This window comes from Hydra viridissima, unplaced genomic scaffold (assembly GCF_058129835.1).
Source record: "Hydra viridissima isolate aposymbiotic clone 2 unplaced genomic scaffold, HvirCarnegie_v1 scaffold_1, whole genome shotgun sequence".
Taxonomy (NCBI): domain Eukaryota; kingdom Metazoa; phylum Cnidaria; class Hydrozoa; order Anthoathecata; family Hydridae; genus Hydra; species Hydra viridissima.
In genome coordinates this window covers 41,180,490-41,303,380 of record NW_028324300.1, presented here as the reverse complement: position 1 = coordinate 41,303,380, position 122,891 = coordinate 41,180,490, and the positions used below count along the sequence as shown (strand labels likewise).

The 122,891-nt window shown below is 30.0% G+C and overlaps 6 protein-coding genes, 2 long non-coding RNA genes and 7 pseudogenes across 21 annotated transcripts; 6 read left to right on the top strand and 9 right to left on the bottom strand.

Annotated features, from left to right (window-relative positions):
• Positions 1-20,371: 20,371 nt before the first annotated feature.
• On the bottom strand, positions 20,372-21,212 carry LOC149895064 (uncharacterized; annotated as a pseudogene).
• A 1,658-nt stretch (positions 21,213-22,870) lies between these two features.
• Positions 22,871-29,730, top strand: LOC149895063 (uncharacterized). 3 transcript variants are annotated; one of them, XM_090074522.1, is made up of 3 exons: positions 22,871-23,011; positions 23,786-23,893; positions 23,997-29,730. In XM_090074522.1, the coding sequence occupies exon 3, from the start codon at positions 24,435-24,437 to the stop codon at positions 29,253-29,255; it is 4,821 nt and encodes a 1,606-aa protein (XP_089930648.1). In that variant the 5' UTR covers positions 22,871-23,011; positions 23,786-23,893; positions 23,997-24,434; the 3' UTR covers positions 29,256-29,730. The 3 variants fall into 3 exon arrangements, with proteins under 3 accessions (XP_089930648.1, XP_089930652.1, XP_089930641.1); XM_090074526.1 differs by lacking the exon at positions 22,871-23,011 and adding an exon at positions 23,459-23,690; XM_090074515.1 differs by lacking the exon at positions 22,871-23,011 and having other exon boundaries at positions 23,459-23,893.
• Positions 29,731-30,154: 424 nt separating this feature from the next.
• Positions 30,155-35,148, top strand: LOC149895062 (uncharacterized). Of its 11 annotated transcripts, none has more exons than XR_016448336.1 (12): positions 30,155-30,196; positions 32,013-32,035; positions 32,119-32,136; positions 32,343-32,366; positions 32,695-32,718; positions 32,948-32,971; positions 33,061-33,084; positions 33,613-33,642; positions 33,716-33,736; positions 33,938-33,961; positions 34,044-34,818; positions 34,913-35,148. XR_016448336.1 is itself a non-coding variant. In XM_090074535.1 (10 exons), the coding sequence occupies exons 1-10, from the start codon at positions 32,014-32,016 to the stop codon at positions 34,241-34,243; spliced, it is 411 nt and encodes a 136-aa protein (XP_089930661.1). In that variant the 5' UTR covers positions 31,461-32,013; the 3' UTR covers positions 34,244-34,906. The 11 variants fall into 11 exon arrangements, 2 of the variants coding, with proteins under 2 accessions (XP_089930661.1, XP_089930688.1); XR_016448335.1 differs by lacking the exon at positions 30,155-30,196 and adding an exon at positions 31,461-31,647; XR_016448339.1 differs by lacking the exons at positions 30,155-30,196; positions 32,119-32,136 and adding an exon at positions 31,461-31,647.
• A 5,129-nt stretch (positions 35,149-40,277) lies between these two features.
• LOC149895061 (E3 SUMO-protein ligase ZBED1-like) lies at positions 40,278-41,087 on the top strand. The gene is made up of 2 exons (XM_090080585.1): positions 40,278-40,377; positions 40,441-41,087. The coding sequence occupies exons 1-2, from the start codon at positions 40,278-40,280 to the stop codon at positions 41,085-41,087; spliced, it is 747 nt and encodes a 248-aa protein (XP_089936711.1).
• A 5,404-nt stretch (positions 41,088-46,491) lies between these two features.
• Positions 46,492-48,992, top strand: LOC149895060 (uncharacterized). Its single transcript, XM_090100317.1, has 2 exons — positions 46,492-46,626; positions 46,702-48,992. Exon 2 carries the CDS (start codon positions 46,713-46,715, stop codon positions 48,321-48,323), a length of 1,611 nt encoding a protein of 536 aa, XP_089956443.1. The 5' UTR covers positions 46,492-46,626; positions 46,702-46,712; the 3' UTR covers positions 48,324-48,992.
• On the top strand, positions 48,334-49,232 carry LOC149895059 (uncharacterized; annotated as a pseudogene).
• A 300-nt stretch (positions 49,233-49,532) lies between these two features.
• On the top strand, positions 49,533-53,044 carry LOC149895058 (uncharacterized). The gene is made up of 2 exons (XR_016445590.1): positions 49,533-50,319; positions 51,984-53,044. It is a non-coding gene; the product is annotated as an uncharacterized LOC149895058 (long non-coding RNA).
• On the bottom strand, positions 53,013-54,068 carry LOC149895057 (uncharacterized; annotated as a pseudogene).
• An 11,762-nt stretch (positions 54,069-65,830) lies between these two features.
• Positions 65,831-66,178, bottom strand: LOC149895056 (uncharacterized). Its single transcript, XM_090080574.1, has one exon. The coding sequence runs from the start codon at positions 66,176-66,178 to the stop codon at positions 65,831-65,833; it is 348 nt and encodes a 115-aa protein (XP_089936700.1).
• A 9,787-nt stretch (positions 66,179-75,965) lies between these two features.
• Positions 75,966-77,235, bottom strand: LOC149895055 (uncharacterized; annotated as a pseudogene).
• A 19,846-nt stretch (positions 77,236-97,081) lies between these two features.
• LOC149895054 (uncharacterized) lies at positions 97,082-99,350 on the bottom strand (annotated as a pseudogene).
• Positions 99,351-99,834: 484 nt separating this feature from the next.
• LOC149895053 (uncharacterized) lies at positions 99,835-101,701 on the bottom strand (annotated as a pseudogene).
• Positions 101,702-103,465: 1,764 nt separating this feature from the next.
• On the bottom strand, positions 103,466-104,317 carry LOC149895052 (uncharacterized). Of its 2 annotated transcripts, none has more exons than XR_016445072.1 (3): positions 104,016-104,317; positions 103,790-103,858; positions 103,466-103,701 (listed from the first exon to the last, which is right to left on the bottom strand). It is a non-coding gene; the product is annotated as an uncharacterized LOC149895052 (long non-coding RNA). The 2 variants fall into 2 exon arrangements; XR_016445073.1 differs by having other exon boundaries at positions 103,466-103,698.
• A 3,812-nt stretch (positions 104,318-108,129) lies between these two features.
• LOC149895051 (uncharacterized) lies at positions 108,130-110,724 on the bottom strand (annotated as a pseudogene).
• A 502-nt stretch (positions 110,725-111,226) lies between these two features.
• On the bottom strand, positions 111,227-111,610 carry LOC149895050 (uncharacterized). Its single transcript, XM_090080544.1, has one exon. It carries the CDS (start codon positions 111,608-111,610, stop codon positions 111,227-111,229), a length of 384 nt encoding a protein of 127 aa, XP_089936670.1.
• Positions 111,611-122,891: the final 11,281 nt, after the last annotated feature.

The following is a 122,891-nucleotide window of genomic DNA, read 5'->3' as shown; positions in this document are numbered from 1 at the left end:
ACCCTCCTTGTTTCTCAACGAGTATTTCATTGTGTCATCAGGTTAAAGCTGTAAACATTTTTTTTTTACAACAAAATAGTTGTAATTTAGCTTTTAGAAAGGTTAAAAGTTAGGCACTAAGTATGAGCAACGAAACTTAATTTCTAGCCACATTTAGAGATACCTGCATACGGCCTAACTCAAAAAGTACCTAAATCGATAGAGATCGCTCACGATTTTAAAAAGTTGCATCTAGACATTTTCTACTTCAGCAAAGTATCGAGGCTATTTATGCAATTTTACCCTCTAATTTACCTATATTAGCGCAAAGGAATTCATTTACTTCAATTCGAGCATTTAAAGAAGAATATTATGTTATGTTTTTTTTTTTTTTTCTTTTATGCAGCCTAACATTTATTTCGTCTATATTTTATAATACGATTAACTTACATTTTAAGTTGCCTTTTAAAGTTTAGTGTTGTCAAGCTAAATAATCTAATCTTAAAAGAGGAAAACTGCGTTAACTTTTCTCAGAAAAAGAATTCAAAAACTACCTTAAACATAAGCTAGATTAAAAAGAGGAAAACTATGCTAACTCTTGTTTGAAAAAATATTCAAAAAGTATCTTAAACAAAAGCTAGACTTAAGAGAGGAAAGGTGCACTAACTCTTATTTGAAAATATATTCAAAAAGTACCTTAAATTTAAGCAAGATTTGAAAGAGGAAAACTATCCTAACTGTTTTTTAAAAAAATATGCAAAAAGCACCTTAAGAATAAACTAGACTTAAAAGAGAAATGCTGCGCTAACTCTTCTATAAAAATATATTCAAAAAGTACCTCAATCGATAGAGCTAGCACATGAGTTTCAAAATTTGCACCTAGTCATCCATTTCTTTTTCATCAAAGTAGCGAGACTTTTCATACACATTTATTGTCTAATTTAACTCTATTTGCGCAAATGGTTTTCGTTTATTTCAATGTAAACATTTACAAAAGAATATTTTGTTAAAGATTATGCTGCAGTAGCTGTGTAAAAAAATTTCTGGTGCCCTTTTCTTAAGAAAAAGCAACTAAGAGACATGTGCGCCGAAAAAAATCCAAATCACGAATCACTAACTCAATATGCAAAAAGAACGAGCTTTAAAATCTCTTTATAGAAAACAGTTAGTATGTTAGGCAATGCAGTTTTTGTTTTTATGCAGCCCAACTTCTGTTTCATCTATATAATCTTTTAAGTTTCTCTTATATTTTATCTTGCCTTTTTGAGTTTTGTGATGTCAAGCTACATAAGCTGAGCTTAAAAGAGGAAAACTACGCTAACTTTTCTTTGAAAAAAGTATTCAAAAAGTACCTTAAACCCAGCGACGATGCACTTAAACAAAAGAAACAGAAGTGAACTTAAAATGCTCTTTTTAGACAATAGCTTTTGGCATGGAATTATTTTTTTAATGCGACCTTCTTATTCGTTTTTCCTATATTTTATTTTATGTTTATCTTCTAATTTCTTTTATCTTTATGAGGTTTGTGTTTTTTTTTTTTTATCTCAAGGCATATTTTTAAAAAGACATTTTGTGAAACTTTTTTTACAAGCGCTTTTTGTAAAGATTTAACGCTCTTACTACATTGTAACGTCACGAAAAGGATTTTATTCTGTTCAAATATTTATTACAATTTAGAGTGTTAAATAAAATTTCAGAGTTAGTTACAGAAACGACCTAAAGCGCCTGTTACGTAAAGTTAAACGAAATAAATAGATAAAAAACCATCATTTCAAAAAAAAGCAAAAAAAAAAAGAGAAGAAATAGAAATTGGGGAAAAGGAAAATTAGGGCTGTTCCTAATCCTCCAGTTTCAAACTAGGCAAATCTGAGAGGCTATTTGATTAAGTACCGTTGGTAGTAGTATCGCACGTAAGAGACTTCTAAAACTCTAATTATTAATTCCTTGAATGAAGAGATGACTCCATACTCACTAACGAGGTTGTCCTAAGCCATCCGTTCTCAAACTAAGCAAAACAGTGAAGTTATTTGATTAAGTATCGTAGTTTGCTGATTTGCACGTGCACCATTGCCGAAACTGTGATGCTTGGTTCCATGATTAGATTGAAGAAGCTTACTCATCGCCGTTGTTTTTCCTAGCTGTCCGTTGTTATGTATAGCAATTCAGTAGTTCTGTTTTGCAATTCATTTTCTGTTTAAGTATCATCGATGGTGGTGTCGTGCATGCAAACTATCCGAAACTCTGATGCTTGTTATTCTTGAATGGAGAGATGAGCTTATCCTTTAGGTGACTTTTAAAACTGCAGTAACTAGTGCTTTGAATGGAAAGACGAACTAATTCATTACAGAGAAGGTTGTTCCCGGCCATTCGTTAACATATTAAGCAGCAGTATAGCGAAGCTGTTTATTTTAGGTTTTATTTAGATGGTGTGTTTTCAAGGTAAATGCGTAGTCTTATGAAATTAAAAGAAATTATTGTTAAAACGGATTCTCTTCTTACGAATGTGCACTCTAAGCGTTTATAAGCTTTTGTTGTTTCCAGAAATAACTAAATTAAGCATTCGATGGTGATACAGGACTGATGGCCACGTTCGGATTTTCGAGTGAAAAGAAGTCGCATTCGGTAACCGGTCGGCTTTCGACGCAAAACAACTTGTACACTCGTCCAACGTCCAGTGACTAACTGTTGCAACGAGAAAGTTAGCTTTATTTGTCGTGCAGATTGTCCACTTTGACGTAAAATGCTACAAATTTGACGTATTTTCTCTAATATTTAAGTTTGTAGTTCTATATTATAAACTTATTAAAACGCATGTATTTCACACAAGAATATAGAACAATAACAAACTATTTAATGTCAAACTTCATAAAAAACTCTTAATATCTACTATGTCCTCCTTTTGCCTTAATCACAGCCGATATTCGCCGGGGAATAGATTCATACAAATTAGTTATAAATTCCTGGGTTATGTTGTGCCATTCTCTTTGAAGTACTTCAAAACATTCTTCAGCATTTCGGGGAGCATGTTCAACTTTCTTTCTGTCCAGGTAATCCCATATATGCTCAATTATATTCAAATCTGGACTCTGGGGAGGCCAGGTCATCAATTCTAGTACTCCTTCCTCTGCCATTTTATTTAAATAATTTTTTGCCACTCGGGAACAATGTTATGGGTCATTGTCCTGCTGCAGAATAAAATTATGACCTACTAGTCTCATTCCGGATGATACAGCATGGTGCCTTAGGATATCCACGTAACTTTCCCCGGTGAGTCGCCCCTCTATTTTGATCAAATCACGTACTCCAGATGAAGATAAACAGCCCCAAACTTGTAAAGAGCCTCCTCCGTGTTTAATGGTAGGGTTTAAACACTCGGGCTCATAGGCTTCTCCAATTCTTCTTCGAACATATTGGCGTCTTTTTGTTCCAAAAATTTCGAATTTGGACTCATCGGCGTACAGAACCCGATTAAACTTTTCTTGGGCCCAATCTTCGTGTTGTTTCGCATATTTAAGTCGTTTTTCTTTATTACCACGCCGTAATAATGGTTTTCGAATTGCAACACACCCTCTTAATCCCGATTTGAGTAGGTGTCGTCGAATACAGGAAGAGCTGACATTTTTCCCAGTTGCTGTATTAATGTCCTTTGCCAACTCGGTTGATGTTTTTTTTCTATTTATTAAAGAAAAATTTTTTTAAATATTTATTGTCGTCTTTTGCTAGCTTAGGAGATCTACCACTTTTCTTTCTATCTTCGAGGGAGCCAGTTTCTCTAAACTTTTTAATGATTTCTGTAACGGCAGTCTTTGAATATCCTGTTTTGGACGAAATTTGGCGCTGCAAATAACCTTCTTCGTAAAGCATAATAACTTTTTGTCTCTCTTTTAAAGATACTTTACCCTTTTAATTAATCTAAAAATGCAAACTTAACAATTAAAAATGAAAACTAATATATATTATTTATCTAAAAATGCATATTAATAACTTTGTTTAACTATTTTTAATGATTTGTCTAACTATGTTCATAAAAAATAAAAATTTTTTAAAAATGTACCAAAACCCATAACTAATGTACTAAATTCAATCTATCACTGCACTTTATAATGTCAAAAACAAAAAATGAAGGAGTATGAACCCGAATCACTATAAACCAGTTTATTTTTATTTCTTATTTAGATGAACGCTTGGTGGGTGATTATTATGACACATCGTTTTAATAAATAAACAAACAAATCCCTCATGTTCTCTCATCAATTTTGTTTATTTATTCAAAACAATATACTCTTTCAACTTTTCTTGTATATTATTAAACTCAAGTACGCTTTAAAATAATTACATAGGAAAAAAATTGTAAATACGTCTAATTATGGAAGTGGTCTAAAACATATTCACAGTACTGTACATATATATATACGTATATAAATATATATATATACATATATATATGTATATATATGTATATATATATGCATACATACATACATACATATATATATGTATATATATATACATATATATATGTATATATATGTATATATATATGCATACATACATATATATATGTATATATATACATATATATATGTATATATATATGCATACATATATATATATGTATATATGTATATATATATATTAGGGTGGTAGTCAAAAATTAAATGTTCAGATTTTGTCTGGGACAATCTCTAGTCCTGTTCCTATTGATCTCATGAACTCATGTGCAAAATTTCATAAAAATATTCTTTCATTAAAGGGTGCCACATGCCAACTGATAAAACCACATGTACGCGATAGAAAAGATAGCCGTGTAAATTAATGTGTTGTTGAATATTATTGAAATCTTTAAATAAATTTTTTTATCTGTAAATCCATTTTGAACACAACCAGATGTCTTTTCAATGAGGTGTACTCTTTTTTTGAGAATCTGACCAGTTGTTAAATTTATCAACTAATTAATGTTCTGTATATGAAAAATATTTATAAATTTCCAAATACAGATAAAAAAAACAGAAATTTTACTTCATAGCATTTTTAGAAATTTGTTACATTCAAATAGTTAAATTTTTATAGTGCTTAAATATTAATTACTTAGCTGCAGCCCACTTACTTATTTTTTCTATCCCAGAATTCCTTGTAACTTGCCACCCAATCGCCATTTTGTATGTTTATCACTATCAGACTACCAAATTAATTATTTTAACTAAAATTTTTCATTTTTAACATTTTTGCAGTGGAATATCTCAATTGTGAAAAGTCAGTCGTGACAGATATGAAGACGGTATATCAGATCCTGAAACAGCTTTAGTTTTTAACAGCAACAGAGAAATGATGAAAGAAGCTATTGATTTCATTCAAAACTGCTTGCTGACAGAGAACCAGCCTCGTGATGATTATAGGGAACTTTTAGAACTGTCTTTGATCTACCTGGGTCATATTCCTCCTCGCGGGGTTCATTTTATGGCTCCTGGGGCTATGCATCGGGCCAGATGGATAGCCATGGCTATTTATTCAATCAAAATTTTTCTCTTCAGATCCCAATTTCGCATGACAAAGCGTGAAATAAATTTATCACGTTTCTTGAATATTTTTGTCTGCTTTGTCTATCTCAACTCATGGTTTACTGCTTCGCTGTCCATTCAAGCTCCACTGAATGATCTCATGTGCCTTAAACGACTCACACAATTCAGGACAATAAATTTAAATGTTGCAAATGTAGCGATAAAGGCATTGTCTCGTCATATGTGGTACCTCAGTGAGGAACTGATTGCCTTTAGTTTTTTTGATGATCGTGTTGATGCAGCTACAAAATACGAGATGGTAAATGCAATGAAAACAAAAACTGGAAATGGAATTCCTGCAAAACGTGTTCAACTACGTGAAAACAACATTTCATCATCAGAGCTTGCTGATTTCATTAACTCGAACACCATGAGGTTTTTTGTTATACTGGGCATCTCAACTTCTTGGCTCGAATTGGATTCATCTTTGCGGAACGAGGACCAAGTTTTTATTGCAGCTAAGCATTTTGTAGCCGGTTTGAGCGTTGTGAATGACAGAGCAGAGAGAGGAGTTGCTCTTATCCAAGACTTTAACCAAATTCTAACAAAAGATGAAGGACAAAAGCAAGCACTTCTCCATGTTGTGTCTGAGCATCGAAAACAGTTTCCAGATGCCAAGAAATCCACTGTTGTTAAACAGGACTAAATAGTCATTTTTCCATTCAAAACAAAATGAAAAACTAAAATGGTATTGAAATTATAGTTATTTTTTCATGGTTTTCAATGTTCAATACTTTGTTATTTAAAAACTTTTGAATTAAAATAGTTTATGTAGAAAAAATTTTTTAAAGTGCTTACAGCCATTAGCGTCAACCTTTGTGAAACTTTCAACCCCGTGTGGCACCCCTTAATGATGAAATATCCTTCTCAAATTTTGCACATAAGTTTGTTATGCTAAAAGGAACAAAAATAGAGGTTGTCCCATCAATTTACTTTGAAAAAGTTTTTTGAGCACCACCCTAATATATATGTATATATATGTATATATATATATGCATACATACATATATATATATATACATACATACATATACATATATATATATATATATATATATATATATATATATATATATATATATATATATATATATATATATATATATATATTCTAATGATATTTTGTATGATAAAGTTCGGGATAATGTGTGTGCGTGTGTGTATGAATTTATAAAACAAGAAAGATATATTTTTAAAAATAATACTCTTTTTATTTAGAATAAAAAATATGGTTAATAATTGCTCAGTCTACAACTGTAAAAGCAGATTTGATAAAAGTTGTTGAATTTCTTTTCACAGATTCCCTTTAAATGATGAAATTCTTTGTAAAAAATGGGCAGCGACAGCTTAATGTTTACAAATTACACCAAGTAAATGTAGTAGAATCTGCAGTAAACATTTTAGGTTAGAAGATTTTGAGTGCCAAGAGAATGAAAAACGTGTTCTGAAAAAAAATGTTGTGCCTTCAGTATTTGACTTCCATTTATTATTGAACAAAAATAACAAGCGAAATCAGCTATATAATGATGATACATCACACATTAAAAAAACATATTGTTCTACCTCGAATATAGAGGTAACAGAGCCTGACCCTAACCCTGAAATTACAAATACTATTAAAAAAAAAATACTTGAACAAAATTCTCCAAAAAAACTATTACTTAAAAAAAAAGATTAAAATATTAAAACAACAGCTTAAACGAAAAGATAACAAAATTGCTTCACTTAGCAAAGTTATTCAAAAATTAGAGAAAAAAATTATTTCCATTGATGTTGCAGAATTACTTGAGAACAACTTCTCTGGGTTGACAAGAGAGCTTTTGAAATCTGAATTAAAAAATAGAGGCAAAAAAAAAAAAAGGAGTATAGATACTCTGAAGAAGTTAAAAAATTTGCCTTAACACTGCACTTTTATTCCCCAAGAGCATATGAATTTGTTAAATCTACATTCTCAATACCTGCCGTAAGCTCACTTTCAAACTGGACATCATCTGTAGATTGTTCGCCTGGGTTTTTTGGAGATGTTTTCAAATTTTTACAAAATAAGACCTTTGAGGACTCATCATACAAAGAATGCGCATTAATATTTGATTCTATGCATATCAGGGCTGCTCTGCGGTATGATGTTACTAGATCATATGAAGGTTTTGCTAGTTTTGGAAAAAATATTCTAGCATATGACCAAGATAAATTAGCAACAGAAGCACTAGCTTTTATGGTTGTCGGATTGAAAGGCCATTGGAAATGTCCTATAGGCTGCATATTGTGTGATAAAATTTCCTCAACAGATTTAAGTTGCTTAATTAAAAATGCTTTAGATTTATGCGCTACTCATAACCTGAATGTTTGGAGTATAACATGTGATGGACTTATTTCCAACTTTAATGCTATGAAGAATCTTGGGTGTTCATTTGGAAGTAAAATTATAGAGATACATATTAGTTTTCCCCATCCTGAATATGACCATCCTATATATTATATCCCTGATCCTTGTCATATGCTTAAATTAGCTCGAAACGCTTTGTGTAGTATCGGTATCATTGTTGATGAACAAAATCGATATATTAAGTGGGATCATATTAAAGCATTGCATAAACTGCAAGAATTAGAAGGATTTAAGTTTGCAAATAAACTTGGCAATTACCACATTGACTTTCACAGACATAAAATGAACGTTAAAATTGCAGCTCAAACGCTAAGTAGTTCAGTTGCTGATGCTATAGAGTTTTTGATGGTTTCAGGTCATACATCTTTTATTGATGCCCAAGGCACAATTAATTTTATTAGAACTTTAGACTAATTATTCGACTTGTTAAACTCTAAAAACCTTTTTGAAAAAGGATCAAAGAAACCTTTGTTTTTGAATGAAGCTCCAAAATGGGTTGAAACCATAGAAAAATCTGTAAATTACCTAGTTAACTTATCAGACCTATCTAAAATTCCTTTAATTAAACACAGAAGAAAGACATTTGTACTTGGTTTCATTGTAGCAGCCACAAGTGTTAGAGATTTATCCCTTAACCTTTTATCTAGACATGAGAATCCTTTTAAATTTATTTTAACATATAAAACGTCACAAGATCATGTTGAATTATTATTTGCTTGTATTCGCGGCAAAAATGGTTTCAATAACAATCCAGATGCACGCCAGTTAAAATCTGCTTTGAAAAGAATTTTATTAAGAAACTCTATTATAGGATCAAAATTTAGCAACTGCCTTACTTTTGACCAAAGATCTTCTGGCTCAATCTTTTTATTAAAGTGGAGTAAAAGGAGATCTCCTCTTGTTGAATATAATACAATATCTAGTGAGGATTCTAACTATTTTAAAGACCTTGCTGGTTGTCTTTCATCAGTCTCTTAAATTTATAAAGAAGCTATACTTGGATATATTGCAGGGTTTATTGTAAGAAAACTTTATAGTAAAATTACATGTCTGACTTATGCCAATAGTTTAATTTCTCAGAAGACTTTGTCCACTGATCACGATTATTCTTTATTTTGCAGTTCCTCATGGAAAAGCTTTATAACTTTTAAAAATCGAGGTGGTTTAATCTTTCCATCCTGTAGTGTTTTAAAGATTGTCGAAAAATGTGAGCATGTTTTTAAAGTTTTGGTGTGTGGGACAGACCCTCATAATTTGAAAATATCTTCTAGAAAAAATCTTAAAACCATTCTAGTTCACTTCATAAATCAAAAACTTGCAAATGACTCGCTGTTTACTGAACTAAATATGCATGATTTAGAACATGAGATTTTGACTGAAGACATGCATTCTTCACAGCTTTTAAAAAAAATTATAGAGAAATATTTAACATTGCGTCTTTACTCATATGGTCAGTTGTACACTAGAAATAAATTGCATAAAGGAAAGATTGGATTACGCCAACAGTCCAATAAGCTTGTTTTGTTCAAAGGTTTATGAAAATTAACAATAATAATATTTAACATTATTTGTATGCTATTTATGCCAAAAAAGAAAATTACTTCTTTAAAAAAATATATGATTACTGAAAATTCCTTAATTGAAACTGTAAACTGTAAGTTACAGTTTTTTTAACTAGTTAAAATTTTTTTTATTGAAAACCTACATTAAAAATATATACCTATTTATATCAGCAACACTTTTAATTTCTTTCATAATGGAATATGTGTACTTTTATAACAATAACTCAAAGATTTCCAACAGGGTACTTTTAAGTTACAGTTGTAAAAGTCAAAAACATATTTTTTGCCAACATATATCTGTATTTGCCAAGTAAAAATGTAATATCTTTGTATTATATAATAACTTCTAACTTTCTTTATCTATTAACGCTTTTAAGTAGCTGTGTTTAAATAACAGTTTGTAAATATGTTAAATATTAATAAGTCCAATGTTTAAAGTTAATCAACATCGCCAGAAATTTTTCTTCTTTGCTGCGGCTACCGGCTTTACAACAGTCAAAAATTTGCTTCACATTTTCTAACGGAATTTTTATGAAGTTAGATATCTAGTTAATATATATCATTGAGCGCGCCTAAGAAAAACAAGATCGCGATTCAATAAGTCAAAAGACGAAAGAAACGAACTTTAGAAGCTCTTTTTAGACCAAAAACTTTTTGTTTGGCAATGCAGTTTTTGTATTTATGCAGCCTAACTTTTGTTTCACTTATATTTTATTTTACGTTTATCTTGTATTTTGTCTTGCCTTTTTGAGCTTTGTGTTTTGTGAAGTCAAGCTACATAATCCTATTTTAAAAGAGGAAAACTGCACTAACTTTTCTTTGAAAAAATATTCGAAAAGAACCCAAATCGATAGAGATAGCACACGAATTTAAAAAGTTGTATCAAGTCATCCATTTCGTCTTCTTCAAAAAAGGGAGGCTTTTTATGCACTTTTACCCTCTGATTTACGTATATTTGCGCAAGGATTTTATTTTATTCAATGTAAACATACATAGAAGAATACTATACTACCTTATTGTTTTATGCAGCCTAACTTTAGTTACTTCTATATTTTATTTCGCGTTTATTTTATATTTCATGATAAGAAATTTTTTTTTGTATAAATATTTTCAAAGTTACATTTCATGATAAGAAATCTTTTTTTTGTATAAAAATTTTTAAAAACTACCTAAATCGATAGAGATAGCACACGAATTTAAAAAGCTGTATCTAGCCATCCGCTTCTTCTTCAGCAATGTGGCGAGGCGTTTCATGCAATTTTACTCTTTAATTTATCTCTATTTAAGAAAAGGGTTTTTGTTTATTTCTATGTATAGATATACGAAAGTGTATTTCGTTAAGGATTAAGCTGCAGGAGCTGCGTTAAAAACCAATTGTGACTTTTCCTTTAGAAAAAGAAACTTAGAGACATGCACGCCTTAGAAAATCCAAATCGCGATTTCTTAAATTAAAAGACAAAATGAACGAACTTTAAAAGTTCTTTCTTGACATCAGTCTCCATGTTTGACAACGTAGTTTTTGTTCTTAAGCAGCTTAAGTTTTCTTTCATCTATATTTTATTTTATTTTACGTTTATCTTATACTTTATCTTGCCTTTTTAACTTTTGTGATGTCAAACCACATAAGCTAAATTTTAAAGAGAAAAACTGCGCTAACTTTTCTTTGAAAAAATATTCAAAAACAACCTTAAACCTAAGCTAGATTTAAAAGAGTAAAGCTACGCTGACTTTTCTTTGAAAAGGTATTCAAAAACAACTTTTTAACATGATTTAGATCTAAAATAGGAAAACTGCGCTTACTTTTGTTTAAAAATATTCTAAAACTACCTTAAACATAAGCTCCATTTAAAAGAGGAACAACAGGAACAACTTAGACAACAGTTTTTATGTTTGGCATGGCATGTTTTTTTTAAGCGCCCTTCCTTATTCGTTTCTTTGTTTTATGTTTCTTTACATATTTACGGTTTGTGTTTTTTTCATTTCGATGTATATTTAAAAAAAGATATTTTGTGAAACTATTTTAATAGACGCATTTTATAACGATGAAATGTTCTTAATACATTTCAACGTTACGAAAAGGATTATCTTCTGTTCAAACATTTATTACAATTTAAAGTGTTAAATAATATTTCAGAGTTAGTTACAGAAACGACCTAAAGCGCCAGTTATATTAAGTTAAGCAAAATAAATAGATAAAAGAAAAACATTCATTTAAAAGGAGAAAAAAAAAAAAAAAAAAAATAGAAACTGAGGAAAAATAAAAATAAGAACTTCTAACAAAGAGCTCTTCTTTTTATTTTTCAGATTTTAGATGCTTAATTCCTTGGAATAAAAAGTTGAACTGACCCACTACTAAGATTGTTTCTAGCCTTCCGTTCTCAAACTAGGCAAATCTGAGAGGCTGTTTAATTACCGCATATAGGACACTTCTAAAACTCTAATTATTAATTCCTTGAATGAAGAGATGAATTCATACTCACTAACGAGGCTGTTCTTAGCCATCCGTTCTCAAACTAAGCAAAACAGTGAAGTTGTTTGATTAAGTATTGTAGTGTGCTGATTTGCACGTGCACCATTGCCGAAACTGTGATGCTTGGTTCCATGATTAGATTGAAGAAGCTTACTCATCGCCGTTATTTTTCCTAGCTGTCCGTTGTTATGTTTAGCAACTCAGTGGTTCTGTTTTGCAATTCATTTTCTGTTTAAGTATCATCGATGGTGGTGTCGTGCATGCACACTATCCGAAACTCTGATGCTTGTTATTCTTGAATGGAGAGATGAGCTCATCCTTTAGGTGACTTTTAAAACTGCAGTAACTAGTGCTTTGAATGGAAAGACGAACTAATTCATTACAGATTAAGGTTTTTCCTGGCCATCCGTTAACATATTAGGACAGCAGCACAGCGAAGCTGTTTGTTTAGGATTTATTTAGCTGGTGTGTATTCAAGGTTTATATTTTAACTGCGTAGTCTTATCAAATTAAAAGAAATTATTGTTAAAACGGATTCTCTTCTTTCGAATGTGCACTCTAAGCGTTTATAAGCTTTTGTTGTTTCCAGAAATAACTAAATTAAGCATTCGATGGTGATACACGACTGATGGCCACGTTCGGATATTCGAGTGAAAAGAAGAGTCGCATCCGGCCACCGAACGGCTTTTGACGCAAATTAACTGTACACTCGTCCAACGTCCAGTGACTAACTGTTGCAACGAGAAAGCTAGCTTTATTTGTCGTGCAGATTATCCACTTTGACGTAAAATGTTACAAATTTGCTGAACGCTCGGTTCGCGCCCCGCCGAGTCATTCTGTTTCTGCGTTATCAGCTTCTGTCGGCTAAAATCGACTGCAGACTCCGCGCAACCTTTTTCACCACAAAAGATGCACAGAGCCATATTGAAGGCTAAAAACGACCCTTTGAAAGCGACGTCACGAAATTTCCAAGATATCATCGAAGAAAATTACGGCGGCCAGATGTGACTCTTTGTACTTACTCCACAAATATTAGCAGGTTAAGCGTTCGAGTCAAGAGATCAGACGTTTTTTCGTAACCTTAGATACCGGCCGATCCGTTTGTGACGAAGCGGAAAGCACAGTTAGCCTTAACCAAATTTAAGTTTTCTAAATTGTGTCCAAATTAAATTCAACGTTTCCTGAAAGAGTATAGTTTACTGATCACTATGTATATGGTGTATCAAATCAGAAAACTCCTATTAAGTAATTATAACATTTTAAAGATTTTTTCGCGCATTTTATTATGCGCCTTTTTTTGGTCCGCCATTTTTTATTCAAAATGTTATTGTAAAAGTTAAACACAATTTATTGGAAATGAATAATGCAGATGGCATTGTGTTATTAGATAGTTTAAGAGTGGATAATCACCTTGTACCGGTTCCATGAGGCAGTTTTGAAGAGGTAGTGAACACTTCCTCCTGATTGCGTCGAAAAAACTCCAAGGCCCACATTTTTTGTTTTACAGAATTCAGACACATGATTGAACAGGATATGAAAAATTTTGGTGTTAAAGTAATACCATGTTCCAACATCAAACTTTTAAATTTTCGAAATTAGTTTGAAAGTTTTCATCAAGTCCGGATCCTAAGCAAGACAAAACAACTAAATTTTACAACCTTAAGCGTTTTCCAAAACATCATAGTTTAATTGGCAGCTTATCGTTAAAGACTTCCCACTTTTTAGGAATTTTTCGAGAAGAATTTCCATTTAATTTTCCACTATGCTAACCAGTCTTAATAATTTGCAACTGTTCGTAAATCTTCTCCTTATTCATTTCCGACCAAATCCGCTCCATGTTATCCATTACATGGTTGACAGTTCCCTCCATTATTTGAAACTCCGGTAAAACAAGTTTATCTACAAGAAATTCAGAGGGGTTTCCATGTACTAATACAGGGTTAATATAATTCTTAAAATGTTGTGCACACTTAGGTTTTGAACCAGATTCTTTGAACTTTTTATAGTTGTCTTGATAGCTCTCGAAAGTTCTGAATGGAGCATTTGTCCAATATTCTCTTCTATTCTACTTATATACATAAAAGGAATGAATTGAACTGCAACTTGGAGATATACCTGTCAGAATTTAACTAAACTTTATGTCGCATACCAAAATGTACGTAGCTTTTTCAAGATTTAATTTTTCAAATAATATTTTAACGTTTAAATATCTTTCTGGGATTTCTGGTAAGGGTCCAACAATCGTTTCGTTTTTGATCGTTTTTTTCGTTTTAGCGATCAAAAACGACTATTTCGTTTTTTTCGTTTGAACGACATTGTCGAGAATTTAGTCGCTACTATTATCGCAAAAACGACTAATTATCAACAATATAAAAACTATAAAGGAAAAAAGTATTTTGTTTCAAATTCTTTACGCGACAGTTGTTTTAAAATTCATGAGATGTTATCTTTTGTCAAAAATATAGTTCTATCAAATAATAATAACATTCTTGTTGTTTAAAATTCTGTTACGGAATGCAGTTCCATTTTTAATTACCCACTTGAGCCTTTTCTATTGGAAGTAGTTGTTGAAAAAAAAAATTTCAGGTGTTTTAAGGTATATTTATATATTAGATCTTGAAAAATGTCATCATGCCTTTAAATAATAGCAGCTATTTAGCGCTGCCATTATTGCTTCTGAAATAAGTAATGTAAAAATTTTATTGGAACTTAGACTCCTAAATGCAATCAATAAATTTTTTGAATATATTGTTAATAGATTTGTATTATACAATTTAATTTTTTTTGTACATAAATGTAATTTTGAAAAAAAGTTATTATCTTTCCTTTTGTGTATTTAAAATCGAATTAACATAAATGATAAAAATAATACTGAAGTTTTTAAATTCAGTTTTATAGCCTTTGTGTCAAATTTTGGTATAAAAACATAAAGGACGAATATTTATTTAACCATATCAATTTGAGTAAATCATATGAACATTTAAACGAGTTGGTTCAATCGGCGGGGCGGGGCGGGGCGGATCATTCAAGTGACACGGCACTTTTAATAGTTAAATTTCTGCAAACGAATTTAACCTGAACAAATATATTGCTACATTTTTTTGACAGGTTGCATAAAGCACCTTAAAATAGAGATTATTGCAAATCTTATCGCCAAGAGCAATAATGAAGAATGAATAACTACACTCAAAATTCCTAAGGCAGGCGAAGTTTATGTCATACAAGTGAATCATGGAAAAAGTTAGGGAGCAATATTTCAGTGCACTTGTATAGTATTTGTATTTTTTAAATATATCTGTATACTAAAATAGTATAATGTAGTAAATAGCATAGTTTTTGGATTATACTAGTAAAAATCAATTACGATCCCTAAAGTAAAGACAGACTTTAAACACATTTAAAGAAGTTATACCTGTAATCTACAATGTAGACTGTAGCCTACATGTAGTCTACAAGACTGTATATAGCTTTGTTTCTTTTAATATGTTTAAAGTAAAATCTGAAATAGAGCTTAACATAGGCAATGTAACCCGTCAGAAAGTTCTTTTGTGTGGCTTTTATGCAATAGCAAATTGTGTTACTCTGTGTTTAGGAAAAGATCCTTGTAACATTAGATTCAAGGAGGACTTGATGCGCCAACATTTGCTGACATGTCTTGAAAATTACAGAATAACACAGTTCCCTGTTGATAGCAATAGAACTGTTAGAAAAAATGTAGTTAATACCTCAAAATACTCTTTGTATTGTGTGTGTCGTAGCATTTTTAAATCGACAGACTCAATGATTCAGTGTATAAATTGTAATGAATATTTTCATTCTTCTTGTATAGGTCTATCCGAATCAATGTTTGCAGAGTACAAGGCAAATCTGCCCAAGGTTTACAAATGCATTATATGTTTGTAGAAAACTTTTTCAGATTCTTTCAACTATTCTGTATTTGTTAATGTAAATTTTAATATATTAAAATAACTAGATGAAACTTTTACTAGAATGACTAGACGCGTTAGAATAGTTTTTAGAGTTATAATGGTGTTCAGAGTTATAACTATGTTCAGAGTTATAACTGTGTTTAGAGTAAGAACAGTGTTTAGAGTTATATATGATAATCAATGTTAAAGGATGCGACAATGCTTAAAAGGCAAGATCATTAGCAAATATAGCCACTTTAGATTTTTATTTAATTGTCCAGAAGATTATCGATATAGAAGAAAAAAGAAATAATGCTGGACCAAGCATAAAAGGTTGTGGAACCCCACAGGTTACTGGAAAAGAGAAAAAAATGGATACAAATGTATATAAATATTAAGGGTCCAACAATCGTTTCGTTTTTGATCGTTTTTTTCGTTTTAGCGATCAAAAAGGACTATTTCGTTTTTTTCGTTTGAACGACATTGTCGAGAATTTAGTCGCTACTATTATCGCAAAAACGACTAAGCATCATTTCGTTTTTGATTGTTTTGATCGTTTTCGCGATCAAAAACGACTATTTTCATTTCATTGTTTAAACAAGTTAAGTTTCAACAACAACACAAAAAAGTTTGACTTTTTTTGGTATTTTTTGGGAATTTAATATCATCGGAAATGGATAAAAATGCTAAAACTATCCAAACTCTTACTACCGAATGATTATGGCAGATTTGACATTTGTGCAAATTTAACCAAGGAATTTCATTAGAAATTATAGGCCTGGGTCGGGCCTACAATTTGCAGGCTCGGGTCGGGCTTGGGCTGAAGAATGCGGGCTCGGGCTTTTGCTTTATTTAGTAAAAGCCCGAGCCCGACATGCGAGCTTGGGTGTAAGCCTGACCCAGTCCTATTAGAAAACCTTGAACAACCAAAGTTCCAGTCAAACCAAAGTATTGTGAAATTATAATTTTTGAAAAACAGTTAATAATCTAAAAATGGAAACAAGGCCACTGTGGAAGGAATTGGTTTGACTACAGATATTTGGACAAGTAAAAACAACGATCCTTTCCAAGCAGTTACACTTCACTACATCAATGGAAATTGGAATCTACAAAAATTTGTTGTTTCTTGCAAAAGTATCTTGGGCAAGCATACCAGCGATGCAATTGCATTTCTTCTTGACAAGTAAATTTTTTCATCATGATTACTTTTTAACTATTCTTTTGTAATGATATTAAATCAAAATTCATCAGACATTTTAAATAATGAAGTTGTCATATTTTTATGGTATTTTAATTCATAAAAAAATTTTAAACTTTTATATTTGTAAGCATTAGATCAATACCACATACTTCACATTAGCTTTTACAAAAAATTATTTTAGTTTAAAAAGATATTCATCAAAAAGTTGAATTGCAAATTTGTCCATTTTTTTACATAGAAACTATTTTGGCATAAAATTTTGTATGCATCTATGTATAAGGAATGTTCAAACTCATCAGACTTTTATTTTATAAAAAAAATACTACTGTAAAGAAATAGAAAATCGATGCTTTTTATTTAATATGGTTTTATAGAGCAAATATCACAATATAAAGAGTGATTATTATAAAACTATATTGTTTCCATTGCACTTCAGGCAGATATGTGATATTGCTGCCTTGGAACCCAAATCACAAAGGATCCTGGTACATGATTCTGCAGCAAACATCAAGGCAGCCATTCCAAAAGCTAATGAAGTCAATGATTCACTACTTTGTGCTGATCATCTACTAAATTTGGCAGTCCAAAATAGCTGTGAAAAAATTCCAGAAATTACAGTGGCACTCAAAGCTTGTACAGATCTTGCAACCAACACTCACAAATCTCCAGCTGCACAACAACGAATTCAAGAAGAAATTGAGGAGATTAATCAAGATACGAACAGCGTACTTAGTTTCAGAAAGATAATTACTCCAGTTTCAACCAGATGGAATTCCATTGCTATGATGATTGAAAGTGTCTTGTCAATTAGACCAGCTCTGGAATCCATTAGGAATAATCCAGGTATTATATAAATTAAAATTTATCAGTAAAACTTAAACAAAAATAATGAAATTTGAAAATTATATCAATTTTTTAAAAATCATTCAGTAACAAACATTTGTTCAAATACTAACAGTTTTCATTAATTCTTGAAAATAAATAGAGTAAAAATGAAAAGAATTATTTTCATAATTTCAAGGAAATTTCTGCCAGATTAAAAACGTTTGGTTTGGTGTAGATTTTCGGTATTAGACGGCTTTTTGCTCTAACCGGCATTTTTTTTCTCTTGTGAACTGAACTTAAAAAAGTTTCATTTATACTATTTTGATATAAAAAACTAATAATTTTGAATTAGTTTAATTTAATAAATAACTTTATTTTCATGTAATTAAAACTTTTTGTTTCAATTTAATTAAAACTTTTTTTCTTCAATTTAATCAAAACTTTTTTACTTCAATTAAATTAAAACTTTTTTACTTCAGTTAAATTAAAACTTTTTTACTTCAGTTAAATTAAAACTTTTTTACTTCAGTTTAATTAAAACTTTTTACTTTATTTTAATTAAAGCTTAAGGATTTTATTTACCTTAAGTGAATTGATTAATTTGACTAATGTAAAATATTAAATGGGCTGATAACAGTTAATTGATTTTGATGTCAATTTGATAAAGTATATTTTTTACAATGCATTTTACGAAATTACTTTACTGCATTTTTTACCAGGACTGGATCGCCAAAAACATGCTGAAAAAATTCCCGCAGCAAAAAATATCCGAGTTTACGATGAACTACTGCCAATATTGAACTTAGCAAAGCAAACATCAGAAGAGTTGTCAGCTGATAAAGAAATAACAATTCACAGAGTAATTCCACAAATTTACAACCTTCTGGAGAGAACAAAGAAAATTAAACCTGAAATTGAATGTGTCAAGTCCTTTCAGATGGAGTTTATTCAAGGTAACAATTTTTTATTACTTTTTAATCTTTAATTTCTTAAAGAATATTTTAGGTTGGCAATAATAAAATATTTAATTTAAATGTTTGAACAAACATTATTTTATATTAAGTAAATTATTATACAAACAACTTGTTTATACTTATATTACAGTGCATAAATATATTTTAGAACAATTTTTATGAAATATTCTACTTGCTTTTATTAGTTTTGTTCTTGTTTTTTTTGGGGATTTCCATAAGCAAAATCATCAAATTTTTAAAGAGATTTGTACGTACATTATTTTTTTTCAGCTATTGAAGAGATTTTCCAATTCCGGGACTGACAACAAATTCTGGGCCATTGCATCACTGTTTCATCCTTACTACAGAGGCAGTGTTCTGAAAGCATTCAACCAATTTGACAATACATGCAAAATGATTAGCAAAGATCACCCAATTTATTTGGATCATCAAGATCCACAACCTGTACTGAATAATATTTCAGAAACTGGTACTGATGAGGATCCAATGGAGCAGCTTTTCCAATCCCAAAACTTAAAAGTACACAAGAAATTGCAAGATATTTCGCCCACTGAAAAAGAATTTAATTATTATTTCAATCTTCCATCACCTCCAAAGCAGGTTAATATTCTGCAATGGTGGAAATGTAATGAAAAAATGTTGCCTATTCTGTCCACCAAAGCAAAAAAAATTCTATGCATTCCTGCAACCTCTTGTTCATGTGAAGGACTATTGAGCTCCGCAGGAAATCTTGTATCATACAAAAGAACGAAAATTCAACCTGAACAAGTAGACAAACTTCTCTACATTCAACAAAATTATGCCAGAGTAAAGATCAAAAAATGGATTACAGCTAGTGACTCACATTCTGGTGATGAAAATTAAACAGAGTTTTTTAAAAAAAACTTGAATATTATTGGTGCGTGAAAAAAATTTCATTTCTTGTCAGATTTGTTAGGGTAAATGTTTACTAAGAAATGTATAGTGTCTAAAGTTGGTAAAACTTACTTTTTGCCAGCAATGCAATATTCTTAAAGGTATAAAAATACCATTTTTTATGTTGTATTTTTCTTATATAAATTTGTGTTAAAATTGTTAATAAAAGTGAATCTTTTTAATTTTGTCATTTTTTTAGTCGTTTTTTGTTATGTTTTCAACTTTTACAATGATAACAACTATCTGAATGTTGAAAATTTCATTAAAATTTTGTCAAAATGATGTTGAACAAAAATTTTTTGTTGTTTGATCATTTTTGTCGTTTTTTATCGTTTTTTTCGTTAAAAATGTTGAAAAATTTCGTTATCGTTTTCGTTAAAACAATCTTGAATGAAAAAATTTTGTTATCGTTTTGAATGAAAATATCGTTTCGTTTCGTATCGTTTCGTTATCGTTTTCAAAGTTGGACCCTTTATTTCTGGAGCTACTAGAAGAAGAAATGAAGCATTTACTGACGAATCTTTAAATATTTTTTTTTAGACCATCTTTGTATAAAGACCTGCAAGCTGTTAGCGGTTTTGTTTTAACGTAATCTATTTCAATTTTGCAGTAATTTTAAAAATGTTTTTGGAGATTAACTGTATTTATACAAAATTTGATAAAACCACTTCCCCCGTCAACTGCAATTTTTAGAAACTGATTCTTAGAATCAAAAAATTTAAGATCCAGGAGTAGTTAAACAAAAAGAGTAGCATCATTGCAGTACGCTACTGTAATATTTATATATTCCAAAGTTTTTTCTTTGTTTTTAAATTCAAATAAAATATTTTCTTCGTTAACTAATGGGAGAAGATAACTGTCCAAATCAAAGACACAGTCTTTCAGTCCAGTTTCTACAGCGTTTTTTTGCTTTTTTCATATAAGTTTTACTCCAAATGTTGCATCATTTTTTCGATTTTACCTTACCATATTAGCAAGTTTTATCATTTGATGGTTACTTAAGGAAAGAGAATTCTGAATATAATGAAGATTTTTGTGAGTAAGGTTGGTTGTTTTTGGAGTATTCGTAGATCCAATAGATAGTTTCAGTTTACTACCTCCTGTCTTCAATGAAATGGTGTTACCACTTTCATTACATAGCTTTTCTTTAATAACGTGAGAAGCCATTTGTTCTTGACTAGTGCTGAGCACAAAATCCGGATCAAAACAAAAGTAACAATCCGTTTAATCTGGATTAAAATACCAAATCGTTATTATATATATCCGGTTTATTCAAAAAAAAAAAATACTTGGAAAAATTAAATATAAAATTTAAAAAACTCAACACTAATATAAACATTTGCTGAAAATTTAAAGTATTTAGATTGAGTTACAACCATATAAAAAAATCAAAATCAATTTTGTCGAAAACTGTTTTTGCGTAAAAATTCCCATTTACCCTAATTTTTTTGAAAACTACTGCTATAAATAAATATTGTGTGCGTTCTACAACGAGTTATCAGATATCAATTATTATTGTACTTTTATTAATATTTAATAACAGTCGTCAGTCATGAGGCAATGTTATTTATTTTCAGTACTCACTGTTCTGTAGTTTTTTGTAGCCAACTAGTTACTAATTTACAGCTCAGTAATTTGTTATTACATTGGTACTTATTACGTATCGTATCGTAATTTGTATTATATCATTTATATTTTGTTATTAAACTGTTTATATTTTAAACTTTACCTATAAAAATGTCTCAAATTTGGACAAGTTTTACCAAAGGTATTGAAGAACACAACAAGCACTTAATATTTTGCAATGCCTGTGGAAAATCATTCAAAACATCAGGCAGTACAGGTAAATTATAATAAAAATAAAAAGATTTTATTCTAGAAATCTAAAACAATAATTTAAATATCTATAATATAAGTATGTGACTTTTATTTATTTTATTTAGTAATTATTAATTACCATTTGCACGTATATTAAGTAAAAGCAACTACTTACTGATTAAGTTAAATCATTGATTGTGTGTGTGTCATACTGTCATGTGCGCACTGTGAGCAGATGACTTTTAAATTGCTACTTTTAATTGTGATTAATTTGTATTTGTATTTGTATACCAGGCACATTATGGAATCACATGCGAACCAAACACAATATAAGTGATGGACTTTCTCGTTATAAACAAAAAAAAGGTAACTATTTTATTTGGATGTATTGACATTACTAATATGGCCCATAAATTATTTTAATGTATTCAACATGTTATATAAGTTAAAATATTAGTTATACTTTGTAATATGATTTGTAATTTGTATGTATTCAAATTTAATAATAAACTTAAATAATTATTAAATATATTTTAAGCTACTATTACATTAAAGTATATTAACATATATTACATTCATCCAAATAGATATTAAAACATTACATTGGAGTTTCTAAAGTAGAAAATACAAAATATTTTATTATATATTTAAATTTAAAACTGAATTATGTTTTTAGATTATTAGAAAAAGATGACGATGACAATGATGATGATCTGCAAAATAGCTCTAAATAATCAAATGAGACAGCTGATATTTATGATAATCTTAATATAATTAGCACAGAAACGTTTAACGTTTAACGTTTAATGTTTAACGTCGTTTCGTCATTAGTTACTAGGCTTTGAAAAAGCGCGATCTCTAAATGCACGCGGCCATTGGAGAAAGATCTCTTCAGCGAGTTGAAACTTTTTTCCTTTTGAAATCTAATCATTAGTTTAGATATATTACATAAAGAATCATATTAAGATAAATGGTAATCGTTAAGATTATAATTGAAGTAAGTATATAAAATAGTTATATATACATTTTTATTAGATAAAGTAGAAAGGATTTAAATTTTTATCAGAAAAAGTAGAAAGGATTTTAATCTTTTAAATCGTTTGTATTTTGTTTGTTTTAGCTTTTCTTTTAGCAGTTTTATTTTTGATATTTTATTTTTTAGAAGGAAAATAAGGGTATGGATGTTATTTAAAGTTATACTAATGCTATTTCCATAAAATGTTTATTACTACTTTGAAATCATTACTACTTTGAAATTTCTGTGATGCTATTAACTATTATTGTTCTTTTTTAGAAAATTTAGAAAAGTAAATTAAAATTTTGTGCCAACACTGACATGGCATGTCACATGTTACTGTATGTAAAGGTTAAATTTTGTTGTGAGGATTACAGTTCTTATGAAAAAAAAAAAGAAGGTAAAGAGTATTGTTTGTAAATATATATTTTGTATCTTTTTTTAATTTTCTGGCATCATTTTTAAAATTTTTATTTGCACACTTATAGCGTTTTATCAATGTGTTTTTAAAATAATGTAAAGTGTTTTTTTATTGTTTGTGTATGTGTTGATATGTGTTATATAATTGTTTTAAAAATTTGTTTAAATATGTATATGAGGTATATATATTTAACTTTATATACATATTTAAACACATTTATTGTGTTTATAGTTGGTACATATGTTTATATTATGTTGTTTCCGTGTTTTCAAAGTGCTGTGACTTGGTAAACGTGTAGAGCAAGATTTGTCAACTTTGCCAGCCAAGTGATGTACTTTTAACAGAGGGTTACACGATAGTTATTAGTGTCAAACTGTTACTGCTTTAGGTCTTGCTGTTTTCAAGCCTTTATTAATAAAGATTAAGATTATTCTAAAAATACATAATAATGTATTTTAATAACATTTTGCATAATGTTGTTACTTATGTTTTGTTATATATGAATGTTATCTTACTTAAGTTATTATCTACATATATTATATTAACTTATGGTGTGTGCTATTGTTGTGTGCTGTTGCTGTGATGTTTTTTGTTATCTTTTGAGTTAGTAGACATTTGGCTTATCTTCATGTTGGTGTCTATTGTTAAAAATGGATAGGTAGTTTTATTAAAAATCAATAATCTAAAAGTCAATACAAATTATTTTGCCATATATACAATTTGATTTATCTCAATTTGATTTTTTGTCTTTAGCGCTGTTTACTACATGATTTTGCTATAAATATTCTGGAATCATGATGTTTCAGCATGAATTATTTTGTAAAAGCTAACATAAAATGTTAATATTTTACAACTCCTCTGGTAAATCATTACAGCTCTTCTCTATAAGGTTCATGGATTTTCATTTTTTGTATGTAATGTTTTTCTTATTTATTTACTTATTCATTACATTTTTTTATTTTAGATTTATCAGATGATGTATTTATGTGGTATAGAAGAACAAAATATTGTAGAGTTTTGTGAATTTTTAAAAAATGTTTGCTTATAATTTTTTTTGAAGAAATAATGTTTAAATTTGCAAAAAAGGGTTTACAATGTTTTGTTTGTTTTTTTTTAATTTTTCTTTGTTAGCAGTATGTTTATTATTAGAATTGCATGTTTTTAATAATTTTTTTAATTATTTGCTAAGCTAATGTTTTTCAAACATCTCCCAGCTGATATATATATTTTTTTATAGTCATAAGATTATTGTATAATTTAATTTAAATGACAGTCTGTTATATTTAAAAATTATTTGTGTATGCTATTTAGAGTAGAAAGGAAATTATATAGGAAAGATCGCGATCTTCAGGATTCGTTTCTTTTCTGATTCGTATAACTTTCAATTGAAAGTGAAGTTTAAATGGATGATATTAGGCTAGAAGCAGATATTAGTTTAGAAAATGGAAATGTTAATAGGCAAGTTAATTGTCGCAGAAATGAAAGAGATAGGCTCAGGCGAGATGAAATTAATAATCGACAAAATGCTAGAAACGCTGCTTGGCAAGCAGCAAATAATTCAAACCCAAATGAGGAGAGCTTAATTAGGCGAATTGAAAATAATCGTCGCAGAAATGAAAGAAATAGGCTTAGGCGAGATGAAATTAATAATCGACAAAATGCTAGAAACGCTGCTCGGCAAGCAGCAAATAATTCAAACCCAAATGAGGAGAGCTTAATTAGGCGAATTGAAAATAATCGTCGCAGAAATGAAAGAGATAGGCTCAGGCAAGATGAAATTAATAATCGACAAAATGCTAGAAACGCTGCTCGGCAAGCAGCAAATAATTCAAACCCAAATGAGGAGAGCTTAATTAGGCGAATTGAAAATAATCGTCGCAGAAATGAAAGAGATAGACTTAGGCGAGATGAAATTAATAATCGACAAAATGCTAGAAATGCTGCTCGGCAAGCAGCAAATAATTCAAACCCAAATGAGGAGAGCTTAATTAGGCGAATTGAAAATAATCGTCGCAGAAATGAAAGAGATAGGCTCAGGCAAGATGAAATTAATAATCGACAAAATGCTAGAAATGCTGCTAGATACGAAAGAATGTATTGTATAGCAAGAAGCAATACTATTCCAGATTATAATTATTTAGGAGAAATGAATTATGTTTGTCAGCATTGTGGTGCTAAGAAATTTCCCGATGAAACACATTTTTTATGTTGCCATAATGGAAAGGTAGTTTTGTCGCAACCTTCATCATTTCCACAAGATTTAGAAGATTTATTTAAAGGAAACTATGCAGATAGAAATGCAAATCTGAATTTTTTAAAATATATTAAAAATTATAATGCCTGTCTATCTTTTGCTTCATTTGAAGCTAATGTAGTTCAACCCATGAACCATGGGCCGCCATGTTTTAGAATATGTGGTCAAGTTTTTCATCGTATAGGTAATCTAAGATCAAATCAAGGTGTTCTGCCAACATATTGTCAACTATACATCTATGATCCACTTGCAGCAGTAAATTTTAGAATGCAACAACGTGGTAATGATCTTTGCTTAAATGATTTCATGTTTCGATTGCAAACTATTATTAGTGAAGAGAACCCATTTGCTCTTGCATTTAAAAACATGGCTGAAGTGGAAGATGAAGAAGTTCGTCGAGCAGCTCTAGAAGGACGCTCAGTGTCAGTTGTAAAAATGTCTTTACTTGAAGGGCAAGATAGACGTCGCTATAACCTCCCTTCACATAACGAAGTTGCAGTTGTATTTGTTGGTGAAGATGGTGCACCACCTGCTTCCAGGGAAGTTGTTATTTACCCAAGAGGTCATCCTCTTAAAACTATATCAAGTTTGTCTGCCAACTTAGATCCTATGGTTTATCCTCTATTTTTTCCAAGGGGTGATGCTGGTTGGCATAATCAATTGGTTCACAACCCTGAGCGTGCTACATTGGTTAGAAATCATGTTACATTATCTCAGTATTACAATTATAAACTTTCAGTTAGACACTTTTTTTCTTCACTCTTTTATGGCAAAAAACTGTTTCAGCAATATGCTGTTGATGCGTATGTTAAAATTGAAGGCCAGCGCCTTGCTTTCATCAGAAATAACCAAAACAAACTGAGAAGTGAGCAGTATGATGTCTTACACGACCATGTAAACAACCTCGGAAATGATCATAATGTTAGACCAGGGCGTGTTGTAGTTTTACCATCAACTTATGTAGGAAGTCCTAGAGCTTTAAAAGAAAACTTTGAAGATGCTATGGCTATAATTAAAAAGTATGGTAAACCAGATCTTTTTATTACTTTCACTTGCAACCCAAAATGGCGCGAGATAACTGAAAATTTATATCCAGGTCAGACAGCAAATGATAGACCTGACTTGGTTATTCGAGTATTTAAACTCAAATTAAATAACCTTCTTAATGACATTTTTAAGCATGGTGTATTAGGGAAAGTTGTAACACATGTTCAGGTTATTGAGTTTCAAAAGCGTGGTTTGCCACATGTTCATATTTTATTTCACTTTGCAAATGATGATAAGCTTGAAACAGCACATGATATCAATAATTTAATATCTGCAGAAATTCCAGATCCGATTGTTAATCGAGACCTTTATGACGTTGTTAAAACTTGCATGATTCACGGTCCATGTGGCATACTGAATCCAAATTCTCCCTGCATGAAAGATGGGGTGTGCAGCAAAAACTATCCTAAAGAATTTAATGCTAACACAGTAGCAGTTCATAATGGTTATCCGCGATATAGACGACGTGATAATGGTTTGGTTATAAATATTAAAGGTAACAATGTAGATAACCGCTGGGTGGTACCTTACAATCCATGGTTATCAAAGAAATATCAAGCTCACATTAATGTTGAAGCTTGCATGTCTGTTAAGGCTGTTAAATATTTGTACAAATACATATACAAGGGTCACGACTGTGCCAATATTTTAATAAGTGAACAAATTAATCATGATGAAGTAAACACTTTTTTAGATTGTCGTTATGTTAGTGCACCTGAAGCATTGTGGCGAATTTTTGAGTATCCAATAAGTCATATGTCACACACTATTATACGCCTTAAAGTTCATCTACCTGAAAATCAGTTAGTGTATTTTAGAGAAGGAGCAGAACAAATGGCTTTAGATCGTGCAGCTCAACGTGATACGCACCTAACAGCATGGTTTAAGTTAAATACTGAAAATGAAAGAGCACATTGCTATTCGTATGTAGACATTCCTTATCACTTTGTATTTGATGATAAACATTGTAAATGGAAGATTAGACAAAGGGGTGGTGATAAGGTGATAGTAAGAATGTATAAAGTTAATCCAACTGGAGAATTGTTTTTTCTTAGACTGTTACTTTTGCAAGTAAAAGGAGCAACATCTTGGGAGGATGTGCGTACTGTTAATGGTATTGTCCTTGAAACGTTTCGTGAAGCATGTGTTTTGAAAGGTTTGTTGCAAGATGACACTGAATGGCAGAATACTCTTTCTGAGGCGGTTTTAACACATATGCCAAAGCAAATTAGACAGTTGTTTTCAATTATTTTGACCTTTTGTGAACCTGACAATCCTTTACATCTCTGGAATACATACAAAGCTTTTATGATGGAAGATTTCATTCACCGCTCAGTCCCACTTCTAATAGCTGAACAAGCTACTCTTCATCAAATTGAGAAGATTATTAATCAAAGTGGTAAAACGCTGGCTGATTACAATCTGCCTGTTATTGATGAGTTTATAGGCTTAAATCTAGAAAATTTTAATGAAAATGTTCAACAATCTATTGACGAAGCCAATCGAATGAGACTGTTGCTTAATGTCAATCAATTAAATGTATGTAATGCTTTTCTTGCTGCACTGAATGAGCAACCAAGTGTAGAAAATCAACATTCTAGATTGTTTTTCATGGATGGACCAGCTGGTAGTGGAAAAACCTTTACTTATAATTATTTGATTGCTGAAACCATAAGTAGGGGCTTTAAATCTGCTACAGCTGCATGGACTGGCATAGCAGCAACTCTTCTTTCAAATGGATCTACATTGCATGGCTTATTCAAACTTCCTGTTCCAATATTAGATAATAGCACATGTAATGTAACTCCTAACTCTATGCACGGGGATTTTTTAAGACAAGTTAGTTTGTTTTTGCTTGATGAAACATCCATGATACCTAAACATGCCTTAAATGCAATTGATAGGTTGTTAAAAGATATTTGCAACAACAACTATCCGTTCGGAGGAAAAATCATTCTTTTTGGTGGTGACTTTAGGCAAATTCTGCCTGTTGTGAAAAGAGGACAACCAGCTGAAATAGTGGAATCGTGTATAAAATGTTCTTTGCATTGGCAATGGGTGCAGAAGTTTGCATTAACTGAAAATATGAGAGTACAAGATGGGGAAGGTGAATTTTCCCAATGGCTATTAAAACTTGGGAATGGAACAATACCTGTCAAAGAAGAGGATCCTTTTAAAGGATGCATTGAAATACCAAATCAGTGCATTATTAGAGAAAATGAATCGATTGTTGAAAAGATTTTTGGAGATGCTGATCAAAATGATTATTCTAAACGTGTGATTTTAACACCAACCAATTTTGATTCATTATCAATCAATGAAGAAGTGCTTGAATGTCTGCCGGGTGAGGTCAAAATTTATTTAAGTGCTGATCAAATTGATACTGATGACCCTAATGAAAGAAATAACTTTCCTGTTGAGTTTCTGAACAGCTTAACTCCTTCAGGTATGCCACCTCATTGTTTAAAATTGAAAATTGGTTGTGTAATTATGCTACTTAGAAATTTAGATCTCAAAGCTGGGTTATGCAATGGTACTCGAATGAAGGTTTGTGCTCTTCAAAATAATTATATTGATGCAGAGGTTTTGACAGGTGTTTCTGGTGGTAAACGGGTTTTTGTTCCTCGAATTCAATTGGCTCCATCAGATTCTAATTTACCTTTTGTTCTAAAACGTCGTCAGTTTCCTGTCAGATTGGCTTATTCAATGACAATTAACAAAAGTCAAGGTCAAACATTTGATAGAGTTGGGGTATATCTCAAAAAACCGTGTTTCTCTCATGGTCAACTATATGTTGCATGTTCAAGAACTAGAGCATTTAATAGTTTGTTTTTCAAAATTGATAAACATCTCATTCAAGGTATGGTAGGTGAAAAGTGTTACACAAATAATGTTATATTTTCTAATGTTCTTAATTTATAGTCTTTAGATTTTCATTTCGAAAATTTACTGTTTGTAGGTTGTGAGCATATTTTGTATGTATAACTTTATTTATTATTTTAATATTTTTTTTCATAGTTTTTGATAAATATATCTGTCATTTAATATTGTTATAAAATGTGTTTATATGTGTTATATACCACCATATTTGTTTATAGTCGTATATATGTTTAAATTATGTTGTTTCCATGTTTTCAAAGTGGTGTGACTTGGCATTATGTTGAGCAAGATTGATAATCTTGCCAGCCAAGCGGTGTACTTATAGCAGAGGTGTGACTTGGCAGCATTTAGTGCCAGGCGGTGTTACTGCTTTAGAGCTAGGTGTTGTCTAGCCTTTTTTAATTATTCTGGAAACACATAATAATGTCTGTTAATGTTTAGCGTAATGTGTATGAGAGAGTATGCAACCTTGATCTTTAAATCTAGGGTGTTTTAATGTCCTAAATTTGAAGTAATTGAATAACTAATACTGAACGTAAAAACAAATATACTTTTATGTAGTTATATGTTGAGTAAAAAGATAAATATATAGTTAACTTTAAATTGGTTTTCTAATTTTGCCTTTCATATTTTAATTTGGTTTGTTATTTTCGCTGGATTTTAGGATCAAGGGTGTAAATATTCTATTGTTATGTGTTATTGTTGTGCTGTTTTGTGTTGATAGACTACTTGGCTTACCTTCACGTTGGTGTCTATTGTTAAAAATGAATAGTAGGTAGTTTCATTATTGGAACTTACTGCTTTTGTTCATTTACTAAAAGCCAAGGCATCATTATGCCAAAAATGCAACTTATATCTTAATTTGATTTTTTTTTTTTTTTTTTTTTAGAATTGTTAATCCTTTTGTCCTTCGAAACAGATTTTATAGTTACATTTTCATGTTTAAAATGAACTGTTATTTCAAAATAGGTTACTATAAATAGGTAAATTGATTTTCAGTTTTTATGTGGTGGTTTTTTTTTTTGTGTGTAATTATGGTATCATAATTCCTTTTTTTTTTTTTTTTCTTTAAGATTTACGATTGACGCTGATTTCTTTTTATTGTAAACTTTTGTCAGTTAAAATGATATAAATATATGCAATTAGTTCAATTATTTTAAAATTTTCTCTATTTTATCTCTAATAATTTGTTGTACCTAATTTAGGGGATCCTTTTAAACGGGGGGTCGCAACTAAAAACCTTTAAAAACATGAATATGGTAGTTTTGCGCATTTGTCAAATATCGAGTTACTTAAATTTTATAAGGTGTTTAACTAATTAATGAGCTTAGTTTGTATTTGCAACACTTTTGAGGAAAGAAAAAATTCTTATATATGTTAAATTCTTATTTATACTAAATTTTTATATATATTAAAGAAAAAAACTCTTTTACATGGAAATCATTGTTTTACATTTCATTATTTTGGTAAAAGGTCTTCATCAAAAACTTCGTTTCTCTTAATAAAAATAACTATTCTCCTGGCCACCATTAAAGCAAAAACGGGGAAGGGAGGTCCTTTATTAGTGTCAAAATATTTAAGAGAATTAAATTTCGAGTAACAAAAGGAATTTTTAGTAAATGGTAGCAAATTACCGTTTACCAAAAACTATTGAAACAAAGAGGCCACAACACTGATCTCTATAACAACTGGATAGCGCAACTCCGAGCAAAACTTCTTATTTTTTGACGCCAAAATCGCCATATTGGAAAGCCCCAAAAATTTTAATCCCGTAAGCTTTAAGTTCTGTTTTTCGGCTTATCGCTTTATCGCACATATCAGATTTCATTGTTCTGGGGCTTTCCAACATGGCGATTTTGGCGTCAATTTTGATATTAGAGATGCGCTATCCAGTTATTATAGAGATCAGTGGTAAAAATACTATTTTAAGATTTTTTGGCTCATAAAAGGGATTTAAGACTTAATCGATTGTGGTTTCCTATTAAACCGCAATAAACAACGATTAGAAAGCAATATGGCCCAGACGGAATATGCGACATAAATATCAAATTTGTTTTTTACTCATTCACAAAAAATGGAGTTAACACAAATTGGCTCTCATGTCCAGATATGTTTACTGCACATATTAGTAAATAAACTAATTATTTGCGTAATGAGTTAGACGCATTGATGAGTTATTAAAATTGCTAAACACAATGCAATTAATTGAATATGCTAATGGTAATGTAATTTGTAATAATTTAATGCTAAAGTTAAATGCGCTTTTACTTTTTAGTTACTCTTGGTTGTTTTGTTACGCTTAGTGAAGGACAGGTTTTGTTTGTGCGCTGTTAGTTTTTCTTCTGTTCTGGAATTTTGAGATTGGAATTTCCAGTTATTTAAAAAAGCACGTTTCTATTATATCTGTTCTATTACATCTTATCATATCTTTCAAGTAGGTTATATTCTGTGTTGTAATTAGCGTAAAAATTGCATTATTGTATCGCGCATCAGAAGGAGCGTTGTGCGTGCGTCATATATTTATTGTAAAGAAATTCATTGTACACAATGAATTTTCATTGTACACAATGAATATTCATTGTACACAATGAATTTGGAAAACATATAAATTGTAAAAGCTGAGAAGAAAGGAGAGAATTTTATAAATTGTTATTGTAATGACAACACGGTCATCTTGATTTTACATACTCTTTTATCACTTAAATCGTTTACATTTTTTTTTTTTTATATCTTAATATGTCTATTTTTATATTAAATTTGTTTCTTATATTTCTTTTTATTTTTATATCGAATTGATAGAATGTCCCAAATCGTCGATGAAGGTTTGTATTTATTTTGATGTGTGTCATGTTACTGATTCGTATCATGTTAGGTAGTTAGTTCTTAAAGATATGTTTATTTTTAGTCGCTGAATTACTAAGAAGTAAGTTTTGTTCCCTTTTGTTATAATGAAATGTTACAAATTGCAGTTCGTTTATGTTTGTTGATTTAAATTAACTTTACAATAACAAATTGGTTTAGACGAAAATCTATGTAATCCAGAAAGATTAAATAATTATTTTAATATTGAAGTAATTAAAGAGGTTTAAGAAAGAATCGAATTCAATATTTGTTTGCTTTTCTGTTTAGATGACAACAGTATAATTGAAGAAAGTAAGTTTTAAAAAGGAAAAAAAAAAACTTTTTAATGTGTTTTTTTTTTTGAAGTAGGTTTAAAATTTCAGGTTTTTAAAATCTTATATTGTTAAATATTTTATAATTAAAAAATATCTATGTTAAATTTTTAAAATCTTATAATCTTAAATATTTTATAATTAAAAAATATCTATGTTAAATTACACCAGGTTGTAGAAAATAGTTATAGTTTAATGATAAGGTTGTAAACAGTTAGAGCCGATTGAATAGATCAAAGATCGATTTAATCTACTTAACCTACTACCATAGTGAAAATTCACTATCAACTGTTTGTTTTTCTGTTTAGTTGGCAACAATGTAGAGAGAGATAGTAAGTTTTAAAGGATTTATTTTTTTAAAAAGTAACTAAAATGTTTTTTAAAAAAACGTTGTTGACTTTAAAGTAAAATAGTAGGTTTTTATAATTTTTACAATAAGCCCAAGAACATAGGTCCTACTTAAAATTGTCAGTAATAAAGAGAAGAAATTTAAAATTCTCAATAAGAAAGCTTTTTATTATATTATATCAAGTAAGTTTAATTAAGATTTATTTTCTTTAGTTGATAAAGAAAGAGCTAATAATGGTATTAATTACATTAGTTAAATGAGTTTATTTTTAAAAAGTTAAGTAGATATTTTACCGTCTATACATTTAAGTGCTTTGATTATTTAGATACCGAAGTCAAGGAAGAATTAAGTCAGTGTTTTTTGCTATTAGATATTTGTTAACAGGAATTTGTTTATTTGTACTGTAACTGGAATTTTAAAACTTCAAGTACTTAAGCTTTATTTTTTCTTTTAGGAGAGTTGGAAAAAAAACTAAGTATAAATTACATGATTATGATTAGTATAGTTAAGTAAATGAAGTATTTATATCTGTACCTCAAAAGTCCAAGGTCAGTTTTCACACTGTAGAAATTGTCCAGGAGAGAAAAAATAGTAAAATAATTAGTCTTTATTGTCTTATTCTTGATGGTTAAATTTGTTATTTTTTCGTGTTTTATTTAATTTTTCTTGAGGCACATTAAATATATTTTTGAAAAAAATTAAAAATAAAAAATTCAAAAAGGTGAAAAACCATTTCTGAACAATCAACCTTTGTCTTCTGAGGTACAGATACTAAGATTTAAAGTTCATTTTAGTTTATACTTTTGGTTTAGTTTATAGTCAATTTTGGTTTAGTTTTTGTTTGTTTTAGCTTCAGTTGTCTTTTTTCTTACTTTAGACAACTTTATGGAGGAAATGAAAGGGTTAGGTAAAAAAAATTATAATATATCAATGTAAATATTATTTTATCAATTATTTTGAGGTATATTTTTTATCTTTAGTGTCTGGTAGAAGTACAACTGGTAGGACTGTGTTTTAAATTTTAAGTATTTTTTCTGGAGAAATATGTGTTATAGCTGAAAGAATTATTTAATTTATTAAGATTATTAAGATAAATTCAAATATGACATCTTTAAACTTCGCATTTTACTCATTTTTATTAAGATTAAATTTTTTACCAGTTTAACTCTTTTTTATTTTTTTTATTTTTTAAACATTTTTAGCATCCTCTTCATCCTGTGAAAATGGTGAGGATATGCTTTATATTTTGATTATATAAAATTGCAAATATTTTTAATTTTTATTATATCCTTCTATTTGTAATTTTAGATCTGTTAACTTTTGAGCAGTACAAAAGATATCGCTCCCAACACCCAGGGCCTCTCTCGGAGAGGTCCTTTAATAAGTGGCGTTCCAATGGCGGTATAGATGAGCCATCCTTTAAATGGAGGGCCCATCCATACCGGGGTGTTGGGAGACACCAAAGAAAAAACAGCAACCAAAAGGTTGTAAATGTCTTCTATCAGTGAAGATATTTATAACCTTTTTGTTGCCGCTTTTCACTTTTTTTTTAATTATTGTAATTTTTTATTAATTTTCTTTAATAAAATATTTTGTTTATATGGTTTGTTTGTGTCTTTTTTAATTAAAATCTTATTTTTACCAATTAAACTTATTAATTAAACTTAGATATAGTTAACTTGAACCATTACTCAATCAGCATAACATGATATCATAAAATCACATTCTTTATAATGTAACATTCTTCATAATATAACAATATTTTGTTAAAAATAATTCATTGGTAGTTTAATTTATTGAACTCTCTGCTTTTAAAATTTTCTATAAGCCAAGACAATATGTTTTGCTATATAAATGCAATTTATCTATATCTCAATTTGATTTTATCTTTTTTTATCGATTTATTGTTAGGCTATTTGAAGCATTAGTTATTTTGTTTTTTAGTTAGTATTTTAAATCTATTGTAATGTCTTTTAAATTAAACTAAATACTACTAAAAGCCAACATGAAATAACGTCATAAAACAACACCGACAAGCTGCATGACAGTAGCTTAAGTACAACAACAGGTTACCGAAACTCAGGTATATTGTCTTTCAGTTTGTTTGGTTTTTTTTTTTCTTTCTCTCCCTCTCTCTTCATTCTATGTCTACTTATATTTTACAATTTTTTATTTAGGCTTATCGTATGACGCATTAATGCAATATAAAAGATGAAAGTTTACATATTTTTAAATTTTTTATACACATGTTTGATTGTAAATTAACTTTTTTTTTGTTTAAAACGTATTTGTACTCAATGGCTTAGTTATTTTTTATTAATTTATTAAGTAATGTGTATTTAACGTTTTAAAGTCGATTTCCTTTGTTAAAGAAACATGTAACAAGTAGCTACTAAATAATTAATAAATCAAGTATAAATTACGTTCGTTTTACGTTAATGTGATTAAATAAACTTCATGATATAAAAATATAACAATATTTCCGATTTATTTTTTCGTCAATTTAAAGCATGTTGATGCGTTATTATTTTGTGTTAGTAACTAAAAACGCAATATGTTGAATTAAGTAATGTAGAGGAAAATGGTTTTGCCCTACTCTGATATGACTCATCTCATGTAAATTACGAAAATAATGTTAAATAATTGGTAAATTATTTTACCTCCGCAAATTTTTTATTTTCTTTTTACAGATGGTTTAATCTTTACAATTTAAAGGGCAAAACCTTAACTAATACCCTAAAAGGGTATTAGTTAAGGTGTTGCAACTTAAAAATTGTGGAAAACAGCCACTATAAATTAAGTAACAGACCGACCATAACCCGTATTACGGGTTGCTTTTTGCTAGTAATAGTATTAATACTGAAGTTAGCTGTTCATCATCAACATCTACAACAGGAGTATCAGAATCTGGAAACATAGGACTATTAACGCAGCCAAAGATAACAGAGATGTTCTTTTCACCATCTGTATCAGGCAAAAGACAAGAGCAAATAGCAGACAGTCTTGTAAAATTTGTAGCCAAAGATATGCTACCACTCTCAACAGTGGATGGTGTTGGATTTGTTGAGTTTATGAATAAAATATCACCAAATTATGAAATACCAAGTCGGTTTACAATCAAAAGAAGAATTCAAGGACTGTATGAGACAGAAAAACATAAAGTAGCCACTGAAATACAGAAAAGAGACTCAATAGCACTAACTACTGACTGTTAGACAAGTAAAGCTATGGAATCTTACATATCAGTTACTGCACATGGCATAACTATAAACTGGAAAATAGTCAATTATATTATTACAACTGAACTAATGGATGAGCGGCATACCAGCATAAATTTAAAAGACAAATTAGTTGATATTATGAAGGAATGGGAAATTGATACAAAAACTATATGTATTGTGCATGACAATGCGGTAAATAATAAGAATGCCGTTACTGCAATGGCTCCAAACATTAAAAGTACTTAGGTGATTTAAGGCCAGTCCAAATTTTTATGGTAGTTCGTCCAACCTTCTACAACTCCTTTTTAAAAAAAACTGTTTTTGAAGATTTGTTAGTTAAGCTGAATAATACTTAGCAAAAGTTGGGCTAAGTTGAAAAAAATATTTTTCACAAAAATATGGTGGATGATGCATATTGTCCTTAAACTTAGAGATGAGTGTTTCAAAAAACAAGGGTTTAAATTGTTAAGCACAACTTTTCTAGTTATCTACAAGCTAAAAGAAATCGATATTGAATTATATTGTTTTTCCGTACTTTGATTCAGAAGGTAGGGTAGAAAATCCAACGTTTAATTATTTCTTTCAACAGCGCACACTGGAGTGTCGAGAACTCGGTAATACTTTGCTATTTTGTTTTGAAAGGCTTTATGATGACCGCATAAAGAGAAATGGTTTCTGTAGGTGAAAGTTATTCGTAATAAACAAAATAGAGCGTGTGGTCACTATATACATATAAATTGTTTTTTATTGGTATTTAGAATTAAATAAATTTGGTTAATAAGTTTGGTCATTTGTGTTTAAAATTTTTTAAAATGTACTTATTTTCATATCTGCATTTAGGAATAAACTCAGTTTTTTTCATTTAGTAAGTTTTCTTGATCTTTTCAAACTTTTTTTGTTAACAAAGTATACATTTTTTAGATATGTTATTATAGGTAGACGCAGTTTTTTGAATAGACCAGTTTAATTTGAAGTTAATATTTTTTTCTTTTAGTTTCCAAATATATTTTGACAGCATAGTCTCTTTTGAGTACTTTTCATGGCTTTTTTTTTATTTTTTAATGTAGTTGATGGAACTTCCTGGTCAAAGAAATCAATTACTATTTTACAATGCTTATTATATAACTAAAGAAAATTATTTACAAGTATATTTTATAATTATATAGAAATGTGATTTATTTTACTATAGGAGGATGGTTCCTGCTTAAATACAATACATTGAAATTTGACTGATAGCATGTTTAATTTGCATAGTAAAGATAAATAAAACTGGAGAAGATTAAGAAAAAGAAAATGTTTATATTTAACAAAAATGAAAATATTGCAAGAAAGAAAAAGATTTAGACTGAAAATAAATAAATTTAAAAAAATCAGCAGTAGTCTTTTGTAGACTGTTGACAAAACGAATTGAACCGATTTGTTTGGAAGAAATAGAAATCGATTTATTAAATTCTTTTGTAGTAAAATTATTATTATTCGAAATACATTATAAATCAATGACAGCAAATGCATGGACATTAGTTGGATTAACAAGTAATTTACATAAATTTATTAAAAGCAGCTAAATAAGTTTAAAGATTATGGTAATTGTCGAATGTTTATATACATCAAAATGAATTGGAAAAACCTTTGCGGTTGGTTTTGAAATCATCCTTTATGATATTATTGGAATAATAGTTTGAATTCTAGTAATAAATTTTTGTTAAATAGGATTTGATTTGTATTGATTATCATTATTTAATTTATCAAAATTTTTTATTCATTTTGTTTTAACAATAATCATCCAGTCAATTGATTTATTAATTTTTTGTTTGTTTAGATATTATCTTGATTATCTAGGTATTGCTTAGATATATATATATATATATATATATATATATATATATATATATATATATATATATATATATGTATATATATATATATATATATATACACTGGCGAGCAAAAAAAAGTGAACAGCGACTGCTTACGCATAAAATGAAAGAGCTCTGGTCAGAAACTCATACAAGCTTGTTTATTTTTGTTCGTACTATCAAAGAATTTACGTTTATCTTTCAAAGAAAACAGGAATAAACTTCTAAACATTAGATATGAATACAGTGAACGTTGTCAGCAAAATCTGTAGTTGATATTAGAGCGTGGGTGAAATAGGTCGTATTATCGCTATATTATTATTATAAAAAATAAAAGGAAAAAAATGTCTCCAAATAAAAGGTAATTTTTTTTTATTTTTATTTTGGTTTTTATTTATGCCTCTAACTTATTTAAAATGAAAAATCCCCTTTAATTTTGATGTTATTGGATTTTTATGAAAAAAAAAAATATTCATTTAGAATACATAGTTTATCATTAAATAAATATTTTCTTCATATATTACTCTAAAAATATTATCATTTTTCTTTCACAGAGGACCTCATTTAACAATGGAACAAAAAGGAATCATTGTTGGAATGAGTGCATCCGGTAAATCGATACGCCAAATTATTCAAATTATGAAAGCTCAAGGTGTAAACATTAGTGTTGGTGGAGTTCACAAGATACTTTCATGTCAGAAAAACAATAAAACAACAGCTAGAAAAAAAGGTTCTGGCAGACCAAGAAAAACGACGGAAAGAGATTGTCACAAGTTAAAATTCAATGTTTTAAAAAATCGAAAAACCACTATGACGCATATCGCAGAAACTTTTACGTGTTCTGATGATAAAAAGGTTAGCCGATGGACAATTTCGAGGCGTCTTAAAGATCAGGGGTTCAAAATACATCCATGTAAAAAAGTACCTCTTCTTACAGCACGCCATAAAAAGGCAAGGTTAGCTTGGGTAAAAAATAATAAAAACACAGACTGGACAAAAATATTATGGTCAGATGAATCACGATTTTGTTTGCATTCAGATCGTCCACAGATGTGCATTAGACGTAAGAACGAACAATTAAATCCAGATTGTATTCACCAAACGGTAAAGGGTAATCTTGGAATTATGGTTTGGGGTTGTTTTTCTGCCAAAGGTGTGGGCAGATTGCATAGAGTCGAAGATGGATTACGAATAAATTCCAAAGAATACATTAGTATTCTACAAAAATCTTTGCTGCCCACACTGGAAGAATTAGAAGAGGATGAAATTAAATTTCAACATGACAATGCTACTTGCCATACGTCTAAACAAGTTAAAAAATGGCTCAAGGATAACAATATCTTCCTTTTTGAAAATTGGCCTGCCCAAAGTCCAGACCTTAATCCCATTGAAAATTTGTGGGACTATATGGATAAAGAGGTCCATAAAAATAATATTTCATCTTTGGATGATCTTTGGGCAGCCATAAAACAAGTTTGGGTTACGATACCTGACCGTTTGATAGCAAATTTAATTGAGTCGATGCCGCGTCGATTAAATGAAGTGATGAAAAATGGTGGTGGCCACACAAAATATTAATTTTTTTTTTCAAAATGAGTCGTATATATGTGTATGTATATGTATTTAATATAAGCGATATGTTATATTTTATGTATTATATTTTTAATTGATTAATAATACATAATTTACTGAAAAATTGTACTGTTCACTTTTTTTTGCTCGCCAGTGTATATATATATATATATATATATATATATATATATATATATATATATATATATATATATATATATATATATATATAATACACACACACACACACATATATACGCTGCCAGTTTCTCTTTTCAGAATCTTCAAGAAGTCTTTCTATTTTCTTGTTCTTTAAGAACATTGAGCACTTTCTATTTTCTATGTTCTATTCTGAACATTGAGCACTAATTTTGTAAAATACACTAACACAATTTACATCCAATATTAGAAATCTATTGCAAGTAACAAGTATTTAAGATTTGAATAAATAATGTGGTTTGTTATAAATCATTTTATTATATACTAATTCATAACATGTTTTGAATTCATTATATATAATCAAAAATTAGAAAATTTTCTTGTCGGACTTTTTTAGTCATCGCTTTATTATAAACGTTTAGAACAATCCCGCGGGATCTGAACGGCAAAATTTTACGTCACCCTCAGATAAACGAAACAAACCCGAAATTTACGGAGACTGGCCTTAAACTACCTGAGTAGGACATGTTTCGCTAATTCGTTACAGTTATGTCAACAAAGGCTTGGAAGAAAATGAAATAAAACAAATACTAATTACTGCATCTACAATCGTTTCACACTTCAAACACTCAACAGTAGCAATCAAAGCACTCCAAGTAGTATAGAAAAAATTAAAAATGCCAGAAAAAAAATTAATTCAGTCTGTTAAAACTAGATAGAAATCGATTTATGCAATGGTTGAACGACTTATTGAGTCTCGGCAATGTATAAGCATAGTTTTAAATGATCGTAATACCACTACTAGAACAGCAGTATCACTGGAACTCAGCGAAAGTAAATGGGAGCTATTGGAGCAGTTAGTATAAGTGCTCAAGCCTTTCGATCTTGTTACTAAAGTCTTGTCATCTGCAACAACTCTAACAATATCAACTGTACATCCTATTTTAAAAAGCATTGCCCAACACTATTTGACTCCCAACGAATCTGACCTACATAAAATTAAAATATTAAAAGAAACATTGTCACAAGAGTTCAAAGCAAGATTTTTTAGTCAAATGCACAGTGATTCTATATTTCTTTTAAATATTGCTTCACTTTTAGACCGACGTTATAAAAATGTTTTTGATGATGAAAGTGATACTTTAATTACCTTAAAAGATTTTATAATGCATCAATTAAATTATGAAGATTCTTCAGATAATGATTCTATTAATCAGCCAAGCTCCATGGTATCTGCTTTAGATATTTTATTTCCCCAAAATGACTGTGGTGAAGATGTTAATCAACAAATTGAGCTTGAAAAATATTTAAGAGAAAATTGCGTCAACAAAAATGCTTGTCCATTAACATGGTGGGCTGAAAATAGCAAAAGATACCCAATCATTTCAAAACTTGCCAAAAAATATTTATGTATACCATCAACATCTACTCCGTCTGAAAGAGCTTTTCTCACTGCAGGAAACATTATAACTTCAAAAAGAAATTGTCTGGCTGGTGAAACAGCCAAATGGTTAATATTTCTTTTGCATGATGCTAAATTATAATTTATATATTATTATTATTTTTTTTACTGTTGTAATAAATATTAAATGTATTATGTATAATGTATAACTATAACAATATTATATGCTCATTAGCCTGAATTTCTACAGTTCTGTAAATATACTAAGATTTAATAAACAACCTTCTATCAAATGTTACAACAGACAAGTTTTCCACTTCATACTTTAATACATTTTTGATGTTTATAGTTTAAAATTTTAAACCTAAATTTGGTATCACAATTTAGTCTTGATATATAGTATATACATACTACATAATATTTTTACTTTATATTTTTGGTTATTGTTTTATTTCACTATTATTTTTTTTAAATTTTGTTACTAGTTGTAGGATACAACTTGGGAGTTGGGTTTGGGACCTCCTAATAATTTTGATTAAAAACCCATGTTATATATTATCTATATTACAAGATGGGACATACATATACTTTTTAAAAATAACTTGAGAAAATGAAAAAAATATATTAATTGATTAGAAAAATCAATAAAATAAACTTTAAAACCTTTGACTTTTTATTTTAAAACCACATGAGGTTAGATTTGGCTATGAATTGCATACAAATACGCACATAACATCTCCTTTTTTTATTAATAAAAATAGTAAATACCTACTTGCTACTTTCTAATTCCTAGTTCCTACCTCATAGGTGGGTATCTAATAATAAATTGTGAAAAACTCGAAAACCCTGGTGTATTTGCTATTAGGGGTCTTATATTGAGTCGAGTGTCAATAGATCTCAGATCGTAATTCGAATTATTTAGGTTGATACTTAATAATAATGAAAAAATAGCTGATTATCTCAAAAACAATGAAGCCGGATTGGATTCGAAATCCGAATCAACGGATTGAATCCGAAATCCGAATCGACGGATTGGATCCGTGAATCCGGATAAAACGGATTGGTCCGAAATTCGGATTAAATAATTGTAATCCGTAATCCGGATTGGTCAAAATAATGCTCAGCACTATTCTTAACATCTAAATAAGTTACAAAACTATGGAGACTGAATGAAAAAGATTTCCACAACTTTGCATTGTTAAAAAGGTTATAGGTTCAAAAGCTTACAAAGATTTTTTTTAAATTAAAATTTTCATTTTTGATTTATTATTCTTAACATTTCTTTAGTAACGGAAATTAATACGGTTTTTCTAATTCTTTGATATCCGAACGCAGCTGATTTGTTATTTCTGAAAAAAAAAAAAAAAAAAAATAATACATTTACGAACTTGTTTACTATAGAACATGGTATGCAACCTTTACAAGTCAAATAATCAAAGTTATTCGTGTCATCTTTGACCAGTCAATATCAAATCGATCGCACTATATTTCAAAACCTTTGAAGAAACTTTTCTTTTCAAATCTGTAAAAGACAGATTGCACATCTGTATTTTCTTTTCGTCAACTATTTCTTACATTTTTTTAGATTTTTGCTAAATTTTCTTTAAATTCTTTTGTTTTTTTTTAAAAGCAAATCCTTCGAATGTGGCTTCTTTTTGTTTTTCTAATAATCGGTTTCTCGATATAAAATACCTTTTCTTCCTATTTTAGGCGCGATCTTTGAGAGAAGAGAAATAGTAGTTCCTGGGTTATCTTTTAGAAAAACGAAAAGTTAAAAAAAGTTACCGCCGCTGAACTTCGATTTTTTACCATGCAGCACCTAGTAGGGTAGACCAGGGAAGACGACAGTAGCTTATTATAGCATTGCACTTCGCCTATGGTTCCTTTTCAGGAATACGTCACCACTTTCCCAAATAGTGCTTATCTAGAACGAGCAAGGTAACGAATGTTGCTTTAACAGCAAAACCGCAAATGTTTAATGTAATATTTATTAAATCGGTAAAAATAGTGTCATCATATGAGACAAAGATTGTTTTGCGTTTTTAGTTAAAACATGGCTGAAGAGTTTAAATCCAGAGTATGTTTCAGCACTGCTCTAGGTAACGTTTTCCAACTGCGCGGCAGATGTCTTAACTGTCATAATGAAAGTCTTTTTGCATACTTAATCTGACTTAACCGCTCAAAAATTGAGGAAGGGTGTCAAGATCCTACTTTGTTAAAGCACTATTTAGCGTCATAAATCATTGCCCTCAAAAAGTCCAAAGGAATTACAGTTGACAAAAACAACTTAATGTCTTCCAGTGAAGGAGAAAGTGCGGAGGATGAGAAAGACGAGGACTTTATTCCAGATACGCCGTCTGCTAAAGAGGTTTCGTCTGTTACCGTTAAAAAGTTTCCTGTAAATTTGAGGTCTAAAAAATCTGTTTAAAGTTCTTCTACTCATGCAGTTTAAGGCCAGTCTCCGTTACTTTCGGGTTTGTTTCGTTTATCTAAGGGTGACGTAAAATTGTGCCGTTCAGATCCCACGGGATTTTTCTAAACGTTTTTGTTAAAGCGGTGACTAAAAAAGTCCAACAAGAAAGTTTTCTAATTCTTTGAGTATATATCATGTGTTCATAACATGATAAGAATTAGTATATAATATGATTTATAACAAACCACATTACTTATTATTTAAATCTTGAATACTTATTATTTACAATAGATTTTTTAAATTGGATGTAAACTGTGTTAGTCTATTTTACAAAATTAGTGCTAAATGTTTAGAACAGAATATCGAAAATAGAAAGTGCTCAATGTTCTTAAAAAACAAGAAAATAGAAAGACTTCTTAAAGATTCTGAAAAAAAATAACTGGCAGCGTATATATATATATATATATATATATATATATATATATATATATATAATATATATATATATATATATACATACATATACATATATATATGTATATATAGTGCTCGAAGTGAGGCGGGATGGGGCGGGATGCCATCCCGTTACCTTTTTAAATTTTGAAAACCATCCCACTCCTTTTTTAATGCATATTTTAGGGTGGGATACCATCCCGGTACATAATAAATTAATGGAAATTTTATTTTATTTTCCTCCTATAAATAAACTTGTAAAAACAATTTTATAGTTTGCAGCAATATGAATATGAGTTTAAATGAACTAAAGTCTTAGCTATTATTTAAAAATTTGCAGTAGAAAGTTCAAAAACTAAATCGATAATTATAAAACATTGCGTCTTTTCTTTTGTATTTTAAATAAAAAGTTACCAAGCATCAAAAAGCGACATTGGCTTTTTTTTCGTTAAAGTATCATTAGAGTTTTTTTTGGTGAAATAAAATATAGTGCACAGTAGATTTACTCAACATTAAATGTTATGATTTTAAAAAAATTTATTTAGGGGAGAACCTTAATGAATGGGACAATTATTGAATGGGACAAAACCAAATTTGCATAGAAGCATCTACGGTTGGCTATCCAGACTTCTGTGGTGAGAAGTGTTTGACACAACCATTCAACAGACCAAATCTTTATTTCTATTATGGTCTAAACATAATGGCATTGGATGTTATTGTGTTTTGAAGAACAATAAGTAATTTTTAAAAACAATTTTCTGTGTCTGATTTTGCAGCGATTACTAAAGTTATGGAAAATGAAACTCCATTTTTAAACACCCAAATGTCTCTACTTTTTAAATTTGTAAAACATTTGCGGTTAGGTATTACTGTTTTTAGCCTGTCCAGTCATTTGTGCATATAGTGGGAAGCCTATTGAATGGGACAAAGTATTGATTATTGAATGGGACTTTTCCAAACGGCCTGATGTGAAAAAAGCAGAAAAATATATTTCGGCAACTTAGTTATGGTCACACATAATTTTATTTTTAAATACGTTTTGATTTGATGTTAGAATATGGTTCTAAACAAGTGTGACCAATGCTTTAGCTAAAATTCAATATTATGTTCAGAGTTGAGAGAACTAAATCTCTATTAAAATCTTTTCTTTAGTATTCTTTAAAGTTGAGTCGATCAATAGTTTATTAAATGAAATTAATTTTAAATATTTAATTAGATATGTTGATGTATGATATTTATAATATGTATAAATATGTATAAATGTTTAATTAGATATGTTGTTGATAACAGAGTATTAAAAAGATAGCGAATATTAGATATATATATTATATATATACATATATATATGTGTATATATATATATATATATATATATATATATATATATATACACACTTACTTATAATTCCTGTTTTGTAGTTATTTATTGTATTTATATACATTTATGTATATCTACTCACACACACACACACACACACACACACACACACACACACACACACACACACACACACACACACACACACACACACACACACACACACACACACACACATGTATGTATATCATATACTATATGTATGTATATGTATTATACATATACATACATATATATATGTGTGTGTATATCTGTGTGTATTTTAATTATATATTTAATGTTTGTATTTAAATATTTGCATATTGCATATATTTGGTTTTTGGGTCTGCTTGGATTCAGTGTTTTACTTGTCAATGGTGGATATGTGGTAATTGTAATAATAACAGCAAGAAGCGTTATTATGAATGCGAACTATGTGAATTTGACTGTTAATATCTTCTACACTTTCTTTGATTTATTGGTTTTTATTTCATGTACTTTGCAACAAACAATAATTGTTGATTTTTGTATTTCGGTTAAACATAAATAAAATGAATTTTTTAAATATCTAATAAGATACTTTGTTATTGAGTTTTTTGAAAGTAAACTAGATACTTTATATGGTATAAAGTTGTTTATTTATTTATAATTTATAATTTAACATAGGGATGCTGTAGGCAATGGCTCATTTCCCTATTGGAAATGTGTCATTACTGGGTATTATATCCAAGCATTTAAACAACGCTTTTTGTTTTACTAAAAACAGTTATTCGTGTTTTTAATTTATTTTTAATATACATATTTTTTAATAAAATTATTTTAGATTTGTCAATATTTGCAGACATTCTGCTATATTTATAGCTTTTTCGGGTTCCCTAATTGTAGAAACTACTCTTACTGCTTGACTGCCTTGAAACTTACTTAGGACCTCTCTTCTTTTATTAATTTTTTAGATTTGTCCCATTCAATAATTTTTTTTGTCCCATTCAATGAGTAGTTCTTAATGAATGGGACAAATGCCATGGTCCAATAAAACTCTCTTTTTACCAATACCCATATGCGGAATCAATTTTTTGTTTTTGTTTATCATAGTACGAGATTTAATAGTTATCAAACTATTTTCAAAGTAATTTTTAATCAAATTTATCAACCTCAAAAATGCATTTTACGAAAACTGTCCCATTCATTAAGGTTCTCCCCTATTATAATTATAAATATGGATAAATGGCTAGCAAGCAGAAGGAAAAGGAAGTTAAGGAGTGATAGTTCTAAAAGTAATTCGGAAAATGACACTATAACATAGCGTTTTCTACTACAGGCCTATTCATCGCGCAACCGGATTTTTTTGTGGAGGCCTACTTTTTTACGGCAAAAAAAAAAAAAATTTCTCCATGTTCAGACCAGATAAAATGTCATGTCGTTTATGATATATATTTAAATAATGGAATATAATACAATGTTAGTAAACTTATATAATTTAAACATGGAGTTTCAGATTTAATTCAAAGCTAATAATATATTTATAAAATTTAGATTAAATCATCATGCCAAATAAATGTTGTGTGTATGCTTGTCGCACCAACTATCAAAGTGAAAAAAACAAAATATCTGGTGAAGTTAATAAAATATCAGTGTATCGGTTTCCAATTCATAACGTTGAGCGTGTAAAATGGATAAAAGCTATTCCAAACTCTAATTTGGTTGTTAACAAGTATACTGTTATCTGTGAGTTACACTGGCCTCCAAATTTTGATACAGTTATAGTGCGTGGAGGAAAACGTCGACCAAAAAATCCTCCTTCTGTTTGGCTGGGAATACCTTTATCTCAAATTTCAACTGCTAATCCAACTGAAAGGACAACCAAAAGATCTTTAGGTGGCAGTAAAAGTACATTAGATGATGAGCTAGACACATTTTTTAAAAGAGATAAAGCTACTTTTTGTGACATCAAAAACAAGTTTATCAATAGCAGTGATCACCAATATCCAGTTATATCGTTTATGGTTGATGGCTATGTTGTTATACAATCTTTGCAATTTTTTAATGGAATACCTTTTTTTGTACTTAAAATTTATGAAAATCTTACCTTTGAAACATTTCATTATGGGATTAAGTGTCACATTTCTAGCTTAACAGTAAACCGAATCATAACTGTTGACACCTGGTCTAAGTTTGATGAGATACTTCGTTTTTTAAGCTCCTTGACAATGGACAATAAAAAAGAGATAATAATGCAACATATTTCAGTTATGGGACCAAAAACAGTCGGAGATAAACTTTATACACCTGAAATACTTATACGCTCTTTTGTATATTTTTCAACATCAAGGGCATTATATAATCGCTTAAGTAATGACTATCAACTTCCATCTATTTCAACACTGACTCGAATTACTTCAAAAATTTCTAATATTACTGAAAACAAATTTGGTAACTCAATTTTTAACTCTCTTCCGGATAAACAGAAATTATGTATCATACTACATGATGAAATATATGTTAAAAAAAAATTGCTTTACCATGGTGGAACTATTTTTGGTAGATCGGAGGATAACCCAGTAGAATTGTCCAAAACATTGTTAGGGATTATGGCTGTTTGTTTAAATGGAGGTCCAAAGGTGTTAATTAAAATGATACAAATATCAAAATTGCGATCTGATTTTTTGTTTAAACAGATTAATTTAACCAATCAAATAATTGATTCAGTCAATGCAAATGTAAAAGCTATTATATGTGATGGGAATCGTGTCAATCAGTCTTTTTTTAAAATGTACACATTTGTTCCGGGAAAACCATGGTTAACAGTAGATGGAAAGTATTTACTTTATGATTTTGTACACCTCATAAAAAATATTCGTAATCTTTGGTTAACTGAAAAAACTCAGGAATTAATATTTGACGATAACGGAGTAACCAGGATTGCAAAATGGACTCATTTGAAGCAGCTTTACAATGCAGAATCCAGAAGCTTTCTAAAGTTATCTGACCTGAATGAAATTTCTATTTCTCCTAAACCTGTTGAACGACAGTGTGTATTGACGGTTTTAAGAGTATTTTCTGAAAAAACTTACGCTGCTCTTTTGCAACATCCTCACATGATTCATAGTGATGTTAACGACACTGCTATATTTATCAATAAAGTTATTAGTTGGTGAAAAATTTTAAATGTCAAAGCCATTGGTGCTGATACAAGGCATAATGATCCTTTGCAGGCTGTTATCAATAATCCTGAAGACAACCGTTTCAATTTAATACTACAATTTGGTGATATGGCACTTAAAATGGCAGGTCCCAAAGGTAAACGCATTAAACAGCTTTCTAAAGATACTGCAACTTGTATACATCAAACTTGTTATGGACTAGTAGATTTATGTAGATATTTACTTGACACTACGCAAAACTATGTACTTCTTGGTCAATTTACAACAGATCACCTGGAAAAAGAATATAGTATACTTCGTCAAGGTTCTGGTAGTACATATTTTCTTAGTGTTCAACAAGTTATTGAGAAATTACGTATCAAACATGTATCTTTACTTTTGAAATTAAATGCAGATGTTGACAATTTTAATGTGAAGTCTGGTCATCAATGTGCGTTATGCCATTACAAATTGTCTGAAGACTGCTGCGAAATTCTTGATAACTTGCAAGATTTAGAATCTTCTATTGCTGATAATGTCAAAATGTCACTTATTCACATAGCTGGTTATGTTACACGAAATGATAAAGAACGAACTGATTATGAACTTTTAGATCAAACAACGTTCTATTATCAGAAATATGGTCAGTTTTCTAAATTTTTAGATCGTGGTGGATTAAAATTTCCAACTGATAATTCGTGCTAATGGACATTTTTTTGTTTTGTAATTTTTCAAATAATCAAAGATAATGTTTGCAGAAAAACTTTAAGTAGTATTTTTATGATTATATCAGACCATTATTTATTGGATATGGAAGAACATCATTGTGTAATATTGAGCAACATTTTGTTAAAAAATTTATGTACCACTGTCACTCCAAGATCTGGCAAAGAACCTGCTCTAAAAGTATTAAAAATCTCTTAGAAGTCTACTTAGTTGTCTACTATTTATAATATATATAGTATACTATTTTATAAAAGATTTGTAAAAGTTTCATATAGTAGTTTTTTTGTTTTTTCAGATTTTGTTAGCAATTTTAATCAAAATTTATCTAATATTCTTTGTTTGGTTTAATAACATTTCTACTCAATTTAAGAAAATATCAATTTTGTATTTCGATGTTAAAGCCAAAATTAAAGGTGTAATAATAATGTAAATGTGTGAAATTTTGAATTAGAAAAAATTTCTTTGTCTTTTATTTACATTGTTTATTACTTAAAAATATTTTTTCTTTCTTTTTCTTTTTTCATGAAAGAAAATTATTAGGCTATACAGAGAATTAAAAATACTTTTTAGTTTTAAAATTACGCAATTATTATCTTTTTTGCCGTAAAAAAGTAGGCCTCCACAAAAAAATCCGGTTGCGCGATGAATAGGCCTGTGGTAGAGAACGCTATGCACTGTAACAAATAAAGAAGTGACAGATTTTTCGAGTATTGAAACTTGCCAATCCTTTCCTCAATGTGTTGGTATTTTTCCAGATTACTGGTCTGATTTACAGTGGAAGGAGAAATTAAAAACATTTGACTGGTTGACAGTTTCATTAACAGGTCTTGGTTGTTCTGTTTGTAAGTCAGCAAATAATTTTGGTGCCGAAAAATCTCAAGGAATACACCAATCTGATCGTAAAAAACGCATAGAAATATTGAGGATCTGGATCCAAATTGTGTGGGTAAAATAAAAGTAAACTTTTACGTACAAAGGATTTTTAAGCATAAATTGAGCTTTTCTTTTGTTAAGATCATTTATCCTAAGATAAACTCATAATGGATTTCGATTTAATTAATAAAATGAAAGTTTATGAGTTAAAGCAGTATTTAAGACTTAGAAATTTGCGTGTTTCTGGAACGAAGAGGGAATTAGTTGCTCGTGTATTTTCTGCAATAGAAAACTTTATTGAGCCTGTACTTACTGCTACCGAGGCAGTCGAAGAACTTAAAGATGAATATCAAAAAAAACTTTTAATTAACAATGTTAAATGCAGTGATTCGTTTATCTTATTAGATGATTGGTTAACTGAAGAGGACAGTATTAAACAATGGCCAATGGTTTTGTATCCAGATATTTTTAACTATTTGATGTTTAACCCATCTGAATTAGGCACCAATGACTTAAATGATTATAAAAAATCAAAAGCTTTTAGTTTTTATAAAACAGGCTGGCTTCAAAAACTCTCTTATCACTGTATAAGTGAGGAAAGTCCATTTTGTGCAATAAAAGGTGAATGCAGACATTCACAACGTATTAATGTCACAAGCCATAAACTGTGACATAAAAAGAAAATGCAAAAATCCGATCTTGTCACTATACATGTATGGCAGGAATGAGCCAAACATGTAACGATGTTGCTGCAGCAATGTTTAGAATTGAAGCTGCTGTAAGAATGGGCTTAACAAATCCGGCTTGCACAATGGTTTCAAATCAATGGCTTCCAAATCGAAAAGATGTTTTACCTGTTAAAACTAAAAATCTAGATTTTAGCAGAGAAAATTTTTCTCAACATTTAAAAAAAACCATTTGTAGACAGTTTGTATAAGAAATTTAATCCAATTTCTAATTATTCTACTAAATTTAATCTTCAGGATGTTGCAAAAGCATTAAAAGAAATAGCGCCTAATTCCATCATTTTTAATGCTGTCTCGAAACCAGATATTGACTTTAGTTTAGAAGTCGTAAACGACATTAGTACTTGCCAATCAAATCTAATGAGTGTTAATGATATACTGGTTATGTCAAAAGATATATTATCATTTAAAAAAAATATAATACTTCATATGAAGCTTAAAAATATTGAAGAAATTGAGCAGTTGACCAAAGGACAAAATAAAAACAAATACTGGTATGAATATAGAAAAGGTGTTATAACAGCTTCAAAAAGTTATCATGTTTGGACAAAATTGAACAAGTTAAATAAAATTGATGCTGATATGTGGGAGTTAAGTCAACGTATATCTGGCATGTCATTTGTTAATTCAAACATACCTGCAATAATGTAAGGCAGAGAAATGGAACAAAATGCTGTTAACTGTTTTTATGAAATTTTAAAAATCAATCATAAAGGTGTAGCAATGCATGATTGTGGGCTATTTTTAGATAAAGATGTTCCCTTCATTGGTGGTAGTCCTGATCGTATCGTTACTTGTTTGTGTTGTCCACCTGCATCTCTTGAAGTTAAATGCCCATTTTCTATAAATTACTTGTCCCCACTTGATCTAAGCATAAAACTTCCATAATTGATTAAAAATGATGTTGGTGTTTCTTTAAATAAAAATCATGCATATCATATGCAATGCCTTGTACGAATGGCTGTTACAAGGCACCATCACTCATATTTTATGTTGTGCACACCTCACGGAAATTTTATTGAACATATAAAACTTGACAATAACAAATGGGAAGAAATCAAGTGTAATTTTATAGACTATTACAATAAACATTATTTGAGCACAATTTTTATTCAACACTTAAGCTTTGTTGAATAATTGGAAACTGGATTAAACTTGTTATGCAAACTGCCTACAATTGGTATTCAACTTATAATCCAACAACACTTTATGGCTTGTGTCATTAATATGTTGTGAATGTGTAAAAGCGAGAATGGTTGGGAAAAACATTGGCCATTGTTTAATACTGTCCTTTTCAGGTAACCAACCATCTAATAAAAAAACTGATTAGTGCATTTAACATGTTAGTTAAAATATTTTTTGATATTTATCATTAAATTCCTCGACTTCCTCGATAGCATTTAGTACAGGCTTAATAACATTTCCACTGTGACAATATATGGCAGTTTATATAGCTTGTTTTTTATTTGATAAGGAAAAATAAATATGGCTGCATTTCTAGAAATTTCTGCTTTTTCTATTCAAATTCTGATTCTGAATGCCTAAACTCCCCTAATTTTTGTTTCAGCCTCCCCCCAACTATAAAAGTGACAACTATGTCAAAATTATATGGATGTTCCTTTTTTTTATATTATCGAAATCCCGGGAATATCAGTACCGGCATTTCGAGAACGAACGTACGGGGCAATTAACGCCCCCTTTTGAAGCAATCGCCCTCTCCTTCTACCATTTGTCCTCTGTATCGTCTAAATTTTGTGATAAAGATCAAGCAGTATATTTATTTGCTACTATAAAGTGCCTCTATTTTGAAAAATGATCCTCCTCCCCCTCCCTTCACTAAAATATTTCACGATACGGGGTTCTATGGTTCGTGAGTTATAACTGTTTAAAGTGGGAATTAAGAGATAATAAAAAATATTTCTCCTTTGGACTCGCAAGCATGATATTTCGTTAGGAAAATAATTCAATGTGAAGTAACTTTTTCTTAGTTCGTTACGTGCCTAATTATTAGTGCTGATATAATTAAATGTGCTGGATTAGAAAAGGCAAGGGAAGCGAAACTTGTGGCTCTTAAGTTTAGGCCAGGGAGGCCAACTTTTTAGGTCTTTTTAGTTCCCAGGCTTCAAACATCGCAGTTTTTTGAAAAGTAACTTTATTTGACATATGGTTTTAATGTTAAAACTTGAAAGATTAGTAAGTTTTATTTCAAGAAATAAGTTAACATTAATTTATTTAGAATTCATTTTGTGCTGTTTTTCCGTTCACGCTCGCAAACGTGATCACTTTTTTTGTGCTGTTCAACTTTTATAGCCTTAGCAGGCCATGAACATGGGCGGCAATCACCTTTTACTAATTGGCAAGTGAACACCTCAATTTTTTGAGTTTGCGTACATACACTTGTTGAACACCACCCATCTACCCCCCACGTAGGCAAATTACTTAATTAATTAATTAACAAATTAACTTAATTATTTAACGACTTTAATGTTTTATATTTCTATCTCTTGAATTATCGACTAATACAGGTTTCAAGTTACAGAATACAGCACAAACCCTGACAATATCATCAACATGGCGCAACATTGTTAGAGGAATAACATTCTTTAAAATTCTATAAGTTTTCATTCTATTAATGACTCGTTCAACGTGTATTCTTAAGTTAGCTATTTTTTTTAGTTTTTTTACATTCAGGTGCAATCATTTGACTTTTGAGACGAGCACCTGGAGGAATTATCAAAGTACAAAATGTTAACAAAAGTTCTTCCTGAATTTGAAATCCACGATCTGCCATGACTTCATCGTCACGCTCTAACAAGTCATAAAAGCCACTGTCTTTTGTAATAAAACTGTCTGAACATCTTCCACCATAACAATCAGATAAAAAAGTAATAAAACCACTAGGCGAAATTCCAACAAGAAACTTACACGTATTGTGTTGTTTATAATCAGACCAAGTTGAGGCTTGTGCTAAAAGAGACTTAGTTCGTTCAGTAAAAACTTCAGCACAATAAATAATCACACGACACTTGTAATATCCTGCATTCTTAAACACTCTAGGCAAATTTTCCCTGATGGTTTCACGTGGAAGCCATACAATAAGAGCATTACCTAACACACTGCTTATAAGCTTAATCCATGTGGTAAATATGTTAGAAAAAGTTGTAGGAGAAATTCCAAATCGTTCTGCAATATCTTCATTAAGAATACCAAGACGAAGTCGCGCAATTGTTAAAAAAAATTCGTCACGATGAGAAAGTTTTCTATATTTAGTTGACAGAAATCTGCGCTTAAATTTGCTAGTATTCTGAACATGTTTTGGTCCTCGCCAGTAACTAAGCTTTTGAAGAAATGGTGTAATAAGTAAGAAGATGGCATTAAATAAAGCTATTGTAGATATCCCTGTATAAAAGTTCATTTTTTTTTGTCTGTTTTAACTTTGTTGCATTAAAAAATCATTAATTTCTTAGTTTGATTAACTTGTATTTGGTTTAGTTGCTTCAAGGATATATTCAAGAAATTAACTTTTTTTATTAGTGAATTAATCAAAGAGGTTTTAGAATAACATCCTTCACACACATTTAGCAATGACTGACTAGCATATAAATGTTCACAGCTTGGAAGTGGTAAAAAAAATTGTATTATATTATCATTATTATTACTTAACTCATTGGTATTATCTTCAGTTCTATTATTATTCATTTCATTACATTCTGTGCTAATACTTTTCAAAATTAAAAAGTTCGATTTTGGGCAACGTTTATATAAACTCTTTCCTGACTTAATGTTAGTAGAATTATATCCCATATTTAAAGTAGGATCTGGATTAGCAATCGTAGGTGTTCCATCTACAAAATGCATCGAACAAACACGATCACTGTCGCATGGATTCCATTCTTTCTTATTTTTACCTTCTCTTTTTAATAAAATTTTCCTTTTTTTTTTTTTTTTTTAAATTTCTTAAAGAACTTGGAAAACAGTAAAGATTGAAAGGACGATTACAACCACATTGTCCTTTCTTCAAACCTTCATGAACATTACATTCTTGTTTTTTCCACTTAAAAAGTTTATAATGGCTATTCGAACACCCTATTACTGCACAGTTACCCCTGTTACCCATCGTGATGAGTTCAAAAGGTAAATACAAACAAATACTAATTCAAATACAGATATTTTCGACTTTTTACCCACACAATTACAGTTCAGTCCCCGCCGCGCAAAATGGTAGAATTTAAGTTGGATAGGTGTATGAAATTGGCTAGCGAGTGGACGCTTGGCAACGTTAAGGAGTATGGCGACACAAAAGAAAAAAAAAACAACAATCGATGAGGAAAAAGCTTTCAAGCCATAAACTATCAGTTGCACACGAAAAGGCTTGTAAAATTGTTTCTCAGTCCAAAAGAAAACACCACAGATGTTTAATTCAAAAAAGCAGATCAATCAGCACAAAACTACCGACCGCATACTTCGGAATGTTTATCACATTGCAAATAGGAATCGTCCATTTTCTGATCTGAAAGAACTAATATTACTACAGATAGAAAACGATTTAGACATGGGACGTATTGTACAATCTGATCACGCATGCGCTGATATTGTTTATTAAATTGCAAATGAAATGCGCACTAAGCTTGTAAAATATATTCTTCATAACGATAGTAAAGTACTGATGAAGTTTAAGGCCAGTCTCCGTAAATTTCGGGTTTGTTTCGTTTATCTGAGGGTGACGTAAAATTGTGCCGTTCAGATCCCGCGGGATTGTTCTAAACGTTTATAATAAAGCGGTGACTAAAAAAGTCCGACAAGAAAATTTTCTAATTTTTGATTATATATAATGAATTCAAAACATGTTATGAATTAGTATATAATAAAATGATTTATAACAAACCACATTATTTATTATTCAAATCTTAAATACTTGTTACTTGCAATAGATTTCTAATATTGGATGTAAATTGTGTTAGTGTATTTTACAAAATTAGTGCTCAATGTTCAGAATAGAACATAGAAAATAGAAAGTGCTCAATGTTCTTAAAGAACAAGAAAATAGAAAGACTTCTTGACGATTCTGAAAAGAGAAACTGGCAGCGTATATATGTGTGTGTGTGTGTGTGTGTGTGTGTATATATATATATATACATATACATATATATATATATATATATATATATATATATATATATATATATATATATATATATATATATATATATATATATATATATATATATATATATATATCTAAGCAATACCTAGATAATCAAGATAATATCTAAACAAACAAAAAATTAATAAATCAATTGACTGGATGATTATTGTTAAAACAAAATGAATAAAAAATTTTGATAAATTAAATAATGATAATCAATACAAATCAAATCCTATTTAACAAAAATTTATTACTAGAATTCAAACTATTATTCCAATAATATCATAAAGGATGATTTCAAAACCAACCGCAAAGGTTTTTCCAATTCATTTTGATGTATATAAACATTCGACAATTACCATAATCTTTAAACTTATTTAGCTGCTTTTAATAAATTTATGTAAATTACTTGTTAATCCAACTAATGTCCATGCATTTGCTGTCATTGATTTATAATGTATTTCGAATAATAATAATTTTACTACAAAAGAATTTAATAAATCGATTTCTATTTCTTCCAAACAAATCGGTTCAATTCGTTTTGTCAACAGTCTACAAAAGACTACTGCTGATTTTTTTAAATTTATTTATTTTCAGTCTAAATCTTTTTCTTTCTTGCAATATTTTCATTTTTGTTAAATATAAACATTTTCTTTTTCTTAATCTTCTCCAGTTTTATTTATCTTTACTATGCAAATTAAACATGCTATCAGTCAAATTTCAATGTATTGTATTTAAGCAGGAACCATCCTCCTATAGTAAAATAAATCACATTTCTATATAATTATAAAATATACTTGTAAATAATTTTCTTTAGTTATATAATAAGCATTGTAAAATAGTAATTGATTTCTTTGACCAGGAAGTTCCATCAACTACATTAAAAAATAAAAAAAAAGCCATGAAAAGTACTCAAAAGAGACTATGCTGTCAAAATATATTTGGAAACTAAAAGAAAAAAATATTAACTTCAAATTAAACTGGTCTATTCAAAAAACTGCGTCTACCTATAATAACATATCTAAAAAATGTATACTTTGTTAACAAAAAAAGTTTGAAATTATTACTTATTAAGATCAAGAAAACTTACTAAATGAAAAAAACTGAGTTTATTCCTAAATGCAGATATGAAAATAAGTACATTTTAAAAAATTTTAAACACAAATGACCAAACTTATTAACCAAATTTATTTAATTCTAAATACCAATAAAAAACAATTTATATGTATATAGTGACCACACGCTCTATTTTGTTTATTACGAATAACTTTCACCTACAGAAACCATTTCTCTTTATGCGGTCATCATAAAGCCTTTCAAAACAAAATAGCAAAGTATTACCGAGTTCTCGACACTCCAGTGTGCGCTGTTGAAAGAAATAATTAAACGTTGGATTTTCTACCCTACCTTCTGAATCAAAGTACGGAAAAACAATATAATTCAATATCGATTTCTTTTAGCTTGTAGATAACTAGAAAAGTTGTGCTTAACAATTTAAACCCTTGTTTTTTGAAACACTCATCTCTAAGTTTAAGGACAATATGCATCATCCACCATATTTTTGTGAAAAATATTTTTTTCAACTTAGCCCAACTTTTGCTAAGTATTATTCAGCTTAACTAACAAATCTTCAAAAACAGTTTTTTTTAAAAAGAAGTTATATAAGGTAGGACGTACTACCATAAAAATTTGGACTGGCCTTAAATCACATGAGTACCTCAGCACCTTCTGCTAAAGACTCGACTGCCTTGTCTCCTGAACACACTCAGTCCTTTACGGTAGGCCACATCCTTCACAATCATCTTCTTATTCTCATGGTTAAGATTCCTCGAATTCTACTGCTTCTCCTCCCCATAGTACGCAAACTCAACAAATTACCTCAGAACTATTTACACCCACTCCTTCAGCAACAAAATCTATAAGAAAGCAGAAAACTTTCTCTTCTCCAACCCGAACGTACCATCGCGTTAAAGTTTCCAGGGTCTCAAGAAAACGTTCCCGATCTCCTAGTTTGTCGTTGTCTCAATCATCACGTTTGTCTTCTCCTGTAATAAAAACGGATGAGCAACAAAGAAACAGGACGCTGTTCAATCAAAACTGGATTGAGGATGTGCAGTTCTTTCCAACTGAAGCATTCTCTATTAAGCTTAAAGATGGACTCAATGAAAATGAAAAAAAAAATATGTCTAAATGAACTCAAGATCCGTCAGGATGAAATAATAAGAAACTTGAAAAAAGTGTTTTCCAACAAAGATCGGGTATGGTTTGTATGTTGCTTGCTTCCAATAAAAGATAACCTTTTTTTATTTTCAAAAGAATAGCGTTATACGTATTTTTTTAGATTGTGTATCACCTAAAGCCTGATGGAAAACCAAGCTATAGAAACAATTGCTTCAAAGCCGGTTGCATATCGTGCTATATCGTGCCGATTGGATCGACATCTTCAGGAAAAACGTAAAATCTCACGAGAAAACAGTTCTTTGACTGTTTCATATTTTGTGAGAATGTTCAAGTTTTGAACTCGAGTTGTTAGAGACATCCATCATCCTTACATGTGCTAAATATGTAAACTCTTTTATGACCGAAACAGGTAAGTTGGTAAAACTAAATGTGATCACTACAATTGCCAGTTGAAAACTCAAATTTTATTGATTTTTAGTGAAAGTTTTAAAAACTTATATCGCGATATGAAAGAGAAAACGATGCAAGTCATTGAAGATAACTCAAAAGAAGTTGCTGACGAAAGTGGCGATAGCGAAGGTAACTTTTAATTTTTTCTTTTTTAAAACTTTGTTTATACAAATCTTTTTACAGTTTTAAACATGACTTTGTTCATGCATAGGGCTGAGGTAAAACTACATTTCTTTTGATACAGATAACTTGATTCGGAAGCAGAGGAGTCTTGCAAACAGGCCGGGTCTTTTGAAAAAGAAACAAACACCGTGATTTGTTAAACAACGTGATGTGATTGGTAAGTTAATAATGCGTCTTGTATTGTTGAGAGTAAAACCAAAGCTGTTGAACTTATCTGGTCGTGTAACATTTTGTTTCAGAGTCACATCCTTTGAAAGATAGTCCACAGCCTAGGTTCTCCGGTACCGGGTCTGAAAATTTAAAGAGCAGTGTGATTCGGAAAAGATTTACAAGAGTAAGTTTTTGCCATTTTTTGTTAATTACCAATGTAACCTGAAGTAATGTAAACTCCCATAGCTTTTTCGTAAATATGTTGCTAAACAAACAATTTTAGATTTTTCGCCTTTGAATGAAAATCCTCTACCTGGATTCTCCGGTGATATGACTCAGAATGTTCATAAGTTACTACAGCAATTAAAAAAGTCTACTTCGGAGAACAAATCTACAGGTAACCTTCATAATGATCAACGTTACTGCCATGTTCTTTCTTCTTCATCGTTAAAAACCGAAGTTTTTACCTTTAACAGGAAAGTTCTGCGTTTGGGACAAAGAAAGCTCCCCAGTTAAGTCACAATCAATAAAAGAGATGTTAAATAAAGATTATAAGAAAGGTTTTTCTGTCAGAGGTATCCTAATGTCTTTCTTTATTAATCTCTAGTTTCACAAGAGCCTTTGTTACAGCATCTTAATCTTTCGCTTATGTATTTGCAGCAAAAGAATCGACTGCAGCAATGGTTGCGAGGGAAAGCATTCTTCTTCATGCTAAACAGTAGTCCTTTACTGAGAAAAGACAGTACAACATTTCAAACGTCTCTTTTTTGTTTTATTATTCTAATGTATCGAACGTTTTAGAAGACTTTAGAAGATGGTTAACCAAAGTAGAAATGCAGAGTAAAGAAAAAGCAGCTGCACACGTCAACAATGTGAACTTCATTTGGATAAAAATTGATCCATCGCAAAAGGTTTTACAAAAGTGCCTGTTTGTTGATCCAAACTGTTCTGTGATTACTACGCTGCTCCTCAAATTAGAATAATGAAAGAACAACAGCGTCTACCTTACGAGGAGCAATTAAGCCATATTCAGCCAAAGACGCTTGCCACCAAGTTAGGTTCTCTAAAACTTTACTTTGTCTTTCTGATAACCAGGCGAATTTTTGCTGGTATGAACTTCACAGATTTGGAAACGGCTAAAGCTAAGATCAAAGAACTTTTGGACACCTAAAGTCATTTGTCAGGAAATGCGAAGAAGACCTGAAAATTTACAAAAAAAAGTAATGTTATGACGCCATCTCTTATTGTGAGATACTTTAACAGCAAGCAAGCATCAAACTTAATTAGCATGACTATCGGTGACGTGGAGAAGGCATACCAAGACGAAAACTATTCGGATGCCTTTTGTATTCTTTCAAAGCGCTACAAAACATCAATGCTTTACGGTGCCAAAATTATTGTTGTCGACCAGCCTTTGAAAAACGAACTAGAGGTCTTCATTAAAAACTATCTTCCTGTCATAGTTAAGTCAAGGGAAAGCAAAGAAAAGTCTTCCAACAATATATTTCCAACCAACAAAAAATCTTCAATATCCCATTCTGCAATATTTAACGGAATGACGAACTCTTTTAAAAAGGCTGAAGTTTTCGAGAGTTGGAAGGATTCAATGTCTAGTGCAAGAGTTTGCCCAACACGAATAAGAATGTCAGTGGCGACCGAGATGTGTGGAATCGGTGATGAAAAACTGGAGGAGTTTGCCGGAGTAAGCTTTTTAAAACTTTTCACTTAATCAAATCATGTTTTTACATGCAATAAATGCTTTTATTAAATCTTTTCTCATTAGGCATTTCATGAAAAACAAGAACACCACCACGCAGAAGTTTTAAATGGCGCATTTTGCAAATCGTCTGGCAACCTCCATTAGCTTTCGAGTCGGAAAGCAGTTCTCCGTTCTGTCTTACGAGTCAACCATCCTCGAAAGATGTGAGGACTGGCAAGAGGAAAATTAAAAAAAGATCAGAGAGGAGTTTCGGAAGGAGCATAATGACGAGGAGTTGATAAATTATATCAAAGCCAGTCACTATGCTCCGCAGTCTGCTGAGTTTTCTTCAGAAGAAGGTAAAGACACGTTTTCAAATGTTGTGAATATAAAAATCATTTACAAATAGTTCAGTATTTAATATTTGTTAACTATACCTTTAAACCAGATGTGGACTTTGGTATTGAAGCCACCGCTCCAGGAAAAGAGGTCGAAGTCGAAATCACTGATTTTGTTTTAATAAACAAAGCCGAGCCTAAGAATAATGAAGAAACGCAAGTTCAAAGGGAAGCGAGTGTTTTAAAAGAAGAGAGCTATTGTAAAACAGGAGTGATTGAAAGTACACGAAGACCATCACCGGCACCTGCAGAAGAGTTAGTGTTAAAAGGTTGGTTATTAAAAATCAAACAGTTTTGGGTTAGTTACACAAAACTTTTTAAAAGCTTAGTCTAGTTTCCTTTTATTGCAGAAGTAGAACAACCAACGTTCGAAGATCTTGACAGTGAAAGGAGCAACCAAGCTCATGAAACAAGAGACGATATATTAAGAGGTCTAATCAAAAGGTTTCATAAAACTTGAAAATTCATGCTTAAATAAAAAATCAAACTTTAAAACCTTTTCAAACTTTTATTTCCCAGAATTTGAAGTTAGCTCAAGTAAAGATTGGTATTCATCAAGAGCGTCTAAGTATTCTCGCTCCATGTTGCTCGCTGTGGCATTGACCGTCCAGAATAATTTCTGGGGATATAACCAAAGCTGAATGGGATCATGCCTGCCTTGAGCGAGACCAATCGTTGCTTTCCCTTTTTAATAAAATGGAGTGGCAGGACATTCGCTGCATTCTAAGAAACACGGCCAAAAAGTACAAAAGGAATGTGATCACGCAGGTTTTCACACTTTTATTGCAGAAGCCATGTCTTTATTGCGAATTTTATCAAAACAGCACTGATTGTTAATTGTTTAATTTTGCGTCTTAATATCTTATAAAACTTTTGTCTCGCAGTTTTGAATTTGTTTTTGTTTGAGAATATCTAATAATGTTCATTGTAACCATAAGATGTTCCAAAGGGATCAGCTTAACTTACACCTTTAGTTTTTCAAAAGCATTTTAAACTCAGCAACTCCATGAAAATTACTTAATCATTAAACATAACAAATTGCTTAACTAATTCAAAGGCTGAGCTTTTAAACTCAGCCTTTGAATTAGTTAAGCAATTTGTTATGTTTAATGATTAAGTAATTTTCATGGAGTATTTTTTAAACTATTTGTCTAATGGCCATGTTTAAGTTGTTCTTGTTGTTGCTTCTTTGTGAAACTTACACCATATACACAATAGAGCAAAAGAGTTATTGAATATGTTTTGTTTAGAAAAGTAAATGTTTAACGCTTTCTCATAGGTCATTTAAAAACATGTCCAAAGAAAATTGTTGCAAATTATGCAAAAGCATTGCATTTGGAAACTCCTTTCAGTTTCGCGGAAGATGCCTAAAGTGCATTAACGAAAGACAAGTTTCGAGACCAGTTCATCGAAAAGCCGATGTCCTTCAAAGATGACTGGATAAAAAGACAGTTTCTATTGGAGCAAACGAAGCATCTTCAACAGTTTTCCCCATCACCTGAAAGCAGCGAGGATAGAAGTGCTTCAGAATCAAGCCTTGAATCATCAAGCTCTGATTCATTTGAAGAGCCATTGCCAAAGAGGAAAAAGCTAAGCTTGGGTAAAACAAAATTTCTTTTGCACAATAACACTTTTGATTTTTGATTTAAAACTTTTTTTACAAAAATGAAGTATACATAACACTTTTAGATAAAAGAGTCAGGGCTGCATTGAACGCCGCAAAATCAAAATCAGCAATCCTTTCTGAAACTCAAGGAACATTTTAGAAATAAAGGATTAACATATTTCTGCATTTGTTTCAATTATATTTGGGTATATTTTTTGGGTTCAAATATATGAAACTCTTATTCTTATCTTTACTTCTTCTTCTTGCTACTAGAGTTTTTATTTAATCATTACGTTACTTTTAGAGAAAAGCAGTCACCAAAAACCTGCCAGCAAATCAAAGCCAGAGGAGGAAGTCAAAGAAGTATTTTATATCCCAAAGTTAATAGTTATAAACGAAGTTGTCTTATGCTCTCTAATGTTAAAGTTAATCACTTATCTGCAAAATTTTCAGAGTAAAACAAAATGTATTTTATTTAACTTAATTTATAGAAAACAGCAAAAGAGCGGAAGGTTCCGGGGTGGCATTGGTCGATAACGCAGCTCTAGGAGGTACCTCATTTAACACTGCTAGTTTGCTTTTCAGCTTAAAACTAGAACTATAAAACTTCATTAAAATAAATCTTTATTTCAGATTTCGACAAGCAGCAACCAACAGATTGGTTTGTGTCGCGTTCAGGAAAGTTCCCTCGCACTCTCTGTCTTGCAATTTCTCAAGTTGCGAGAAAAGCTAATGTAACTGGAACAATAAAACGTAAAGACTGGTTAAATAACCTAAATCTCTTCAAAAATAATGTTAAAAAGCTGTTCAGAGTAATTTCTTGGGAAAAATATAAAACCATAATAAAAAACATGCATATCAAATATAAAAAAGAAACTGACCACAAATGCTATGAAAACTTTATAAGCCTTGGTGAAAAATTTATCTTATCTTGTAAATAACATAAAAATTATTGAGCATCTTATTTACGAAAGAAAGAGAATCCTTATTTGCAACAAAATTGTTTTTCATGAGTTTTTGTTATCTTATCATAGTCAAGAAGTATTTCAAAAAACAAGTTACTGAAATTTGTTAATACGACTTAAAAATCAAATTCATTTGTAAAATAGAACAAAGAAAAACAAAATAAGAAAATGCTGACCAAAACCAAATGTTTATCACACCTTTAAAAACCAAATCAATATACTAAAAATAAAAAAAGGGACGAAATAGAAACAATCTTAACCAATAACCACTAACTAATAATTAATCAACAAATCATTAAAAAACAGTTAGTATACCGAACACACAACAAATGCGAAATATTGTGTAAATAACCATAAACAACTACGAGTTATGACATATTTAATAATAAATCACAAAGTATAACTCATTAAAAAACAATAAAAAACTGAATAACTATAACAAAAACTACGAAGATGCGATTCAATTGCAATTTTAACCATGATATGGCGGCAATAACAAAAAAACAAAAACAAGCTAAGAATCTCAACACATAATAAGAACTGAAAGTTCAAAAAATTCCTAATGTATCGTAGACTTAATATTTAAAATCACAGGGTGACAAAACTGGTTCATAGGGTTACTAAATTGTTACCATGGATACAAGTTTTAACAAAACGTACCATCGATACCAATGTTGTAACCCCCGTTACCAGTCCGAATCACCCCGTATCCCAGATACCAGACCTGGTACCCCCGAAACCAGTTTTTTTTTTACGCAAATATAGCCCTAACCGTAACCCTAACCACAACCCTAACCCTAACCCTACCCTTACCCCCTAATCTTTATTCTTATGAAAGAAAAAGAAAAAGAAAAACATCCATCTTGACTGAAAATAAGAGACAATGGACAAAGATGCTTTTCAGTTTTATTACCAGTCAGCAGATCAAATCAAGATTAAGAAAAGTAGCTTCTGGTAGCCAACAACAACAATTTGTCACAAGTAAAGATCTACAAAAATGCAGTTGTGGAAATATTGACTTGTTGTGACAGCACGTTGACGCTACAAAAGAGCATACAAGTATGGAGCCAAAAACATTTCAGTGCCGAACGACTTAAAAGTGTTGATTGATATTTATTTGCTGAGATACAGAGACCTTCTTATCAATGACTCTCACTACATGACTGCAGATACCAAGACTGATTTGGAGTTGAACGGCTGCTACAGGCCTCTTTTTTCTTCAATAAAAGCCAACACTGACGAGTGTGTGACACTTGGTGGAACTAGAGTGCCTATTTTCAAGATGGGTTTTCTCTGCTATCACGTCTTCCCTGACGTCCTGATTCAGAGAAAGCAAAGTAAACATTCCCATGAAGCGTCTTACTCACACTTGCATTCGCTGTTCGATAGCCACTTACTTCGCCAACAACAGCAAATGAGAACACGAGCGGTTTATTGCACTCTACAATACTGCTCAAAAATTTAGCACACATTAGATTTAAATTGCGTTTTTTTCTTCAAAAATGAACTAAAAAAAAAAAATAAGAAATTCAAGGTTTTTTAAAAAACCAAAACATATTTATTTGGCTTTTTTAATTACATTAAGAGAAAAAAAACTAAAAAAAACAAGTGTCTATGATTAAAAATCTTTATTCAAAGTTAGTATACAAAAAAAAAGTTCGAAAAAAGCTGCTCATAAGTTTAGCACAGCTGGATTTAAGTTTGCTTTAATAGCAAGATCAATTAGGGATATGTCCACCTTTGTTCTTCATGCATAGTTCACATCTTCTTTTAATCGAGTTAAAAAGTTTTCGGTAATAATCAGTTGATAAGCTGTAGAACGACTCTTTCAAACTTTCCTTAAGATGTTCAGCTGATGTCACGGGAGCTTTAGTGAGTTTGCGGTCCAGTACAGTCCATACATTTTCGATTGGATTAAGGTCAGGTGATCTAGCTGGCCACTGAAGTACCTTAATGTTGTTTTCTCGAAACCAAAGAGTCGTCTTTTTCACCTTGTGACAAGGAACGTTGTCTTGTTGAAACTGTCACTCTGACTCATTGCTAAAAAAGATGTCTCTAGTCGGGATTAAATGATTTTCAAGCGTTTCGATATATTTATGTTGATCCATACGACCATCGTATAAGTAGCAGAGACCTGGGCCGTCATAAGTGATGCAACCCCATATGCCTACTGAACCTCCACCACCTTGCAGTCGCGGCACAATGAAGCGACTATGAAACATCTCATTACAGTGCCTTCGGATAATCACTCTGTTCTTTCGGTTAATAACTGTAAAGTTGGATTTGTCACTAAATATTCTTCTCCTTAGTTCATAATTAGTCATTTTCAAAATAGCTCTACAAAATTTGATACGTTTTAACTGATCAGCTGGTTTAAGCAGCGGTTTTCTGGCAGCAACTTAGCAACAAAGTTTTCGATCAATCAATCTTCTATTTACAGTTTGTCTTGAGATATGATTTTTTAGAGCCAAGTTCACTTCTTGCGCAATCTCTTTGGCTGAGTATTTAGGGTTTTTTCTTGCGATTCTAAGGATACTATTATCATCGGTGATACTTTTTATTCTTGGTCGTCCAAATCGGTTTTTGTGTGCAGTAGTACCGGTTTTTTCAAATTTCTGAATTGTTCTAAGTACACATGAACGAGATACAGAGTTAAGAGTTCGAGCTATTTTAGAACTGTTGAAACCACTAAGATGTAGTCCTACAATACTCTGTTTTATTTCAGAGCTAATTGATTTTTTTCCCATTTCATTGGTCAAATTATGGACAAAATTTAAGCGAAAACTACCAAGTTTATTTCAAAATGAGGTAATACATACTATGGATATCTTAGAAACTTTTGTTCAGTTGTAAAGTAAAAAAGGATAGTGAAATTTACTTTTTAGGAAAAATTTGAAGTCAAAAAGTAAAAGACGGCAGTTAAAAGAAAATAGGAGTGCAAGTGTGCTAAACTTATGAGCGGCTTTTTTACACCGCTTTAAGTAGCGGTCTCTGTTTAAGTTAAAAATAGATAGTTAAAATAAAGTAATTTTTTTTCTATTTTTTTTTTTTCTATATAAGGTTTGTTTTAATTAACTGTAAATAAAAAAAATAGAAAAGGCATCCGAAGTTTACCGCCTAAAAATTAAATCAAAAGAAGAAAAATGAAACTTAAATCAAATGTGTGCTAAATTTTTGAGCAGCATTGTACATGAAGTACAGCAGGAACAATGGATAGCTTTTATGTTTCCCAATGGAACGCTGCAGAGAAGTTGCGCTCAGCCCTCGGCATCGGACAGTCCTTTGAATGTATAGACCCTTTTGACTGTTGAAAAGTTTGAGAGACCACCAAATTAGGAGAAGGATGAGATGGACTGGCTCTAAACTAATGCAGAGAAGTTCGGTTTTCATAAGGTTGAGGACTTTTTTGAAGAAAATTCAGACTCGGGTTCTGCCTCTGAAGAATGTGCTGCTACTTTCAGCTGTACGACAGTGCTTCCATTTTCTCCGACTGTAGAAAACAATGTTCCTATAGAGGACAGCAATGAACATGCCCTCACACTAGGCATTACATTTAATCTCAGTAGAATAGGTTTCCCACTGCAAGCCTGTGCATACACCTTTATTAGAGTTTCGTCCCCAATCACGATCAAGAACATACCTCCTCCCATGACAATACAATCGTTCTCTGCAGTGATACCAGCAAATGGTGACCTGCCTGACTCAACTATCAGAGAGATAACGTATGCTCATGCTTACTGCATATTGCACCTCTCTAGAGCCATTAACAAAACCTTCAAGGCGAATGAACTAAAAGGATCAAATTGAGGAAACCAATCGATACATTGAAGCAGGTTTGAATAGCATTATTGTTCCATATGAGAAAAGAGTAGAATGCATGCTATCTTGGGGAATCATTGGTTCCAACAATAAAGTGGCAGAATGGGTTTTTTATTATGCTCAGAAGTACTCAAATCTGGAAGCGGATGAAAAGAAGAATGAATATACTAAAGATATAGCATCTTCATTCAGCGACAGCTTGATAAAAGTCATGGAGCTAATGCTGCAAAATGTAGCTTCTCGAGCTAGTGCACCAGAAATTCAGTATCCAAGTGGCCATCAGGCTAAGAAGGAGGGTGAGTACAGCACACACGCAGAAACTGCAAGCATTAAGGATGATAAACCTGTAAGTCAAGAAACAGTAAGAACTCCTCTCAAGCCCCTTATTCCATGGCCTTTAAGACCTGTTCCAGAAATTTCTTTTAGTGGAAAGCCTATTAACCCTTCTGGTGTAAATCCATTTTAAAAGAAAGAATGAGATTGAAAACAAAAAGCAGAAGGTAGTTAAAAATAAAAAAAAAAAGCAAAAAAAAACAAAAAAAAGCTAAAAAAACCAACTTTGCTAACAACAGCAAATCGCATTTTGCTGATTCGTTCAAATCGCATTTTGTTTAAACATAGTACTAAAAGCAAGATAAAAAATCTTCTGATAAGCATTCAAAAATGTCAAATTACCATTATTTCTATGAAAAGACGTAGTCATAGTAACAGTTGTGTAAGTAAAATCGGCACCAATCTTAGCTTGAACTTGATTGGCACGTTTATATGTAAGATTAGGAGGATATATTGTCATTTTATCAAATACCCATTGCCTCTTAAACACCTGAATAATATGCTTTAAACGTATACGACCACGAACAGTAGTAGGTGAAATTTCACCCTCTTAATAAGCAGATAACTATAAGATATCTTAATGTGTATAAGAGAGTATGCAACCTTGATCTTTAAATCTCGGGTATTTTAATTGCCTAAATTTGAAGTAATTGAAAAACTAACGTTGAATATAAAAACAAATATACTTTTACGTATTTATATGTTTAGTAAAAAGATAAATATAGTTAACTTTAAATTGGTTTTCTTTTTTTGCCTTTTATATATTTGATTTGGTTTGTTATTTTCGCTGGATTTTTAGGATCAAGGGTGTAAATATTCTATTGTTATGTTTTATTGTTGTAATATTTTGTGTTGATAGACTGCTTGGCTTACCTTCGAATACGTGTCTATTGTTAAAAATGAGTAATAGGTAGTTTCATTATTAGAACTTATTGCTTTTATTTATTTACTAAAAGCCAAGACAACATTATGCTAAAAATGCAATTGATATCCTAATTCGATTTGTTGTTGTTGTTGTTGTTGTTGTTGTTAGTATTGTTAATCCCTTTCTACTTCAAAACAGATTTTATGCAGCTATTCACGAAAGTTTAAACGATTGCAGAATTTTCAAATCTAATCTTCGGTTTTTCTTGAATAAAAATCTAAAGGAAATAGGTATCAAAATAATTATTTTTCCAATTTGGCAAATAGGTTAATTGTTAATAGAATAAAAAAAAGTAGGTTTTGACTAATTACCGTCTACTCAGAAACTTCATTAAAAGGTAGGTGATACAAATTAAAAGGTTTCACAAAAGTTTAAACGATCTTATTTAGGATCAATTATTTGATAATTAATTGATAAATCCGCTGCGAAATTTTTTTTCGCAGCGAATTTATCAATTAATTAGCAAATAATTGAATAGTTTTTCAATCAAAAGATTCATCACAACATCATCAGGCAGCTTTTAATTCATTAAAAATCAACTTAAAATATTGTGAATTTCAAATTAATTTCAATTGCGTGCAAAAGGGTCGAAAATCAGTTTCTAATGACATCAAATGGCAAATATTGGTATGGCGCGGACAAAAAATCACACAAACGTTCAAATAGGCAAAATACTTAACATTTCTGAAAAAAGAGCTTGTTTAAGGTGTGAGGGAATATCCAGATTAGATTCAGGGACAAAACTCACTTTTGGCAGTATTGATTATTGGTACAATAAGTATTAAGAAAATAAGTCAGTTTAATCATCCATGAAGACTTAATGAACTGCATCAATCCTCGATGTTTGCATATTAATCTAGTTCCAGATATTTTAATTGAGCAACAATTCCTCCACCTGTACTTTACTTATTAACTGGCTTTTTTTCACTCCTTGGAAATTTTTTGTCGGATGTCTGGCCAGGATTTGATGATGAGCGCGTTCTTAAAATGCACGCGGCCATTGGAGAAAGATCCATGAAGCGAGTTAAAACATACTTCCTTTTGGAATTTAATTATTAGTTTAGATGTATCACCTAAAGAATCATATGAAGATAAATAATAATCGTTAAGATCATCTTATAATTGAAGTAAGTATATAAAATAGTTATATATACATTTCCATTAGATAAAGTAGAAAGGATTTAAATTTTAATTAGATAAAGTAGAAAGGATTTAAATTTTAATTAGATAAAGTAGAAAGGATTTAAATTTTAATTAGATAAAGGATATGGGAGAGTATGCAACCTTGATCTTTAAATCGAGGGTGTTTTAATGTCCTAAATTTGAAGTAATTGAATAACTAATATTGAATATAAAAACAAAAATACTTTTATGTAGTTATATGTTTAGCAAAAAGATAAACATACAGTCAACATTAAATTGGTTTTCTACTTTTGCCTTTCATATTTTAATTTGGTTTGTTATTTTCGCTGGATTTTAGGATCAAGGGTGTAAATATTCTATTGTTATGTGTTACTGTTGTGATGTTTTGTGTTGATAGACTGCTTGGCTTACCTTCACGTCGGTGTCTATTGTTAAAAATGAGTAATAGGTAGTTTCATTAATGGAACTTACTGCTTTTATTTATTTACTAAAAGCCAACATTATGCTAAAAATGCAGTTTATATCTTAATTTAATTGATTTTTTTTTTTTAAATTTATTTTAGTATTGTTAATCCTTTGCACTTCGAAACAGATTTTATAGTTACATTTTTGAGAAATGTTTATATTAACTGCCATGTCAAAATAGGTTTCTATAAATAGGTAAATCGATTTTCTGTATTTATGTGGTTTTTTTTTTTCTTTAAGATTTAAGATTGACGCATTTATACGATTTATAAAAAGAAAACCTGATACCTTTTATAGTTAATTTTTGTCAGTTAAAATGATATAAATATGTTTGATATAAATGATGTTTTTGAAAACTACATTACGGAAGCTAGAACATTGTGGCGCTTCCTATGCTTAGAAAAGGATTAGCAAGTTTTATTTTGTAAATAACCTTTTGTTTTTATTTTCGTAGCTTTGTACTTAAACATTCCTTTTTCTTTCAAAACCTTACAACTTTGTAAATATCCCTTAATCTAATGTTCTGTAATAGGCACTTATACTTGAGTGTTGATGTAATCAAAATAAGTTCTTGTGCAACAATTGATTGATTAAATTTTTAAATGGTTAACATAGTTTTATAAACAGTGAAATTGTGTTAATGAATATAAAAAAACATAAACCTTGAACCCCTTATATTCGCCCTAACCCTAACCCTTAACCTAACAACAAAACCAGAACGTTAAATTCAGAAAAAATTATTGAAAACAATAAATAATACTGAAGAAGGTACCATATAGATGTCCTCTAAGCCTTAGGCTAAAATGGTTTCCTGACGAAATAAAAGTGGCATATAGAAGGAAAACCTAAATTTCCAGAAACCACTATTCCGTTGGGATGCCACTTATATGAAAATTCCGCCAGGAAACCACTTTTTGTCGGCTAGAAACCACTGAGGTATCACTATGTCGGCAATGCCACTACGCGTCTTCACGAAACCAATTTTAAAAGAAAAACTATACCCCTAACCCTAACCCTAACCCTTAGTTATGTCCCTCTAGATGCCAATTTTTTTGCGTAGTTTTAAAGCTATTAATTACTCAATTAATATACCAGCTTGATAAAGTACAGCTATCAAAAAACGTTTGTATTATTATTATAAAAAATTAAATTCTGCGTCAAACGATGTTAAACGCTTTTTGAGTTTTTGTGTCATTTAACCTTCAATCCTCATATTTCCTTTTAAAATGAAGAAAATTCAAAAGAATGACGTATATTTCAGCATCTGTCTGCTCTGGTATTCTTACTAAATCTTACCAAATCTTTAAAATTGCCGAAACCTTCACTTGTAAAGTTTGTCACAACGAAGCCATTGGTAACGTATTTCAATTGCGGGGTAAGTGTCTACAATGCTCAAACAGTGCACTGTTTGATTATTACGCAAAACTTACTCGCGCCCAAGTCTTGGCAGAAGTTGAAGATCCGAACGAATTAAAAAGATATTTATCAAAACAAATAATTTTAATGAAGTCAAGAAAACTCTCATTGAAGGTTACCAAAGAAGACATACTCACTTGCTCGGAAGAAAGTTCTTCTGACGGGAGTTCCGATGAGGATTTCGTACCGGGGACACCAGAGCTTTACAAAAAAGCTCCGAAGGTCGAAGTAACAGCTGCGAACAATCCTGCTGCTGATGTTTCACCGATGGAGGAATTGTGCGCTCCCGCAGAAGAACAACAAAAAAGATTAACACCCTCGCCTACTTCTAAGAAACGTAGTTTGTTTCCCTCAGCAAACGATGGTCCAGTCAGTAAACGCCCTCTCCAAGCAAGATTTTATGAAAAATGTCTTAGGGCCCTTGACTTCTTTGTTTATATCCTTTAGAGGAGGATATAAACAAAGAAGTCAAGGGCCCTAAGACATTTTTCAAAATGAATTATGTCGGCGATCAATTTTTTTACCCCACTGAACGCTTTACAGCGAAGTTCTCTGAAGGGCTGGATGATGAGTCGTTTATATCCTGCTCTAAATATCTTGAATCTTGCAAGAAAAAGATATTGAAGGACTTCGAGCGAGTTTTCGGAAATAAGGACAGGGAAAGCTGTAATTCTATTTTTCTTTTCCTTTAAATGGTGTATTTGTATATAAAGAATAAATCTTATTCCAACAATCTTCATAGGTCGCGATTTAAAAAAGCTCATCAGGAAAAATAAGTTACAAAATCTTTTGCCCAAACGAGGACTGTGTGGAAAGAACAACAAGACTTGGGCGCCATTTGCAGCAATCTCATAAATGGAGCCAAAATAGGGCTAATTTTTTAGTTTCTTTCTACGTTAGAATGTACAAGTTTCTAACAAAGGTGGTTAGAGACAGCCATCATCCATATGCATGCTCCATCTGCATGCTATGGTATGAGAGGTTGGACAACCAACTTGTAAAAGAGCACCACATAGCTCGAAACAGGTTGAGAACATTCTATTTTGTAACAACATCTTAATTTAAAGATATACTTTTGTCACTTTACACAAAATTTTCTCTTTTAGTGAAAAGTTTAAAGAGCAAATCGAGATGAAGGCCTCCTCTAAAAAATTTATAGAAGAAAATAGTTCTTCACAAGAGCCATCTTCTGATCGTGAAATAGGTACTTAACTTTGTCGCAGAAACATGAGCTATACCCGAACCATTTATTGTTTAAAAAAACATGTTGTGTTTAGATAATCTTTGCCAGAAGCTTTCTGCAACAGGTTCCAAAAAAAAGCTGGAAGAAATAAGTAAGTATATAGATTTTGCACTTGGTAAATAGCTTTGACACACCCCTGAATAATTTTTGGATATTGGACTTTAAATGACCCGAGAGCGTCACCTATCTAGGGTGAAAGTAGACATAGTCCCACACCCAGGAATGTCAATTTCGAAATCAAGTAATGACGTCCGCGGAAATAAATTGGATTTGAAGTCAAAAATCATACTAAAAAAGGACTACTCATGTAGTTTAAGGCCAGTCTCCGTAAATTTCGGGTTTGTTTCGTTTATCTGAGGGTGACGTAATATTGTGCCGTTCAGATCCCGCGGGATTTTTCTAAACGCTTATAATAAAGTGGTCTTTAAATCTAGGGTGTTTTAATGTCCTAAATTTGAAGTAATTGAATAACTAATATTGAATATAAAAACAAATATACTTTTACGTAGTTATATGTTTAGTAAAAAGATAAGTATATAGTCAACTTTAAATTGGTTTTCTACTTTTGCCTTTTATATTTTAATTTGGTTTGTTATTTTCGCTGGATTTTAGGATCAAGGGTGTAAATATTCTATTGTTATGTGTTATTGTTGTGATGCTTTGTGTTGATAGACTGCTTGGCTTACCTTCAAAAGTTTGTGTCTATTGTTAAAAAGGAATATTAGGTAGTTTCATTATTGGAACTTACTGCTTTTATTTATTTACTAAAAGCCAACATTATGCTAAAAATGCAGTTTATATCTTAATTTGATTTTTTTTTTTTTTTTTAAAATTTGTTTTAGTATTGTTAATATTTTGCACTTCGATATAGATTTTATAATTACATTTTCGATAAATGTTTATATTAACTGCCATGTCAAAATAAGTTACTATAAATAGGTAAATCGATTTTCAGTTTTTATGTGGTTTTTTTTTTTTTCCCTTTAAGATTTACGATTGAGGCATTTATACGATTTATAAAAAGAAAACCTGATTACCTTTTAATGTAAATTTTTGTCAGTTTAAATGATATAAATATATTCAATTAGTTCAATTTTTTAATTTATGTATTATGTCTAATAATATTTGTATTACGGGAACTTTTTAAACGGTGTGTGAATATTGTAGGGGATCTTTTTAAACGGGGGATGAATATTGTAGTTTTGCGCATTTGTCAAATATCGAGTTACTTAAATTTTATAAGGTGTTTAACTAATTAGCTTAATTTTGAGGAAAGAAAAAATGCTTATATATGTTAAATTCTTAAATCATTCTTTCACATTTTATTATTCTGGTAAAAGATCTTCATCAAAAACTTGATTACTCTTCATAAAAATAGATCTATTCTCCTGACCACCATTAAGGTAAAAACGGGGAAGGGAGGTCCTTTATTAGTGTCAATATATTTAAGAGTATTAAATTTCGAGTAGCAAAAGGTATATTTAGTAAATGGTAGCAAATTACTGTTTATTAAAAACTGTTGAAACAAAGAGGCCATATATAAAAATGGTCAGATTAGTGCCATAAATAGTAATGGTCAAATGTTCAGTTAACTTTAATTTATTTAGTTGTGTGCATTTAACGTTTTAAAGAATATTTCGTTTTTTAAAGAAACATGTATCAAGGGGATACCCAAAAATTAATAGTTAATGTAAAGTTAACGTTCGCTTAATATTACTCTTATTAATTAAAGTTACATGTTATAAGAAATATAACAAAAATTTTAAAGTTACATGTTATAAGAAATATAACAAAAATTTAGCTTTTTTCGTCAATTTAATGCATGATGAAGTGCTATTATTTTCTATCAGTAACTAAAAACGTATTGTTTTGAACTTAGTAATGTTGAGGAAAATGGTTCTGCCTTACACTGATATGACATAAGTCAGTTTTAAATTTCTCAAATAATGTTAAATAATTGGTAAATTATTTTACCTCCATACTTTTTATTTTAATTTTACAGATGGTTTAATTTTTTCAATTTGAAGGCGTTTTTCTAAAAGGGTGTTAGTAATGGTTTCGCAACTTTAAATTGTGGAAAACAGCCACCATAAATTAACAGACCGACCATAACCCGTATTACGGGTTGCTTTTTGCTAGTATTTATGAAACTGGTGGACTTGATAAGGCATCATACCTCTCCAAGTCCAAGATTTGTAAGAAGAGATACTATTTCTCCTGAAAAGCGTGTTGCAATGGTTTTGTACTATCTAAAAGATGAAGGCTCACTTAGAATGGTGGCAAATACATTTGGTGTTACAATAGCTACTATGCCTGTGTCACTACACCTTGTGTGTTGTGCTATAAACTTAGAACTAGGACCAAAGTTGATAAAATTCCCAAGTACAAATGAGGAAATTAATTTTATGACTTACAAATTTGAATTAAAATTTGGTATTCCACTAGTTTTAGGTTGCATTGATGGTACTCATATTCCAATTCAACAACCGCAAGAAAATTGCCATGATTATTTTTGTTACAAAATGAAATATTCATTAAATTGTCAAGCAATTTGTGACGAAAAGGGAAGATTCACAGATGTGGTAGTTTGATGGCCAGGAGGTGTCCATGATGCAAGAATGTATGCTAACGGTAATTTAAACAAAATGTTTGTTAATAAACATTTTCCATTAAAATATCAAGAGCTTGTTCCTTTGTATTCTCCTGTTTTGCCATTTTTGTTAGGGGACCCTGCATATCCTCTGTTACCAAACCTTCTTAAAGAGTATCCACATTCTGAAAGTGATAGGCATGCACTTTTCAACAACATATTGCGTTCAGCTCGTAACCAAATAGAATGTGCTTTCGGAAGATTAAAAGCTCGTTGGAGAATTTTTAATCGCTGCATAGATGTTGATTTAGAACTTACCACTTTCCTAGTTTATACATGCTTTGTATTGCATAATTTTTGTGAAGATAATGAGGTTGACATTCATAGTGAATTAATACAAGCAGAAGTAATTGCAGAAAAAAGGTCACAATGCTGTGACCATCACAACAAACTTGATAAACTTTATACCTACAATTCATCACGTGGGGTGCAAACAAGAGAAGCAGTTGCTCAATATTTAAGTGACAAATACTTGAAATAAACAATTAAATATTTCTGAAACTTGGTTTGATTATGATTGAGGTCTTCACTTATTTAATATTCCTCTTATGTATGTGTATAGTTATACATAATATAGTTCCTAAAAATCAATGTTTCGATTTTGTCTACTTTTAACATGTTGCTCTCGGAAATAGTGTAAAAATCTAATGAGGGCGTTATATTTTATTTTTGTGACACCCCCACAATATGCATTGTTTATTATTAGAATAGATTTCATAACATTAAAAACAGCAGATCACAACTTTTTGTTAATTTTATATTTTACTTTATTTACACTAAACAGAATCAAGATAAAGTTATTATCAATAAGATTATTGACGCTGAAAACAGTGTTACAGTGGTTTTGGAAACGACGGTGGTGAAAAACTTTTGGACATTGCTGGTAAATTTGCATAAACCATATTGCAGTTTGGCCATTGCATTCGTTGATTTTGCATAAAAGAATTAACTAAGATGGAAAGGCCCTCTTTTATACCGTCACCAATGAAGGTTACTGAACTAGCCATCGCTTCAATAGCATTTTGAGTTTGTTTTGAAGATTGTTCCATGGCTTGTATTAGATTGCACTTTAATGTTATTTCCTCTCTTGCTAGATCTAATTGCATCATGTCCCGTTGGTATGCAGACAGTTTTTTTTCATTTTATCTCGCTTTGTATCTTTGATAAACATATGGTCTGTTTTTGATTTACTCATAAGATTTAAACTGGAATGACCATGGGGTATAGCTCCTACAGAAGGCGAACCACTCCATATTTCTCTTAACTTTTCAAAATGTTCTTGAACCAAACGACCACTGCCAGATCGTGTTCCTTTATCGATGGCTGTTTTGTAACCAGATCTTAACTCTTTTATTTTTGATTTAATTCTATTGTTACCTTCCTTTTTTTGTTTTTCTTGATTATCAGTTTTCCGTTTTAAGACCAAAAGTTCTTCTGTTGAAAGATGATTGCTTTCTATTGGTTGTATTTTGCAAGGCCCAAAATCCTCAGGTGGATATATCTGTCCCATCACTTCTCTAACAGAATTATACATGGCAGGCAAATCTTTTTCAAAATTTAAACCTTTATAAACCATATCAGTTTTATAATTTACTAAGTTTTCCAATAAAACTTCTACCATTTCATCACTCCAAGTCCAATTTGGGGATTTCTCTTTATCTATCTTACAACTACTTTTTGTAATGGAAATGAGACTGGCAGATTTAATACTAATAGGATTGCTATTGGAGGTTTTAGCATTATTAAATATTTGAAAATCAATGTCTTTTAAATTTGTTGAAGAACATGGTTCCTCTTCCTCTGATTCACAACAATGATTTCATGTACTCGTCTCAGTACATAACCTTTTGCTTAGGTTGCTTAACTTACTAAAAGAAGAAAAGGAATGCAGTAAAACTTAAATAATTATACCAATAAAAAACTTAAATAATTATACCAATAAAAAACTTAAATTACACCTATAAAAAATTACACAAATTATGATTCATATGTTTTGCGTAGTTCCAGTTTTATAGAACTTAAATTAGGTACCTTCTAGTTAACTATGTATTACTAATATAATTATTTTCAATTCTCATATAATATTTTAATACGAAGTTTGTATATACATTGTTATTAAGTAATTAGAAATAAAATATAATTATATAACAAATGTAGCCAGACATAGAATTGTAATTATAAAGAGCTAATTTGCGTAAAAATTTTACTTTTCATATTTTAGTGCAGTATTTAAATTATACTTAATAATAATAATAATAATAATAATAATAATAATAATAATAGTAATAATAATAATAATAATAATAATAATAATAATAATATAATTCCTACAGAAATAAATGTTTAATGTTTAATGTTTAATGTCGTCGTTTCGTCATTAGTTACTAGGCTTTGAAAGGACGCGTTCTTAAAATGCACACGGCCATTGAAGAAAGATCCATGAAGCGAGTTTAAACTTTCTTCCTTTTGGAATTTAACTATTAGTTTAGATATATAACATAAAGAATCATATGAAGATAGATAATAATCGTTAAGATCATCTTATAATTGAAGTAAGTATATAAAATAGTTATATATACATTTTTATTAAATAAAGTATAAAGGAATTATATTTTAATTAGATAAAGTAGAAAGGATTTAAATTTTTATTAGATAAAGTAGAAAGGATTTTGATTTTTTATATCGTTTATATTTTGTTTGCTTTAGTTTTTCTTTTAGCAGTTTTGTTTTTTTATCTTATTTTTTAGAAGGAAAATAGGGGTATGTATGTTATTTAAAGTTATACTAATGCTATTTCCATAAAATGGTTATTACTACATTGGAATTTCTGTGATGCTATTAACTATTTTTGTTCTTTTTTAGAAAATTTAGAAAAGTAAATTAAACTTTTGTGCCAACACTGACATAACATGTCACATGTTATTGTATGTAAAGGTTAAAGTTTGTTATGAGGATAACAGTTCTTATGAAGAAAAAAAAGAAGGTAAAGAGTATTGTTTGTAAATATATATTTTGTATCTTTTTAAATTTTCTCGCATCATTTTTAAAATTTTTGTTTGCACACGTTTATTGTTTGCATATATGCTTTTTTGATATGTATGAGTATGTGGTAATAAGTGCTTTATAGTTGTTTTATCAATGTGTTTTTATAATAATGTTCTTAAAATAATGTAAAGTGTTTTTTTACTGTTTGTGTATGTGTTAATACGTGTTATATAATTGATTTAAAAATGTGTTTAAATATGTATATAAGGAATATATTTAACCTTATATACATATTTAAACACATTTATTGTGTTTAAAGTTGGTACATATGTTTATATTATGTTGTTTCTGTGTTTTCAAAGTGCTGTGACTTGGTAAACATCTACCTTAAAATCAATTATTGTATTTTAGAGAAGGAGCAGAACAAATGCATTTAGATTGTGCAGCTCAACGTGATACGCACGTAACGGCATGGTGTAAGTTAAATGCTGAAAATGAAAGAGCACATTGCTATTCTTAGGTAGACATTCCTTATCACTTTATATTTGATGATAAACATTGTAAATGGAAGGTTAGACAAAGGGGTGGTAATAAGGTGATAGTAAGAATGTATAAAGTTAATCGAACTGGAAAATTGTTTTTTCCTAAACTGTTACTTTTGCAAGCAAAAGGAGCAACATCTTGGGAGGATGTGCGTACTGTTAATGGTATTGTCCTTGAAACGTTATGTGAAGCATGCGTTTTGAAAGAATTGTTGTAAGATGACACTGAATGGCAGAATACTCTTTCTGAGGCGGTTTTAACAAGGACGCCAAAGCAAATTAGACAGTTGTTTTCAATTATTTTGACCTTTTGTGACTCTGACAATCCTTTACATCTCTGGAATACATGCAAAGCTTTTATGATGGAAGATTTCATTCACCACTCAATCCCACTTCTAATAGCTGAACAAGCTACTCTTCATCAAATTGAAAAGATTATTAATCAAAGTGGTAAAATGCTGACTGATTACAATCTGCCTGTTATTGATGAGTTTATTGGCTTAAATCTAGAATTTTTTGATAAAAATGTTCAACAACTGAAATAGTAGAAACTGTGTTTAAACACAATCAGCTGAAATCGTAGAATTGTGCGTAAAATGTTCTTTGCATTGGCAATGGGTGCAGAAGTTTGCATTAACTGAAAATATGAGAGTACAAGATGGGGAAGGTGAATTTTCTAAATGGCTACTAAAACTTGGGTATGGAACAATACCTGTCAAAGAGGAGGATCCCTTTAATGGATGCACTGAAATACCAAATCAGTGAATTAGTGGAAATGAATTGATTGTTGAAAAGATTTTATGGAGATGCTGATCAAAATGATTATTCTAAACGCGTGATTTTAACACCAACTAATGCTGATTCATTATCAATGAAGAAGTGCTTGAATGTCTGCCGGGTGAGGTCAAAATTTATTTAAGTGCTGATCAAATTGATACTGATGACCTGAATAAAAGAAAGAAAGAATTTTCCTGTTGAGTTTTTGAACAGCTTAACTCCTTCAGGTATTCTATCTCATTGTTAAAAATTGATATTTGGGTGTGTAATTATGCTACTTAGAAATCTCAAAGCTGGGTTATGCTATGGTACTCGAATGAAAGTTTGTGCTCTTCAAAATAATTATATTGATGCAGAGGTTTTGACAGGTATTTCTGGTGGTAAACGGGTTTTTGTTCCTCTAATTCAGTTTGCTCCATCAGATTCTAATTTACCTTTTGTTCTGAAATGTCGTCAGTTTCCTGTCAGATTGGCTTATTCAATTACAATAAATAAAAGTCAAGGTCAAACATTTGATAGGGTTGGGGTATATCTCAAAAAACTATGTTTCTCTCATGGTCAACTGTATGTTGCATTTTCAAGATTTAGTGCATTTAATAGTTTGTTTTTCAAAATTGATAAACATCTCATTCAAGATATGGTAGGTGAAAAGTGTTACACAAATAATGTTTTTTTTTTTTAAAACTTTTTTTTTTTTTCATAGTTTTTGATAAATATACCTGTCATTTAATGTTTATATGTGTTGTATGAAACTATATTTGTTTATAGCTGTATATATGTTTAACTTATGTTGTTTCCATGTTTTCAAAGTGGTGTGAGTTGGCATTATATTGAGCAAGATTGATAACCTTGCCAGCCAAGCGGTGTACTTATAGCAGAGGTGTGACTTGGCAGCATTTAGTGTCAGGCGGTTTTACTGCTTTAGAGCTAGGTTGTGTTGCCTAGCCTTTTTTAGTTATTCTGGAAACACAATAATGTCTGTTAATGATTAGCGTAATGTGTATGGGAGAGTATGCAACCTTGATCTTTAAATCTAGGGTGTGTTAATGTCCTAAATTTGAAGTAATTGAATAACTAATATTGAATATAAAAACTATATCCAATATTAGAATAAAATACTTTTACATAGTTATATGTTTAGCAAAATGATAAACATATAGTTAACATTAAATTGGTTTTCTACTTTTGCCTTTTATATTTTAATTTGGTTTGTTATTTTCGCTGGATTTTAGGATCAAGGGTGTAAATATTCTATTGTTATGTGTTATTGTTGTGAAGTTTTGTGTTGATAGACTGCTTGGCTTACCTTCACGTTTGTGTCTATTGTTAAAAAGGAATATTAGGTAGTTTCATTATTGGAACTTACTGCTTTTATTTATTTACTAAAAGCCAACATTATGCTAAAAATGCAGTTTATATCTTAATTTGATTGATTTTTTTTTTTTTTTATTTATTTTAGTATTGTTAATCCTTCGCACTTCGAAACAGATTTTATAGTTACATTTTTGATAAATGTTTATATTAACTGCCATGTCAAAATAGGTTTCTATAAATAGGTAAACCGATTTTCTGTATTTATGTGGTTTTTTTTTTCTTTAAGATTTAAGATTGATGCATTTATACGATTTATAAAAAGAAAACCTGATTACCTTTTATTGTAAATTTTTGTCAGTTAAAATGATATAAATATATGCAATTAGTTCAATTTTTTTTAAATTTTCTCTATTTTATGCCTAATAATATTTGTTGTACGTAACTTAGGGGATCTTTTTAAACGGGGGGTGAATATTGTAGTTTTGCGCATTTGTCAAATATCGAGTTACTTAAATTTTATAAGGTGTTTAACTAATTAATTAGCTTTATTTTGAGGAAAGAAAAATTCCTAAATATGTTAAATTCTGAAATTATTGTTTCTTATTTTATTATTCTGGTAATAGGTCTTCATCAAAAAGTTGATTACTCTTAATAAAAGTAGCTCTATTCTCCTGACCACCATTATGGCAAAAACGGGGAAGGGAGGTCCTTTATTAGTGTCAAAATATTTAAGAGAATTAAATTTCGAGTAACAAAAGGAATTTTTAGTAAATGGTAGCAAATTAACGTTTATTAAAAACTGTTGAAACAAAGAGGCCATATATAAAAATGGTCAGATTAGTGCCATAAATAGTAATGGTCAAATGTTCAGTTAATTTTAATTTATTTAGTTGTGTGCATTTAACGTTTTAAAGACAATTTCCTTTTTTAAAGAAACATGTATCAAGGGGATACCAAAAAATTAATAAGTCATGTATAATTAACGTTCGCTTTTTATTACTCTTATTAATTAAAGTTCATGTTATAAAAAATATAACAAAAATTTAGCTTTTTTCGTAAATTTAAAGCCTGATGAAGTGTTATTATTTTCTGTCAGTAACTAAAAACGTATTGTTTTGAACTTAGTAAAGTCGAGGAAAATGGTTCTGCCTTACACTGATATGACATGTCAGTTTAAAATTTCTCAGATAATGTTAAATAATTGGTAAATTATTTTACCTCCGCATACTTTTTATTTTAATTTTACAGATGGTTTAATTTTTTCAATTTGAAGGCGTTTTTCTAAAAGGGTATTAGTAATGGTTTCGCATATTTAAATTGTGGAAAACAGCCACCATAAATTAACAGACCGACCATAACCCGTATTACGGGTTGCTTTTTGCTAGTAATAATAATAATAACAATAATAATAATAATAATAATAAAAATAATAATAGTAGTATAGTAATAATAGTAATAATAATTCATATTACCTTTTTGTAAGTCTTTTTGAAAAATTGCAACTTAAATCGTCCATTATTTATTTCAAGCAGTTTCGCGCGTCAAATGTGATAATATTTCATCATAATAAATAAAATTTTTCGATTGTTTGATATAAACCAATACCGCGTTAAAAAAAAACTAATATGTCAATCGTGTAAATTTTAAGCATGCGCGTTTCGATTAAAAACTGTTTACATGATAAAACGCTAACCGAAATGAAATTTCATTTCGGTCATAATGACAGAAATGAAATTCTCATTAAAATTAATTTCATTTCGCCTAGTGAATGTAAACAGATATGTGTGTTTTATTACAGACCGAAATGAAAATATTTTATTTCTCCCCGACATGAAATTCCATGTAAACATACTCTTAGAAGAGTTTGCAACTGAAAGTATGTTTTGTTTGTTTCAACTTGTTTTGTTGTGGTATTTTTGTGCTATTGTTCTTTAACATTTCATGTTGTTACTTAATTAAAGACATTCATGAAGAACAAGCCTTCCACAACTAAAAAATTCTACATTGCTCACTATGCAAATAGGGCTGCTACTGCAATAAGTTTAAGAGTAGGTACTCAATTTTCGTTGTTAAATACAACGAAAACTCCATCAATCAAAAATGTAACAAGTTGGGTGAAAGAAAATGCGAAATAATTGAGGAAGTTTTTCATGAGCAGTACTGTGATGAAGAGCTGACTCAATTTCTTGCAACCAACGAGTTGATTCTGAATCGTCGTCCGATGATGGTAAGTCATTTCTTCCCTCTTCTAAAATATTAAACATCTCAGAATGTTTTCTTTTTTGCTTACTGTTGCGTTACATTTAGAAGTAGACTATATTGTTGAACCAACATCCAAAGCAGTAGCTTTTACCGCCGAGTTAAAGGTAGAAATTCCAGGTAAGGAGTTTTTGTTTTGACATTTTTTATATAAAACTTAAAAGTACTTCACATCTAAGTTCTTAGAATGGATACTTTTTACAAACACTTAGTCCTATTAATATCAGCAATAATCACGTTTTTAAATATATTTGTTGTTATTTATCAAATTAGCTTCAGTGACACTAGATACGAAAACAAAAGTCTCCTCAGCAAGTGTGTTTGAAGAGGCTTTAAACTCAGGTTTGAATCCAATAATTAGAAATGTAATAGGACCTAATTATCAACCAAAAACGCAGCAGTAGTTGTCTAAAATAAACTGTATAAATTGTACAGAACTAAAGCTTGAAAACTATATTACATATTACTTTTAATAGAAGCATCTTCAGAAGAATTGTCTTTGGAGAAAATCGCACCGCCAGAGTCGATTCAGGGCATAATATCAAATGAAGAAAAAGAAAAACTAATAAAAGGGATATTAGAGATTTAGAATTAAGTGCAAATATATAATAAATATGCCATATATGATAAGCATTTAAACAAAACACAACGTTTTTACTAGATTTTAAAATCTCTACTCCTGGTGAGTGGTACACATCAAGATCGAACAAGTACCAAAGAACGGCGTTTTTGGCGATTGCGCTTGTAGGTAGAAGACTTTTAGTTGGAAGTTCGAGTATCACTATTGCTGAATGGAGAAAGTTGTGAAGTGGAGTTCCTAGACCAAGGTAATATAAGTCGTTTGTATGAAAAAATACCTTGGCAAAAATTGCAGTGTGTGTACTACGATACATGCAGACAAAATTTCACAAAAACGATGCAAAAAGCAAAGATGTTTTTAAAAACTACATTACGGAAACTAGAACATTGTGGCGTTTCCTATGCTTAGAAAAGGATTAGCAAGTTTTATTTTGTAAATAACCTTTTGTTTTTATTTTCGTAGCTTCGTACTTAAACATTCCTTTTTCTTTCAAAACCTTACAACTTTGTAAATATCCCTTAAACTAATGTTCTGTAATAGGTAGAGATCGACCGGAACAGATATTTTGCCGGAACCGGAACCAAACCGGTAATAGATTCTAAATATTCCTAACCGGAACCGGAACCGAAAATAAATCCCAACCGGAACAGGAACCGAAACCGGAACCGAAAATAAGTAATATATTTTTAAAAAGTTAGTTCTAATTTAAACAAAAATTAATGTAGTAAAAATAACTAAAATTTTACATTTTTTTTTAAAGTTTTTCCGAAACCCAAGGCATAGAGAAGCAGTTAGACAATCCAAAAAAATCATTTAACACCTAAATGATTTTTTGGATTGTCAAAATGCACATTAATCGTTTTCCCCTGTTCGAAGTTGCGCAATAATTTTTACAATGTGCGAAAAAGATGAGCTGCAGGAGCCAAATTCATTTTTAGGAGGTTCAAAATTGTCCATTTGGATTATGACAATATGTTTAAGAAAATGAGCTGGTGAGAATCAGAATGGTGTAACTTCAGCTCAAATAATAACGATAAAAACATTACAAGATATGAATATTAATTTAAAGTAAATTTAAACAAAAAAATTAATTAGTTTTCAAACAAAGCCAAGTTTTATTAACATTAATTCTCAAGCTTAACAACTAATTAAAAAATTTTTTTAATCATTTTTATCAAAATGATCATAATGCTAAATAAAGCTTTATAATATATATTTTCGGTAGCATTTTGAACCGGAAATCCGGCCGGAACCGAAATCTTAAATATACCCGGAACAGGAACCGGAATTTCGGTTCCGGTCGTAATTTTGGCCAGAAACCGGATCCAAACCGAATTCCGGTCGATCACTAGTAATAGGCACTTATATTTGAGTGTTGATGTAATCAAAATAAGTTCTTGTGCAACTATTGATTGATTAAATTTTTAAATGATTAACATTTAATATAAACAGTGAAATTGTGTTAATGAATATAAAAAAACATAAACCTTGAACCCCTTATATTCGCCCTAACCCTAACCCTTAACCTAACAACAAAACCAGATCGTTAAATTCAGAAAAAATTATTGAAAACAATAAATAATACTGAAGAAGGTACCATATAGATGTCCTCTAAGCCTTAGGGTAAAATGGTTTCCTGACGGAACAAAAGTGGCATATAGAAGAAAAACCTAAATTTCCAGAAACCACTATTCCGCCGGGATGCCACTTATATGAAAATTCCGCCAGGAAACCACTTTTTGTCGGCTAGAAACCACTGAGGTATCACTATGTCGGCAATGCCACTACGCGTCTTCACGAAACCAATTTTAAAAGAAAAACTATACCCCTAACCCTAACCCTAATCCTTAGTTTTGTCCCTCTAGATGCCAGTTTTTTTGCGTAGTTTTAAAGCTATTAATTACTCAATTAATATACCAGCTTGATAAAGTACAGCTATCAAAAAACGTTTGAATTATTATTATAAAAAATTAAATTCTGCGTCAAACGATGTTAAACGCTTTTTGAGTTTTTGTGTCATTTAACCTTTAATCCTCATTTTTCCTTTTAAAATGAAGAAAATTCAAAAGAATGACGTATATTTCGGGCTTCATTCATCGGGTTCATTCATTTACTTTTTCTTTTCTTCTTCACCTCTCATTTTTTCTTTACCATTCGTGCTTTGACTGCTTAGCATCTGTCTGCTCTGGTATTCTTACTAAATCTTACCAAATCTTTAAAATTGCCGAAACCTTCACTTGTAAAGTTTGTCACAACGAAGCCATTGGTAACGTATTTCAATTGCGGGGTAAGTGTCTACAATGCTCAAACAGTGCACTGTTTGATTATTACGCAAAACTTACTCGCGCCCAAGTCTTGGCAGAAGTTGAAGATCCGAACGAATTAAAAAGATATTTATCAAAACAAATAATTTTAATGAAGTCAAGAAAACTCTCATTGAAGGTTACCAAAGAAGACATACTCACTTGCTCGGAAGAAAGTTCTTCTGACGGGAGTTCCGATGAGGATTTCGTACCGGGGACACCAGAGCTTTACAAAAAAGCTCCGAAGGTCGAAGTAACAGCTGCGAACAATCCTGCTGCTGATGTTTCACCGATGGAGGAATTGTGCGCTCCCGCAGAAGAACAACAAAAAAGATTAACACCCTCGCCTACTTCTAAGAAACGTAGTTTGTTTCCCTCAGCAAACGATGGTCCAGTCAGTAAACGCCCTCTCCAAGCAAGATTTTATGAAAAATGTCTTAGGGCCCTTGACTTCTTTGTTTATATCCTTTAGAGGAGGATATAAACAAAGAAGTCAAGGGCCCTAAGACATTTTTCAAAATGAATTATGTCGGCGATCAATTTTTTTACCCCACTGAACGCTTTACAGCGAAGTTCTCTGAAGGGCTGGATGATGAGTCGTTTATATCCTGCTCTAAATATCTTGAATCTTGCAAGAAAAAGATATTGAAGGACTTCGAGCGAGTTTTCGGAAATAAGGACAGGGAAAGCTGTAATTCTATTTTTCTTTTCCTTTAAATGGTGTATTTGTATATAAAGAATAAATCTTATTCCAACAATCTTCATAGGTCGCGATTTAAAAAAGCTCATCAGGAAAAATAAGTTACAAAATCTTTTGCCCAAACGAGGACTGTGTGGAAAGAACAACAAGACTTGGGCGCCATTTGCAGCAATCTCATAAATGGAGCCAAAATAGGGCTAATTTTTTAGTTTCTTTCTACGTTAGAATGTACAAGTTTCTAACAAAGGTGGTTAGAGACAGCCATCATCCATATGCATGCTCCATCTGCATGCTATGGTATGAGAGGTTGGACAACCAACTTGTAAAAGAGCACCACATAGCTCGAAACAGGTTGAGAACATTCTATTTTGTAACAACATCTTAATTTAAAGATATACTTTTGTCACTTTACACAAAATTTTCTCTTTTAGTGAAAAGTTTAAAGAGCAAATCGAGATGAAGGCCTCCTCTAAAAAATTTATAGAAGAAAATAGTTCTTCACAAGAGCCATCTTCTGATCGTGAAATAGGTACTTAACTTTGTCGCAGAAACATGAGCTATACCCGAACCATTTATTGTTTAAAAAAACATGTTGTGTTTAGATAATCTTTGCCAGAAGCTTTCTGCAACAGGTTCCAAAAAAAAACTGGAAGAAACAAGTAAGTATATAGATTTTGCACTTGGTAAATAGCTTTTACACACACCCCTGAATAATTTTTGGATATTGGACTTTAAATGACCCGAGAGCGCCACCTATCTAGGGTGAAAGTAGACATAGTCCCACACCCAGGAATGTCAATTTAGAAATCAAGTAATGACGTCCGCGGAAATAAATTGGATTTGAAGTCAAAAATCATACTAAAACAGGACTACTCATGAAGTTTAAGGCCAGTCTCCGTAAATTTCGGGTTTGTTTCGTTTATCTGAGGGTGACGTAAAATTGTGCCGTTCAGATCCCGCGGGATTTTTCTAAACGCTTATAATAAAGCGGTAACTAAAAAAGTCCGACAAGAAAGTTTTCTAATTTTTAAGTATATATCATGAGTTCATAACATGTTATGAATTAGTATATAATATAATGATTTATAACAAACTACATTATTTATTATTCAAATCTTGAATACTTATTATTTGCAATAGATTTTTTAAATTGGATGTAAATTGTGTTAGTGTATTTTACTAAATTAGTGCTCAATGTTCAAAACAGAACATAGAAAATAGAAAGTCCTCAATGTTCTTAGAGAACAAGAAAATAGAAAAACTTCTTGACGATTCTGAAAAAAGAGAAACTGGCAGCAAGTATGTAAATATATATATAAATATATATATATATATACATATATATATATATATATATATATATATATATTTATATATAAAGATATATATATATAAATATATAGATATATATATATATATATAAATATATAGATATATATATAAATATATAGATATATATATAAATATATAGATATATATATAAATATATAGATATATATATAAATATATAGATATATATATAAATATATAGATATATATATATATATATATATATATATATATATATATATATATATATATATATATATATATATATATATATATATATATATATATATATATATATATATATAATCTAGATAATATCTAAACAAACAAAAAATTAATAAATCAATTGACTTGATGATTATTGTTAAAACAAAATGAATAAAAATTTATATATCAAATAATGATAATCAATACAAATCATATCCTATTTAACAAAACTTTATTACTAGAATATAAAGTATCAGAATATAATATCACAAAGAATGTTTTTAAAACCAATCTCAAAGGTTTTCCAATGTATATAAACATCCGACGGTTTTTCAATGTATATAAACATTTATTTTGATGTGTATAAACATTCGACAATTGCCATTATCTTTAAACTTATTTAGCTGCTTTTAATAAATTTATGTAAATTACTTATTAATTCAACTAATGACCATGCATTTGTTGTCATTGATTTATAATGTATTTCGAATAATAATAATTTTACTACAAAAGAATTTAATAAATCTATTTTTATTTCTTCCAAACAAATTGGTTAAATTCGTTGTGTCAATAGTCTACTAAAGACTACTGCTGATTTTGTTAATTTATTTATTTTCAATCTAGATCTTTTTCTTTCTCGCAATATTTTCATGCTTGTTAAATAAACGTTTTCTTTTTCTTTATTTTCTCCAGTTTTATTTATTTTTACTATGCAAATTAAACATGCTATCAGTCAAATTTCAATGTGTTGTATTTAAGCAGGATCCATCCTCCTATAGTAAAATAAATCACATTTCTATATAATTATAAAATATACTTGTAATTTTTATTTAGTCACATAGTAAGCATTGTAAAATAGTAATTGATTTCTTTGACCAGGAAGTTCCATCAACTACATTAAAAAATAAAAAAAATCATGAAAAGTACTCAAAAGAGACTATGCTGTCAAAATAAATTTCGCAACTAAAAGAAAAAAAATATTAACTTTAAATTAAACTGGTCTATTCTAAAAACTGCGCCTACCTATAATAACATATCTCAAAAATGTATGTTTTGTTAACAAAAAAGTTTGAAATTATTACTTATTTAGATCAAGAAAATTTACTAAATAAAAAAAAACTGAACTTATTTCTAAATGCAGACATAAAAATAAGTACCTTTTAAAAAATTATAAAAACAAATGAGCAAACTTATTAACCAAATTTACTTAATTCTAAATACCAATTAAAAATAATAAATTGTATTAATACTATATATACATAAAAATATGTATGTTTATAAGTATATATGGTGACCACACGCTCTGTTTTGTTTATTACGAATAACTTCTACCGACAGAAACCATTCTGTTTATGCGGTCATCAAAAAGCCTTTCAAACCAAAATCTCCAAGTATTACCGAGTTCTCGACACTTCATTGTACGTCGTTGAAAGAAATTATTAAATGTTGGATTTTCCACCCTACCTTTTGAATCAAAGTATGAAAAAACAATGTAATTCAATATCGATGTCTTTTAGCTTGTAGATAACTAGAAAAGGTGTGCTTAACAATTTAAACCCTTATTTTTTGAAACATTCATCTTTAAGTTTTAAGTCAATATGCGTCATCCACTATATTTTTGTCAATAATATTTTTTTAAACTTAGCCCAACTTTTGCTAAGTATTATTCAGCTTAGACAACAAAATTTCAAAAACAGTTTTTTTTAAAAAGGAGTTGTAGAAGGTAGGACGAACTACCATAAAAATTTGGACTGGCCTTAAATCACCTGAGTAGCAGGTGTAACATACAAAAATGCCTATAAATTTGTTTTGGTAGTTTAGATATTACCCAAAATGGGCATGTATACTACCCATATGTGTGCTAAAATGTGTATAAAATTTCAGGTCAAAATATTGCTTACTTTTGAAATTATGGCAATTTCAGTTTTCAAAAACCTCACTTTTTGCCAATGTAACCATGTAAAGTTACCATTCATTGAGCCACTATCTAAGTTATCCAACAGGCAACACTACACTTTAGCCCTACAGGTTGTGGGCAACAACTTTTGTAACAAAAAGTTTTTTCTAAGACTTAGTGGTAGAGAACTATGTCAAGAAAACTTATCAAGTTAAGGGATTTTCCTTTATTAATATAACTCTTAAATCATAATAAAAAAATGAGTATAGCACCATAGTTGTCCATTTTTTCAAAAAAGTGCATAAAATAAAAGTTGTAGGGCTTAAAAAATTAGAGGGGGTCATTTTTATACAGTTTCCATTAATTTTGTGTTCCACTTGGAGAAATTTTGACAACCTGTGATGTATTTCTAGTTTGGTAAACAAATCTTACTGTCTTACAAATCTATGATTGATTTTTCTAGTCAGCTTGAAAAAAGAGTTAAATTCGGAACTGCTTAGGAATCTTGGACAGTTATATAAGTTCAGTAATCTTATTAAGTAAAATTTTAATCAACTATTGAAATGATTAATGTTATAAAATTTATCTTCATTATTTTAAATTGCCAACGGCATTTTCAAGATTTACCTAGCTACGATTTTTAACAGAACTTCATGAAAGTAAAAAAGTATTTAAAATGGCTTTAACATCTATTTTAATTCTATAAAAAAAATTTTGCAAAACCATGAAAATTGAAAAATTGACTTGCGTTCTTAAGAAGTTGATCTCTGTTTACACTTTTGTTTTCTTTGAAAATTTTCACATTATCCTTAAAGAACTTATTAAGTAATAAGGTAAGAAACATTTGAAATTTAACATTAAAATGAACAGTGATACTTTCATATTTTTTAGTCAATTTTGTAATGTTGTTTTATATTGAAGGTGACTCCAAGTTGTTGTTCACTAAGACTTGAATTGTTTCGCCGTAAATTCAGTTGTCAAAGTATTAAATCACAGGCAATTTTCAAGATAAAGGTATGAAATTTTGACAGCAATTTTCAAGATAAAGGTATGAAATTTTGACAGCAGTTTACGGGATAATAAAGAATCGTATTTTATTTTGTAAATTTTTTTGTAGGACTTAGTTTTGGTCCAGTTTTATTACTTCCAATCTTATTGCTCTGTTAAGCACTTAAGTTTAACCCAAATTTGTACACTTCACAATTACTTTAAGTACATTAGTTATCCATATAAATCAAAGATTAGTATATTTACTATAAGTAAGTGAAAAACAACTTTTTCATCAAATAAAAATCCCTTAGGGGCTAACAGAATGTTTAAAAGTTGCACTAAAATATTTATAATTATGCAAAGATTGATAGATTAGGTATTTCCTTGAAACTTTCTTTTATGTAAAATTTAAAAAAATATTTCTCTCAGTTAATCAAAATGCCGAACCACGCCAGAACTCATGAGGAAAATCAATAAATTGTTTGCCTGATTTTTCTTAAAAAGTGCTCAAGACAACTGACAGCATTTATGTGGGAGCAAATCAGCAAAATCTATGGAGTCAGTTTTGATAAAGCTGATTCTCACATTCCTCAAGGTAATGTAGGGTTGATTTTAATTGTATGTATGTAGGGAAATCAGTATTATTGTGGTATTGCAATGAAATTAAAAAGCTTGCTTGCTTTAATTGATTTATTTAAACTGCTTGTTCTCATAACAACCACAGCTTTACTAGCAAAACCATTGAGGTACAGCAATATTTCTCTGACTTATGAAAATCACTTTTTTTGCTTAAAGGTATTTGTGAAGCCTGTAGAACAATGATGAGGCGTAAAGGTGAAGGGCAAGATATCACTCTTCCCCCTCTGTTTGACTTCACAACTATTTCTGTCAGAACAGAAACACGAGGTCATGTTTGTGATTGCCTCTTGTGTAAAATTGGACGATTACAAATGAATGAAAAGCATCCACTCGATGAGACAAAAGCTGAAGAAAAAAACACTCCTTTGAGATGCAATGATTGCCTTGTCCAATTGGTAAAGGTTTAGCACACACCTGCAACCAGTTTACCTTTAGAGAGAACCTTAAGGGTTTGGCAGCCCGAGATGCAATGGCTGCCGAACAGATTGCTGCCACTGTAATCACAAACAAGGAAGCCTCACCCCATGGGACTGTTCGTCTTTCTAAGGCTTCTGGAGGTCATGCATTTCCCATTACGCCAGGTAATTAAAAATTTATTACTATATATAGTACAGAGCTCACAACAAGTTATTATTGTTCAAAATTCACCATAATTGATTGATTTTTTACTAGCAAATATCATCAGAATTTTAGTTTTTGAAGGAACTAAATAGAGGCTTTAGTTTTCAGCAACAAAAACTGTATTTAGAAGTAAGTTATCTAAAATATTCTAATCCTTTAAAAAAAAAGAAATTCCATTTTAAGGCCCAAGTGGAGCTTCCTCAAAACCTGCTTCTTCGTTTTTGACTACTGAAGACCTTGTGAATGTTCAACTGAATACTAGATTGTCCAATGTTGGCATCAAGAAATTGGTCAGTACAGTTAACCAAGCATCAGTTGGAAAACTAGTTGAGCCTAACTTTGCATCAAAGTTCCTAGCTGTTGGACAACAGCTCAGTGAGTTCTTCACACACACACAAATCAAGGGGTCAAGCACTAAAGGGGACTCTAGAGATTTTACAGTTGCTCACTGTAAGAGCTTGTCGGATCTTCTCCACAGAGTTCCTACCTCTCGGAATATTTCTTCTGAGCCGCTGGTCAAGCTTGGCATTGATTGAGGCAAGGGGTTTATGAAATTTTGTCTTACGATTGTTGAGAAGAGCTCTGCAGTAAATAAGGAATCTAGAAGTTCACCTGCTAAAAGATCCTTGACGCAGCGAGTTGCCAAAGACACTGGAGTGAAACGTCAGATGCTACTAGCTGTTGTTGAAGAGTTTCCAGAAACATATGAAAGTGTTCACCAAGTATGGGCACTTGTTGGTTGCGATGCTGTGAATCTTTTCATCGCATGCGATCTGAAATTGGCCAACATTCTCTGTGGCCTACAGGCTCACTCCAGCTCACACCCCTGTGCCTGGTGTGACATTCATGCAAACAACCTTGAAAATGCAGGAACATTTCGAACTTTGGGCTCCCTTAGGAAAAGGTTCGAGTCTTTCAGGCGGTCTGGTGGAGTGCATGCCAAAGCTAAATTGACTGGCATTGTCATCCATTACCCGACCATCAATGGACCAAATGACAAACTCATCTGGGACATCATTCCTCCCCCTGAGTTGCACCTTCTCCTAGGTGTTGTCAACCTCCTTTACAAAATGCTTAAAGGTGTGTGGCCTGAAGCTGAGGCATGGCCATCTTCCCTCAACATTGCTCAGAGTCCTTACCATGGTGGGCAGTTTGAAGGAAATGAGTGCCGAAAATTGCTAAAAGATGTGGACCGTCTTCATTAACTAGCAGAAGTTAACTCAGCATTTCAAGTTCTTGGCTTTGTGGATACACTTCAGAAGTTTGACAGCGTTGTTCGAGCTTGTTTTGGATCAGAACTGAATTTCGATTATTTTGAAAAGATCCAACAATTCAAGGCATCCTTCCTTGCACTTCCAAACTGCCATATAACTCCAAAGTTACATGTTGTGTTTCACCACATCAGTGACTTTATTGATCGCCAAAACTCCTCCCTTGGTCGCTTCAGTGAACAAGCCGTCGAAGCAGCCCATCAAGATTTCGGCCAACATTGGCAGCGCTTCAAGCGATCCACCACCCACCCTGATTACCCGGAAAAACTGACAAACTGCCTTTTTGATTACAACAGTAAACATCTTTAAACAAAATTTTTGAATCAATTAAGAATCATTTCTGGTTTGATGGTCTTAATGAATTGAAGAAATTTTTCATCAATCATTTTTATTTGCAGAAACCATATTTTGTTCTCTTAGTATTTAGAAACTTATTTAAAGAAATAAACTATTTGGAAAGTTTTCAATATAACTTTAAAAGCCCAGAATCTTTTTTTTCAAGCTGATTAGAAAAATCAATCATATATTTGTATGACAGTAAGATTTTTTTACCAAACTAGAAATACATCACAGGTTGTCAAAATTTCTCTATATATGCACCTATTATTTACTTCATCTGTATATTAGGTTATGTTTAATTTACAACATTAGAGTTAGTAAATTTAACCTTATCATTCAAAAAACCAATTTCGTAAGCATTATTTAGCTGCCTTTTGACATTTTTCCAGATTATAACTCATCCTGCATATACCCTTCTATGGCGCTAGTGCACTTTCGCACCCCCCTTTTTTTATTGCAGATTATGATAGAGAATTTTATGCTGATTCAGAAAAATATAAAAACATAGACTTGAAAATCAACGGAAAGTGCTCTAATTCGAAGTCAAAGTTGTAAAAAATCCCTATAAAAACCCTAATATTCGCCATTTTTTTCAAAACGCTTTCAATTTTAACGAAAATTAATTATCGTTACATTGCGCAATAAACAAACCTGGTTTCCATCAGCGTTAGCATTATTATTTTAAAGTATTATAACGAAATGAAATTAATGGAAGATTTCAAATAAAGGTTGAACGTAGAATGTGAAAATGTAGACAAATTGATGAATAATTATTATTGTATTGCCCTATCCCTATCCCTATTCCTATCCCTATCCCTATCCCTAACCCTTACCTTGACCCTAACCGCCTATCCAACCAGCTTTATTGTGAAATATAAATCGTACTGTTATAATAAAATAATTGCGCATGCATGTACAATATTGCGCTCTGAGTAGCTTATGGCTATGTAGAGCGCATTGCGCTCTACGAAGACACTTCGGAAAAACATACTTCAACGACTTTTTTAACGTAAAAACCATGCTATTAACGTATTGCTTTTGTAAGCTAAAAGATCATTAACTGATTATTCTCAAAATGGCGAATATTAGGGTTTTCAGTGGGATTTTTTACAACTTTGACTTCGAATTAGAGCACTTTCCGTTGATTTTCAGGTCCATGTTTTTATATTTTTCTGAATCAGCATAAAATTCTCTATCATAATCTGCAATAAAAAAAGGGGGGTGCGAAAGTGCACTAGCGCCCCCTTCTATTATATAACACTTCATATATCATGCTAATGTGTAGAAAAATCAAGTTGCTAAGATTTATATTTTGTATTAAAAAAATACGATTAAGAGCTAAATATACGTTTACTAATAGAGTGTGAAAACGTTTTATCTGGACGTTTTATACTCGGAACTCTTAAAGCTCTAAGATTGCCTCTATATTAAGTGTGAAGTGTTGCTATTTATATACACTTTCGGGCTTTTTTGTCCGATTTTTTATTCGAGTTTATATTCTCGGGTTCCTAATATTTAGATAAAAAAAAAAAAAAAAAAAAAACTTGAAAAATAGAAAATAACGTCACCGAAATGTTAACGAATGATCAACTAATTTTTGAAATGTATTTGTTAAAAAACAAACTTATTGGTAAAAAATTTATTACCATCAAAAGAAAATAGAAATGCAGATTTAACCGCTTCCAGCCTCGCTGCTTTATGCACGATACTTAACCGCGCTAGTTGTCTCCCACTACTTTCGCTTCAATCCTCGCTTTTTAATCCCCTTGACCGCGCCTTCACCTCCTCTTACCTTCACTTACGCCTGAAGCATAAAATACTCATCGGCGATCTTACGCATCCCTTCTTTCTCCACACCCATTTCAAGATACGACTTATTTACCTAAATATCATGAAATGATGGTAGGGTAATAGGGATAATGGAAATAGATTGCGTAGGCATAGCCTGCTTAAATACATGGCCTTCTTTCCTGCTTAAATCGAAAAAAATAGAAGACCAGTTTAAAAAACGTATATTCTGTTGAATCGACAAACTTTCTTAATATATTTTAATTATTGCGCTATAAATTTTAAATGAGTAAATCTGGCATAGGATAAAAACTTCAGCGTTTTCTAAATCTTGACATCAACTAAACCTCATATACTTGATTACACCCAGCAAGAAAAAAAACTTATATTATAGAAATAAAATACTCTTCGATACGTATAATCTCTTTCTTAAATGCAAATCTATAATACGTATTAATTAGATGATTTTAATGCGCTGATTATAGACCTATAACAGAGGTATTTGAAATACGTCTCAGATATCCATAATTTGAGTATTAATGCAAATCTATAGTACGTATTAACTAGATAAATGAAATGCGTTGGTAATAGACGTACAACAAACCTATTCAAAACACGTCCCAGCAGGCACAATGACATTGAAATAACGTTGAAACAACGTCGCAAACCGACCATATGCATCGTTGAAACAACGTTGAAATTTGGTGGAATTGGAAACAAAATCCGACGTTGAAAACCACGACCTTGAAACAACGTCGATGAATACGTTGTTTCAACGTTGTTCTAACGTCTTATCGACTACATATCAACCAAATATCAACTTCGAGAAGGTGATATTTGGTCGATATATTGTCGATAATACGTTAGAACAACGTTGAAACAACGTAATTTCAACGTTGAATTTCGGTTATATGATAACAATATTACATCCAATTGGATATAACTTATATCCTATAGGATGTTAAATTGCCTCGACTTGCGATAAAATAACACAATAAAAAAGCAATATTTTGCGCTAAGAGTAGTACTACTCTTAGCGCAAAATATAAAAAAAAAAAGATGTAAAATATAAAAAGAATTCTTTTTATATATACTTTTTATATTAACATACAATTTTATATCTTAATCTCGTCGTTTACGCGCCGACCACCGCCATTTAATCTGTCAGGTGCGTATTTTAACAAATTCATTATTTCTTTTCTGATTTCAGCAACTGTAGCAGTCGCTTTACTTAACATGACGCTATCTATAAAAAAAAGTATTGCCTGAGAAATTTGCATAAAATACAGCAAGAACTTCAAAATAAAACAGCACCGAAGTATCAAATTGTGTTTTTCAATAATAGATAAATGTGACTTACCAACAACAACCTTAAAAATGTTTGTGCCTTCAAACTTCTCTTTACCCTTACTGCCAGCCATATTAAACTTTGATTGTAAACCATTGGTCATCAACCTACATGATACGTTATTATTATTATACATTAAATATTGATATAGTATCAGGGTTTTAGCTAGCCCAATGGCACCGAATATACCGGGGAATTCCCAATGGGTTTGAAATTCCCTAAATTTAATGAACTTTTTTTTGCAGTAAAAGTTCAATTTCAATTTCAATAAAAATTTCCAAAATTCAATGCTAAACAGCTTCAAAACAAACTATAATAAAAAAATTTTAAAGATTTTTTGAAGCTTTGAAAAAAAAAAAATTGAATTTCTTAATGGTAAAATAAAATTACTTCCTTTAGCAACTAACCTTTCCATCACATTTTTTGTATTTTTCTTAATGGTATCACCTCCAATTTTAGAAAGTTTGTTAACCTAGAGGTTTAAAAAAATAATTCACATTTATTTCATCAATTTATAAAGTCCACTTATAAAAAGTTACAAGTAGATTAACAAAATGTTAAAAAACAAATAAGACAAACTGCAAAAAATAATGGTTTGAAGAAACCTACCACTTCAAATTTCACCTGGGAATCGCTTAAACTACAATCATAATCCCTAAATGACTGTATCAAATTCATGCATGGAATTTCTGGACTATTTGTCATGATATTATTTGCATTACTGAAGAGAGTTTTCACTAACATCTCTTTCATTTCTGCAAGAGCACATATAACTTTCTTCTGAAATTCTAATTATAAAGATACAAAAAATAGCTTAAGCAACCGAACAACAATCAATTTCTAAAATCATTGAAACACACAATCAAAAAAAGTGAATGCATGCCAAAATAAATATCAAATATTTTACATACTTTCCTCAGTAAGTGGAAATTTTCCACTCAGTGATGCATCTTTTCTAGTTGCTTTTTTTGTAAGGCAATTTAATATGGGTGTCTCCGGCAAAAGAAGTTCTTTTCTCTTCTGCGGAAAAGCACACGAACCACCCTTGGCTTTGCACTATATTGAAATCATCTTTTTCCTCATAAAAACCCTGCCATTGTTGATCTAAATGTTTTTTAGATAATAAAGTATTTCTATCATGTTAACCTATTATGTTAAAAAAATAATCAATGTACTAATAATAAAATTGCATTTTTAAATAAAAAATGATGCCAAGTCAACAACAAATTTAACAAGCAATTAAACCACAAAAGTATCTAAAAGAACGCACTGGTTCTAAAACAACTTGCATACAGGCAATCAATACCTTGAGCCACAGCATGCGGAGTATGCATTGTTATTTTTTTCTTTTTTGCTTGATGTACAGGAATAGACACTTGCTTACTATTCTGTTTGTTATTTTTAGTTGGAGTTTGCTTTCTTTTCAATGAGAATGGAAGTGGTTTCTCTAATAGATAAAAATAAAACTGTTAATACTTGGATTTAATATTCTTTTTTAACTTTATTATATTGAATACATTTAAACAAGTCAATAAATATAGCAAACATCTTTTATCAACTTAAGAAAATAATTACCATATTCTGAATCCGATTCTACCTGAGTATCACTGGTAGTTGCAAGTTCAAAGTTATCACACAACTCACGATCTAAAATTGATAATTTAATTTGAAATTATAATTTAAATATATCATATAATATAAAATTCAGCCTACTTTTCCCCAAACTTCTTTGGCCTACTACTTCCCAAACACTAAAAATAACATATACATAGAAGAAGCTAACTAAAAAAACAATGAAAAGACTTTATGATTATCAGAAAATTACCTCCACGACATTTTATTTTCAATAGCTTAAACCTGTGCCAGTTGGCCTGTGGTTCACGCATTTCATTGAAACAATTTATTACATTTCATGATGATGGCCAGTACAAAAAATTCTCCTTTGCCCAACATTCTGGCGCTGTACCCTCTATTTCTTCTCCATTTTCTATCCAGACAGCTCGTATGTACATTTTTAATGCCATGCTATACTTTATTTATCTGGAAAAGTTTACTTTAGAAAACAACACTTTATACTCATTTATAAAAAATTTATTAGTGCAAAACAACATAAGAATACAACTTTAAATTATAGTCTATGATATATTATATAGTTGCCTAGTGAAAATAATATTGAAATTAAAGTGTTAAAACGCTTTACCATTAAAAAATTATTAACATTTGACAATAATTTTAATGATTATTTTTTAAATACAATTTGATATTAAGTTAACTATTTAGTAATTTTTTATTTATTTAGAAATCATAAAATGCTTTATTAATTAAACTTAAAGATTAAAAATCAAGACAACTTTTTAATTGTTTTATTTTTATGCATTTCTATCATTTAACAATGTATTACATCGAGTTATATATATATATATATATATATATATATATATATATATATATATATATATATATATATATATATATATATATATAAAATAAAAAAAGAGCAAAATTTGATACGTTAATTTTCTACCAAACAATATCATGGACTAAAGGAGCAAGCACAAATCCATTTTTATATGACATGCATACAACTTTCCTGGAAAAATCTGCTTTATTTATTATACATTTGTCAGACAAATAGCTTTTTTTAACGCAAACAATATTCAAACTCTTGGAATCACACGGATTCGTAAAAAGGCTTGATAATTCATTATTTCTCAAAACATCACAATCACAATAACCATTTTCATACAAAGATTTGACACGACAAAACTTTCCATTAATTAGTAAAAACCAACAGTCTTTATCTCGAATAGAGCAAACAGTCTTCATAGACTTGATCGAATATACTGAACCACAATTTTCCAGCTCTTCACTGCGTTTTACAATTTGGGCTAACGGATTATGAGCATTTTTAACAAATCTTTTGATCACTTGCATGTAATTTTCAAATTGAAATGCTGAAATATCATCAAGAGAACAATCAAAATTTTCTGCATCGTCAACAATGTGAAGCAAGTTGTGCACATTGTAAGTGGAGAAAGTAGGTCCAAAATATTGAATAGCAGAAGAAACATAATCAAAAAGAAGTTTTCGTGCATAGTCAAGCATTTGAGGAGTTCTGTTGCTTGCATTTGAATCTAGTAAGATATTAAATGCAACTGATAATTTAAGGAAGTGTGTATAAACACCCTCATTAACAATATTTTTCAACACAACACAACCAGTATACAGTAGAAACTGTCGACATTCAGTGGCTTTCCATCTTTTCCATTCAATCACCGTTCTTGGCTGTCTTGAAAATTCTGAAGGCATTTTCCCATTTAAAATTGACAAACGATTTACAATTTCACTTATTTGCAAACGTGAAAGTCTACAAGCACGAGGCCCATCCCCAATTAAAAACTTAAACATCCTTTTTACTACTCCAAGGCAGACAAGATGCATGTAGTCTAAAGAAAAACTCTTCACACACAATATGTTATAATCTAATAACGGTGTTCGTTTCAACTGATGCTTTTCATATAACATTGCAGCAAAGTCAACATCTGTTCGCAGAGGACACTCCACAACATGAAAGACTACCCATCCATCATATGAGCCTTTTATTGTACAACGCTCACAACTAAAATAACCTGTGTGTGATTTAATACATTTTACAAATGCCCTAGCAGGAGCATCACAAATAAATAGCTTAATGGATAAAGTATAAATTATACCATTAAAGATCAAACCATTAGTGTGTAGGTCTTTATATTCAATTAAAAAATCATTCAAAAAATCTTCTACTTTATATAAGCATTATAATTGTACCTGTAGATTTAAAGAGTGGTAAACCATCAATATTAACTAGAAGCTCAACCATATTAGAATCATGAGGATTTTTCTGAAGTTTTCGCTTAATACCACATTCAATTCCTAAATAAACATAACTTCCCCCACACTTAGAGTAACAATTAACTGATCGAGGAGTTTGCATTAGTGTGCGTGCATCAAGAGGAAGATCATTATGTCCATTACCTTTTAATATCAAAAGAAGTTCATTAACACAGTCCCTTGAACATCTGTTACGTGTTGCCCAGGAAGCAAGCACTGAGCTTAAATTATTAGTAATGCTGAGTTCAACATTAGCATCTGCATCTTGTAATATAAAACTGCTCAAACTAGAACTTAAACTTTTGGTAATGTTGAGTTCAACATTATCATCTTCATCCTGTAATATAGAGTCTGAATTAAATTCATAATCTACTATTGCAGTAGCCTCACAGTTGCTGCTGCTACTACAAACATCTTTATTTAATGAAACTGAGCAATCAATATCAATATTGTCACTATTTAGAAGCTTGTTAACCAAAATATTATTCCGTCTCCATCGCTTTAACCGAGTAGCCATCTCCCCAAACAACGTAAGTAGTAAAATGAAAATATCAATAAAAAATCTTAATATTTTGGGGAACAATAACAATAGAAATTATCGCAAAAACGTGGATAAAAGATTTTTCTGGGTAATGCTCTAGAGATATATATATATATATACATATACATATGTATATATATATATATATATATATATATATATATATATATATATATATATATATATATATATATATATATATATATATATATATATATATGTATAAATAAATGTAATTATATAATAAATACATATTTTATATTTATATCATATTATACAATTAGTATAGTCAAATATACTAACATATATAGTATTTAATGAAAAAAATTTATTTAAGTACATTAAACAAATTTTTTAATACATTTACCTAGTTCAAACAAACTCTAAAAATAGTTCAAGCAAATTCAACATATAATCCACACTGATGAAATATTAAGTCATCAAGAAAGATTGATTTAATATTTATCTTACTGACTGCATCACAAGTTAAGCAATGTGGTATTTTTTGTTTAAATTAGTTAAATTCAAAACCTCATAAAAAGCACATCAAATAACTAGTAAAGTCACGCATGCGTATTTAGTTCTAGTTTCAACGGTCGAACTAGAAATATAGACGTTGAATTAACGTTGAATCAACGTCGAGTCAAGTTAATTGTTTTAAACGAATTTTCAACGTTGATAAAATGTTGATTTTTGGTTGTATGACGTCGCGACTAAAAATCGACTGTTTATCAACGTTGTTTGTCCGTCGTGTGCCCGCTGGGGTATTAGATATAAAAAAAAGTCAGTAATAAATGCAAATCTGTGATAAATATTAATATATTTTAAAAAAAATTATAAATGTAGTTATATTACAAATATGTCATTTATAATGAAACACATATAGTATTATAATGTAAATATTTCTCTTAAATATCAATGGAATGATGCAATCTTCCTGGGGCATTTTTAAGTTTATTTCCGGCAATTCGTAATAATTCTTTTTCACTAACTTTAAAGCTGTCTTGTATCGCTTCTAAAATAAGTTAAGCAAAAATAGTTAAAATTGAAATTATGGTTAAAAAAGAATATGTCGACAGCTTGGAATACTAGTGTCGTATTCAATATTTTTGCAAAAATGACTATGTACTATATATATATATATATATATATCCCAGCTAGCACACATACGTTGGGCCAACGTCGGGCCGACGTCGAAAAGTTGGTTGGCCGATGGTTGGTAACCGACGTTGGCTTAACGTCGATTTGGTAGTCGGCGCGACGTCGAAACCAACCGTTGGGCCAACGTTGGCCCAACGTCGGATTTCGACGTTGGGCGAGCGTCGCATTCTGACGTTGGCCCAACGTAATATTTTAATAATAATAATTACTAAAATATAACGTTAAATATTATTATTAATAGTTTTAATTTGTTTGCAAAATCATTGCTTTTGATTCAAAAGATGTGCACACCTTTTGAATCAATAGTTTTTGCAAACAAGTTAAAACTAATTCTTTAATTAGTAAACTATTTCTTTAACTAAGGTGGAACTATTTCTTTAGAGAAAACGCAGCTATTTCTTTAAATAAAGTGCAACTATTAATTTAAATAAAGCGCAACTATTTCTTCTAATGTTTGTTAAAATGTCCAAATAAGTTAAAATAAAATTTGGCGCTAAGAAACAAAAGTAAACATTGATGCTGATTAATGAACCAACTTTAATTTAATAATTACACAGAGAAAATCAAAGTTTGTTATAATAATCATTATAATTAAGTTAAAATAATCGTATAAATTATACACATATCTAAACATAATAATGTTCTTTCTAACTGCTTGGCATCCTAACGAATCTTGCATCTTTACTTCGCTTGAGAGCAACTACAACATTCGAATGCTCCTCGTTATACAATTTGATAGTCTTTGATAATCTTTAATTTGATAATCTTTGATTTTGTATCTTTCATTTAATGAGCTTTAGGCATTGCCATAACTACTGTTAAAATTATAAGTATTGTTATATATATTTGTGTGAGTGTAAAATGCACATAAATAAAAATATAATAATTTTTTTTATGTATTACCTGGACAAAAATGGTGAAAAAACATAAGGTTCATTTGTTGATATTGCATTCATTTTTTCAAGTCATGGTCTATACAGAAAATTTTCGAATAATAGATTCAGTATTTCACTGCAATAATTAGAGACAACAAGCTTCAAAACTCTACTATAAAATTACTAAAAGAATTCCAATTACCATTAAAATGCCACAAATATATATAGTTAATACACTACCAAATAATTGTTACCTTCTCCCTCTTTAACAGCTGCCAAATGAATTAAAAAATAAACGCCCCTTTAAACATAACTGAAAAAAAGAACAATTTAAACAAAAGCTTCATTCAGTAAATAATTATAAATGTCAAAAAATAATAATGAAACAATAAATAATAAAAACATAAAATACAAAAACTATACAGAAACAAGAAGTTATATAATATATTATAACTTTAGGACATTTTAACAACATACAATTATAATGCAGATAAGAATTATAATACAGGAATGAGGTACACGTATATTTACTACCAATACCTTATCTTCGTAAAACACATGCATTTACTAACATCTTTGTAAACAAAACCATCTACTAAAAATATGTTATCTTTGTTAAACACATGGATTTACTAATAAATAAATATTTAACATTAATGCTGATCAAAGAAGCATCTTTAACTTTGTAACACAGAGAAAAATCAAAATTTGTTGTAACAATAATTATAATTATATTAAAATATTTGTACAAATTATACACATATTCAAACATAATAATGTTCATTCTAACAGCTTAGCATTCTTACAAATCTTGCATATTGATTTCACTTGAGAGCAACTTTAACGTTTGAATGCTCCTCATTATACAACTTTATATAAACATTTGAACTTGCATCTTTCATTTGATGAGCTTTAGACATAACTACTGTTAAAATTATAGGTAATAGGTTATATATATTTGTGTTTGTAGATAACAGTAACATAATTTACATATTTTTATATTCAATAAATAATCTATATGAAAGTAAAAATCTATATTTGAAGTAAAAAAGTAGTTAATGACAAACACATGCAAAAAATATTTAGTTTATACAAATAAAATGTATATAAAACATAATAAAATAATTTTTTCAATCTACCTGCATAAACATGGCAAAAAAATGTGATTTAAAAAATACTAATCAGTACATTTGTTGGCATTGCATTCATTTTGTAGAGTACCACAAATGCATATAACAAAATGCAACACTAAATTGGTAACACTTATTAAGTATTACCAAATAATGAGCTACTAAAGACTTAAGTGGTTAATAACTATTTAGACTGTATAGACTGTATAGTTATTAACTACTTAAGTCTTTAGTAATTAACAACTCTTTAATTGTATGTAACATGCTATATGATACTGACTGTATCATATTTTATGATACAGACTGTATCATACAGTGTTTGACATGCAGTAGTTGTCTATATAGTATAGACAGTGTTATGCTTTTTATGTACTGCATACATTATGTTTATGTACTACATACACTATTATTTATAATGTGTGTACTACATGCATTAGTACTGTAGGTGGTACATACATTATTAATTAGATATTATTCAACTAGATAAATTAACTAGATAAAACTGAGGGATGATACAATTAACTACATTGTAGTTGATTATATCATACATCAGTTTTAAAAATCCTACAGTTTGTATCAATAACATTATGACATATTGTTATTGATACAAACTACATGACTTTTAAAAGTAATGCATGATATCATGCAAATTAATCGTATATACGATTAATTTATGTGTATGTACAGTACATAAATGATTAATGTATGTAGTACACACAAGAGTAAAACAAGAGTTTATTTAACTTTAGTTTATAATGTCATTAAAAACTAAAAACATTATAAGCATTATAATTTATATATAATGACATTATAAACATTATAAACATTATAATTATACATAATGACATTATAAACATTATAATTTAATTAAATAAACTCTTGTTTTAAAGAAAAATTAAAAACTGCATCTTAATAGATATAAAAATTAGCATGTTTGTATTTATTTTTTTAATGATTTGATATTAAATTCGAAATTACTCAATACTCAATTACTACGAAATTATTATAAAATCATGAAATTCAAAGCAATAAAATACTCTAATAAAAAGTTGCGCCACACAGCTTTTAAAAATGGACGAAAACTTTTTTAACGCTAAACCCGGTATCACACTGTACGCATTTAAAAATGGTCGTATTTCGACGTTGGCCCGACGTTGGTCCAACGTCAGCGCGAAGTTTATAAAATTGGCCAACGCTTCCGACGTTGGCCCAACGTCGGCCCAACGTATGTGTGCTAGCTGGGATATATATATATATATATATATATATATAATATATATATATATATATATATATATATATATATATATATATATATATATATATATATATATATATATATATATAGTACATATATATATATAGTACATATATATATATATATATATATATATATATATATAGTACATATATATATATATATATGTAGTACATATATATATATATATATATATGTAGTACATATATATATATATATATATATATATATATATATATATATATATATATATATATATATATATATATAACTAGAAAACCGATCAAGTTACACAATTATTTAGCTTTACAATTAAATGAACTATGGTGTTTTGAAGTTTAAAATCTCATTTACTCAAAACAATAAAAATGTAGCTTGATCGTTTTTCCAGTGAGGTTTTCATATATATATTATATATATTTTATTTAAATAAAATATATATTTTATTTAAATTAAATTTAAATAAAATATATATTTTATTTAAATAAAACCCAACAGCTTTAATATATTATAACAAAAATATATTAAATTAGCAAAGCTAGTTTTAGTTTGGAATTCATTTGTAAAGTTATCTTCGTATGTAACTTATAATATACTAACACAAAGCAACCCGTAATACGGGTTATGGTCGGTCTGTTAATTTTTAGTGGCTGTTTTCCACAATTATAAGTTGCGAAACCTAACCTTATACCCTTTTAGAAATACGCCTTCAAATTGAAAAAATTAAACAATCTGTAAAATTAAAATAAAAGTATGCGGAGGTAAAATAATTTACCAATTATTTAGCATTATTTGAGATAATTAAAACTGACATATGTTATATCAGTGTAAAGCAGAACCATTTTCCTCGACATTACTGAGTTCAAAACAATACGTTTTTAGTTACTAACACAAAATAATAACACTTCATCAAGCTTTAAATTGAAAATAAAGTAAAGCTAAATTCTTGTTATATTTTTTATAACATGAACTTTAATTATTAAGATTTAATATAATATAATTTAACATAAAATTTCCTGTACAAACTATTTAAGTTTGGTGAGTCAAAACTACGTAGAGTTTTGACTGTAACAGCCGTTAAATGTAAAATTTCGTAATTAAAATAAAAGTTCGTAAATAGAGTTTGGTATCAAAAGTTCAAAATTTTGTCTATTTTATTTTTGAACGTGTCTTTGTTTGCAGAATCGATTGCATCCTGTGACAGTAAATTCCAATTGTCGACCACTCTGTTTGTTAAATAATAATACCTGCATAATTTCTTAGTATATTATCGATGAAGTCTTTTATTATGCACAGGTCAGAAATTTAAGGTTTAAGTTTACTATCCGAGTACCCCAAAAATGTTAACAAATATAGTAAGTGGGGCATCTGGACACTTCATTTTCATATTTAGAAAAATCTGGGAGGTATCACATTTTTAGAAAATTGACATAGAAAATCTGCTAAAAAGTCATTATTTCCGTACTTAAAAAAACTAAATACATTGACGGAACAGTAAAATTAACATAAAACAACTTTATATTCCAAGTTTTTATGCTCTTAAATTTTGTATTTATACATCAACTTCATTAGACAGCTCTTAGATATATCTAAGTTGGTGAAAAAGGTTTAGATATGCTTGAATTATATTAGGAACATAGTATGCTTAGTAAAGTAGAACATATTGATAGTATATAAATAATTATTATTAATATTAGGAACATAATATTAGAACATATTAAATATTAGGAACATAGTATGCTTAGTAAAGTAGAACATATTGATAGTATATAAATAATTTATTAGTATTGTAATATAGTTAAATATTAGTATTGTAAATCTAATAACCTAATATATATAAATAATAATAATATAATAAATAATAAATAAAATATTTCAAAAACTGTTTCTACTAATATATTTATAATGTCTTTTTGAATAAATATAGAAATTTTTTTAACTAAAGATTTCAATAATGTTTATGTTTTCATGTAAAATTAATGTTCAATAACTTATAAATTATTTGAACTGAACACTTCAGCAATTCTTTTGCTTCTTTCCTTATGTTTGTTGCTGTACTGCGAGACTCCAAACCTGTTTATTACACTTTTCATCTTGGAATGGCAAGATTCAGATGTCTGCTCATTAAACTGCCCAAGGGAAAGGCCACTCAAATCAACAAATGTTTCCAGATGTGCTGTTACAGCATGTTCTTTCCAAGTAACCGTGAGCTGTTTACCTAAAAACTAAAAAAGCTTACTATAAGTATGTTTATCAATAACTTGGTTTTAAATACAAAGGGTAAAGAAAACAGCAATTACCTCTCTGCAATAGTCTTGCGCATCCTTATAGCTTTGTGTAAAACTTGTGTAAAACTAAACTTAAAAGTTTATAGCCAAAGACACCATGAACAACCTTATTAAATTTTCTCATTGTTTCTAAGAGAGGATACAGTTTAACAGGCATTATCAACTCAAGTTTGTCGCAACTTTTAAGTATCTCTCTACACGTGTTTCCTTCAAATGTTCCTCCATGGTAACCTTTTCGAAGGCATCCAATGCTCTTGACCCAATCTATAAATCCAGGCCAAAGTTGCATTATAAATGCTGCCACATGGTTAACAAATCCCATCAGAAGGTGAAGTTCTGGTAATGGAATCTCTCTTGTTATACTTAGGGATTTGTCTTCTATCTTAAGCAGACAAGGATTAATGACATTCTAAATATATGGAAATAAATTTTTTTTATCCTATTTAAAATGATAAAATGGTAATGGATGATAAATTTCGAAAATATTTACAATATATTTATTCATTTATACCTTATATTCTTTCATTCTTTTCACCGGAGATCCTGCAGATGAATACAGTTAATAGTTATTATTCAAAGATTGAAATGTTCTTAACTCTCCAGCAAATAATTCTGAAGAACCTTCACACCATGCGCAAGCATACTTTCCTCCATGAGCCTAAAATTTTATATTATAATTCAATTTATAAATATATTGTAGGGTAAAAAAAACCTTTTCCTAATAGAGTTTTTACCATGATATGTCTTATTATCTTAAAATTATTTAAAACAAACACACCGAAATTCCTAGCAATATGTTGATTAACTTCATGTCAGAAGCCAATGAGTACTTGCATTCATGCAACTTTAATCTTTCCACAATCATTGTCATGTTAGAATGATTCTCACTTACTCTTTCACAATAAGCTAAAACAAGTGACGTATTTGCTCCTGAGTATGATCTTAAGGAGCTGCTATCTTCTGTCCTGTCCTTGGTTGGATCAAACAGATTTACTATAACTTTCAGTAATCCTCCACCTATAATATATATATATATATATATATATATATATATATATATATATATATATATATATATATATATATATATATATATATATATATATATATATATATCCTTACACACATACATCTTTATATATAAATATGTACTAATAATATTTTTTAAAACAAGTTTCTAAAAAGACGAATTTAAATTATATTACTCATGATATTAAAATATCATAAGTAATATAAATTAAATAAATTAAATATAAATACCTGAATCTATACCAACCTTTACAGATGTGTTTTGTGGAACCTGCCCTCGATATTTCATTACAAAATCCAGAAATGCTGTAATATCTTCAATATATACCAAGTGTCTCTTCACTGTAGCATAGTCATTATCATTTTCTTTTTCTTGAAAGTCTAATAATTCAGTGACATAAAAGTTGGAAAGTAGTTTACTTTTTTCATCCAGGGCTTTCTCCATGTATAACTCTTTACACCGCTTCTCCTCAAAGTTTTTAACATTTCATTTGACTTCAATTGACTAAGTCCTAAGGTATTTACCAAAACTTCTACTTCATTATAAGGAATCTTTCTCTGGTCACTTTCCCGAGTACCGAGTGTAATATGAATACTTTTACCTCCTTAATATAATATAAACTGTTATTTTAAGAACGTACATAACAGCTATTTTTATTTAACAATATTTTACCTGTTCTGAGAATGGCTTGAGCTCCTAGACTTTGCCCTTGATCAGAATACATTTCTTTAAGAAGGGAAGAAGCTACTTGTTCTTTTACTTATTTAGAAATTTTAGAAATACTCTCAGAAAGATTTGTGCTACTCTTTAAAGGGAAACATTTGTGGGGTTTACCTTTAGCAATTTCACATAAACATATTTGGCAAAGTTTCAGTGTTGCTCTAGTTCCCTTTTTCATACTTTTATTTAATAATCTATTTCTTTCTTGACTGCATATACTGCATAATACTGAGCAATCTCTAGAGGTTTGCAAGCAGAATTTTTCCATTTTAAAGAAACTGTGTCTGCAATAGTTTTACCAGCCTTACAGAGATACAAGTTTTTCTTGCAACCTGGGCATAATCCTGTAGGGTAGGCAAATACTTTAAGTGAAAACTCAGGCTTACAGAAAACTTGAACCAGACCTTCCAAATTTTTATTAACTGGAACGCATTTGTTGTTCTTTTCAAGGCAGCAACAGCAAATGATCTTTTGAAAAAGTACACGATTTCTTTTAAAATGGTATTCTCTCTTCTCCTTAGAGAGCAGAGGAGCCATAGATTCTATATATCAGGTATCTATAATAAAATAAAAATAAAAAAGCGTAGTCAAAAAGAAATATATTTAATAAAAAATGTTTTTTTGACCAACTTTGTGTATTCTAATAAAGTTTATGTATAAATATTAAATTAAAGACCTTGAAAGTTGGTATATGAACATTTTTTAAAATAAACTTCAACTTTCTGTCAGTGTATTTAGTTTTTTTAAGTACGAAAATAATGACTTTTTAGCAGATTTTTTATGTCAATTTTCTAAAAATGTGATACCTCCCAGATTTTTCTAAATATGAAAATAAAGTGTCCAGATGCCCCACTTACTATATTTGTTAACATTTTTGGGGTACTCGGATAGTAAACTTAAACCTTAAATTTCTGACCTGTGTATGACGATATCTAGACATGCTGTTATAAAAACTCAAAGGCTCTTCAAATCTAATATAATCAGCTGAATTTAATATTTTAAACATCTCTATTAAGTCGCCTCTTCTTCTCCTTTCTTGTTAGGTTGGTAAACCCAATATCTTTCTCCTTTCTTCATAACAAATACCATTCAGTGATGCAATCCTTGTCGATCTACGCTGTACATTTTCAAGTCTCTTAATATCTTTAGTACAATATGGGCTCCATACAGATGCTGCATATTTAAGCTGCGGCCTAATAGTTGACTTGTATAACAATTTTAATATGGAAACATCAAGGTATTTGAATCCGTGTTTTAAAACACCCAGTGTTCGATTTGCCTTATTTGCTACACTGATAACATGATTTTCCCATTTAAGGTCATTTGATATTATCACACCTAAATCTCTTTTAACTTCTGTTTTTTGCAAAATGTGATCTCCTAATTTGTAACTAAATCGAGGATTCAAATTGCCAATGTGCATTGTTTTACACTTTTCTCTGTTGAATTTAATAGACCACTTATTCGACCAACTTATTTAAGTCTTTTTGAAGAGCGTTGGCGTTACTATCATTATTAACTACTGACATTATTTTTGTATCATCGGCAAATAATTCTAATTTATTTAGTATGTTTACTTTTAAGTCATTTATGAATATGATAAACAGACGTGGACCGAGGACAGAACCTTGGGGAACTCCACTTGTGACTTCCTGCCAAAATGAAACAAACTCATCCAGAACTACTCGTTGTTTTCTGTTACTAAGAAATGATATACACCATTGTAGGATTTAGGATTGAAAACCATAACCATATAGCTTGCAGCATAATTTCGATAAAGAAAGTGAATCAAAGGCTTTTGCAAAGTCCAAAAATATTATATCAATATTGTTACCAGTTTCAATTTTGCTTGTTATAAAATCAAGTCTCTAATAAATTGGAACAACAATTTTTACTATTAACAAATCCATGCTGTTCACTTGCTATTAACTTATTTAAAGTTAAATGGTTCATCATAGCATTGTGAATAATTTTCTCCATAACCTTGCATACTATTGATGTTATTGATATTGGTCGATAATTTGAAGGATCTAAATTATCTCCTTTCTTGAATAGTGGAGTTATGTTTGCATTTAAACATTCGTTTGGTATAACACCACTATAAAATGACATTTTAAAAATCAGTGATAAAGGATGTGATAGTGATTTTTAACATTCTTTGAGAACACGAGGATGAACTTTGTCAACACCGATTGTTTTATTAACATTAAGGTTTACTAACTGAGATTCAACATCAGTGTCATTAAAACTTGGATCGCTACAATAAAAATTACATTTTGAAGGAAAAGTTACATGGTCTAACACCTCATCTTTTAAAAATACTGAAACAAAATTCTCATTTAAAAAATTTGCAAAATCTACTTCATTTGTTATAATTGAACCATCAAAAGTTTTGAGTGGTTTAATTGAATCTTTTACAACTATCTTACTATTTAATTATGAATAAACACTTTTAGGGTTGTTCTTTGAGTTTTTAGCCAGGTTTAATTCAAAAACTCTTATATCTTTATTGACTCTTTTTTTTACATTTTTGTTTAATGTTTTATAGATATTTACCATGTCAGTTTGTTTAAATCTTGAATGCCTGTATTTGTACCATAACCTTTTCTTTAACTTAATCATTTTTCGAAGTTCTTTAGTCATCTATGGAGCATACTTTTTATTTGTATCATAACTAATAATTGGAATAAATTTACCACATCCAGTATGATATATATTTAGCCATTTTTTGTAAGCTTGACTAGCATTTAAATCTTTAAACTCTTTTTCCCAAACAAAACTTGTAAAATATTTTGAAAGTTCTTCATAATTTTCTTTAATAATTTTGTTTTAAATTTTGGTTTTTGATCAATATTGTTGTTTTTATAAAAATATTTGAAGTTTACTATATGGTGTCCATGTTCATTTCCACCTAGGGGAGGTAAATAATTCAAAGAAAAAACCCGATTTCTATTTTCTGTGAGGACCAATTCTAATAAATTTGTGCCAAACCCAAAGTTAATTTGAAATGTTGGCAACGAGACATTTTGATGTATAAAGCAATCACTTAAAAATTCTATAAATTCTAAGGCAATCAAATCTGAATCATTTTCGAGTTTACATGAACCATCATTGAACCATTTTATATTTGAAAAATTGAAATCTCCACAGATTAGAAATCCTGTGTATGTACCATTTTTCCAAGCTTTATAAGCATGTCGAATAGATTTAGTTATTTTCTGGCAACTTGATATATCACCAGCACCTGTTCTATATATACATCCACATAAGATATTTTCCAGACCAATCTCAACTGAACACCATACTTGTTCAATGGCATTATTAACTAAACAGTCTTCAGTCACAGGATAAGGTTTTATTGCATTTTTTATGTTTATACAGACTCCTCCACCTCTGATATGTCCACGATCTTTTCTATACAAGTTAAAACCTTTAATATTTGTTGCTGATTTATCAGTCCACCAGGGGTCACTTCTATAAAACTCATTCCGATCGGAACTTAAAAAATCGTAAACCCGATGAATTTCATCGGATTCGACAAAATTGGCGTAAACCCGATAATCCCTAATTGCCTCTACTATAAACATTTTTTTTCGTATCGTAAAAACTTTCCGACGAAAATATTAGCGGATTCATAAAAACCAAAAAGATATTATCTAGTTAATCCATTGTTTTTTTCCATTTTGTTCTGTTTATATTATAGATAGTTGTGCAAACTTTCAACTAAATGCTACAAGAAAAATAAATTTCAAAAAAGAAATGTAAGTAAACCCAATATCCTTATCTTAAATATACATTATATTTATTTCCAATTATAAATCTTTCTGTGCAACTACCACAGTCCTACGTTCATATGTTTTAGGAGTTTTAAGACGTTCTTTATCAATTTACAAGGCCAGCTAATCAATGTTTTATTAAACGATTAAAACCATTAAATAGTTATAAGTAATTTTTTCACTGTAATTTTCCTATGTTATAGACATACCACAAAGGCAATAATTATATGTCATAGAACTTCCAATAAAAAAAATTTTTTTTTCTAAGGCATAATAAAGACAGGCACACAGCCACAATTAAACAGTAATTTTAAAGTAGTGAAATTATTATGTCATGTTAAAAAAATTTTCATCACATTACATCAAAGTTGTTCTTTATTGTTATTGTTGCCTGTTTATGTTGACCCTATACATAATACTATTCTCACACATAGTTCATTATATTTAATGTGCTTTAATGTTTTTTATCCAAGGGGACAGAAAAAAGACGCCTACATAGCTCGAGTGTCATTAAGTTTGTCACAAAAATTTGGCAGACTGGATTAAACAATTCAAAGATGTTTTAATGAGAAGATTTGGTGGAAAGTCACAGATGGCTCAAAAACACCAAAGGTTAACAATCTTGAAAAAAACCTGGGCATCTGAGGCTATCTTTTCTAAAGCAGTTGCAAATGGACTCCCCATTCCAAACATCTACTACCTAATTTCTTACATTTCCCAAAGTATTCTAAACCTAGTTTAAAATTAGATTACCAAGTTTTATTCACATTAGATGTTAGTTTGGTTTGTTAGAAGCAGGATCCATTTTGACCAGACAAAATGTATTGGTCCTGAATGCAACCTATTATAAACCCTTAAAAGGAAGCCTTCGCCACTTTTACTTCTCTATAAATAACAATAAATACCTTTAAAAAGCATCAAAAAACATCCTAAAAGTTGTTCTAGCAAACTAAAATTGAACAATTCGATTCCATTTATTTAAATTTTTTTAGGAGAAATTAAAGTAATAATCAAGCTTGCTCTGACCAATCGAACAAATTTATTTGTTGTCTCATGAAAAGTTTAGTTCTCTTTTTAATCATTTAGTGTAAGTTTTGTAGGAGAGAGAAAGTCAGTGGTTATCATATCCTTGATAATCTTACTTTATAAAAAGTATTGGTTTAGTATCACCTGTCTATGTTGACCCCTAGATGCCATTTACACATTTTGTAAGTTGGAAAATTTGTGTCATTTTTACTAAAATAAAAATTGCCAGGCATCAGTTTTAGTTACCTGACAATATTTTAATATAGTAAAAGTGACCTATTGCCCAAGGTGTATATGGTTCCTAGATGGTGCAAAATACTGCAACAATGCATTATCATAGTATAGGATGTAATCAATGTTGTAAAATGTTACAAACTTAAAATGTATTATTTAACTATGTAGGACTTCTGGGACAACATCAAACAAGTGACTACAAAGAAGGTGACAGATTCTAACAAAAGTAGTATGGGGAGTCAAAAGCTAATACCACTGGATGAGATTGTTTTTGACATTAGACTCAAATAGTTCTATAGAATATAGTACAACTATTCTAGAATTAAATTCTGAGTTTTTATATTCAAATTCAGTGTGTTCTACTGCAATATTAAGAAATCTAGATAAAAGTATTTGTAATTGGCAAAGCAGTTTCTTTCATTATTAGTGACACTAACCTTAATAGTCTCTATTTTTGCAAATAATATTTAATGATTAACTTGGTATTTGATATTTGTGGAGAAATTCATATGAAAATAGAGTTTGGTCTGAAAAAAGTAAGAAATTTATTCGTGCCCAAATTCATATTTTTAATTTCTTACCCACTGTTGATTATCTGTTGTCGAGGTAGACAGTGAAAAATGAAATGTGGAACTTATTATTCTAATTTTGTCAATAAGAAATGTTAGAGATTGAGTTTGATTTTTGTTTTTGTTTTCAAAACAAGAAACTGTTAAAAAAAAAAAAAGCTCAAATTATCGGATTTACGATTTCCGCTACACAGAGATCGCGTAAACTTTAATTGGGTTTTTACGCTGAAATTAGCGGAAATTCCGAAAAAATATGTTTATAGTAACAATCCGCTCATTTCAGCGGGTTTCAGATGAAATGGTCGTGAATTCCGATCGGAATGAGTTTTATAGTAGTGACCCCAGGTTTCACAAAGCATAATAATTTGCATCTGATTACAAGCTATTTGGTAAATTAACTCCTCAAATTTGTTATTCAGTGATGTGGCGTTTGTATAAAAACAGTTTAGAAAATTAATACTCAGATGCACTTCTTTATTATCAGTATTTGAATCAACAAGCATTATTTTACTGTTCAGTGAATCATTTGATTTGTAAACAGAAACATTGTAATTGGAATTCGTACATTGATATATGTTTTTCTTATTCTTTTGGTTTATTTTTTCACTAACTTGATCTGATCTTTTTAACTTCATTATTTCTGATTCCAAACCGAAAGGGATTGTTTAACTGACCTTTTGAATTTAGCTCTTCATTTAGTTTATTTCTTTTTAAAATCAAGCTCTTTGTAAGTTTTCTTTCTAATTCATTTTGATCTGGATGAATAGATACTTTTTTGAAACTTTCAGAATCTTTTAGTTGCTTGGCAGCTTTTAATATTGCGAATTTATCTGAACTATCAGGTAATTCGACCAACAAAGGTGTGCTTGTTTCCATTTTTGTGTTACTTTCATTTTTACTTTTGAAGCGATGGATTCTTTTTATTTTGTCAGGATTAATTTTTATTTCAGAAAAGAGATTTTTAAGAATATTTTCATCAAATCTTTTTCTATTTCCAGCATCCGAATCAGTTGAATTTTGTATACCAAAAATAATATTTTTATCTCTTTTACTTACATCTTTACTTAAATCAAAAATACCCTGAGTCACCTTTATTTCTTCTGTAGAATTATCGTACTTCTTCGTATTAAATAATTTACTCCAATCTAAATGCTGTCCGTTTTTTTTTCCTTCTAACACTTAAACTCGTTCTGTTAATAAAACATCACTAGTTTATCAATTTTCGACAAGTTTTCAATTTCTTTACGTTCCAATTCTGACACTCTTGTAATTAACTCATCAAGCTGTTTTTTAAAAACATAATCAACTTTTGGTGCCATATCGATATATTAAGTTTGCAAAGTTATAACTATTAAACTTTTGAAATTTTTGAAGAAAAAAATTTTTTAATAAAAATACGACCGCCATCTTTAACTTAATTTAACTTAATTTAAGAGACCGCATATTATACATGAGTTAATAATTTTTTGGTATCCCCTTGACACACCTTTCTTTAAAAATGGAAATTGTCTTTAAACCGTTAAATGTACACAACTAAATAAATTTTAATAAAAGTAACTGACCATTTGACCATTACTATACATGGCACTAATCTGACCATTTTTATATATGGCCTCTTTGTTGCAATGGTTTTTAGTAAACGGTAATTTGCTACCACTTACTAAAAATTCCTTTTCTCACTGGAAATTTAATTCTCTTAAATATTTTGACACTAACCTCCCTTCCCCGTTTTTGCCATAACGGTGGTCAGGAGAATAGAGTTATTTTTATTAAGAGTAATCAAGTTTTTGATGAAGACCTTTTACCAGAATACCAAAATGTAAAACAATGATTTACATATATAAGAATTTTTTCTTTTTAATACATATAAGAATTTAACATATATATGAATATTTTCTTTCCTCAAAAGTGTTGCAAATGCAAACTAAGCTAATTAATTAGTTAAACCCCTTATAAAAGTTAAGTAACTCGATATTTGACAAATGTGCATTACTACAATATTCACCCCCCATTCAAAAAGATCCCTAAGTTACGTACAACAAATTATTAAGCATAAAAAAGAGAAAATTTAAAAAAATTGTGCTAATTGCATATATCATTTTAACTGACAAAAAATTACAATAAAAGGTGATCAGGTTTTTTGGTGCTATTCGACTTTCCACTCCCCTTTTTTTATGATTGATTCTGATAGAGAATTTTATGCTGATTAAGAATCGTATAAAAACATAGGTCTCAAAATCAATGGAAAGTGCTCTAATCTGAAGTTGAAAGTACAAAAATATACGACAAATCCCTAATAATCGCCATCTTAAATAAACTAACTTTCCGGTTGATTTTGTTTTCTAAAGTAAAATATTGCTGACCTGGTTTTTACTACAAAAAGTGTTTTTTGACGTAAATACTCTTTCGAGTGTAATCAGACAGGCAGGCGAGCTATGAAACATGATACTCTTATGAAGCATGTTATTCCTTCTTGTGAATTTTAATTTTATAATAGAATTTTAAACTATTTTATCAATAAAAATTGTTACCTAATATATAAAGCCTAAAGTTTGTGTGTAATTTATACAAGTCTAGTATTGATCCGAATCATAGCAAATTTTGCACAGAGCCCTCATTTTACCAGGGGAAGATCATAGGCTGCTTTTTTCCCAGAATTTTGACCCTAGGGGGTTCTTCGTTTACTAGGATTCCCCTAATTTACTATACGGAAACCCCTAGGAGGCAAAATCTCACAAAGTATCTGTAGCAAAACTTTTAATTGTGACTTTTCTATAACATCTATTTAAGTATATTTTGGAGATTTTCTTTTTTATGCCGGGGAGCGCCGGTTACTAACCAGTTAGTTATTGTTAAAAAAAGTTATTGAAAAAACTTTCATTAATTAGTAAAAATGGGATTCCTAAATATTCTTTGCAAAAATGTTTTTGATTAATTTGTGTGGCTATGAAAATAGTCGTTTTACATGATCCTCGGCATGAATTATAAATGTATGTTCCGTTCGATGCACACAAAAAGCTATAAATGTTAGCAGTCAAACAGATTATGTGGTTACAACCTGATCCCAAAAGTGAAAAAACAGATATTCGGGAAATCTCTGCCATTCACATAAATTCGGATAAATAATTAGCTATCATTTCGCGGTTAGTTGGCACAATCATTGATTTGAACTTTGTTTCGGCTCGACACCACATAGATTCCACCTGATTTGTTGTCACGCCTGTCTGCGGATCTATAATATTAAGGGTATGGTTAACGGTCCCATGTAAATATGCAGGAGCTTGCACATTTTTATATGCTCTCCACATGTCACTCCACACAATAAAACCAGAAAGTATCCATTAATGTATGATTGGAATCAGTGTTGCAGCATCGCGATTTTGGACAGGAGCTAAAAAGCCTTTCTTTGTTGTAGGTTCATACCCACCAAATATCCACAGCTGTGGGATTATTCTACCAACTTCATATTTTCTTCGACAGAAAACAGATTCATCTATTTCAACAATACACCCTGGACCTCCAACTGGATCAGGGTTATTGAGGAAATATGAGACTCAAATATCTCTGCAAAATTGATTCTAATCAACAATGGTATCATCGCTTCTAATATTTAGTTCTTGCCTTACATCGCTAATTGAAAGTTCCCGACTCTTACCCGCTCTTCCTCTCCAACGTATGTTAAGCCTAATACTTGCCACAAATGTAGATGGGATTTCTCAAAGAAGCTGCCTTTTCTTATACTGAAGGTTCTTTTGCAGTGCTTAACTGGACATGTCCAAACGACATGATCGATTCATCTATTATGTACTTGTTGTGTGCAGGGCACGTTACATACACTAAGTAAACCATAAGTTCTGCACCAACGAATTGTAGCTTTTAAATTGTATTTGAATTAGGCTCCTATTTCTGTTAAGTAAAGAGAGTCAAAATCGTTTATTGTTGGTCTTCTAAAGGGCAATGATATTTATGTTAACGAATTTACGGGTAATCTATTTATGAAACATTCCTTTTTGTATGACAGACACAATGAAAAATAAATTTTTATGGGGGGTTAAACTAAAAGTATGAGAAAAAAAAGTCAACAGTTTTAAATATAAATATTTTTAATATAAACAATTTAATACCATCAAATTTATTTTAGTATATAATCAATGAAAGACTTTTTCAACTTCTTTGATAAAAATTTCAAAAGATATTTTAGACAACAAAGGAATAATCCCAGTTAAAGCAAATTTACGTGATAATTTAAACATGAATGAATTCTCAAAACGTTCCATAATTAGAAATCTTTTTTATAAAAAATAAAAATCAGCTTGCTGATACTTTAAAATAATACCTTTTAAAACAAAAGAAGTCAGTTTTCAAGATGGCGAATATTAGGGATTTGTCGTATATTTTTGTACTTTCAACTTCAGATTAGAGCACTTTCCATTGATTTTGTGACCTATGTTTTTATACGATTCTTAATCAGCATAAAATTCTCTATCAGAATCAATTATAAAAAAAGAGGGTGCGAAAGTAAATAAGCGCCGGTTTTTTTATAAATCGTACAAATGCGTCAATCGTAAATCTTAAAGAAAAAAAAAAAGGGAATTGTGATACCATAATTACAACAAAAACAACAACAACAAAAAAAAGAAACACCACATAAAAACTGAAAATCCATTTACCTATTTATAGAACCTATTTTGACTTCGCAATTAGTATAAACTTTTATCAAAAATGTGACCATAAAATCTGTTTCGAATTACAAAAGAATTAACAATACTAAAAAAAAAAAAAAAAAAATCATATAAAGATATAAATTGCATTTTTAGCATAATACAGTCATTGGTGCAAGATGACATTAAAAAGGGCAGAGCATATTGCAGTCATTGCCAACAAAGAAGCTTCTCCTCACGGAACAGTTAGACTAAGTCAAGGAACTGGTGGAAAATTATTTTCAGTTACACCAGGTAACATTTGAATAAAGAAGTTCATCTCTCAGACATCATTTTGACCACTTGCATATTAAATTTGCTCCTGTATACAATAATATATTATACATATGTCCTAACACTTCTCGAAATGGCAATATGCAAAATGCCGATGTTAATAGCATACATTTCAAATTGGTCAACTGGAAACTGTCATGTGCATATTTAGATCTAAGGCATTTTTTTCTTTACATATCAAAAGTATGCAGTGATTAGTATTGTATTTTTCCTCTGGTTTTTAGTATTTTTTGTCCGCTATGCAAGGTAAACATATTAAAAAATAATAATGTTCAAGTTAATTTTGGATTGCTGTTTTTTATTTATACCACATTACTTGTTACAATACAATTAAATACTATAAGACAACATAGTTTTGATTTAGAGCAATAAAAATTGTGGCCAAAATAGGTGTATAATAGTTCTATTATTGTAACTTCTTTGAATTTTGTTTAACCAATAGAGAACCATCCTATGCAATGGTCTGAATTTTATATCAACAAGCTAGAAAAAATAGGTTTTGTTGTGAAAGTATTTTGAAAGAGATGAACTTGTTTGTTCTTTTTTTATTCAGGCCCTTCCATTGCTCACAAAGTAAACAGTACATCTCTTACAACACAAAGCTTAGTGAATGTTGAACTAAACACTGGACTTTCCAATACAGGAATGAGACTTCTAGCACCAACGCTTAATATTTCCACTGGGATTCGACTAGTTGAGCCATATTTTGAGCAAAAATTTGCTGCTGCTAGGCAAACTCTTGCAGATTTCTTTACGTAGTCAGAGTCAAATTTTACCATGGAAAAGAGAAAAGAAAAACGATGAATGGTTCACTGCAAAAACCTGCAAGAGCTAACAAATCTTGATTTGCACTTAAGAGATTACTTCCCTCAACATTTAGTCAAGCTGGGAATAGATGGTGGTGGTTCATTTCTGGAAATTAGTCTTAGCATTATAAGCACAGAAGAAGTTGATGGGTCAAAAAGTCCTCAACAAAAAAATTCACGCCTACTCACAAACTCAATTGCTCGTGATACATGTGTGAAGCGTCAACTCATTGTTGCAATTTTTGAAGATGTGCCTGAAGCAAATGCAACTTTCAAGGTAATGATGGACCAAATCCATGTTGAAGGCGTCTCTTTTGTCATCTCTTGTGATCTCAAAATTGCTAACATCTTATGTGGAAATTTGTCTCATTCAAGTAAACAACCCTGCTGTTGGTGAACATTGATTTTTGCAAAATGTTGACATTCTTCAAAGACTGGCTGAAAAGGCTTGTGCTTATGAAGCTGAGTATCGAACCCAGCTTCTACTCTGTGTTGTGGAAGTTAACAGCAAATATACTTAAAAGTTAAAAGAAATATTTTCAGACAAATGTTTAGAAGAATTTTCTGAGAATTTCGTTTCCAAGTCTTAAGAACATTGATTTCTTAACTCTGATAGAAGCAATATTTTAAATTATTGGCACAAAATTATAAAACTATTTTAATTAGTTGTGTTTGTAATATTTTGCATTTTTATGATTTTTTTATTTGTTTGTTTGTTTGTTTGTTTATTAATAAAAGACTTACTAAATATAAAAAATAGATAAATAAGTAAACGGAATTGTATTACGGAATTATATTTTTTGTTTAAAGTTTGAAAACAGTTCTGCAAACAGTGAATGGACGTCATAAACACGAAGTCGTAAGTAGCTTATTTATAAATTAAATTGCTTGGATGTTCATCGTACGAGAAAAAAGTTTTGTCTCGAAAGTATTTCTGAAAGCTTTCTCTTTACTCTCCGTAAAAAGTGAATATCTTTAAAATATCTTAATCAGTTTTTTTTATTTATTTAGATAACATGTAAAAAGTAAAAACTAAAAAAAAAAATTTTTGATGTAAGGAAAGGATAACATTTAAGATGATCATTGAAATATGATGATGAAAAGAAGAAGAGAAAGAAAAGAATTAAAACTATAAATAGTTAAGAAAACCCTAAACTCAAATGTCTATACTTCAAAAATACAGATGCTTTCGAAATTTGAGTTCATGCTCATTTTAGCCTAGAAGTGGGATCAAATGGTGGTGTAGATTATGGGACTTAGTGCTATAGTCTCTTCGAAACCCCACGGTGACACAATTAT

What these genes read in the sequence shown, in the direction of transcription:
- LOC149895060 (XM_090100317.1), top strand. Translation starts at nt 46,713, where the DNA reads ATGCCAAATAAATGTTGTGTGTATGCTTGTCGCACCAACTATCAAAGT.
- LOC149895050 (XM_090080544.1), bottom strand. Translation starts at nt 111,610, where the DNA reads ATGCACATTGGCAATTTGAATCCTCGATTTAGTTACAAATTAGGAGAT.
- LOC149895063 (XM_090074522.1), top strand. Translation starts at nt 24,435, where the DNA reads ATGGATGATATTAGGCTAGAAGCAGATATTAGTTTAGAAAATGGAAAT.
- LOC149895056 (XM_090080574.1), bottom strand. Translation starts at nt 66,178, where the DNA reads ATGGGAAAAAAATCAATTAGCTCTGAAATAAAACAGAGTATTGTAGGA.
- LOC149895061 (XM_090080585.1), top strand. Translation starts at nt 40,278, where the DNA reads ATGGTTGAACGACTTATTGAGTCTCGGCAATGTATAAGCATAGTTTTA. An exon ending in ATCACTGGAACTCAGCGAAA is followed by an intron (nt 40,378 to 40,440) that starts GTAAATGGGAGC and finishes TTGTTACTAAAG; the next exon opens with TCTTGTCATCTGCAACAACT.
- LOC149895062 (XM_090074535.1), top strand. Translation starts at nt 32,014, where the DNA reads ATGTCCCAAATCGTCGATGAAG. An exon ending in CAACAGTATAATTGAAGAAA is followed by an intron (nt 32,367 to 32,694) that starts GTAAGTTTTAAA and finishes TTTTCTGTTTAG; the next exon opens with TTGGCAACAATGTAGAGAGA. An exon ending in GGAGGAAATGAAAGGGTTAG is followed by an intron (nt 33,643 to 33,715) that starts GTAAAAAAAATT and finishes TTTTATCTTTAG; the next exon opens with TGTCTGGTAGAAGTACAACT.